The sequence below is a fragment of the Oncorhynchus tshawytscha genome, linkage group LG02 (genome assembly GCF_018296145.1).
Source record: "Oncorhynchus tshawytscha isolate Ot180627B linkage group LG02, Otsh_v2.0, whole genome shotgun sequence".
In the NCBI taxonomy this organism is placed as follows: domain Eukaryota; kingdom Metazoa; phylum Chordata; class Actinopteri; order Salmoniformes; family Salmonidae; genus Oncorhynchus; species Oncorhynchus tshawytscha.
This window is the reverse complement of record NC_056430.1, coordinates 43,178,136-43,302,764: the sequence shown is the minus strand read 5'-3', so window position 1 is coordinate 43,302,764 and position 124,629 is coordinate 43,178,136. Positions and strand designations below refer to the sequence as shown.

General features: G+C 42.6%; 7 protein-coding genes across 12 annotated transcripts in view; 5 read left to right on the top strand and 2 right to left on the bottom strand.

Annotated features, from left to right (window-relative positions):
* Window positions 1-17,029: 17,029 nt before the first annotated feature.
* zc3h11a (zinc finger CCCH-type containing 11A) lies at window positions 17,030-38,762 on the top strand. 5 transcript variants are annotated; one of them, XM_024412633.2, is made up of 19 exons: window positions 17,030-17,161; window positions 17,870-17,916; window positions 19,180-19,250; window positions 21,184-21,310; window positions 21,429-21,548; window positions 21,952-22,075; window positions 22,311-22,493; window positions 22,828-22,917; window positions 29,583-29,663; window positions 29,768-29,875; window positions 29,999-30,073; window positions 30,449-30,547; window positions 34,184-34,246; window positions 34,430-34,960; window positions 35,093-35,160; window positions 35,262-35,841; window positions 35,956-36,125; window positions 36,659-36,843; window positions 36,962-38,762. In XM_024412633.2, exons 4-19 carry the CDS (start codon window positions 21,257-21,259, stop codon window positions 37,188-37,190), a joined length of 2,760 nt encoding a protein of 919 aa, XP_024268401.1. In that variant the 5' UTR covers window positions 17,030-17,161; window positions 17,870-17,916; window positions 19,180-19,250; window positions 21,184-21,256; the 3' UTR covers window positions 37,191-38,762. The 5 variants fall into 5 exon arrangements, with proteins under 5 accessions (XP_024268401.1, XP_024268400.1, XP_042155171.1 ...); XM_024412632.2 differs by having other exon boundaries at window positions 18,692-19,250; XM_042299237.1 differs by having other exon boundaries at window positions 18,655-19,250.
* Window positions 38,763-39,180: 418 nt separating this feature from the next.
* On the top strand, window positions 39,181-41,865 carry LOC112244829 (gastrula zinc finger protein XlCGF48.2). Its single transcript, XM_024412630.2, has 2 exons — window positions 39,181-39,448; window positions 40,566-41,865. Exons 1-2 carry the CDS (start codon window positions 39,223-39,225, stop codon window positions 41,447-41,449), a joined length of 1,110 nt encoding a protein of 369 aa, XP_024268398.1. The 5' UTR covers window positions 39,181-39,222; the 3' UTR covers window positions 41,450-41,865.
* A 201-nt stretch (window positions 41,866-42,066) lies between these two features.
* LOC112244828 (zinc finger and SCAN domain-containing protein 2) lies at window positions 42,067-44,359 on the bottom strand. Its single transcript, XM_024412629.2, has 2 exons — window positions 43,955-44,359; window positions 42,067-43,628 (listed from the first exon to the last, which is right to left on the bottom strand). The coding sequence occupies exons 1-2, from the start codon at window positions 44,139-44,141 to the stop codon at window positions 42,421-42,423; spliced, it is 1,395 nt and encodes a 464-aa protein (XP_024268397.1). The 5' UTR covers window positions 44,142-44,359; the 3' UTR covers window positions 42,067-42,420.
* Window positions 44,360-51,074: 6,715 nt separating this feature from the next.
* On the top strand, window positions 51,075-72,029 carry LOC112244840 (acidic mammalian chitinase-like). Of its 2 annotated transcripts, XM_042299218.1 has the most exons (12): window positions 51,075-51,114; window positions 51,534-51,563; window positions 51,712-51,913; window positions 52,286-52,342; window positions 52,429-52,594; window positions 52,811-52,935; window positions 53,060-53,183; window positions 53,326-53,511; window positions 53,728-53,850; window positions 54,175-54,313; window positions 54,476-54,550; window positions 71,666-72,029. In XM_042299218.1, exons 1-12 carry the CDS (start codon window positions 51,075-51,077, stop codon window positions 71,851-71,853), a joined length of 1,455 nt encoding a protein of 484 aa, XP_042155152.1. In that variant the 3' UTR covers window positions 71,854-72,029. The 2 variants fall into 2 exon arrangements, with proteins under 2 accessions (XP_042155152.1, XP_042155151.1); XM_042299217.1 differs by lacking the exon at window positions 71,666-72,029 and having other exon boundaries at window positions 54,476-54,909.
* LOC112244796 (acidic mammalian chitinase-like) lies at window positions 68,113-71,736 on the top strand. Its single transcript, XM_042299224.1, has 11 exons — window positions 68,113-68,201; window positions 68,626-68,655; window positions 68,804-69,005; window positions 69,386-69,442; window positions 69,527-69,692; window positions 69,910-70,034; window positions 70,190-70,313; window positions 70,456-70,641; window positions 70,858-70,980; window positions 71,305-71,443; window positions 71,606-71,736. Exons 1-11 carry the CDS (start codon window positions 68,162-68,164, stop codon window positions 71,638-71,640), a joined length of 1,227 nt encoding a protein of 408 aa, XP_042155158.1. The 5' UTR covers window positions 68,113-68,161; the 3' UTR covers window positions 71,641-71,736.
* A 21,707-nt stretch (window positions 72,030-93,736) lies between the features above and the next one.
* Window positions 93,737-97,652, bottom strand: LOC112244794 (acidic mammalian chitinase). The gene is made up of 11 exons (XM_024412594.2): window positions 97,557-97,652; window positions 97,102-97,131; window positions 96,762-96,963; window positions 96,321-96,377; window positions 96,071-96,236; window positions 95,746-95,870; window positions 95,449-95,572; window positions 95,104-95,289; window positions 94,773-94,895; window positions 94,322-94,460; window positions 93,737-94,164 (listed from the first exon to the last, which is right to left on the bottom strand). The coding sequence occupies exons 1-11, from the start codon at window positions 97,594-97,596 to the stop codon at window positions 93,881-93,883; spliced, it is 1,476 nt and encodes a 491-aa protein (XP_024268362.1). The 5' UTR covers window positions 97,597-97,652; the 3' UTR covers window positions 93,737-93,880.
* A 23,532-nt stretch (window positions 97,653-121,184) lies between these two features.
* LOC112244795 (acidic mammalian chitinase-like) overlaps window positions 121,185-124,629 on the top strand; it is a 3,861-nt gene continuing 416 nt past the window's right edge. The window contains exons 1-10 of the mRNA XM_042305893.1: window positions 121,185-121,280; window positions 121,710-121,739; window positions 121,878-122,079; window positions 122,464-122,520; window positions 122,607-122,772; window positions 123,064-123,188; window positions 123,330-123,453; window positions 123,613-123,798; window positions 124,015-124,137; window positions 124,451-124,589. Of these exons, the coding sequence (XP_042161827.1) occupies window positions 121,241-121,280; window positions 121,710-121,739; window positions 121,878-122,079; window positions 122,464-122,520; window positions 122,607-122,772; window positions 123,064-123,188; window positions 123,330-123,453; window positions 123,613-123,798; window positions 124,015-124,137; window positions 124,451-124,589 (1,192 nt within the window). The 5' untranslated portion in view covers window positions 121,185-121,240. The remainder of the gene's footprint in view (window positions 121,281-121,709; window positions 121,740-121,877; window positions 122,080-122,463; window positions 122,521-122,606; window positions 122,773-123,063; window positions 123,189-123,329; window positions 123,454-123,612; window positions 123,799-124,014; window positions 124,138-124,450; window positions 124,590-124,629) is intronic.

The following is a 124,629-nucleotide window of genomic DNA, read 5'->3' as shown; positions in this document are numbered from 1 at the left end:
GTCGTCACACTATGAAGAAAAGGTATAGATAAAATGTACCGGTGCACCTCTGCCATTGGAAACAAACATTATAAAACAATTTGGAAATCGCAAATTCAACATTGAGTGGTTTGGAAGGAATCAGTGGCTAACTGCAAGCGGTGCAAAGCCATCACTAGTCTGCTATTCAGTGGAGAGGGTGTGTGGTCCATGTTTGGGTTTAAGCATCTCTTTTCCAAGCTTGACAGGATAAACATTCACATGCTAAATCATGGGCCAGAAAAGGTTGTATATATTAACCATGCTGTCAATCCAGCAGAACTTCTGCCATGTTCAAAACAACTGGAAACTCGGAAGTGGGAAATCTCCGACTTTTGTGAGCTCAAGACAACTGGGAAATAATAAAAGAAATACTCGGAAAATACGTTTTGAATGGTCATCCAACACAGGCCTCTTTCTAGAGCTCCGACCTGAAGATCACTGACGTCATAATTCAACCTTGTTTTTGTTTTTTTTGGAGTTCCCAGTTGTCTTGAAAGAACCATAAATCCAGAGAATGCCAGACTTTAATGACGAAATCTGCCCACAAGAAGGACTGCCACACCACCTTCCTGTTGAGTGAGCACAGCACAACAAGATGAGTACAAAAATGTATTGTATTGGCTGCTGCATAAAAAGTAATAATACTAAGTGCGCTCAAAACGAAAGACCATGTCTACATTGACACAACTCGAAAATGGAATGAAATAAACAAAAACTTGTTTCTCACAATTGTAGCATAGGTTGTGAACTCTGCAAACAATGTGTCCACTCTGACAATGAGAATGGGAAGACTGGAGTAATAATATTTAATGCAAAGTAAGAAACATTGTAGATTAGAAATGATAGGAATTAAAGGTAAATGTACTACTGGTGATATATGTGATGGGTAATTGATATACAATCAAAAACCAAACAATTCACACAATGAAGTTATGAAACAATGAATGTGCACTAATTGGCGGGAGAGAGCGCGTTCTGGAGAGAGAAGTACATTGTGAATCTGGGCGCATGGTCAATCCGAAGTCTGCATTGGCCATGCAGCATTTATGGTGATATGGTTTCAGCAGAAGTCAGGGCATTCATACTTATTGTGCTTTGTGGAGCAGCGCAGAGCTGTTGTCAAAGAAGTGAGTTTGTGTTGTGACTAAAACAATGTTGGTCGACCAACAGCTTAATGACCAAACCATTGACCAGTAGACTAATTGGGGTCAGCCCTAAAAACAATATAATGCAAGTTGTAGTCACCTATTTGGCCCATGGTGTTACAGACCAATTATAAAAATCATTAATTAATTCATGTCAAGCCCTTCATAATGTACAAAAACAATTGCCTGATATGAAAATGGGGCTGTGGGATATTTTCCAAAATCCTGAAGTAAAAAGTCACCATTGGCCTCATGGTGAAATCCCTGAGCGGTTACCTTCGTCTCCGGCATCTAAGTTAGGAATGACGCCTGTATCTTTGAAGTGACTGGGTGTATTGATCCACCACACAAAGTGTAATTAATAACTTCACCATGCTCAAAGGGATAGTCATTGTCTGCTTTCTTATTTTTTTACCAATCTACCAATGGGTGCTCTTCTATGTGAGTCATTGGAAAACCTCCCTGGTCTTTGTGGTTGAACCTGTGTTTGAAATTCACTGATCAACCAAGGGACCTTAGAGATAATTGTGTGTGTGTGGGGCACAGAGATGAGGTAATCATGTTAAACATTATTATTGCACACAGTGAGTCCATGCAACTCATTTTAATTCCTGAACTTATTTAGGCTGTCATATCAAAGTGGTTGAATACTTATTGATCCAAGACATTTCAGCTTTTCATTTTGAAATCATTTAGAAAAAACATAATTCCACTTCGACATTATGGGTAAATGTTTATTTCTCTTTCTGATATTCTTTGTTAGACTGGAAGACCCTAACATCACCTCTTATTCTACCACAGATTGGACGGAGGTACATTCATGCTGCGAACAGCCCTTCCATTTTATACCAAAGATGCTCTTTTGAGTTGAGGTCTGGGGTATGCACAGGCCACTCAAGTAAACTGAATTCGCTGTCAAGTTCCAGGCAATGTTTTTCCACTCCTCAGTTGTCCAATGTTGGTGATCACGTGCCCACTATGGCCGCTTCTTCTCATTTTTAGCTGATGGGAGTGGAATCCGGTGTGGTCATCTTCTGCAATAGCCCATCCATGACAATGATTGACGAGTTGTGCGTTCTGAGATGCCGTTCTACACACCACTGTTGTACTGCGCCGTTATTTGTCTGTTTGTGGCCCATCTGTTAGCTTGCATGATTCTTTTCATTCTCCTTTGACCTCTCTTATCAACAAGCTGTTTTTGCCAACAAGACTGCCGCTGACTGGATGTTGTTAGTTTGTTGCACCATTTTCGGTAAACACTAGGCATTGTCATGGGTGAAAATCCCAGAAGGCGGCCGTTTCTAAGGCACTGGATCCGGCGCCCCTGGTACCGACGATGATCAACACAACTCGTTTTGCCCATTCCAACATTCAATCGAACAGTAACTGAATGAATGAATCAATGCCTGTCTGCCTGATTTATGTAGCAAGCCACATGACTCACTGTCTGTATGAGCGATCCATTTTCGTGAATGGGGTGGTATACCTAATAACTGACCGGTTAGTTATGGTGAGTATTCAGGCCGCTTGACTTTTTCCCACATTTTGTTATGATAGACTTATTCTAAAATGGATTAAATAACAAAAAATCCTCAGCAATCCACACACAATACCCCATAAGGACAAAGTGAAAACATGTTTTTAGAAATGTTAGCACATGTATTACAAAAAAATTCAATGTATTTACATTAGTATTCAGACCCTTTACTCTACTTTCTTGAAGCACATTTGGCAGTGGTAACAGCCTAGAGTATTTTTGGGTATGATACTACAAGCTTCGCATACCTGTATTTGGGGAGTTTATCATTGTTTGTAGCCATCCAAAATCACAACAACAGCTGCTCCTCCTCCTTCTTCTGCGGTGGGGTTTATTGGCAGTTGTCGTCATCCAATGTTATGGTACATTACCGCCACCTACTGTACTGGAGTGTGGGCCAGAGACTAAATCCTACCTGGCAGCCCCATTTCTCTTAAAATATAACAAAATATTTGAGACTGTACCTAATGACGCTTTACTCAATATACTCTTTAAACTAATTCCCTGTATCCCCTTCTCCCTCATACTAGAGCTGAGCCTCTCTCTTTCCCTCTCATACTGCCCACTGTATCAATAAATGCTCCACTGTCTGTTTCCTGGCAATAATCACACTTTCCTGCTGGACTCTTTCCTATCACATTCAAAGTCTTATTCAACTGGCTGTGTCCCACCCTTAATCTTGTAAAAATTAAAAAAAAAAAATCTTGCCTCCTCTCTTCTGTGCCGTCCTCCCCTCCCCAACTTTCCTCTGTACTTGAAATAAATATGCCATTAGTATCTCTATTCCACTGCTCCTGCCATTTCTGCACCATCACTGTTCATATCATGCTTTTTTTGCCTCTGCCTTGCTCCTTGAAACTACAACATCAACATTCCCACTGCTAAGTGCTTGTTCCGCCAGTGCATCAACTGCCTCGTTCCCCTCCACCCTCATATGTGCTGGGGCCCAAGTAAATCTTGTCTGTATACCCATCTGTCTAATCCTGCCTTGGGTTCGTAGCACGTCATAAAGCAGGTATTGTCTGCTACGTGCTCTAAAGGATTGCAGACTCATCAACACTGCACATGAGCAAATAACTAGTTTGTCTGGCTTGACTTCCTCCACCCACTGCAAGGCCAACAGTAGCCATTAGCTCCGCCGTATATGCAGCCAGATGATCTGTAATACATTTCCTGACTTCCACCCCACATTCCTGCACTACAAATGCTGGCCAAGTACGTCCTGTCCTTGGATCTTTTGAACCATCTTTGGAAACGGCCACAAAATCCTAATACACAGTATCCAGACGTCTCTTAAACAAATCAGATGGATCAACACCCTCCCTGTCTTTCTGCAGTCTCTCCAGCCCTTCTAAATCAACTACTGGAGGCAGGAGTAGCAATGGTGGATTTACAGGAATAGCTAAAGTTGGACAAATCTCCCTTACATACAGTCCCGATCTCCCTCGCCTGGGTATTACCCACACACCCAAAGCTCGTATTCTGTCCTCACTCATGTTCCCAGCATGCAGGATGAGACACCCCATGTCCCTGTAGGTTGACTTAATAATTCATTGCCAGCTGCTGTCTCCTAATCAAGCTCCCCTGCAGTGTACTGATAGAGACTTCCCCACCCTCACCTGGATAGACCTTCCAAACAGGAAATTATTTATCCACTTGCATATTCTCCCCCCCCCCCCATAATATAAAGCTTGATTAACAACCCCTCCTTCCACATCATATCATATACGCCTTCTCCACATCAAAAAAGAAAGCTACAACTGTCTCCTTGTTCACCTGAGCCTCCGGACATCTGCTTCTAAGCAGAGCACTGGGTCCATAGTTCCCCTCCCCTTCCTGAACTCTGGTGTGGCGATACTAGCCCCCTGCGCTCCAGGAAGTAAGTTAGCCTCTCCATAATCATAATCTTACATACAGTACATGTGATGTTAAAGCTATTGGCCGATAGCTTGTCGGCTTCAATGGTTCCTTCCCTGGCTTCCGGATTGGTAGCACTACTCTCTCTTTCCAGCTAACTTGTAATTTCCCTCCCCCCACACTGTTGTACAACACCAATACCTTATCCAGTGCCTCATCACTAAGATGAGCCAAAATGACATTGCTCACCTCCTCTTTCCCAGATGAAGTTAACCCAGCCTTACCTATTGCCTTTTTCATCTCTTCCACGCATCATTTACATCCTCCCTACTACCCAGCACTCCAGGGTGCCCCTCTCTCATTCTCTCTCTCTCCTTCCCCCTCTGCCCCTCTGACAAATTTGCAGAGCTATGCACTCGGACAAACGATTTGGCCATAATCTCTGCCTTCTCATCTGTTACTGCCATTCTCCCGCAGGTGTCGCCCTTCCAATGGTGTCACAAAACCGACGCCAACATGTGTCACGCCCTGGTCTAAGTATTTTGTGTTTTTCTTCATGTATTGGGTCAGGTCAGGGTGTGGCATGGGGTTTTTGTATTGTGGTGTGTTTTGTCTTGGGGTTTTGGTGTGTGTGTATTGGGATTGTAGTGGGGTTATCTAGCAAAGTCTATGGCTGTCTGGAGTGGTTCTCAATCAGAGGCAGGTGTTTATCGTTGTCTCTGATTGGGAACCATATTTAGGCAGCCATATTCTTTGAGTTTGTTGTGGGTGATTGTCCTTAGTGTCCTGATGTCCTTGTTATGTGTTAGTTTACACAAGTATAGGCTGTTTCGGGTTTCGTTACGTTTATTGTTTTGTAGTGTTTGTGTTTAGTGTGTTTGTCATTAAACATGGATCGCAATCTACACGCTGCATTTTGGTCCGACTATCCTTCACACCTAGAGAACCGTAACAGAATCACCCACCACAAACGGACCAAGCAGCGTGTCAACAGGCAGGAGCCGCAGGAGAAGCAACAAAGGCAGCAACAGCGGCGCAATGAGGATTGGACATGGGACGATATATTGTATGGCAAGGGTTGCTACACATGGGAGGAGATCCTGGCGGGAAGGGATCGCCTTCCATGGGAACAGGTGGAGGCACTTAGGAGAGCAGAGGCAGCCGAAGAGAGGAGCCGGCGATACGAGGGAACACGGTTGGCAAGGAAGCCCGGGAGTCAGCCCCAAAAATTTCTTGGGGGGGCGGCTCACAGGGAGTATGGCTACGCCAGGTAGGAGACCTGCGCAAACTCCCTGTGCTTACCGGGGGGCTAGAGAGACCGGGCAGGCACCGTGTTATGCAGTGGTGTGCACGGTGTCCCCAGTGCGGGTGCATAGCCCGGTGCTGTATATTCCAGCTCCTCGTATCGGCCAGGCTAGAGTGGGCATCGAGCCAGGTAAGGTTGGGCAGGCTCGGTGCTCAAGAGCTCCAGTGCGCCTGCACGGTCCGGTCTATCCAGTACCACCTCCACACCCCAGCCCTCCGGTAGCAGCTCCCCACACCAGGCTTCCTGTGCGTGTCCTCGGTCCAGTACCACCAGTACCAGCACCACGCATCAGGCCTACAGTGCGCCTCGCCTCTCCTGCGCTGTCGGAGTCTCCCGCCTCTCCAGCGCTGTCGGAGCCTTTCTCCTCTCCTGCGCTGCCGGAGTCTCCCGCCTGTTCAGCGCTGTCAGAGCCTTCCTCCTCTACAGCGCTGCTGGAGTCTCCTGCCTGTTCAGCGCAGCCAGAGCTGCCAGCCTGCATGGAGCAGCCAGAGCTGCCAGCCTGCATGGAGCAGCCAGAGCTGCCAGCCTGCATGGAGCAGCCAGAGCTGCCAGCCTGCATGGAGCAGCCAGAGCTGCCAGCCTGCATGGAGCAGCCAGAGCTGCCAGCCTGCATGGAGCAGCCAGAGCTGCCAGCCTGCATGGAGCAGCCAGAGCTGCCAGCCTGCATGGAGCAGCCAGAGCTGCCAGCCTGCATGGAGCAGCCAGAGCTGCCAGCCTGCATGGAGCTGCCAGCCTGCATGGAGCTGCCAGCCTGCATGGAGCTGCCAGCCTGCATGGAGCAGTCAGTCTGCATGGAGCAGTCAGTCTGCATGGAGCAGCCTGAGCTGTCAGTCTGCATGGAGCAGCCTGAGCTGTCAGTCTGCATGGAGCAGCCAGTCTGCAAGGAGCTGCCAGCCTGCATGGAGCAGCCAGAGCTGCCAGCCTGCATGGAGCAGCCAGAGGTGTCAGTCTGCATGGAGCAGCCAATGCTGCCAGTCTGCATGGAACAGCCAGAGCTGTCAGTCTGCAAGGAGCTGTCAGTCTGCATGGAGCAGCCAGAGATGTCAGTCTGCATGGAGCAGCCAGAGCTGTCAGTCTGCATGGAGCTGCCCGAGCTGTCAGTCTGCATGGAGCTGCCAGTCTGCAAGGAGCTGCCAGTCTGCAAGGAGCTGCCAGTCTGCAAGGAGCTGCCAGTCTGCACGGAGCCGCCAGAGCTGCCAGTCTGTAAGAAGCCGCCAGAGCTGTCAGCCTACATGGAGCAGCCAGAGCCGCCAGTCAGCATGGAGCAGCCAGAGCTGCCAGCCTGCATGGAGCAGCCAGAGCTGCCAGCCTGCACAGACTCTTCCAGATCCGCCAGTCAACCAGACTCTTCCAGATCCGCCAGTCAACCAGACTCTTCCAGATCCGCCAGTCAACCAGATTCTTCCAGTCAACCAGACTCTTCCAGATTCTTCCAGTCAACCAGACTCTTCCAGATTCTTCCAGTCAACCAGACTCTTCCAGATTCTTCCAGTCAACCAGACTCTTCCAGATTCTTCCAGTCAACCAGACTCTTCCAGATTCTTCCAGTCAACCAGACTCTTCCAGATTCTTCCAACCAGACTCTTCCAGATCCGCCAGTCAACCAGACTCTTCCAGATCCGCCAGACTCTTCCAGATCCGCCAGTCAGCCAGACTCTTCCAGATCAGCCAGACTCTTCCAGATCAGCCAGACTCTTCCAGATCTGCCAGACTCTTCCAGATCTGCCAGTCAACCAGACTCTTCCAGATCTGCCAGGATCTGCCAGTCGGCCAGGATCCGCCAGATACGCCAGGATCTCCCAGTCAGCCAGGATCTGCTGAAACCACCAGCCAGCCAGGATCTGGTAGATCTACCTACCTGCCCGAGCTTCCTCTCACTCCCGAGCTTCCTCTCACTCCCGAGCTTTCTCTCACTCCCGAGCTTCCCCTCAGTCCCGATCTGCTCCTCAGTCCAGTGGGTTTCTGGGTGAGGACAACTAGGCCATGGTCGGCGGCGAGGGTGGACTATCCAGGGACGCGAGGAGAGGGGACTAAGACATTAACTGAGTGGGTTCCACGTCCCGCGCCGGAGCCGCCACCATGGACAGACGCCCACCCGGACCCTCCCTATTGTTTTGAGGTGCGTTCGGGAGTCCGCACCTTAGGGGGGGGTTCTGTCACGCCCTGGTCTAAGTATTTTGTGTTTTTCTTCATGTATTTGGTCAGGCCAGGGTGTGGCATGGGGTTTTTGTATTGTGGTGTGTTTTGTCTTGGGGTTTTGGTGTGTGTGTATTGGGATTGTAGCTAGTGGGGTTATCTAGCAAAGTCTATGGCTGTCTGGAGTGGTTCTCAATCAGAGGCAGGTGTTTATCGTTGTCTCTGATTGGGAACCATATTTAGGCAGCCATATTCTTTGAGTTTGTCGTGGGTGATTGTCCTTAGTGTCCTGATGTTCTGTGTTAGTTTTCACAAGTATAGGCTGTTTCAGTTTTCGTTACGTTTATTGTTTTGTAGTGTTTGTGTTTAGTGTGTTTGTCATTAAACATGGATCGCAATCTACATGCTGCATTTTGGTCCGACTATCCTTCACACCTAGAGAACCGTAACAACATGACCTCGTTGCTTGACGGATCATTCTCCTCACCAGGTTCTGGGCCTGCTTATACTGAATCAGATGTTGGAAGTTATGCTCCCTTTTCAGTACTCCAAATGTCCCGTTCCTTTTCAGTACTCCAAATGTCCCGTTCCTTTTCAGTACTCCAAATGTCCCGTTCCTTTTCAGTACTCCAAATGTCCCGTTCCTTTTCAGTACTCCAAATGTCCCAAACTCATGCTCCCCCCCACCTCTGGCATACTACCTCTTCTCTCTACAGGCTTTTTCCACATGCCGAAACCTCTGGCAGTTATAACATCTTAAAGGCTTTGGTGCATAAGCCCTCACAATCTTCCTCTGTTCTTCAGAAATACAATGAATCAAAATAAGACCCCTCCTGAGTCCCGGTCACTCTGTTAGACTCCACTTTTCCCAGCCATTTGACACCTCAAATGGATTTCCAACATATGTGTTCTTACTCAACAAACGCATCCCAACAAGAATCAAATCATTATCATTCATAGATGTATCCTCCACTCCAATTTTAGACTAGTCTTTCTTTGTTCCAGTTTTCACTGATTTGAACTCAGCATCCACTTCTGCCATTTTACTTCAACTCAGCTCACAACAATTCTGCCCCATTTAAGCATGCACCTCGTTTTCCTGATGTTGTCAGCTAACCCATCTATAGAATGTTGAGATTGCTGAAAGGCCAGTCTCTTTGGCAGTTGCTAGGTTTACATCCAATTGGCGACAGATTTTCATGCCAATATTCTAAAATCTGCATAAAGAACATATGAACATTTTCCCACCAGTGGTGTTTCCACCAAACAGACTTGTTGTGGATAAAAATCAGTGCATGATGACATACTGCACACAAAATGCACATTTTCATGTATTGAATAAAAATCTTCAATCTGCTTCCATCACATTTGTAACTCTACCGATAGTCAAAATAACTGTTGCCTTGAATAGCAAATGTGCCTACTCTGGTCTTGGCCAGTGCAATTCAGCTAACAGCTTGCAGATAGTGCGGGTAGGCCTATAGCCTACATGATGAGATTATTATGGGAAAAAATAGCAAGATTATTTTTATTTGTCAAATGGCAGCCAAGCGTTGATGATCGTGTCAACAGAATAAGTCCCTCAATATTTATTGGAAAGAGCATCAAGCTCATCACCTTGCACCTTCACCACCCTGTGACGTTCTTCTGAATTAATTTAATCTGTAGCCTAATAAACTGTGTGCTTTCCCAATGAGTGGAGGACCACACAACATGTCATCGTGTTACTCCAAGTTTAATTCGATATTATGGTTATCATATATATATATATGCACAAAAAAATAGTTTCCACTGACATTTCTCACGTAATTAATTTTACCAACACAAAAATATCCCACCTTCTCTAACGTATTTTGTTTTGTCAACAAGTTTACTGACAAATGTTCTGTTTTCATCAGGCCTGTGCCTACATGTTTTTATCTGAGATGTAGAGGAAACCAAGGATGGTTGTAACACAGGACAGCAGGAGGCAGGGCTTTCTCCTATAGAGCTCAATTTTTTTATGGAATGGTCTGCCTACCCATGTGAGAGACGCAAACTTGGTCTCAACCTTTAAGTCTTTACTGAAGACTCATCTCTTCAGTGGGTCATATGATTGAGTGTAGTCTGGCCCAGGAGTGTGAAGGTGAACGGAAAGGCTCTGGAGCAACCAACCGCCTTTGCTGTCTCTGCCTGGCCGGTTCCCCTCTTTCCACTGGGATTCTCTGCCTCAGCCCCTGTAATAGGGTTAGAGTCACTGGCTTACTGGTGTTCTTTCATGCCGTCCCTAGGAGGGGTGCGTCACTTGAGTGGGTTGAGTCACTGATGTGATCTTCCTGTCTGGGTTGGCGCCCCCCCCTTGGGTTGTGCCGTGGCGGAGATCTTTGTGGGCTATACTTGGCCTTGTCTCAGGATGTTAAGTTGGTGGTTGAAGATATCCCTCTAGTGTTGTGGGGGCTGTGCTTTGGCAAAGTGGATGGGGTTATATCCTTCCTGTTTGGCCCTTTTCCGGGGGTATCATCGGATGGGGCCACAGTGTCTCCTGACCCCTCCTGTCTCAGCCTCCAGTATTTATGCTGCAGTAGTTTATGTGTTGGTGGGCTAGGGTCAGTTTGCTATATCTGGAGTACTTCTCCTGTCCGGTGTCCTGTGTGAATTTAAGTATGCTCTCTCTAATTCTCTCTTTCTCTCTCTCTCGGAGTACCTGAGCCCTAGGACCATTTCTCAGGACTACCTGGCACGATGACTCCTTGCTGTCCCCAGTCCACCTGGCCGTGCTGCTGCTCCAGTTTCAACTGTTCTGCCTGTGATTATTATTATTTGACCATGCTGGTGATTTATGAACATTTGAACATCTTGGCCATGTTCTGTTATAATCTCCACCCAGCACAGCCAGAAGAGGACTGGCCACCCCACATAGCCTGGTTCCTATCTAGGTTTCTTCCTAGGTTTTGGCCTTTTCTAGGGAATTTTTCCTTGATAGTTATACCACTCTCAATATCTTTAATCGGGAACAAGCTAGAATCATTTGACTCACTATGAAAATGGTGAGTTTAGTCCTCAAACCTCAAGTGAAGAAGCAAGACCCTGTGATAGACTGCAGATTTTATTGACAAAAATCTGATCACGTGGAATTCATTAGTTTTTTCCATTAGGGACACCACAAACGTTTAATTGTTGTTGTTTAGTTGTTGATTGTTGTTTAGTCGAGAGGCCAGTTAAAATGATTAACATAACGGAAAAAATAATACAAATTTTATGATTTGTATTATTATTTTGTTTCTGCTGCACAAAATGTTCAACATGGCAATGTTGTTAAAGGTTTTTACATTTTTCGTTGCATGTCATGATTTCTGCGTTTTTTCAAACTGTTACATTTCACAGCAATCCCTGTTACAACTGACCCGGGAGTGTAGCATTTCACTCCTTGTGTTTGAGACAAAGTCACAACTTGTCTGTTTGATTTAGAGAGGTAATACCTACACTCATTTGTAGCAGACAGATGAAAGCTGTTCCTATCACATTTTGAATGTAGTAGCTCAAACAATCTCTTAGAAAATGACAAACTTGCTAAAAGTGTTTCGACCATCCCCGGTCTCCCCTACTTTACTTGCATAAAAAGGTAGGATGGAAACCTGATTACTGTATTATGTTTTTTCAAGTGTGATGTCATTACATCCAGCTGTCTTTTATTGACATAAGATAGTTAAATGGAAACACAACCTAGCAGGGAATTGTTGCATCTATTTTCTATGCAAACTTTCTAAACGTAAAAAAAAAAATTCACGAGACAAGTGTCACGTCCTGACCTTATAGTTCCTTTTTTATGTCTCTATTTTGGTTTGGTCAGGGTGTGAGTTGGGGTGGGCATTCTATGTTTTTCATTCTATGTTTTGTTCTGTGTGTTGTATTTCTATGTGTTTGGCCTGGTATGGTTCCCAATCAGAGGCAGCTGTCAATCGTTGTCTCTGATTGAGAACCATACTTAGGAAGCCTGTTCCCACCTGTGTTGGTGGGTAGTTGTTTTCTGTTTTTGTATTCTGTACCAGACAGAACTGTTTCGTTCATTCTCTTTTGTTTCTTTTTTTCATTCAGTGTTCAATTCATAAATAAAGATGAACACGCTGCACCTTGGTCCTCACCTTCCTATGAATGCCGTTACAACAAGTTAATGGAAACATAGCTACTGACTGTTTTGCATGTTATTTTGGCTAAGGATCTGACCCTTTTTTTTCAATTTTAAAATGACAAACCCAAATCTAACTACCTGTAGCTCAGGACCTATAGCAAGGATATGCATATTCTTGAAACCAGTTGAAAGGAAACACTTTGAAGTTTGTGGAAATGTTAAATTAATGTAGGAGAATATAACACATTAGATCTGGTAAAAGACACAGCAGGGGTTCAAACTGTAGCACCCAGTTCCTACATTTGAATGTAAAAATATATTTTATCAAACAAAACTAAGCCACATTTTATCTCTGGGACCCTCAGGATAACAAATCAGAGCAAGATTACTGAATTGAAGTACATTATTTACTTTCAGAGGTGAAAGTATGAAATGAGCTACCGTGATAAAAGTTTATTGTTGTTGTGCACTCTCTTCAAACAATAGCATGGTATTTTTTCACTGTAATAGCTACTGTAAATTGGACACTTCAGTTAGATTATTAACAAGCATTTTAGATATCTGCCCATATAAGACATGTCTATGTCCTGGAAAGTTGGCTGTGACTTACAACACCGTTCTAGTTACATTTGCGCACGTTAGCAACAACCATCCTGGTATAGGGACACCGATCCCGTAGAGGTTATTAATACGTGTTACATATCAATTTGCAAACAATGTAAAAAAAAAAAAGAAAAGATAATTGAGTTAATAAAGCCGCATACAAACATGGTCTCTTTTTTGCTTTCTGTGGTGGTGGGGCAGCCAGCAGAAAATATGGAGCGTAGAGGTTGGTAATGTTCTCTAGTTGCGCCGTGATTGGCTCAGTGTTCCTTCACTCATGGGGACACTACGTCACTGCAAAATCTACGGGTAGAGCTCGAAAATTCAAGCCCCTTGGGTGCTGTCATAGACTTAAATTACAAATGCCCATCCGAGAAGGTTCAAGGTCATTGGCCACAGATAAAATAACATCAAATCACTTTATATCTACATTAGCTTTGATTGGACTGACCATGTCAACATCATGCTTTCAAAATCTTAGCTAGCAGGCGAGACAAGCAGTCATCATCATGCATCAAGTCAAGCAATCTACTGGTAAATCCTTTTCAAGCTTTGTCATATGAAGAGAAATTATAGATAAAACGTATTGGTGCTTATCAGCCATTGGACATAAACATTACACAACAATTTGGAAATCACAAATTCAACATTGAGTGCTAAGGTGCCACTGTTGCCCCGGGGAGACCCATGGGACGGCGTACAATTGGCCCAGCATCGTCCAGGTTAGGGAAGGGTTTGGCCGGCCTGGATGTCCTTGTCTCATCATGCTATAGCGACTCCTTGTGGCGGGCCGGTCGGTCGACTTTGTTCATCAGTTCAACAGTGTTTTCTCCGACACATTGCTATGGCTTGCTTCCGGGTAGTGTGTCAATAAGCAGCTTGCCTCTCGAACCTTCGCCGAGTCCGTAGGGGAATTGCAGCGATGAGACAAGATCGTAACGACCAATTGAATATCACGAAAAAGAGGGTAACGCCATGGGCCAGAAAAGTTTGAATACATTGGTCATGCTCTAAATCCAGCATGACTTCTAACACGTTCTAAACAACTGGAAACTCAGATCTGGGAAATCTCAGACTTCAGTAAGTCTGAGACAACTGGGAACGAGGATAAAACTAGCTCCGCCTGGGAAAATATGGAAAATAGTTTTGAACGGTCATCCAATTCTGAATTCCAAGTTGTGATTTCGGGCCTCTTTCTAGAAGGACCCACAAGAAGGACCGCCGCGCCACATTCCTGTTCAAGTGAGCACAGACCAACAAGGGTGAGTCCAAAAATGTATTTTTAGCAGCTGCATAATTTATGTAATTTGCCAGGGAGATATGTATACTCTAGCTAAGAAAGTAATACTAAGTGTATGTTGTGTAGTAAGGTGTTAGTAGGCCATGTGCTTCACCCTAATAATTTGCTCCCTTTTCACCTCATAACTTAGCCTACAGTTCTGACTTGGTGGTGCATATTCAGCCTTTAGCCTGTTTTAGAGAAATGTTGTCATTGAATATTGTAAGAGCTTTCATTGTCTACTTTTTGTCCTCTTTTTTATCTTAAAGTTCTGACTTAGTGTACAGGGTGAATATTGTAAGAATGGCCCATGTTCTGAATTCTGTCGCTGTACATTTAACAAGTGTTGAACAAATAACAAATCAAATCAAATCAAATAGTAACTAAGTCCATCTTAGCTAGCTCATTAATGTCTTGATCGAAATTACGGATGGCCTCTTATCCGCTCGTTGTCCCTTTATGCCTGTCACGCCCTGACCTTAGTATTCTTTGTTTTCTTTATTATTTTGGTTAGGTCAGGGTGTGACATGGTGCTGTATGTATTTTTGTACTGTCTAGGGGTTTTGTATGTTTATGGGGGTGTTTTTACCATCTAGGTGTTTATGTATGTCTATGGTTGCCTAGATTGGTTCTCAATTAGAGGCAACTGGTTATCCTTGTCTCTGATTGGGAACCATATTTAGGCAGCCATCTTCTTTGGGTATTCCGTGGGTTATTATTTATGTCTAGTTGCCTGTGTTTGCACATTTGTATCATAGCGTCACGTTTATTTTGTAGTTTGTTTTATCTTTATTAAAAGTATCATCTATTCACATTACCCTGCGTCTTGGTCTCCTCCGTACAACGAACGTGACAATGCCATAGTTTGTACATCTCAATTGTCAGTAGAAACCACTTTTTTTTTTAAGCAAGTCAGCCATATCAGCTATGTTATTAAAAGGCAGTACATGAGTCTGAATTAACTGTTTCGCTGCCAGAAACAGTTAAGTGTAATGAATGTATTGATTAGTGTTATGTAGTGGCTTTGCTGTCAATTGAGTTTGCCCCACCAAGATTTACATGCTAAAATAACCACTGGAAACAACATCTATATTGGAGACATTTTTGAAAAATGGCCATAAATTGAATAGGGGTGGATTTGTTTTTTTTTCTAACTTTATTTATTGGGACAAATGATTGTGGAAACTGTTTTTCGAACAAATTATGATTGCTGAATAATTTTGAAGGTGCTGTGCATATGATGTCACCACATAGACCTAACTATAAAGCTGCACTCCATATTTAATTCTAAATGTGTACTGCTTGCAAAATCAATTTTTCAACTAAATTTTTTTTTTCTTTGCAGGATAAGGATTCTCCTGACATTCAAGAATGTTTGAATTGTTTCGCCTTGCTTTCAGATCAATAGGAGTGCAAGTTTCACCATATGTTGGAACATGGGAATGATTAGAATATGGCTAATTATTACATTCTATCCATGCTGGCTTTCGCGTGTTACCTGTGACATGAGACAGATCGGTGGGAGGGCGTACAGACTGTCGGGAAATGTATTCATGTGCAATTAGCCTAAAAAGGGTAATTGAAACCCTTCCACCACTAAATTGTTATTTTACACTGTAGTTTTTTTCTCACATAATTAATTTTACCAACACAAAAAGACATGTTTTGTCGACATTTGTAAAGTTCACCTACACATGTTCTGTTTTTATCTGACATGTACTTTTCTCGCATAAAAAGTTTGGATGGAAACCTGGTTACTGTAGTTTGTTGTTGGTGTGACGTCATCATGTCCAGCTGTTTTTTTTGGACAAGATAGTTAGTTAAATGAAAACACACCCTGCTTCTATTTTCTATGCTAACTTTCTAAATGTTGAAAAGAAAATCACTGGACAAGCTACTGAAACATAGCTACTGAAAGCTGTCGAGGACAAGGCAGCCATATGTTGAGACTGAAATCTGGCAGGCATGTTTGTAGCAGTATTTGCACAAAGGAGCTACTGAACAATGTACAATAAAATGAAACACATGAGTGAATTATTGACTAGGATTGGGGGAGAAAGTAAATTAATAGGGAAAAACTGTAAATAAGTGAATCAAGCAATCAATTAATGGAAGATGTTTGTGTACTGTAATGTTCTTTGCTTGAATGCACTGATTATTAGTCACTGGATATGAAGTGTAAAATGTGCTAAAATTACTCATGTAAAAAGGGTGGTCTGTGCAGACCCTCATTCCAAAACAATCCAGACAAACACATAATTTATATGTTGCTTACCTCAGCTACACATGGAATAAACATATAAAGTATGTCTAGATATTTTTAGGCAAATAACAGTATACACAATCTATATTTTTGTGTCTAGCGTACAAGGCATATTGTACATCCCCATTGTATTCATACACTAAAAAGCATGTACACATGATGGGCATGATATTAAGCTTGTGATCAGATTGGAAATAAAATCAAATACATTTGGGGAGCATAAATTGTGACAATGCAGTAAGTGACAAGATATTGTTTTCCCCTTTTGTCTGTGGTGACTATTGACCATAGACAAAAGGTGAAATAGAATGCACATGCATTTTCCAATAAGATCGCAGAGTTTATGGAGAAAAAAGTTAGTTTATACATAAACATGATACCATATAATTGTTATTAAAATACACATGTGATAGTTATGTCTGTAAAGGTCTAACAAGTTGACTTTGAATTGTTCAACTTGAATTGTTCAACTAGCAGGTAGACTGACATAAATCGTGACGTAATATACAGTAAGTGAAGTTGAAGATACTGATTTCGCTTTTGTCTGTGGTGACTATTGACCATAGACAAAAAGTAAATAGAATGTGCATGCATTTTCCAATAAGATCTCAGACTTTATGGATACAAAAAACAAGTAAACTTAAAATAAGTAAACGTATTTTTTTTTATCCATAAAGTTTGAGATCGTATATTAAAATAGGTACGTGCGTTATAGTTATGTCTGTAAAGCTCCAAAAAGTTCACTTTGAATCGTTCATCTCTGATCTAGCATTGCTTTTCTATGTCTATTCTTTGTGTGAGTCGTCGCCATTTTGTTCCAGGCTCCAGTGCTGCGCAGCAAGGAACCCGGCGGACGTGTTGTTCTCTTGTAGTGGGACAAACATTTTAACCTTTTTTGTAATACTGGTAACTAACTCGCTTTATTAAATCATTGTTTTGTCTTGATGTCATTGCATTACTATTTAAGGGTAGATCGTTACTTGGAAGCGAGGTGTAAAACGTCCGAGTTAGCTAGCTAATGTTAGCAACAACGAGTTAGCTCGAGCCTCGTCGTTATCAACCAGGCCACAGAGTTTGGCTAGGCCAAGAAGTATAATATTAGTTGCTAGCATCGAGGCCTTGTAACCAGAGTCTATACATAGCTGGTAACTAGCTAACGTTTGTTGAATACAATTACCACCCAGTTCATTTTGCCAATGACATAACGGTGACTGAGTTTAACGTTAGCTAGCTAAGGACGGTTAGACATTTAATTTGCAATAATGTACCTAAAATAGGAAGTGACTGTTTCTATTGTTTAGTTAACTGTTACTGTAACTAGTTAACGTTAGCCAGGTAACTTGGCTTTGGAGTTTATTCAGCCTTTATTTGATCATGGAGTCTTATGTCAGGGAACCCTGAATGTGAATAACAATTTACATAATACACACGCCAATATAAATACAACCAGAACGATTTGTTTCTAGTTACCTGAGCTAACGTTAGTTATTTTGATGTGGGGCAAAAGTTACAAACGCGTGTATCGTAATTTGTAACGTTCTTTTTCTAAATCAGTCCTATATAACATGAGTAACGTTAGTTATCTAAATGTTGCAATGCATTTTGTGTTTTCAGTAACTACCACGTATGAAGATGAAAATCGCATTCGCCCAGTAATTCTGGTAATTCGTCTTGCCAATATATTTAATGTTTTATAATTTTACGTTTTAAATAACGTGTTTTTTAGCTGTTTAATTACATTATTCGAAATGTCTGTCCTGGATTGTACGATAACAGTGCGGTATGTTACTCATCGAAATTGCAAACCTACATCGAGGCTCTCTAAGTTAACAAGATGTTCTGGGGGCCTCTGGACAGATGTGTCAAATGTTACAAACTACATACAGTTTAACATTTTATTATTCCAAATGAAATACATAAAATTGAAGCAATGGGTTGATATCTGAACATATCAAGTAGTATGAGCTGATTGAGCTCCCAATAATGGATTACACAATACCCAGTTGTGTAGTCTGTTATAGTCAAATTCAGTTTGACCCATGTGCTACAATGTTTCCCAACTCTTTTCCTCTAATATCTCCAACAGTACATATTTATGTTGTGGCCCTGGACAAGCACACCTGATATTACTTGTCAACTAATCATCCAGCCATTGCTAAGTTGGAACAGATGTTTTTGTCAGGGGCTACAACAAAAATGTGTGCTGTTGGGGATACTCCAGGACCGGAGTTGGGAAACAATGGTTAATCATACGCTATTGTGGATGGTGTTGGCACATCCTTGTCATGTTATACATTTTCTCTCTTGATGTTGTTAAACTTTGGTGAGAAACTGCAGTTCAGATACTGTGTTTGTGTGCAAGTATTGTCTGTCCTGTACTCTAACCAATTTCTATTCAGTTCTCCAGGGGAGTGTTTTTGTTTTATTTAAATCTAGGTTAAGAAGCAGCTTCTTGTCCGTTCCTGAAGATCTTTGGATGTGGGATAGAGTTCATTATAAAGAAAGTAGATTCCCAGAAGATTTTATGCAAAATTCCCACCACTTTTTTTCCACTCAACTTTTTGTCTGCTGGAATCCCTAGAAGCCCCACCCTTACTTATATTTTTCTACAGCATCCTTTATGCCATCAAGTTTAAGAAGAAGTCGAAGATTTTTCTTCCCCCCCTCTCTTCACCCCATTTTTTTTTTCTCTTTCAAAACCTCTCCTTTTTTCCTCTGGCTGTCTTTTTGGATTCGCTTCTATCTCACATTATTCCCCCCCCCATTAACAAAAAATAATCTACAAAAGAATGGACGTTCTTGCACCATCCATCTGTAATGCTTAGCAGTCTGGCTGGAAGGAGTCATAAGGGAGGTCATAGGACGACGAGTGTCTCTGGACAATCCCTTTTTCCTTTTATCTCACGGATCAAGTGTTCCTTCAGGACCTTTGTTGCCACGGAGACACCCTATCAGAAGTGTGTGAGGAAAGGAGGAATCTTCTTAGCCACTACAGGTGAGTTTAGCCCCACAACCCTTTCAAGCAGAGTTTAGTTTCTCTGCAACTTCTACTCTGGGTCATATTCCTGTTGTGGAAATTTGAGTAAATGAGTGATACAAAATATATTAAAAGCATGTGCTTCTACACAGGTGTGGTTCCTGAATGAATTAAGCAATTACCATCACATCATGGTTAGTGCCAGTTGTCCATTATTTTGGGCAACCGTGGCTAGAAGAAAAGAGCTGTGACTTTGAGAGGGGGTCTCAAAGGAGCGTAGGGTTTAAAGGGTGTGTTTGTGTCAGTCCCAGATCCCACCCCAATTTTTTTACTTAATTATTATTATTTTTTAACCAGGTAGGCCAGTTGAGAACAAGTTCTCATTTACAACTGCGACCTGGCCAAGATAAAGCAAAGCGGTGCGACAAAAACAACAGCACAGAGTTACGCATGGGATTAACAAATGTACAGTCAACAACACAATGGGGGGAAAACACAATGAAAAATCTATATACAGTGTGTGCAAATGTAGTAAGATTAGGGAGGTAAGGCAATAAATAGGCTGTAGTGGTGAAGTAATTACAATTTAGCATTAACACTGGAGTGATAGATGTGCATATGATGATGTGCAAGTAGAGATACTGGGGTGCAAAAATAAATACCAATTTGGGGAATGACGTAGTTGGGTGGGCTATTTACAGATTGGCTGTGTACAGGTACAGTGATTGGTAAGCTGCTCTGACAGCAGATGCTTGAATTTAGTGAGGGAGATATCAGTCTCCAGCTTCAGTGATTTTTGCAATTTGTTCCAGTCATTGGCAGCAGAGAACTGTAAGGAAAGAATGAGCAGGGCACAACTGGGGGCTTAGGGGGTCTGTAGCAAGCGGCAACAGTGAGAGACATATTTCTGGAAAGGTGGATTTTGAGAAGTAGAAGCTCAAACTGTTTGGGCACAGACCTGGATAGAGCTTGCAGAGTTTTGTCAATCTCTGCAGTAGATTGCAACCCTGCCCCCTTTAGCAATTCTATCTTGGTGGTAAATGTTGTAATTGGGGATGTAGACTTCAGAATTTGATGGCCTTCCTAGGCCAGGATTCAGACACGGCTAGCACATCAGGGTTGGCGGAGTGTGCTAAAGCAGTGAATAAAACAAACTTAGGGAGGAGGCTTCTGATGTTAACATGATTTTACGGTTACAGAAGTCAACAAATGATAGTCCCTGGGGGAATAGGTGTGGTACTGGGGTCTGCAGGGCCTGAGTTAACCTCTATATCACCAGAGGAGGAGTAGGATGAGGGTACAGCTAAAGGCTGTAAGAACTGGTCGTCTAGTGCGTTGGGAACAGAGAATAAAAGGAGCAGATTTCTGGGTTTAAGTGAACGCACAATGGATTATGATCATTGTAGTTAATTACCATGTTTTCTGAGCTAAACTATGTAGAATGTTGGCCTACTGGAAACTACAACTCCCTTCTACATCGCATAGTTCAGGCTTCATCTGATTTATCTTGACAAGAACTGCCCATTGAGCTCACAGGAAGAAAAAGATGTAACGAAGTGGAATTCAAATAATTGAACCGATGTCAGTCAATTCGTGCTTTAAAAAAAAGTTTGGTTAATCGCTCAGCACTAACCACCATCAACAAAACACCAAATGATGGAATTCCTTGTGGAAGAGTGGCGTTTTATCCCTCTAGTAGAGTTCCAGACACTTGTAGAATCTATGCCAAGTAGCATTGACGCTGTTCCGGCGGCTCGTGGTGGACCAACATCCTATTAATTAAGGCACACTTATGTTGGGGTTTCCTTTATTTAGTCAGTTACCTGTATGTCACCATAGTCCTCAAAGAAATTCAAATTCAACTCTGTGGAGTTCTGTTGCCACCACAGTGAAGCAATCAAGTCCACTAATGGCAGAGAAATGACCATGGCTTCTGTTTCACTGTTGCCAGCCTAGGGAGAGTCCTGTTGGCCCTGAAGAGAACATCCCTGACCCGGACGTGAATCCAGTCCACCATCCTGAACATGACTAACCATGGAGATGACTGCTATTTCTTTTACTACTCCAACTGCGCTAAGGTATGGGTCATAAAGAGAAACTAGGACTGTAGCATTTTCTGTGTTGCTGTGTTTGTGGTGTAAATGCAGCTCTCAGAAGTAAGTATTAACATGGTTGTGTTTTTGTCTCCTGGTGCAGGGTGACAGTTGCCCCTTCAGACACTGTGAAGCCGCAATGGGCAGTGAGGTCGTTTGCAGCCTGTGGCAGGAGAGCCGCTGTTTCCGACAGGTCTGCAAGTTCCGCCACATGGAGATCAAGGTTAGGATAGTGCTCTCTTTTTCAGTAGACCATTTTTGCTCATTCTTGCCTCAATTTTGTCAAACAAACCAAAAATGTATTTCAGGAATATCTCCTTAAAGCTTTGCATACTCAAGGCTGTGTGTGTCTTGAGTTGCCATTGCGGAAGTGTAGAGAAATACTCTCTTAACCTGGGTCAGGGGTTGTGTGCCTCTTTACTTGTCGGGGGGACATTTAAATCTTTTTTGGGGTCCTCGCAGTAATACCATATTCCCTAGTTTTTCACCTGGCCATTTTGAGGCAATCGGTCATAGCTTTTTAGGGATGAATTTCACTTTGTTTTTTAAAGTGAGCTTTCATAAAGACTCATATGTTGCAAGACATTATGCTATATTTTCTGACCTGCTCTCTTCCCCTCTTACAGAAAAACAGGAAGGAGATTGCTTGTTACTGGGAGAACCAGCCTGCTGGCTGCCAGAAGCCGCACTGTGCCTTCCACCACGAGAAACCACGCTTAATAGACGGCCAATACGTACCGCCCAACAAAAGTGAGTAGTCGCTCTGAAGAGGCCGATCCTGACCAAGCCACCATTAGCTTACTGATCTTTATCTCCTTAGCATCGCATGGCTCATAAACACTGACATGATTTTCACTTGACATGGTAGTGTATCAGCAGATAAATGATGGAGATGAATAACATATTTGGATTCACTTATGAACCTATTTTTCACCAGAACCAGAGTTTATCCATAGTTTCTGAGCTTGATTGTCTTGTCACTCAGGTTCGGCCCTGAAAGAAGAGGAGGAGCCTCATGAGGATTCTTTGCCTCCTGTCCCCATCCCCAGCCCAGCCAATCCCCAGCTCCGTGGGGTCATTAAGGCTGAGACTCAGGAGAACGTTCCCAGCCCCACTCACCCGCCTGTGGTTATTAACCCGGCAGATGACGAAGATGAGGATGAAGATGGTGAGAAATGTCATCAAGTTTATTTAAAGTGCAATTTACAAAGGTCACAACACACTTTACACACGATGTAGAAAGAAACAATAAAAAGCAATATAAAATTTGAACAGCATGGAGTCCGTAGGGCAAGAATGAGCTCAGCAATGGAAAGATAGACAGCGCAGTCACAGAAAGGAGCTCTTAAAGGGGCAGTTGCGCAGAGACAGTGGAGCAGACCTTTAAGGTGATTAAAGTGCTAGGTGAAAATGATATGGATATTTTTGGGTACAGTACAATAGTTTTTTTCCAGAATAATTTGAGAAATACCATTTAAAAGGTATTTTGTGTGTGCGTGCAGATCAGTTGTCAGAGGGGGAGGACAGCAGGTCTGGCTCAGACGGATCCAGAGTGGTCTCTCCCAGGAAGATGGCCGTAGGCTCCACCTCAGGTAAGAAGAGGAAAGAGACACAGAACACACAGAATAGATTAACATCTTAAACAATGCCTGTTTTAACACACAGATTTCGTTTGAAACGCTACAAGGGTAGGCTCAAACTTTAGTTGACGGCTTCGCTTTTCAGTGCTTCATTGACAAGTGTTGTAATTGAAAGACCTTCGAATGGAACAATCCCTTTAAAAGACATCTGCCAGCTATTTTTATTTTTACTGTTGAAAAGTGATATCCCAAGTATAAATTCATTAAAGTACACATACTAAGGTGTAATAAAAATATGTTTTGAGTAAAGTAGTATTTTTTTGTTAACTTCAAAGAGTTGGGCATTCAAGGAGTTGTTCTGGTGGGAATCCGGTATGTCATTGGCCTCCGCCCTTAAGGGCTCCCAAGTGGTGCAACTGTCTAAGGCACTGCATCTCAGTGGTAGAGGCATCACTACAGATCCTGGTTCGATTCCAGGATGTATCACAACCGGCCATGATTGGGAGTCTCAAAGTGAGGTGCACAATTGGCCCTGCGTCGTTAGGGTTTGGCCGGGATAGGCCGTCATTGAAAATAAGAATTTGTTCTTAACTGACTTGCCTAAGTTAAATAATGAAAAGAAAAACAATTAAGGAGCAATAGAGAACAAGAGGAAAGTCCCATCCCACCACTTGTTCTATATCATGACATACAGTGCCTTCAAAGTATTCATACCCCTTGATTTATTCCACATTTTGTTACATCCTGAATTCAAAATCGATTAAATAGGTTCTCACCCATCTACTCACAATACGCCATATTTGTTTGCAAATGCATTGAAAATAAAATACAGATCTCATTTACATAAGTATTCACACCCCTGAGTCAGTACTTTGTAGAAGCACCTTTGGCAGTGATAAGAGTTTAGTTTTTCTGGACAAGTCTCTAAGAGATTTCCACACCTAGATTGTGCAACATTTACCCATTTTATTATTTTCAAAATTCTTCAAGTTCTGTCAAATTGATTTTTACTAGATAACAAGTTTCAGGTCTTGCCATAGGTTTTCAGGTAGGTTTAAGGCAAAACTGTAACTTGGCCAGTCAGGAACATTCACTGTCTTGGTAAGCAACTACAGTGTAGATTTGGCTTTGTGTTTTAAGTTATTGTCCTGGTGAAAGGTGAATTAATCTCCCAGTGTCTGGTGGAAATCAGACTGGATCAGTTTTTCCTTTAAGATTATGCCTATGCTTAGCTCCATTCCGTTTGATTTTTTTATCCTGAAACTCCACAGTCCTTAACAATTAAAAGCATACCCATAACAAGATGCCGCCAAAAACGATGCTTGAAAATATGGAGAGTGGCACTCTAATGTTTTGTATTGGATTTGCCCCAGACATAACATGGTGTATTCAGGACAACAAGTGAATTGCTTTGCCATTTTTTTTTGCAGTATTATGTTAGTACCTTGTAAACGGGATGCATGTTGTTGTTTTTTTTTTTGTCTATACAGGCTTCCTTTTCACTCTGTCAATTAGGTTAGAATTGTGGAGTAACTTCAATGATCCATCCAATTGATCCATCCTTAGTTTACTGTGATAGGGGAAAACTGTTTGTCACCATTGGCCTCATGGTGAAATCCTTGAGCGAATTTCTTCCTCTCCAACAACTGTTTGCAAGGCACCTCCCTGGTGTTTGGTTGAATCTGTGTTTGAAATTCACTGCTCAACTGAGGGACCTTAAAGATAATTATGTGGGGTAGTCATTTAAAAACCATGTTAAATCCTATTATTGCACATAGTCCATGCAACTTCTTATGTAACTCGTTAAGCACATTTTTACTCCTTAACTTATTTAGGCTTCCCATAAAAGGGGTTGTATATTTAATGACTCAAGACCAATCAGCTTTATTTAAATAATTAGTGTAATTCTTTTAATGAAAACATTATTCCACTTTGACATTATTGGGTGTTATGTAAGAATTTGCATGGACTCACTCACTGTCAATAATAGGGTTTAACATGGTTTTAGAATGACCACCTCATCTCTGTATTGGTCTTACAAATTAATTTCCAGGCAGACTACTTAGTTGTATTTTCTCACGTGTTTAACTTTCTTACAGCTCATAACACGGACCAACACTTTACATGTTGCGTTTTATATATTTTTTGAGTTGGCCATGAAGAGCCACATGAACACACTTGGTTTGCACAAGGTGCTTGAGGTACTTAAATTTGGCGCTCTGAAATGAAGTACTGGAATACCTTAAATCACATTTTCTCAAGGTAGTACTTGAATTAAAATGAGAGAACAGACATGTTTAATGAAAAATATTGGTCTTGCAAAAAAAATTTCCAGGCAGACTGCAGATGTTTTTTTTAACGTGTTTTGCTCTCTTGTTGCCAGGCAAACTCGCTCATTCCACCAACACTGCCACTCAGCCAGCCAGGTGCAGAACTGACTAAGTGCTTCCAAATGTCACATCGAAAGCTAAAATGCCTGGCAAATGTAGATTTAGTCGTAGAATGAGTATACAACTGGCAAATAGTTGCTTATATTTAAGTCCAATTTCAATGTAGTTCAAGGGCTCTGGCTATTAGCTACAGTGGGGCAAAAATGTATTTAGTCAGTCACCAATTGTGCAAGTTCTCCCACTTGAAAATATGAGGCCTGTAATTTTGATCATATGTACACTTCAACTATGACAGACAAAATGAGGAAAAAATTCCATTGTAAGATTTTTTTAATGAATTTATTTGCAAATTATGGTGGAAAATAAGTATTTGGTCAATAACAAAAGTTTCTCAATACTTTGTTGGCAATGACAGAGGTCAAACATTTTCTGTAAGTCTGGAGACTGGCTAGGCCACTCCAGGACCTTAATGCTTCTTACGAAGCCACTCCTTCGTTACCCGGGCGGTGTGTTTGGGATCATTGTCATGCTGAAAGACCCAGCTACGTTTCATCTTCAATGCCCTTGCTGATGGAAGGAGGTTTTCACTCAATCTCACGATACATGGCCCCATTCATTCTTTCCTTTACACGGATCAGTCGTCCTGGTCCCTTTGCAGAAAAACAAGCCCAAAGCATGATGTTTCCACCCCCATGCTTCACAGTAGGTATGGTGTTCTTTGGATGCAACTCAGCATTCTTTGTCCTCCAAACACGACAAGTTGAGTTTACCAAAAAGTTATAGTTTGGTTTCATCTGACCATATGACATTCTCCCAATCTTCTTCTGGATCATCCAAATGCTCTCTAGCAAACTTCAGACGGGCTTGGACATGTACTGGCTTAAGCAGGGGGACACGTCTGGCACTGCAGGATTTGAGTCCCTGGTGGCGTAGTGTGTTACTGATGTTAGGCTTTGTTACTTTGGTCCCAGCTCTCTGCGGGTCATTTACTAGGCCCCCCCGTGTGGTTCTTGTGATCATTTTGACCCCACGGGGTGAGATCTTGCGTGGAGCCCCAGATCGAGGGAGATTATCAGTGGTCTTGTATGTCTTCCATTTCCTAATAATTGCTCCCACATTGGATTTCTTCAAACCAAGCTGCTTACCTATTGCAGATTCAGTCTTCCCAGCCTGGTGCAGGTCTACAATTTTGTTTCTGGTGTCCTTTGACAGCTTTTTGGTCTTGGCGATAGTGGAGTTTGGAGTTTGACTGTTTTAGGTTGTGGACAGGTGTCTTTTATACTGATAAGTTCAAACAGGTGCCATTAATACAGGTAACGAGTGGAGGACAGAGGAGCCTCTTAAAGAAGAAGTTAGAGGTCTGTGAGAGCCATAAATCTTGCTTGTTTGTAGGTGACCAAATACTTATTTTCCACCATAATTTGCAAATAATTTCATTAAATCCTAACAATGTGATTTTCTGGATTTTTTTCCTCATTTTGTCTGTCATAGTTGAAGTGTACCTATGATGAAAATTACAGGCCTCATCTTTTGAAGTGGGAGAACTTGCACAATTGGTGGCTGACTAAATACTTTTTTTGCCCCACTGTAGGTAGCTAGCTTGCTAGAAGGATGAAGTTAGAAGCTAACATTGAATGGAGCCTGACCTTGGCAGCAGCAAGCAGCATTTGACTGAAATTAAGCTCGCTATAATCAAAAGATGGGTTACTAGAAGTTCTCATAACAATTTATTTTATTTTATAGAGATTAGTTAGACAGTGGTGAGTGAGGCTGCAAATAGAGAGGACGCATTGAAGCAAGCAGGGAAGTACAGGGGTTCCCAAACCTGCGGTCCAGGACCCATGTGGGGTCCCCTAAAATTTAAATAGGGTCCCCTGATAGAATATCTTATCAAACATACAAATAACTTGTTTTTCTTCAAATGGGTATTGAATACATTTTAGAGTCAACTAAGGGCATTTTACACTGTCAGAATTCACATTCATGTCATGTGTTGGGAAAGCCTGTGGGACCTAAAATTTTGTGAAATAAAGTACATTTTAAATATAAAGACAATTTAATATTATGTACACTGAACAAAAATATAAATGAAACATGCAACAATTTCAAAGATTTTTGAAAGACTTACAATTCATAAGGAAATCAGTCAACATCAGTACTGACTTACCACTTACGCTATGTAGTGAAACACGTATTATTGAGTAGAAGGTTTAAGGTAATGAATAGTCATTTATTTTTGAGGCTGTGGAGATGTACTGTTGTCTGGTGGTAACTAGAAACAATTGCAAATAGAATACATTACATTGATGCTTGAATTATTAGTGCTTCAAAAAGCCCACCCACCCTTCTCTGCGGCACCAAAGCTGCCAGTCGGAAGCAAGATGCTATTAACCTCTCTGGGATCGTTCGAGACACTAGCGTCCCACCTCGCCAACAGCCAGTGAAATTGCAGGGCGCCAAATTCAAAACAACAGAAATCTCAATTAAAATTCCTCAACCATACAAGTATTTTACACTTCTCGTTAATCCAACCACAGTGTCCGATTTCAAAAAGGATTTTCGGCAAAAGCAGAACTTGTCATTATGTTAGGTCAGCAACTAGTCACAGAAAGCATTCAGCCATTTTCCAACCAAAGAGAGGTGTCTCACAAAGCAGAAATAGATCAAATGAATCACTAACCTTTGACGATCTTCATCAGATGACACTCCCAGGACTCAATGTTACACAATACATGTATGTTTTGTTCGATCAAGTTCATATCCAAAAACCTCAGTTTACATTGGCGCCATGTTCAGAAATGCCTCAAACATCCGGAGAAATTGCAGAGAGCCATGTCAAATAACAGAAATACTCATCATAAACTTTGAAAGATACATGTTTTACATATAATTGAAGAAACTTGTTAATGCAAGCGCTGTGTCCGATTTCAAAAAAGCTTCATGGCAAAAGCACAATATTCAATAATCTGCGAACCGCGTTCAGCCACAAAAGCAAGCCATACAGTTACCCGCCAAATTGTGTCAACAAGTCGTAAATAGCATTATAAATCTTCACTTAGCTTTGCTGATCTTCGTCGGAATGAACTCCCAGGACTCCCACTTCCACAAGAAATGTTTGTTTTGTTACGATTACGTCCATATGTCCAAATTCCTCCGTTTAGTTCACTATTCCAAAGGCAAGAGTTCCATTAGTTTGTAGATGTTTACAATCAATCCTTAGGATCTTTTTATAATAAATCTTCAATAATATTTCAGGAAAAAGAAGGAACACGCAGAAAACTGATTGGCCTCAGCCTAGTCCACTTGTTGATACAGCTCTTATTCGACATCCTTCCACAATAGAAGCCTCAATCAACTTTCTAAAGACTTGACATCTGCTGGAAGCCTTGGGAAGTGCAATCTGGCCCCATAGACACAGCATATTGGATAGGCAATCACTTAAATGAAACTACAAACCTCAGATTTCCCACTTCCTGGTTGGATTTGTCTCAGGTTTTCTCCTGCCATATGAGTTCTGTTATACTCAGACATCATTCAAACAGTTTTAGAAACTTCAGTGTTTTCTATCCAATACTACTAATATGCATATATTAGCATCTGGGACAGAGTAGCAGGCAGTTTACTCTGGGCACCTTATTCATCCAAGCTACTCAATACTGCCCCCCTGTCACCAAGAAGTTAAGTAGTATCTTCCCAAATGCCCAATTATAAAGTCTTCATTAAGCTGGAATTGTCTAGTAATGCAAATAGGAAGTGTGTTCACCAGTGGACATGTCCCAATTCTCTTCTTATTAGTGCTAACACATGTATTAAATAAGTGGTGAAACAATGTATTATTGAGTAGAACTTGCAAGGTAGTGATGAATACGAAGTTCATTTTTTCACGGGGTTGTAGCTATATACTGCCAGCTGGTGGCGACTAGAAACAATTGCATAATATTAACTATTACAAAGTTCTCATTTACAACTGCGACCTGGCCAAATTAATGGTCTTTGAAAAGAAAAATTACTGCTTTAAAAGGTACTTAAGTCCTTGAATTTGACTTGCCACTGTCTGTACGAACCCTGAATGAATCCATTTTAAATTCAGGATGTAAGACAACAAAATGTGGGAAAAGTCAAGGGGTGTGAATACTTTCTGAAGGCACTGTACCTGGACCACATATTGAGGTGTTCCTTTTGTTAAGTAAATCAGGTGTTAAATGAGGTGAAAAGGAGACTGGAGTGACCCCATGTTCTTTGAGCAGCCCCTATGACTGATTGGCTAACAGTGTTTCTTTGGCACAGATGATTCGCTGGACTTTGGTGTCAGAACCTTGGAGGAGATCAGACTGAGGAAAGCGCTGAAAGCCAGTATGAGGAGAGCTGGTGAGTTCATCTTTCCTCTTACCTCCCAAATACATTTACTATTGCCTTTTGTGTTATTATGCTGTAAATGATAAGGTGTGAGTTTATCAACTGTACTTTGTCAGGTTATCCAGTTTCTGGCCAGGGCTCAGATCAGCGGAACAATGGTGCCAGCGGAGAGAAGGAGAACATGAGATCCTTCATCCGGCCATCTCTCTTTACAGCCAAGGATGGTAAGAATCATTGAACACTGATCTAACTGAGCCTTGTGTATAGATTAACACAAGATCCCAGATGGTATGTTGTTGAAGTGAATCGCACAAGTACATATGAACACACACTTGCTGCCCCCTCAGACACTGTGGTCTTTGGTGAAGAGACCGTGAGACGCAATGTTGCGGACAGGCTTGGGAAGAGAATAACAGTCAAAGGTAAATGTTTTCAATTATCTTGTTTATCTATAAAATGTAAGGAAGTCAATGGTAGCCTCGAGGTTAGTGTCGGGCCAGTAACCAAAATGTTGCTGGTTCGAATACCGGAGCCGACAAGGTGAAAAATCTGTCGCTGTGCCCCTGAGTAAGGCACTTAACCTCAATTGATGCTGGCTGTGACCCCAGTTGGGATATGCAAAAAACACATTTCCATGACATATTTGTCAAGTCTAAGTGGAAAAATGTAAGCACCCCCAAATAATAATAATAATTGTTAGAGGTGGATGTACAGTGTTAAATTAACTACAAAATTACACATTATTGGTGGTACCATTGGTCACCAACACTAAGCTTCCATGATCTCTGACCTTTTAGATGTTCCTGCCGGGGGTGACCTGCCAATGAAACGCTGTCTGGCCGAGCGCCTCGGGAGGAAAATGGACGAGGGTGAAACGGACCTGCCGCCTCAGAAAGGTATGCGAAGGGAAATGACAATCAAATATCCCCAATGGATTGATTTACCTCAGACTATCAGGAATACTAGTTCTTAATTTAGAAAATATAATTGAAATGGCATGTTAGCCTTTGTTCTTTGTTTGCTGCAGAAAACATTTAGACATTTTTGGCAATAGAAAACTAAAATGAGCGTTTATTGGACAGGTATTAGTGGTCCCTCCCGGTTTGTCTTCTGTGCCTGATGAAAATGACCCTGGTTGTACTAATTGAGTTACATTAAGATGGAACTGGGTTGAACCAGGCTATGGCTCATCACATGACCAAGCGAAACCAGTGAGGGAGGCACACTGCCTGCTCGAATGGAACAGGAATCTGTGCCAGTCTGTCATATTGTTCAGAACAACTCTTTCCTATAAAACATGTTAGACTTTTCCAACTATACTGAATAAAAATATAAACACAACATGCAACAATTTCTAAGATTTTACTGAGTTAGTTCATAGAAGGAAATCAGTCAGTTAAAAATAAATAAATTAGGCCCTAATTTATTGATTTCACATGACTGCAATGGAAGCGGCCTTGGAGGGCACAAAGACAGAAATACTCATAATTTTAGAAAAATAAGATTTTTGTGCATATGGAGTATTTCTGGGATCTTTTATTTCAGCTTATGAAACATGGTACCTACATGTTGCGTTTATTTTTGTTCAGTCTGGTTTTCATTTGGAAGGCAGATAGTGTTTTAAACAAAAGCAATCACTTGCGTGTGAAAACAGAATCCTATTCATGACTCGCGCTTAAAGGTGAACTGCACACGCTGATTTGGCCTCGTTTTTTGACTTGCTCCTATAGAAATGCTAGGGGCCATGACAGAAGCCAACCATGCGTTGGCTTGGGGGTATCGTTTGTGTCTTTGCCACCACCAAGTCACACCGATCTGTCAGAACCTTGCCTTCAGCTGTTTCCTCCCACTCAATCACAACAAACAAACTTCCTCCAGGTTGAGTTCAATAACTACAAGCAGATGTATGGGGAAATGCCTGCGGAAGCTTTGAATATTCTATTACCAATGGCAGAGATAGGTGGTATCTGATGCACAAACATATACTATGTTAAAGTTGAAGTCTGAACAGGTCAGACTAAACCTACCTAACACAGTGATCAGGCTGGTTCCACTGGGCTAGGTTATGCTCTGGACCAGAGTATGTGAGCGGAGCTGGAGCAGAGCGTGCCCAATTTGACTGGAGAGTTCCAGTGGTGCTCACTTCAGGAGCTCAGGGCATGCCCGTCCCAGTATGTATTTGTAGGCTACTTGTGTCCTGCTATAGCTACTGGCATGGAGTTTGCTAAATATTTTCATAAAGGAAGTGATTAAACATACAGGTACTAAGTCAAGGTGAGGACCAAAAGCAAGAGAGGGAGTGTGGTGATGTAGTGTCCACAACTAAAAAAATCATTGTGCAATCTGAAAAGACCCAAATCCCAAAAGCATACTAAAAGTGTACTACATGTTAACAGAAAGTAACGAGGTGTTTTGCTAGCTGTGTCATTGTAGAAAAGTATTTATAAATAAAAAATCTGATCTCTTGCATTCATTTTCATTCTATTATCTATACAAAATGCTATTCTGGATTTTGGCTCATTAGGCCTGACATCATTTCTTTTCAAGGAGCTTTGTGATTTGATAGGGTTAATTTGCCTAAAAACCTTCAGGCCTACCTATACATTTTTTTTTTTTTTTTAAACAATTCTGCATCCCTGCCCAGCCTTGCTAGAGTGGCCAGAAGGATTTCTGGCATCCCCAGTAGCGCTGCAACTGCGGAGATGGTATTCTCCACTGCTGGCCTGCTCTCCCGTGAGCCTGAAACCACAGACTGGCTAAACGCGTTTCTAAAAGTGAATTCAAAGGCACTGAAGACTGAGGCTTTTTGTTTATTTAATTCTAAATAAATCACAGCCTATATGCAATTTATTCACTATAATGATTTAATACAAGAAAATATTGTATTAGCCATAGCTGCATTCAATTAATTTGTGCCCTGCACCTCGGAGGCTGACTGTTTAGTATAAATTCCACTAATTTAAAGTGGCATAGAAATATGATGACATTGCTAAAGTGGGCAAATAGTTAGTAGGAAACAACTTTGCCATATGTCAAATTGACTTGAGAGAAATGGCAATGTTGCCATTATATGACTAAGTTTGTCAAAAAATAGTTAGCAATGCTTCAAATCAAAATTTATTGATGTTAGCTAGCTGAAATACTGTGGTCCCCTCAATCTTAGTTAGCTGGCTGGATTTAGTGCATCTAAAGTTAATCTGGCAACATCACAATCATGACAAAGGTTTTTCTACTAGCTTTGTCAGCATGCCAGGCTAGATAATGCTATAGCAGCCCATTGGATTCCATTAAAATGTGACATCTAGCATTGAAGTGAGTAGCTACCAGAACTGTTGTTGAATCCAATGGGCTGTTAAAGCATTAGCTAGCCTAGCATGCTGACAAAAACTAGCAGTCTTTCAAGCTTCTTGATTTGTCAGTTAGGGTAATGGGATAATTAGGAGTACACTGCCATCTCCTATACCTGAATTGAGGCACATTTTTCCAAGTCATATGTCACGCCAGCTCCGCACTGTTCTGGTCGTGGCATAGCTACGTTCTGACTAGAGAGAATGTAATGAAGGTCTAGTCTGTTTCTGGCTAGGTAGCTAGCTAGGTAATGTCAGCTATGCTAGCGATGATAATGATTGTCAAAATATACATAACCAGCAGTATGGTCTAGCTAGCATTATACTCACCATCATTGGGGACCAACAAGCTTCAACCACTTATTCCGCATGGTGTGGTACTAGGGTCTTTCAGCAGGGCATGCAAACTGGAGCGCCATAGTCAATCTGTATAGGGCTATTCGTTCTCAAACGGCAGTGATCCTTTTAACGTGCTAGGGGCGACGAAACAGAGTCCCATTCAATGAAGGTAGGTGAAGGGGCGATTTGTATGTGGAGCTTGGCAAAGGGGGCCATGAATTGTTGACGTAATTGTAATTCAAACCCAACCGTACCTTTTGTTTTAGGTGTGACTGACAAATCATCCCATTTACACTTTGTAGTCAATTTTGAGATGAGATTAAATGTTTGACTTGTATTGATGCCATTTTCAAAGGGATTAGTTTTTTTTTTTTTTAGGGGCAGTGGCCCTTCAACCTAGGTCACTTTTAGAACGGGGCACCTGGGGTGTATTCATTATGCCAATTCTGTTGCAAAATGTTTTTTAAATGGAAGTAAACTAAATAGGGAGTGACCTACCTGAATTTGTCCAACAAACTTGTTTTACTGTTTGGACTAATGATTACACCCATGGCTCACACCTGGGAGGCAGCCTGCTTCCAAATTGAATGCAATCAACACTAACCAGGTTCACCTGGGGCATGCCCAGGGTGTTAATTGAATCCCGTCATTGGTTAAAGTCCCTGATTAGTGGTTAAGCAGAATCAGGTGTCTGTTCTGGAACAAAGGAATCCACGTTAGATTCCCTCTAGGACCATCTGTGCCACAGGAGATGCATAATTGATAGATACTAAAGTAAAAGCAGTGTTTAAAGTAATTGTCATTGATAATTTGAATTCATTTCATGTTTGTTTTTTCAACCCTTAGCTCTGAAACCTGTCAGGGATAGATTGGGATTACCTGTTGAACCCACTACTGCCTCTGAATCAGGTAAAATCATTAACTTGCCTCTCACAATTAACATGTCTTTCAAAAAGTGCTTTGGGTGGCTCGTACAATCTTCATTAGAAATGGGTATCTTTTAACAGTATACAATTATTGTTGTTTGTAAATGTTGAATGAAATTAGTATTAGTATTATTGTTTGTATTTTAATCTCTAACCTCTCCCTCAGCTGAGAGCAACAGTAAGAATACAGCACCGGAAATAATCCGCATCAAAACCCTGGAGGAAATCAGGGGGGAGAAGTTGGCTAAGTCCCAAGGACAAGCTCTGGGGGACCACCATCTCCCTTCAACTCCTGATACCACCAGTACCAGCAAGGCCCCAAAGAGAGGCACCACTGTCAAACCTGCAGTCAGCCTCCACGTGAAGACCTTCTCGGAGATCCTCCACGCCAAGAGAAAGCTGGAGGAGGACCAGCAGCAAGGCCCCAGCCTCAGAAAGGCCAAGCAGGAGGCTATGGAAGCATCTCCAGGGAACTCCCAGGCCCAGGGACCCACTGAGCCAGCCATGCCCAGCCGGGGCACACCTCCTGGAGGTGGAGTTAAGGTAAAGACCCTGGAGGAGATCCGCAGGGAGAAGGCAGCCAAGATGCAGGCCCGAGGACAGGAGGTGTCCAACGGAAAACTCCCAGGCTCAGCCTCTGGAGAGGGAGGCACCAAGAAGCCCCTGGGACTGCGCATCAACAAAGCAGCTTCTTCTGGTAAGGAGTTTATTATTGATTTGATATAAACCTTTTAGAATTGCTCATAGTAATTTACGTTGTAAGGTGGCTTGACCCAACTAGCTGCAGTGTCTTGTATAATTCTAAGACATTCTTTTGTTGTCCTGACAGCTGCCAGCACTACCACCCAGAAGACATCTGAGGTGACCGAGAAGAGGGAGTCTTCTGTTGCTACTGAGGTAAGAATTGTCCTTCTGTATGAATACTGTACATCCAAATATGTAGTTATACTCAATCAGCTCTGTTAGTCACTGAATGTCACTATTCCTCTGGTCTTTAGGCGAGCCCTGCTAACGGTAGGGGTGATGCTGTGTCCGGTGACAGTGTGAAGGTGAAGACCTTTGAGGAGATCATGCGTGAGAAGAGGCTCCGCAGGCAACAGCTGCAGGAAGAGCAGGCCTCGTCCACCAGCCAACCAGAGGGCTCTGCCGAGGCAGACTCTTTCGCAAAACAGGCCACAGGCCCCGCCCTCCAGCGGGAGAAGAGGGTGTGTGTGAGCACCCCTGCCGCCTCCTCTCCCCCCTCAATCACCCTGGAGGCACCTGCCCAGGCACCCAAAGTCCCCGTTCGCCAGCGCATCACCCTCAAACCCAAGGCTGCCTCTCCTTTGCCCTGCGCCACCTCCCCCCAGCAGGGGTCTCCACTGAGGCAGGCAGAGGCAGACTCCCCCTCACTCAGCCCCAGGAGTTCCAGCACTGCCCCAGGCAAGAGGAAGAGAGGCTCCCCAGGTGGTGCCAGTCCCCCAAAGCAGGCTGCCGCAGCAGCGGCCTCCCCTGGGCCCTCTGTGAAAGGTTCGCCGGTTGAGAAGCCTCAGGATGGAGCCCAGAAGAAGTCCCCAGGGCAAGCTACTGAAGCTAAAGGTATATGCCTCCAGAGAGATCCTCTCGCAAGGTCTTTTCTACACTTATCTAGAAAGCCTATGCAAAGATCAACTCCAAAGTATTAGTCTGACATCCTGTGTGCTGTTGTTGCAGTGAGGCCCAAGCTGAACGTGAGGCCTTCTGTTATGAAGCTGGCTGCCCAGGTGAAACCAGGCCAGAAGAGAACATCAGCTAGATCTGCTGTCGCTGCAGTCAAACCCCTCAATAGCACCTATGCAGTGCAGGAGGAGCCACTGCAGGAACTGCCCTGCAAACGGAGAGAGGTATGTCTCAAAGCTCACCCTCTCAGGCTGGTCACTAGAAACACATGTCGGTTTTGGATGTTTGAAAAGGTCCTGAGAATGTCAATATATATGCAGTCGTCAACGCTCACAACAAAATGCATATATATATATTTATACACACACTGGGCTCAAACTCACAACGTTCACAACCAGAGTGCTCTGCTCAGACCACTGCACCTCAACAATTCAAAATTGTCCAGCAAGCAGGGAGAGGACTTGATTAATTTAGTTTTATGCTTTCCCTAAACCATAGCCCTAACCTTAACCACTCTGAATAAATACCTAAACTCCTTTGTTTCTGTTTTAAGCCTGTAACCATGCATAATTAACCCTGTAACCACGTTAAATTAATTGGTCAAAAGTAGCAGATTTGTCCAATTTTGTCAAATGTTGAAGTGAAACAGAGTAAGTTGCTCTCTCAGCATAGTAGGGTTTCCTTTTGTGATGTTATGGAGATGTACTTTGAACAACCACTGTTATTGTAACCTGTGTTAACTTTGTGTTCTCTCCAGGTGTCCTCTACTTCCTCCAGTGTGAAAGTGCAGATAAGCCCTGTGGTCTCCAGGAGACCCCCCACCATCCCGGGCCCTGGCCTCAGCTCCAGCCCCCTGAGAGAGGAGTTCCAGGCAGTCCCTGTCAACCAACACAGCCCAGCCATCACCACAGCAGCCCCAGAGACCTGCATAGTCCCACAGAGGTAACACTGGCAAACTGCTCTGCGGTTACAACTCACCCGTATACTGTCATATGGTTAAACCTAGCATAAAGCCAAACATCAATGGCTAAATGAGCTTAAACTCTGTTCTCCTCTCTAGCTCTGTGGTGAATACACCCATCCAGCCCAAGCCCCGGCGGCCCAGCGTTGCGATGTCTCGCTCGGCCGCAACAGCCCCTTCCGCTAGTTCCTCAACCTCCGCCATGGACGAATTCGACGAGTTGATGAACGAGTTCACAGATGACCGTCTGGACGATGACTTGGAGCTGGATCCAGGCAAGGGAGAGGATGACTACCTGCTGGAGCTGTCTGAGATGATTGACAGCTAGACTGGCCTACCTGATACCTCGTACGTGACCCTTGACCAACACCTATGTTAATGTCACCTGATACCCTGTTCACGACCCCTGACCGACCCTTGACCTACAGTAACTCCTACATTCATCAACACCAATATAATTTCAAATGATCACCAGAACTAAACACCAGTTGAACGTCAACCTATTACCAGCGCAACTGGCTGGGTATCACCTATCACTGCCATAGAGGGTTGATTTGACAGATGTCTTCATTGATTTGGGGAGGATGTATGTATTTGTTACTGATTCCCAACCACCACTGTCTATCAACCCATGTCATCGGAGTAGACTAAGGTTGCTACAATATGTCAGAGGGGACTGGTGGGCTTATTTTATTATTTTTCTTCAATTAAAACACATTGTATTTTGTGTTTTAGATGGTGTTGTTTTTACTCTTTTTAATTCATGATTACCTTTTTTTTGTCCTGGAGAAACAATCCTTTGTGTGTTTTAATTTCTGCACCTTTTATTATTATTTGATTTACAGTGCTAGTGATATACTCGTAAGAATTCTATCTTTGTTCATTTTCCTTTTATGCCCTTTTCTTTGTCCCGAAAGAGAACATGAAAAAGCAACTGTTTGGTTGGAGAATTACATAAAAAAAAAAAAATCTAACATCCTCAGGTAATTCCCCATCTTGCATTGTAAGGACAAAAGCATGTTTTGCCTGTCACCTATGGATGTTAAATCATTGTTGCAGAAAGAGTGAATTTGTGTACTGTGTATGCCTAGACTGCTTTAAATGGAGTAACAGTAACTACACATTCTACTGCACTTAAAATAGTTAACCTGCTTTGCCTCCTGTATCTGTCATGTCCCACATCTACTGACTCAAACTAATGTACAAAGTTTTTGTTCTCCTAGTTTTGGACTGATCACGGTAAATGTGGAACTGTTGGAATGGACTAAGTTGGATTTGAGGTGAATTGAATAAGCATGGAACGATGGTTTGAAGTATGAAATTAAGGTGTGTACCCTTTTTGGCTGTTAGCTTTTCTGTTTTGTCTTACAGAAGCTAACTCACTGAAATGTCTTTTTTTTTAAATACACCCATGTTCCTCTTTCTGCGACGTGTGTTTTTGGCCCAAAGAAATATGTTCAGACCACATTTTAACCTATCCAATTTATCTGACCATGACCCACTCAAAACAGTTGAATATGAAACATTACTCCTTTCACTGTTCAACATCCAGCCTGTTCGCTATTTAACTTTTGTTACAAATGTTTTTTTTGCTCTTAATGTGAAAAGCAGCTTCTCAGGGAGTACTTATTTGCTGTCTGAGTTTGAACCTATTTGTACTGTTCATACACAATGTTATAATTCAACAGGCAATTTCCATTTTTCTCTGCTAGCATGTGACATTTCGTTGTTTGAGTACCTCCTGTTCCATGTTGACTGTGATCAGATTATATATGCTGATCAGTTTTACGATCTGGAGTGAAGAGCCTGTTTGTGTATCTGTACCTGCTTGGGCCTGTCCTGATATTCATGATCTAAATCTCTAAAGGGTGTTGAAACTAAATAAAAATGCTTTTATGAAGATGTGCTTTCATCCAGGCTATTTATTCCAGATGTCCCACAAATAGAAGACATTCAAAGACATGTTGATCTTACTGAGAACGTGTTTCCTTTACAGCTACATTTGGAAAACTGAGTGCCGTGGAGGTCATGTTTCAGTTCATTATGTCTGTGGTTCTCAAACCTCTCCCTGGGGACACTCCAGACATTTCACAATTTTGTTGGAGCATTGAACTAACTCAAGGGCTTGACTGATAGACTATTTGAATCCGGTGTGCTAGCTGTGGAATAGTTCAAATATATGGAATAGCTAGGATTCCCCGAGCGGTTTGAGAACCCTTACTAGACAAATCGGGAGAATTGTCCTATTTTATTACAGTTGTTCAATACACAGATGGTGCTCTTTAATTCGGTCAGTGCAATCAGAGCGGAAACAAAGATCACAATCATCGTCACTTCCGTGAAACTAAAAGTAAACAAAGATGGTGGATTGTGAAAATACCACTCACACAGAAAACAAAATGAAAAAATTGGAATTGTTGAATATATTTCTCACCGAGAAATTAACCACGGCTGCCAATGAGATATTTGGGGCTGTGAAGGGTACTATAGTTGAGTACCAGACAGAAATCGTTCGCTCCAAGGAGGAGAACAATCATCTCCGAAAGCTGCTGGATATCGCTGTTCAGCGCGTTCTACTTCAAACAGGTATAGTAGCTAGTTAGCTAAATGAACGCTAGGCCAACCAACCTATTTGTATTTCTCAAAATGAAGGACTTGGTTGTTGTTGGACTCCATGAATTAATCTATTGAAAATACATTACAATTTGTTTATACCATTACGCTTGTTTACACTGAGCTGCTACTCAGATTTAAGAGCACTCGCGTCTGAGTGTGCCAGAGGGCAGGATAACTGATGAATTTACGAACGCTCTACACCCGTTAAATAGGTATGTCAGTAAGCATAGCGTAATTTAAATTGTTGCCAGCAGCACAGTTAGTCACCAATGCTCTGTATAACACGAAAACAGCCAAACCAACTCTGCTAGGGTGAGTAAAATGGTCAGACTGGGGTGTTCTCTCATTACGTGTCTGGAAGTAGCTAGCCAATGTTAGCCAGTTAATTGGGTGTTTGACTGAGTTGAGGTCAGAGAGCTCAACCTTCCTCCCCGGCCAGAGCGTCCAGTGTGCGCTCTGAATGCTCCGTGAGCTACATTTACGAACGCCCAGAGCGCACTCTGGCACTCCAGTTTGAATTGACTAACATACTCTAAGACACCTTATATAACGGGTGGGTCTAATCCTGAAGGCTGATTGGTTAAAACCGCATTCCAGCCAGTGTATTTTATTCCACAAGTTCTCACCAGCTAACGCTATTACGTTAAAATGCCTATTTACTCTATTCCATCTGATGGCACAATCCACTGTCTCATCAGCCCAGCCAGACAATTTATTAACTTGATCTCCACTATAAGGGGCATCTAGATATTATCTCACATTTAATTTAGACTAACATTTCGTTTTCAACAGCAGATATTTGTATAAACCTTGCTGTCTGTGTCTGACATTTGCAACATTGTTTCAATATTTACATTCGATCTCCAGATGTCCCATAATAATGAACGTGTCGGGATGAGACAGACAGGCAGTCAGCTTTTCTCAGCCATTTATCAGAATAATTGTTATGGATATATATAGAAAGAACTATCAATAGAAACCTGGTAGTTTACTGTCTTTCCAGCTTCAGTTAGAATTGATTGTGTATGCTGTGTTTGCTGAAATAGAATTGCCTTTACCAGACTTTCTTAATTTCTTTTCCCTCTAGACTGTCATACTATCCATCTCACCGAAGATGCATCTTCACCTGAGCAGCAGCATCGTGAGCAGGAGTGGACCCCCGGTCTAGGCCAGGAGGACCCAGAGCCCACACAGATTAAAGAGGAACAGGAGCTCAGAAACAGTCCAGAGGAAGAGCAGCTTCAAGGGCTGGAGTCTGAAACCGAAGGAGAATCCATATATACGCCTTCTTTTGTGAAAAGTAACTGTGATCAGGACCCACCTCCACCTTCACATCTTCCCCAAACTGTGAACAACAGAGAAGGAGACTCTTTAGCCAGAACCATATCTAATAATCATATCAAAATAGAGAATGAAGGAGAAGGCTACAGCACATCAGAACCAACCAGTGACTTACAGCACGTCTTCACCGTGAATTCAGACTGTCTTGCAGCTCGGAGTGAAAACAGTGCCCAACCCAATATCAACAATAGAATTCAGAGAGGACTCTCAGAATATGAGGCCCCACAGCCACAGGCAACATATGAAAGAGAAAGTATTGGTCTACACATACATGTTAGAGACCAGAACACCACCAAGCTGCCTCAACAGAGATCCCCCTATCAAGCCCAAGGCATACAGAGAGTGTATCCTTGCCGGGAGTGTGGGAAGTGCTTCAATTTCTCTTGTCAGTTAGAAGTCCACATGCGATGGCACAGCAAGGAAAGACCATTCAGCTGCTCTGTGTGTCGAAAAAGCTTCACCACCATCAGCCTGTTGAGGAGACACCACCGCATTCACACTGGAGAGAAACCCTACCGCTGTCACATCTGTGGGAAATGTTTCAATCAGTCGGCTCACCTGAACACCCACTTTAAAATTCACCCAGGGGAGAGACCACACAGCTGGAAAATGTCTCAGTCAAAACGTTAACAGCAGAGACATCTACACTCAGAAGGGAGAGAAACATGTACATCTGGGCAGTAGAACTATTGTCCAGGATTTAAGACACTAGAAGAACCCGTGATTGATGTTTGAACAATGCATTACAATACATTGAGGACTGGTGCTGTTATTCTTTTGTAATTATATTAGATGCAGAGGGTAGAAAATCCATCTTATTCAACCTAACTAGATGCAATCAATCAGTTAATTAGATCATCCTTATCTATTTCCCTTTAGGACTTGGACCTGACTGCTGGGCTGTATGACTAGCCTATTAGGGTTTGGGGGCAGCGGTGCTAAATGCTGCTTCTTTTTTTTTTTTTTAGCAACCAGGAAATGGCGGAGCGATTTCTACATAGTGCGTCTTTAACGGTTTTAATAAATAATTGGTCTGTTTCAAGTCAGGATGACTATTTGTGCAATCTTCTACGATCCAGGCAGCAGCAATATGTGTGGGTGTAGTATTATGTCAAGTGTGTACTGTGGTAGCGTCTTCTGTATATAAGAATCTCACTGTTACACTATTCGTACTATTACCAAAAGTCCTACCCAATTTCATTTACAATACGGCAAGGGAAAAAGGCTTTCCCAAAATAACCTTTGTTCAAAAAACATTTTCAACATCTGTTTTATTAAACTATTACATTTTGTGCAACACAGTCAAAATAGATTTGACATATTTCAATATTTCAACAAAGAGCCTCCTTCTCAAACCACACACGTTCAAGCAGTCACGTACACATTTTCAAAACATGCAATTTTAATTAATCCAGTAACAGGTCTTTGTTAGACACACCACTCTGTGGCTCCCCACAATGTTATGCAAGTTCATGCATTCATTATTGTCTACCTTTTTCAACCTAAAGCAGTGACTTCTGAGATACAGTATATGTATAATTCTAGATATCAGTTAGTACTTTTCAAATCTAGTTTAAACCGATACATTTTCCCCACGCATATCACGATTTCTCCAGTTTGTGAATCAAGCTCATATGCCTTCTAAGGGATCCCATCCGATTGAAGCGTTTGCTGCATTCATGGCATGGATGCGGTTTCTCCTCTAGATGAGTCTTCATGTGCACTGTCAGGGCTTCACTCACAGCGAAGGCCTTGCCACATTCTTCACAGCGATGCGGTTTCAACCCTGTGTGACTTGTCATATGTGTGGTCAGGGATCTCTTCACAGGGAAGCCCTTTCCACAAACATGGCAACGATGCGGCTTCTCCTTTGTGTGTGTCCTCAGGTGCATCTGCAAGCTTCCTTTTCGACTGAAATGTTTACCGCAATCTTGACACTGAAATGGTTTCTCCCCAGTATGAATGACTTGGTGTGTTTTTAAAATGAATGATGTTTGAAAGCGTTTTCCACACACAGGACACTCAAATGGTCTCTCACCGGCATGAGCCCTCACAATATGCACTTTCAGGTTTGCCTTATTAGTGAAACATTTACCACACATCTGGCAAAAAGGTTTGGCTCCAATGTGTGTTAGTAGGTGATCCAGCATGCTGTCTGTGGACTCAAAGCCATTTCCACATACACCACAGATGTGATCTTTATCCTTTGCATGCATTCGCACATGATTGATTAAATGATTTATGAAGTCAAAAGACTTTTCACACACTTTGCAAAAACACGGTGTGGCTAGTCTTTGGCGGCGTGATTTCGTACGGCATGGAAACATCTTATTATCTTGAGAAGTGGTTTGGGTGTTGTTTGATTGTAATGGTTGTAGCCCTGATGGTAGTCCTCCACTGTCCACCCCATCGTCACTTTCACTGTTTTCAGTCTGAGCTGCAGAACTGTCAGGATTTACTGCAGAGAGGGACTGAGAGTCACTGGTTGGTTCCCAGTGAGACCCACCATAACACTCTTCACCAGGTTCTGTTTTGATCTCTCCTGTTGTGTTGATCGATAGTGAGTCCCTCTCTCTGTTCTCCACTATTTGGATGTGGTAAAGATGTGGCTCAGGTGGTTTCTGATTACAGTCCCTCAAAATGGAGTCTTTGGTTATTAACTCCTCCCTCTGACTGGTCCCAAACTCCCCTGGTTCCTCTTTAACCTGCGTGGGCTCTGGGTCCCCCTGGTCCAGACTAGGGCTCCACTCCTGCTCATGGTGCTGATGCTCAGGGAGAAGCTCTTTGGAGAGAGTGAGATGGAGTGGGTCTGGAGGGAAGAACAAAAACATAGCTAACTCACATATGCTGACATGAGACATGCAATCTAAATATAATTAGACTATATGCCCTGACACAAGTTCCAGATGCTTATTGGTAATTTCCCTTGATTTCTGTGACCAAATCATCACAAAAATAAATATTTGTTTTAATGGCTTGATGTATAGCTTTAAAAGAAAATGTCTTTGCCATAGCAATCCTAAATTAAATTTCACATCCTAATGTGAATGGAATACACACTCTCCACTGCTAAGCCCTTTGGAAGGCACATCAGACATAGATAGTTAAAGAAAAGAAAATCAATAAACTGCAAACCTGTTTTCGGTAACTGAGGTTGGAAAGCGATATCGAACAGCGATCGTAAACGGTCGTTGTCCTCCTTTGAACGGGAGATTTCTTCCTGGTAATCCGTTATTGTTTTTTCCACGGCCCCAAATATTTCAGCAGCAGCCGCTCTTAGCCGCTCACTGACAAATAGGTGTAACAACTGTAGTCTAGACATTTTTTTAAAGAAGCAGTTGACCTCTTATGTCCGATACAGTAAAGTGTATACCATTGATATCATACAGAGAAGCGATAAGGGTTTGCTCCAATGGCTGTATATTTGCTCCCTTTGAGTCACTCGGTGATGTTGCCTACACGACGTTGAATGTATTTGTATTACCGCCACCTACTGTGCAGGCATGCCAGGACTCTGCACTGTTGGTTTGTGTGATCTGATCTATGGATGAGACTGAACAACACATTTTCTACCCAGGTGCCTATTTTTTATAAACGCCATACATACGCACAAAACATGCGTGCGCTAGTTTTCACGCAAAAGTTGGAATTTATAAAAACTTGAGGTGAGAATGTGCTTATCCTCCTGCAAACGTTAGACCATGTCTAAGCACAGTTTTAAGTGGTTGAAGTATTGCACGTCTGAATACTGTAATGTCAAATTTCTCGAATATATCATAACCATTGCAGATGCATTCCTCACCTTTTCTGGCCATGTCAAGTTCATATTCCCAAGGTTAGTTTTTGCACCATAAACGCATTGTGGTTTATAACACAGTAGAATTCAATCCCACAATGTTCATGTCTTCACAATAACTTACTGACTTCGTTTTTTCTCTCAAAATAGTTTCTCCCTTCCTCTACTCTTATGTTCGCTCGCTCGATCGCTCACTTGCTTTCATTTTATTTTACCTCTCAACATTTTGGTAATGTCCCTCCCTTTCTTTTGCTTTGTTGCAATTGCTGTTCGACCCTCCGTAGCTAACTGACGTCTCTTTTGCATTGTTTATGAAATCTCCACTTTTATTTTGTGGTGTTAGGATTTAGAACTACTCTGGTTGAACGTCTCTCACTGGTGCTGAAGATAGCCGTGGTAGTTCATGATCAGGCATAAGTGTGTACAAAACATTTGGAACACCTGCTCTTTCCATGACAGACTGGCCAGGTGAATCCAGGTGGAAGCTATGATCCTTTATTGATGTCACTTGTTAAATCTACGTCAATCATGTTTAAAGAAAGATTTTTAAACATTGAGACAACTGAGAAATGGTTTGTGTATGTGTGCCATTTCGAGGGTGAATGGACAAGACAAAAGATTTTAAGTGCCTTTTGAATGGGGTATAGTAGGTGTCAGGGGCACCTGTTTGAGTGTGTTAAGAACTGCAACAATGCTGCGTTTTTCATGCTCAACAATTTCCCCATGTGTTCCAAGAATGGTCCACCACCCAAAGGACATCCAGCCAACTTGATACAACTGTGGGAAGTATTGGAGTCAACAAGGACCAGCATCCCTGTGGAACACTTTCAACACCTTGTAGTCCACGTCCTGACGAATTGAGGATGTTCTGAGTGCAAAGGGGGTTGCAACGCAATATTAGGAAGGTGCTCCCAATGTTTTGTACACTCAGTGTACAATGAACTAATTAAGTTGAACTGTACAATGAAATTCATGAAAATAATACCATGCTGTTTTCTTGGCAAAGTATTCCTCTTTTGATAGAGGATCAGCATGTATCTGTGCCCTGTGCTGTGCAGCCTTCTCCTTGTTGGATAAAGTCATCCGTTAAAAGATAGTTGCAGAAGAACATATCTAGGCCTATTTATTTATATATGGACAGGAGTGTCAATATTTGCAGTTTTCTTATGAATGACACCAATAGTTCAACCATGGACGTTTACCCTGTTTGATATTGTCTTCCTTGGATATGCCAAAACAGTAGAAATGTACTATGCTTTGTGATAAATTGATATAGTGCCAAATAGAAGACCACGTCAAGAAATACACTAACACATACCAATTGCCCACATACATCAATACATTCGATTCATTCGACTAACAGAAGTGACATGAGGGGAATGTCCTACATTGCTAAACTGTTTCTTCAGATATTCTGACTGAACTATGTTCCCCTCATAGAGCACTTCCACCCTTGCGTCTTGTCTTCTTCATATGCTCTGTCAGGTGTGCCTTTGGATGGAAGCCTTTATGGCAAACATGGCAACAAAATGTTCCCCCCCCCCTGTGTGTATCCTCATATGTAGTGTATGTTAATGTATCCCATCCTAGGGAAATATTTGCTGCACACATTGTAGCAAAAAGGCTTCTCCCCTGTGTGAACTAGCTGGTGGATGTTTAGTTGACTCTGGGATATGAATCTGCAGCCCACTGGGAGCATGTATATGGTGTATCCCCTTGTGTCATTTCATATGATCCTTCAAAATACTAGCACGTTTGAAACTTTTACTACCTACCTGGCAGTGGAACGGTTTCTCTTCTGGGTGTAACTTCCTGAAATGCTCTGCCAAGTGTCCCTTCCGGGTAAAGTGAGTGCCACACACATGGCAATGAAATGATTTCTCCCCTGTATGTATTGGCATACTGTATGTCTTAGAAGGTATTCCTCTGTAAGGAAACATTTACTGCACACATGACAGCTATGTGGTTTCTCCAAGGTATGGGATTTTAAACATTTTGTCAGAATGCTTTCTCAGAGTTGATGCACTACTCACAATGATGTGTTTCCTCATGTTGAAAAAAACAAAAAACTTTTAACATTAAAATACCTCCCACATGCCTTGCAACAATAAGGAGCATGGCTTTGACTGGGTGATTTCAGGGGGAGCAAATTTGTGGTTGTCAAGTCTTTTGCTTTTCCTTGTCCGTGCTCTCCTTGTCAATTAGCGGCTCTGAACCTGACAGTAGCGCTCCACTCTCCACATCATCGACACATTCATTGTTTTCACTCTGAGCGACACATAATATTATATTCAGTAAATATAGTACCCAGCATCCGAACCAAACTTCTTCAAATCAATGAATAAGACATGAAGAATCCAAAACAATTGTCAAAAGCTACTCACGGAACCCCAGACCCCATGCCAATACAGTGGAGGCTCATCATCCTCTGTGAAATTGTATAAAAATAAAATAGTGAAACACTAAAAAAGTTATACTTTCAAATGTCACAAAATAATTGATTAAAACACACTGTTTTGTAACGAAGGTCTATAGTAACTTCAACAGCACTCTCTAGGGTAGCACCATGGTGTAGCCAGAGGACAGCGATTTTCTGTTCTCCTCTGGGTACAATGACTTCAATACAAAACCTGGGAGGCTCATAGGCCTCAGCCCCTTCCATGGACCTACATGGTAATTATGACCACTTCCAGAGGATGACCTCCAAACAACCAATCAGTATGAACTGATATGTTGTTCATCCAATCATAGTATTAGGATCAGAGAATGAATCTAGTGTGTTGAATTGGGGTTGTACCACCGAGCATTATGGGGGATTACATTATTGGATAGAGATTGAAAAGTGATAGTTGAGCATTTTTGGGACACTGTTAGAGCGTTGGCCAGTAACCGAAAGGTTGCTGGATTGAATCCCCGAGCTGACAAGGTAAAAAAAATCTGTCCTTCTGCCCTTGAACGAGGCAGCTAATCCACTGTTCCCAGATAGGCAGTCATTGTAAAGAAGAATTTGTTATTTACTGACTTGCCTAGTTATATATATATAAAAATATATATATATTTACAACTGCGTTTTTGGGCATGCAATAATTGGTTTTTAGAAGACACGACTAGAGGGGAAGTTCCGTTAACAACTACAAGGAGCATAATTTTACGTTACGATGCTTTACTTGGTGAACATATGGAACTTTCTAATGTATTTTCTGGGATTTCGAAATCAATTCTGAATGATTTGAGAGCTTCCATAATGCAGACTCTGACGCAGCGCATTTATTCACGTGCGCTCAAGTAGGCTTTTCACACTCCACTATTTATTTTGCATAGATTATAACACATAATCACAGACAGACACAAGCAAGCACTCATTACATGAACGTTACAGCAGCCAAGGCTACACCTAAACATTAGAGATCTGACATGCGGTATGGGATGAAAACGAGACAATTTTTCAGTCTGATCAACTGTAGGCTACTAATAAGAGCAGCTGCATACACCAATGCGCGCTGTCCATTTGGTCAGGGTAACTAATTGGTCATGTTATGTATTTATATTCCATTTGTGTGTCAGGAGAAAATGTGAATGTGATCAAATTTGGTTTATATTCAAAAGTGTGCTGGCTAGGCTGCCTATATGTTTTCAATACAAAATTATGAACTGGAATGAATCAATCAACATAATAGTGATGACATATGTGTTAATGTTTTATGAGGCCTGCAGTTGTATAGGTCTGCATGATGCAAACATGCATAAATCAAGCTCAGCCCTGTGAGTTCTATTGTCTCTCTGTTGTTGTCTCTGTGTCTGGGTAGAGGAAATCCACCCTCCTATTCTAGTCTAAATATAATTAATTTAAACAAGAATAAGGTTGCTGCAGTTTGACAGGGTTTTCATCTCCACAAGTATAGGACATTGTTTCATTTTTAACAAAAAACATGTGACCTGATTAGGAAAAATTGGTCCCATCATAGCCCTCATAAAACCTTTTTACAACTGATTAATCAGTCATACCTTATAGTGTCCAAAGTTTTCCTGGTTAGGTTAACAATGTGATTTTCTGGATTCTTTTTCTTATTTTGTCTGTCATAGTTGAAGTGTACCTATGATGAAAATTACAGGCCTCTCTCATATTTTTAAGTGGGAGAACTTGCATAACTGGTGGCTGACTAAATACCTTTTTGCCCCACTGTATGCCATTGGACGAGGTAATGTTTTGGTCCTAAGTGGTACCAAGAATGAGATAAGAACTTTGTCTAAGAGGGCAAGCTGAACGATAATTTATAGCCAATGCTGTCTGGCTATGGTATACTCCTCTCTGAAGTAAAATCTTTCTTTGTGTAATGTTCCTCTAAGATCTGTTATTTGTCATGTGAGTTTAGATGGGTGTGTCTTTGCTATAAAGGATCTCAGTTGCCATTATGTTGACACTCTCAGAGAATTCATTTAGAGACACTGAATTGATCTCAGAGTCACAGGGCTATGGTGAAGCTCATATAATTAAAGATGGACTTCATGATAACTCTGACTTGTGTGTGGTTTGCTCTCTCATGATTTGGTAATACAGGAAATTTTCCACGACACAAGACAGGAATGTCAATATTCTGCTATGGCCAGCGAAGAGCCCGTATCTCAATCCCATTCAGCACGTCTGGGACCTGTTGGATTGGAGGGGGAGGGCTAGGGCCACTCCCCCCAGAAATGTCCGGGAACTTGCAGGTGCCTTGTTGGAAGAGTGGGGTAACATCTCACTTCCAGAACTTGCAAATCTATTAAGTTTGCTGAAATAAAAGCAACTGACAGTTATATGATATTTCTTTTTTTGCTGAGTTTAGCAGCCTCTAAGGTGCAGTGTTGAGTAAACGTGTGGTAGCCGGCTAGTAATGGATATTTAACAGTCTGATAGCCTTGAGATAGAAGCTGTTTTTTTCAGTATCTTGCCATTAAAAAAAAAGACACTATACAGCTAACTATAAAACAAGAATGATACAATAAAATGAATAAAAGCTACATAGCTTAAGCCAGGTGTGAGGGCATAAAAACCTTAACCCCATCATGATTTGAACATGCAACTTTCTAATCTTGAGTCAGGCCCACTACTGTTGCAAGACAAGGTCTTGGTTGACCTCCAGATCTGCAGGGGAGGCATGGTTTAATGGAACTGTTCCATAAGAGGATTCCTCGCCGTGGGAACGTGTTTCCTCCCTGGAATGAAAGGTGTGTGACAATCAAATAACAATTTTACTACCAAAATATTACTAAGAATTCTCCTCGCCAACAAATCAGAGACAGCTGTAATCGGTATGGCAGCAGAGTTTTAATCTGACTTCCCAGGCTTCTTGTCGCTGTTCGGCATTGCTTTGTCATCTACTAGCTCCTGATTCATTTCCTGCGCTGGGCAAAGAAGGCAGAGTTTGCATGCATTAACTTTGCAGACAGCAAAACGCTTAGTCAAAGTATACTGTGCACATGCCGTCCTTCAACCAAGATATCAACTTTGGCAGTGATTGTATTCAAGGTACTTAAAAGGACTGATACACAGTGTTAATGTGATAAGGTAGATATCATAGCAATTAACTCCTTTTTAACAATTCATGGTATAGCTACAGCAACACCAGTTCAAAAAGTTAACCTGATTGTGACTCTGTAATAAATAATAAAATATTTTTATTTGCTGACAATAGTTTTTTTTTACATTGTGGATAAATCACAACTATTAGTAATAATAACAGATTCCAATAAACTCAAACAAATATGGTAACACACTGAAAAGTGCACTTGATTTCTTAATAATTACTTGTTATATGGCTGCATTGTGATACATTATAACGATTATCAATTACGCTACGGCAAGTAACAAAACCCATGCTTGGCAGACCATGAGGTGAAACAGGTCTGTCTCAAGCCTGATGCTTAATTTTAAATAGACCCCTTGCCCCTTACCCTCAAGTCACACCTTTTATTCCTATCCCCTAGGCACTTTCCCCCCAACCTTCAACTCTCTGCATGAAGAACTGAAACATAAGATAGATCAATTAATTATGGGGACATCTCAACCTTGAGCTTGAGTTGGTAGAATGGTCACCAGATTCTGTACATCCATCCCATTTCAAGGTCAATCTCCACAAGTATATAGGGGGTTTGGTGGTAGGAGAAAGGTGCTAACTAGGGTGCAGGGGCTAGTCGTAGAGGATATACTGAAAAGGCTAAGGGGTGGCTAATGGACCCATCTTTATGGTTGTCAATTTCACCGAAAACAGACCTGCTTTTTTTATTGTCAGCTTATCATGTCTTAAAACAAGGACATATGAAGTTTATCAGTGTTTTTTGTTAAGGCAGTGGAAACCCTTGTTCAAACAAGTGACTGAGGCTGATTGAGGTTTGCTGCGGAATGGGAAAGTCCTAGAGATATGAGTGAGATAGGAGTGGTCGTTGAGAGTATAAAAGGGTTCAGCAGCCCATGGAGCAATGTACAGAGCAACCATGGGCAAACTACTCATCTGCGTTGGTAAGTGGAATTTATTTTGGCTTATTTAGCTTATAACTGTACTATTGGTCTTTATTTCAAACATGTTATTTACATTTTCATTGTAATGACAATTAGCAACATTCAGAGACTATGCTCTATGCTAAGGCTTTGGCTCCCTGTGGAGAAAATTGGCCACTGACGAATGTCCTCTAGCTATGCATTTTGTCTATTCTAATGTGGTCAAATTCTGTTTCTAAGGACTGAGGTTGACAGCACCATGACCCACCTATATTCATGTCTGAGGGGAAGAACTGCACTTTATATCATTATCATTACAGTTCTGAATTATGTTGACTTTAAAAAAAGTTTAATATGACACAAAACCTCTGCCTTTCTCTTCCTCCCTTCTTTATTTCTCTGGCTTTCTCTCACACTATTCTCCTTTTCTCTCTCTCTAGGACTGGCTCTTCTGCTGCATGCACAGCTAGGTACGTTTAAAGTTAATTTCATTTACATGTAGCCAGCATCTAGGTAAGTAGCCAATCAGAGAACAATAACTCGATTTACAGAACATGCCAACCCTGACTCTAAAACCGCCAAACTCCAAACCCTAACATTACTACTACCCTTCCATAGGATCCTCCTACATCCTATCCTGTTATTTCACTAACTGGGGCCAGTACCGGCCAGGAGCAGGCAAGTATTTCCCCACCAACGTGGACCCCTGTCTCTGTGACCATCTGATCTATGCCTTTGCCGGCATGGCCAACAACGAGATCAAGACCTATGAATGGGACGATGAGAAACTCTACGGACAGTTCCAGGCTCTCAAGAACCAGTGAGAGAGAGACACACACATGCACAAACACGCACACACAAACACACACTCAAGCAGGCATGCACACATGCACATACGCATGCAGGCACGCACACACATAGACAAATGCAGGCAAACACTTTCTCATTCAGGCATGTACACACCACAGGAGGTTTGTGGCACCTTAAGTGTGGAGGACGGGCTCGTGGTAAGAGCTGGAGCAGAATTAGTGGAATGGTATCAAATATGTGAAACACATTGTTTCTATTTGATGCCATTCCATTTCCACCATCCCAGATATTTTTATGAGCTTTCTTCCCCTCAGCAGCCTCCCGTGGTGCACACATGCACGCCTAAGCCAGTAATAACCCTAAGTCTTGTATTTGGTAACAGGAACAGCAACCTGAAGACTCTGCTGGCCATTGGAGGATGGAATTTTGGCACTCAGCCGTAAGTGGAGATGCATATAAACATGCAAGTGCACACACACATTTACACACACACCCTGTGTCTGAGCTGTGTGTGTGTGTACCCAGGTTCACAGCAATGGTGTCCAGTGCAGCCAACCGCCAGACGTTCATCAGCAGCGTTATCAAGTTCCTGAGACAGTACCAGTTTGACGGCCTGGACATTGACTGGGAGTATCCCGGATCCAGAGGCTCCCCACCCGCAGACAAGGCCAGATTCACCACCTTGCTGCAGGTTAGACTCAAACACCCATACACATACACACACACACACATGAATGAACAAACATGAATAAACACACACACACGCAGATTAACAATCACACATACAGACACACACACATACACACACAAAATAGCTCATGCATACACAAATGAACACACAGACAGGAATGAACACCTGAACTCCCAAATTAACACACACATCCCTCTGTGCACTGTCTCCCTCTAGGAGCTGATGGCTGCCTTTGAGGCTGAAGGAAAGAACACCAACCTTCCTCGTCTGATGCTGACTGCAGCTGTGGCTGCCGGAAAGGGAACCATCGACACCGGATACCAGATCGCCGAGATTGGATCGTCAGTACATACACACTGGGTCTCATTCATATATTAGTTCTTAGGAAAAATGTGTACATTAAAACATGCATGATCTATCAAATACTTCTTGGCATATTGGAAACTCTTTCTCTCTCCCTCTCAGCGTGTTGGACTACCTGCATGTGATGACCTATGACTTTCATGGATCTTGGGAACACAACACTGGAGAAAACAGCCCTCTGTACAGAGGACCAGCTGATCAGGGAGATTACATCTACTTCGATGTGGTGAGTCTCTCTCTCTGTACCCATCTCTTCCTCTCTCTCTTCCTCTGCTCACCTATCTCTTCCTGCCTATTTAGTTTTGAGCTGAGAGGGAGTAGCACATTTCTTAAAAATTCTCACTACCACATACTGTGTGTGTTCTCAGGACTATGCTATGAAGTACTGGAAGAGCAGTGGTGCCCCCGCTGAGAAGCTCCTGGTTGGATTCCCCACCTACGGCCACACCTTCCAGCTGGCCAGTGGCTCTAACACTGGAGTGGGCGCTCCCGCCACTGGCCCCGGCCCGGCCGGACCATTCACCAGACAGTCTGGCTTCCTTGCCTACTACGAGGTAATTGACACAGGATTAAGATAGGTCTGAAATATCACCCTCTTCCAATCCCTACACAATGCACTACTTGTGTGCTCTTGTCAAAGGAAGTGTCCTGGGGAACAGGGTGTCATTTTGGACACAAACCCCGTGTCTGTTTTTGAGTGATTACATCTGCAGCTTCCTGAATCATGCAACTTGCAACACTAACGTAATTGTGTGTGTGTGTGTCATTAGATCTGCACCTTACTGAAGCAGGGAGCTACCCAGGCCTGGGACTCTGCCCAGATGGTGCCCTACGCCTACACCCAGCAGAACATCTGGGTTGGATATGACAACGTCAAGAGTTACCAGGACAAGGTCTGTGTTTGTGGGGGTGTTTGTCTATTAGAGGAAAGATATAACTAGGGGGTAATGGCATAGCATCCTACTCTGTTACAATAAGCCCAGTAATATATGGAATTAAACAGTAGCTTTTTTCTTCCTGATTTACAGTAGTGAGTGCATACATTTTGTTACGGGTGACCCCAGCCAGAATCGAATCCACCATCCTGTCAATGCAAAATCCATTCCCTACCAACTGAGCAACATAGGGCAAATGATGAAGTTCTATGACCTATACATATTTATCCAATTTCACCCCGTTAAGTAAACCCTCCTCTCCCTTCTGTTTCTCCCCTACAGATCGAGTGGCTGAAGAACACTGGCTTCGGAGGAGCCATGGTGTGGAGTCTGGATCTGGATGACTTCTCTGGAACCTTCTGTGGACAGGGCAGATATCCACTGATCAACACCCTCAAGTCTGGACTGGGAACCGGAGCCGGTGAGTGACAGACACACACAAGCCTGCTTGTACACACAAACGTTCAACAACAACCCTCTCTCACTATCTCAACCAGACCTGGGTTCAAATAGTACTTGAAAAGATTTCAACCCCCTTTCTCTTCTATATTCCCCCACCTCCTATTTCCTCCATATCTCCCAGGTTGTGCCGCCCGTACGGGCCCCATTGCCCCAGTGACACCTGCCCAGCAACCACTCAACCCCCAACAGCCCGGAGGTCAAGGGGGCAGCAGTGGCAGTAGCAGTGGGGGATCTGGCTTCTGCGCCGGCAAGGCTGACGGCATGTACCCTGACCCCACCAATAAGAACAGCTTCTACAATTGTAGCCAGGGCAAGACCTACGACCAGCACTGTGCTGCCGGTCTGGTGTTCGACATTAGCTGCAAGTGCTGCAACTGGGCCTAAAAAAACACGGTTCCCCCCTATTAATGTTTCCTTCCCCCTCTCGTATGTCATGAAGGAGCTGGGTCTAAAGGTTTTGTGGTTGTTAGGTCCACTGTTGTCATGGCCCATTCGAACATCAGCTACACTTAACATTTAAAATCCACTCCAATAAACATCCACCATATAAATTCATCCTGCTGTCTCTGTCACTTTACTTCATCCACACTGTGTGGGTTTAAGTTATTAAACTTCATTGTACTTTGACTGCAAAAAATCAGTTTAGTTTCATACAATTCATTCCACCACAGAGAATCGCAGTAAAAGTCCTTTGTTGCAGTCAAACTTTACCAGGCTTACAGACACGATATAAAATCACACAGAGCTTAGACTGACTCATCATTACCATGACATTTAAAGTTAAGGCACTGACATAAACATATAGACAACAGTAAATAGAAAAGTACTTCAACTTAATGGGAAATCTGTGATTTTCAAAATTGTAAAACAGACAAGACCAAAGTTCAAAGTGAAACGAAGCATTCATAATTGTAAATTCTAATATTCTCACCTTGGTATAAAATACACACATACACTCTCCTGCATTTTTATTTGTACATTGAAGCTAAAACTTTTAATTTGGCTCTGTACTCAATTTGAGATCAAATGTTTTAAATGAGGCGACAGTACACAATGTCACTTATTATTTGAGGGTATTTTCATACATATCTGTTTTACCGTTTAGAAATGAAAGCACTGTATGTATCTAGTCTACCCATTTGAATGTGTCTAGTATTTGGACAAATTCACATGTGTATTAAAGTAGTCAAAAGTTTAGTATTTGGTCACAAATTCCAAGCATGCAATGACTACTTCAAGTTAGTGACTCTACAAACTTGTAGGCTGCATTTGCAGTTTGTTTTGGTTGAGCTTCGGATAATGTTGTGCCCAATAGAAATTCATATTTAAATAATCTGTCATTTTGGAGCCACTTTTAATTTAAATTACATTGTATGCTTCTGAACACTTTTATATTAATATGGATGCTATGATATTTACGGAAATCATGAATGAATCGTGAATAATGATGAGTGAGGGAGTTACAGAGGCATACATATTTATTACCCCATCAAAATTTGACCCCCCTCCCCTGACATTGGTAAGAGTGAGAGGTTAGCACGTTTTGGGGGCATGACCTTTGTGCATCTGTAACTTCTCACTCATCATTATGTACAATTCATTCATGATTATCTGTAATCATGGTAGCATCCACATTAATTAATGTAGAAGTGTTAATTTATTTAGAATAGAAGTGACTCCAAAATGACACAGTACATTATTTACCATTCATTTATATTGGGCACAACATTCCCGAAACACAACCAAAACAAACTGCAAATGCATCAAGCAAGGTTTTAGAGGTTGGCAAGTAGCCTAGCATTTAGAGCGGTTAGAGTGTTGGGCCAGTAACCGAAAAGTTGCTAGTTCAAATCTATGAGCTGACAATGTGGAAATTTAGTCGATCTGCCCTTGAGCAAGGCACTTAATCCTAATTGTTCCAGGATACCCATCAACAATGGCTTATCCTTGGCAACGACCCCACTCTCAGGGGTAGTTGGGATATGCAAGAAACACATTTCCATTTCACTCTCGTACAGGTTGTACATACAGTGAAACAGGACAGATATAAGCACCTCTTATTTTACCTGTTGAGAGTCACAAACTTGATGTATTTGGTCCCATATTTCTAGCATGCAATGACTACAAAACTTTTCACTAAATTCAATACAAGTTAATTTGTCCAAACACTTATGACATCTTGAAATTGGGGGACTTGAAACAAAGGTCTTTCATTTCTAAAAAAGATATGTATGATCATACCCCCAAATAAAAGGTTACATTTTGCACTGTTTGCCTCATAAAACATTTGATCTCAAATCCAAAATGCTGGTGTTTAGAACACAATTAAACATTAGCTTCACTATCCAAACAAATACACCCAGTTTATTAGGTACACCCATCTAGGACTGGGTCTGACCCCCCTTTGCCTTCAGAACATTCTCTGGGCATGGATTCTACAAGGTATTGTCACGAACTGTCTCAAAGCCTGTAACAAAAGGGAGATAAGCCGTAACAAAAGATATATTTATTAACTAAAGCAACTAAGGAAAATATACAATGGTGTGTGTAATCAGTAATCAGTAGTGTAAGTGAGTGTTTTGCATGCATGAATGTGATAATGCAGGGTGTCGAAAAGATGCTAAAGCAAACCACTCAAAAACCACCAAGAAACACAACAAAATCCATAAAGTTGTCTGCATGGAGAGAGTCTCCTCCATGCATGGGGAAGTGGTGTATTAATCCTGGGAGACACCGGGCCCAGGTGTTTCCCATGTAGCTGACGACCCTCCCAACTCCGCCCACCGGCATCCTAATAAGGAAACAAAGAGAGAATACGGCAGACAGAGTGAGAGGGTCGTCACATTCCCGCCCATAAAACCGGGGACCAACAAGGGCCCCAGAACAACGACACAGCCCTCTGCGTCCCAACTTGACAGCTTCTGCGTCCCAAATTGATGAGGGATTACGTGTTCACTTACAGCAACCTTCGCACAGGAAGCAACATATAAGAGGAAAGGAGAAAAAACCAGGAGGGAGCAGACAGGACAGAGAGAACATGACAATACGAACAATGGTCAGTCACGTAAACATTTAGGAACAGGGCGCACGAGAGAGCGCATCAGCATTCACGTTTTCAGTCCCCCGGATGTGCCGCACATCGAGATGGAATGATTGTAAAAATAAACACCATCGCATTATCCTCTGGTTTGGACACATCATGGACCTCAAAAAAGTGAGGGGGTTATGGTCGGTGTAGACCACAATAGGTACTACCCCCCGACCCGACATACACTTCGAAGTGTTGTGGGGCCCAAATGAGTGCTAGCGCTTCCTTTTCAATAACCGAGTAGTTCAACTGATAATCGTTAAACATAGAAAAGAAACTAACAGGCCTCTCAACCCCAGACACATCTGCTTGCAGCAAAACTGCACCTGCCCCCACATGACTAGCATCCACCTGCCAATAGCCTTTTAACAGGTCAAATTTGCTCACAAACTTAGCTGCACCGACTTGATCAACACAGTCCTCCATCCGAGGAAGAGGAAAAGAATCTGGCTTTGTGACACTGTTTACCTTACGGTAGTCCGTACAAAATCGGTTTGTTCCATCCGGTTTACTGACCAAGATACAGGGAGAAGCCCAACTGGAGAAAGAAGGCTCTGCTATCTTACTCTCCAGCATGTACTTGACCTCAACATCCAGACAACGTAGTTTCTCTGAAGAAACTCTATAGAACCGCTGACGAATGGGGTCAGCATCTCCAATGTCAATATCATGTTCTATTAAGGTTGTACGTGTAGGTGTATCAGAAAACAAACCTGGAAATCTCTGAATCAGACCAACCATCTCTTTCCGCCCATCAACAGGTAGGTGAGTGAGAAGACTGTCTAAAATATCCAGTGTTTCTGAATTTTTCTATAGTCAGGACCAGGAACATCTTCTCCTCATGCACAGATCTAGCACGACAAGAACCCAAGGAAACAACGGTATCAGCCAAAAGAACAGGTTTTACCGTCCTCTGTGGACTTCCACTGTTCAGTCTCAGAAGAACGTGCATAATAGGGTTTTAACAGATTTACATTACACAGCTGGTGTGCTTTCCTCCGTTCTGGAGTGGCAACTAGCTAATTTTGCTCTGTGTACTGGCGCACCACTGTATATGGACCTTGAAACTTGGCTTGAAAAGGAGTACTAACAATTGGCAGCAGAGCAAGAACCTGGTCACCCGGACTAAAGTGACGAGGCTCAGTTCGGTGATCAAATATGCCCTTCATCCTCTCCTGTGAAGATGATTTTTTTTTTTTTAATTTCACCTTTATTTAACCAGGTAGGCCAGTTGAGAACAAGTTCTCATTTGCAACTGCGACCTGGCCAAGATAAAGCATAGCAGTGTGAGCAGACAACACAGAGTTACACATGGAATAAACAATTAACAAGTCAATAACACAGTAGAAAACAAAGGGGGGAGTCTATATACAATGTGTGCAAAAGGCATGAGGAGGTAGGCGAATAATTACAATTTTGCAGATTAACACTGGAGTGATAAATGATCAGATGGTCATGTACAGGTAGAGATATTGGTGTGCAAAAGAGCAAGTAAATAAATAAAAACAGTATGGGGATGAGGTAGGTGAAAATGGGTGGGCTATTTACCAATAGACTATGTACAGCAGCAGCGATCGGTTAGCTGCTCAGATAGCTGATGTTTGAAGTTGGTGAGGGAGATAAAAGTCTCCAACTTCAGCGATTTTTGCAATTCGTTCCAGTCACAGGCAGCAGAGTACTGGAACGAAAGGCGGCCAAATGAGGTGTTGGCTTTAGGGATGATCAGTGAGATAACTTGATGATAACTTCTCCTTAGCCATTTCACCGGCGGCGTACAGGCGTCACCGGAAATCACACACATACGATAACAGGGACTGAGGAGGCTCGGGAGACTTCCGTCATCCTGGAGAACAGATAAAAGTCCACGCACCCTATGTCCAAACACAAGGTCATTTGGACTGAAACCCGTGCTCTCCTGTTAAACCTCCCTAGCGGCTAACAGTAACCAAGGCAACCCCTCCTCTCAATCCTTATCCATCTCAGTACAATAAGCTCTCAACAAAGACTGAAGTGTTTGATGGAAACGTTCCAGTGCTCCTTGACTTTGCGCGTGATAGGCGCTAGACAAATTGTGTTTAATATGGAGCTGTTACAGAACCTGACTAAACAGATTAGAGGTGAAATTAGATCCTTGATCACTCTGAATGACCTTAGGGATTCCAAACAATGAGAGAAACTGAGTCAAAGCGTTTAACAGACTTAGTCGTGATAGATCGGAGAGGATAGGCAGCAGGAAACCTAGTGGTCTGACACATCACAGTGAACAGGTAACTGCTACCCTTTTTAGAACGAGGCAGAGGACCCACACAGTCAATAATCAGATACTCAAAAGGTTGGCTGAGTACAGGAATAGGAAACAAGGGTACCGGCTTAATAGCTTGATTAGGCTTACCAGTTAATTGACAGGTGTGACAAGTTTTGATAAAATCAGGAACATCCCTCTTTAATCTAGGCCAAAAGAAATGTCTTAATATGCGAGTGCAGGTTTTCCTCACCCCCATATGTCCAGCAACATCGCTGTGAGAAGTTTCCAACACCAACTCACGAAGCTTAACTGGTACAACAACCTGACTAATTGCCTCCCCCAAAAAACAACTATCATGAGACACCCACTTTCTCATCAGGACATCCTCTTGGAGAAAATAGCCATGGGCGACATCTCCCAACTGTCCTACAGGCACAATTTGGTCACGCAACTCTTCTAACGTGGAGTCATCCCGTTGCGCATTGATTAGATCTGAGCGGGTTACAGATAACGGAACAGGGAAAACAGTGACATACATGTTTGTATTATTATCATTCGTCGGCGCAGTGACCAGTTCGCCACGGCCCATAGAACGTGTCACTGCACACGCAGAGAACACCTCTGGGAAACTCTGTACACTCATCAGGAATCCCAACAAATGACGGCTTGGTGGAAACCACTAGAGATGGAAACACGACAGGCCATACACGCTCACCAGCCAAGTTATTCCCAAGGATAACGTCGATACCCTCAATAGGCAACGAAGGACGCACCCCCACAACAACTTCACCAGTCCACAATCCAACATCAGTTTATGCAATGGAACTGACAGAGTGTTCAAACCTATTCCCCTAATTAGAACACTATTCCCCAAATCAGTCTCAGCAGAAAAGGGTAACACAGACTCCAACACAAATGATTCAGAGGCACCTGTGTCTCTCAGGATCTTCACTGGCACTAGGTCTTTACTTCCTAACATCGACACAAAACCTTCCGTAATGAAAGGTTAATAGTCTGGATCAATAAGAATGTCTCAGGGTCCTTTTCATTAAACTGAGGCAATAACCGTAAGTTCCCAACAATATCAAATGTCTCTGGGGCACGACCAAAAGAGGAACTACACCTAGGTAAATCTGGGTCACCTTCCCAGAACAAACTCTCCCCTGAGATCTTTCCTTCACTAACCAACTCTATACGTTCTTGTTGCAACTCTTGTTTAAATGCCAATTCCTTTTTTAGCACGCTCCATATCTTGTTTAAATGCCAATTCCTTTTCAAACTTTACACGATCATGCTGCGATCGATCATGCTCTCTCTTTTCTTACGTTCATGCTGCCGATCATGCTTCTCTTTTCATGCTCTCTTTTCTTACGTTCATGCTCTAGCTTCTCACAATCGTTCATGCTGCCGATCATGCTTTTCTCGTTTTGCCGATCATGCTCTCTTTTCTTACGTTCATGCTGCCGATCATGCTCTCTTTTCTTATGCCGATGCTCTTTTCTTCGTTCGTTCATGCTGCCGATCATGATCTGCTCTTTTCTTACGTTCATGCTGCCGATCATGCTCTCTTTTCTTACGTTCATGCTGCCGATCATTCCCTCTTTTCTTACGTTCATGTTGCCGATCATGCTCTAGCTGTAACAGAAGCAGTTATTTCTGCTGTTCAAAAAGGCTACTAGGACTAACTGATGGAATGGCCATTGTAACGTTATGGGGAGACGACAAGTCCTCAGCAGAGGCTGCCCCAGTGGTAACTTCAAGAATACCACTCTCCATCAGATTGGCCTTCAATATCAACTTAATAGAATTCTTTAAACGTTTATCACTAATTTCAACCTTGTAGTGTTCAGCGATCTTCAACAGCTGTTCTTTAGTACCTAAATCTAACAATTCCTCTGATGGAAAGCGAATGAACTCATCTACATAAGACGCCATAGTCACAAAAAAAAAATTCTCACTCTTCCCCTCTGCTGAGCACACCAGACCACAACCCGAGAATTGACAATCACCCTGAGCACCACAGAAGAGAGATGAGATATGGAGCTTCCCCAAAACCTACAATAACTCAACCCTAGTCTTCGTGCGGATTTGCGGGGGGGAATTTATGCAAGGTAGCCCGCTGGCAAGGAAATAGAACTCCCCAGCATGCTGGCAAATTCCACCAAGCCACGGATGTGCCCCCGAGACAACTGCTCAGTCCACAGACACACCACACAAAAATAACAAACATTAACCATGCCCAACATATTCCAAAAAATGAAACATGTCGCTAAGCCTATCAGGGGAAAAAGGCTATAGCTCCGGGTAGCAAGTTCCACTACCCTACCCAAATCTCCCACCGAGGTACACAGCCGATTAGTCACCTCAGACTGACGTCCCAACGGAAAGTAGAACAAACGTTTCCAGGCTAGGCAGGGCCTGGAAACTAACCATTATACTCTCTCCAACGCAGCACACAACCCAAACAACAAAGGCAACCAATACTGGGCCTATCAAACGCAAACCAAACACATACCTCCACGGTCTCCCAAACCAATAGTTCAAAGATCCCAGATGAGCCCCCACTTGTCACGAACCAGCTCAAAGCCCTAAACAAAAGGGAGACAACATGGAGATAAGGCGTAACAAAATATATATTTATTAACTAAAGCAACTAAGGAAAATATACAATGGCAAGTGAGTGTAAGTGAGTGTTTTGCATGCATGAATGTGATAATGCAGGGTGTTGAAAAGATGCTAACGCAAACAACTCAAAAACCACCAAGAAACACAACAAAATCCATAAAGGTGTCTGCATGGAGAGAGTCTCCTCCATGCATGGGGAAGTGGCGTATTTATCCTGGGAGACACCGGGCCCAGGTGTTTCCCATGTAGCTGACGACCCTCCCAACTCCGCCCACTGGCATCCTAATAAGGAAACAAAGAGAGAATACGGCAGACAGGGTGGGAGGGTCGTCACAGTATTGGAAAAGGCGTAGTTCCGCCTTCTTCACCACAATGTCTGTGTGGGTGGACCATTTCAGTCTGTCTGTGATGTGTATGCCGAGGAACTTAAAACTTTCCACCTTCTCCACTGTTGTCCCTTCGATGTGGATAGGGGGGTGCTCCCTCTGCTGATTTTCTTCTTTGGCTCGTTAACATTGAGGTAGAGGTTGTTTTCCTGACACCACACTTTGAGTACCCTCACCTCCTCCTTGTAGGCTGTCTCGTCATTCTTGGTAATCAAGCCCACTACTGTTGTGTGTCTGCAAACTGATGATTGAGTTGGAGGCGTGCATAGCCATGCAGTCATGGAAGAACAGGGAGTACAGGATTGGGCTGAGCACGCACCCTTGAGTTGAGGGTCAGCGAAGTAGAGATGTTGTTTCTTACCTTCACCACCTGGAGGCGGCCCGTCATAAAGTCTAAGACCCAATTGCACAAGGCGGGGTTGAGGCCCAGGGCCTCCAGCTTGATGATGACCTTGGAGAGTACTATGGTTATGAATGCTGAGCTGTAGTCAATGAACAGCATTCTTACATAAGTATTCCTCTTGTCCAGATTGGATGGGGCAGTGTGCAGTGTGATTGCGATTGCATAGTCTGTGGACCTGTACGGGATGTATGCAAACTGAAGTGGGGCTAGGGTGGTGTTAATGTAATTTCACAGTTGCAATATGTTTTCTTTAATTGAATTAACTTTGTCTATTTTATGAGAATCTGTAAGATTCTTATTTGCATAAAATTGACAGAGACCAGTCTTATCAAAAATAGATAATAGTATTTATTCTCGGAGCGAGCTGCCATGTAACCACGAACAACAGTTTATATACAAAATATGACGTCATAGGTTATAAAATATTCTTTCTCCCAACAGTTCAAAAGTTCATTCGAGATAAACCTTCTGAAGTTTTCATCCATCACCATTCAGCAGACAGATCCAGCTAATGGAAAACCTAAGAAAACACAAACGGAATATCTAAACATCCCAGAGCTAAGTTGAGTCGGTTCAACCATAGTTTAACGACCCTTTCTGCTTACTTAAAAACCCACAATTCCAGTCTTCTCCAACCTGGCTGGAATGGTATTTATTTAATTTAATTAGCCCCTGTTTCATGCTCCACAGTCCCTCACTTATGAATTCATATTGTTAATCAGATATAATAAACAGTTCTATTTAAAATGGGGATATTGTTTAGTCATTATTCATAAAATTCCTAACAGGTGGCCGGCAAGGTGGAGATGATATGATCCTTGACTAGTCTCTCAAAGCACTTCATGATAAAAGAGGTGAGTGCTACGGTGCAGTAGTCATTTAGGTCAATTACTTTGCCTTCTTGGGTACAAGAACAATGGTGGCCATCTTGAAGCATGTGGGGACAGCAGACTGGGATAGGGAGCGATTGAATATGTCCTTAAACACACCAGCCAGCTGGTCTGCGTATTCTCTGAGGACATGGCTAGGGATGCCATCAAGGCCATGAGCCTTGCGAGGGTTAACACGTTTAAATGTTTTATTCTCGACGGATACGGAGAAGGAGAGGGGGGGGGGTGTAGTTCTTGTTAACAGGCCGCAACAGTGACACTGTATTATCCTCAAAGCGGGCAATGAAAGTGCTACGTTTTTCTGGAAGCATGACATCGGAACATATCCCAGTCCGTGTGATCAAAACAATCTTGAAGCGTGGATTCCGATTGTTCAGACCAGCGTTGAATGATTCTAGTCACTGGTACATCATGTTTGAGTTTCTGCCTATAAGACAGTTGGAGGAAGATGGTGTCGTGGTTGGATTTGCCGAAGGGAGGGCGGGGGAATTTAGCGTTCAGAGAGGCAAAACTGATAAAATCATGTACTCAGCGTAACTTGTCATGGAAATTGCAAGATTATGTTATAATGCTTGTATTGCATTATAATGGTTGTTTTATTTGACAGAATAGAGTATTCTGTTAACTATTTTGTGTGTGTTCTACTGAGAATGGACCTCTATGAGATAACACTGACAGAGGAGATTTAAGATGTCTTTGGGTGATAAAACCTAAAGAGCATTCCAGAGAACATAAGGTAATGTTTTTTTTGTACCAGGGTGAGATGGTTCCAGTTTGGAGTAGGATGACCAGACACTGGTCTATACAATGAAAACTCTTGACACAGCAGTTGCTGTCTGCTATGTATTATAGATATCTTTCATACAAATCTTAACCTTGTGACCATTCTATGTATCTGTTGTTCGTCATGTAGTTTGAGACGGGTGTATCTTGGCTATAAAAGATCTTTGTACTTTTGTTTTATCACTCAACGGATCATTAGAAAATGGTGAATCGTTGAAAGTCATTGCTATCGCAAAGCTCTTATTATTAAAGATGTAGTTTAAGTATAACTCTGACTCGTGTGTTATGTTTGTCTCTCCTCATTTGATAAGACAGAAATTAACCACCACAATTGACGACCCAGATGGGACCCGAATCTTCACTTGGTGACTGCTCCCGATGATCTGGGCAAATCGTGCACGAGGGATCCCTCAAACTTGAGATCTCAGGGAAACCACACTTTGGGAACGAAGCAGATGGACCCACCTTTGATCTGAGAGACAGCGAGCCGAGTGGATACCACATCTCAAACGTAGTTTTTTTTTAAAGAAAGAGGTGAGCAAACCACACTTGAAGTTGAGTTTTTAGAAAAGCCTCTGTTACGTAGGCTCCGAGTGTGTGTTCCTGTGTGAGGGGGGCACCTTGGAGGCATAAGCAGGGCCGAGTCAGTGGAGGATGATCTGAGAGTTAGTCGACTCAGACACCTATCATTGGTTGGTTGCTGGTGACCTAGAGCCATCCTGACACTGAATTGATCACAGTGGGGATTGGTGTTGTCTGCAGGGGTGAGGGGCCAGGGTGACTGTGGATTCTGTGTGGAGCACGGTACTTGGTGATGCCCTATTGGAAGAAGGACCTCGTTCTGAAAGTGTCTAAGTGTTATGGGATTTTTTTTATGAATAATGACTAAATTATATCCCATAACACTTAGACACTTCAACGAAGAACCATAACTAACAGAATACTACCCTGTCACTGTATGATTGTATGAAACTTACTTAGAATCATAAAACTAAATCCAATGGGTGTAGTTTTAGTCAAGAATTAGAACAAGGAGTTTCTGTTCCTTTTTTAGTATGTAAGCAGGGTGTAAGTGAGAAACAAAATGGAGCTATCATCAGACAGGCAGGAATACTGTGTTCCTTACAGGACATTCTGTCCCCACCCAGGGAGGGGAGAGACCTTGGGCTTGTAGTAGATTGTTTAACAGGTGGCAGACTATTTTTGAGTAGGAGAAGACTTGTGAACTATGTTGCCATTGTATCTGAGAGGAGGAGGGACATTTATGACGAAATGTGAGGTATATAGACCAATGTACCGGAAATGATGGGGAGAGCTCTCTAAATAAACATTCCTGACAGTTGTAGCTGCGCCTCTGTCTGTTTCATTTTAAGAAGAACCTTACAAATTCTTAGTAGCAGACAGAGTATTTTAATTGAATTGGTTAACTTCTTATGGCTGCATGGGCAGTATTGAGTAGCTTGGATGAAAAGGTGCCCAGAGTAAACGGCCAGCTCCTCAGTCTCAGTTGCTAAAATATGCATATTATTATTAGTATTGGATAGAAAACACTCTAAAGGTTCCAAAACTGTCAAAATATTGTCTGTGAGTATAACAGAACTGATATTGCAGGCGAAACCCTGAGGAAAATCAAACCAGGAAGTGGCTTCTATTTTGAAAACTCCATGTTCCATAGCCTGCCTTTGCTCCATTTAAAGGGATATCAACCAGATTCCTTTCCCTATCGCTTCCTCAAGGTGTCAACAGTCTTCAGACATAGTTTCAGGCTTTTATTTTGAAAAATGAGCCAGAAAGATAACATTGCGTCAGGTGTTCGCATGAGTTTTGCTCGCGCAACAGAGTTTGGGCAGCCATTGCCTTTCCCTCTCCTACTGAAAAATACAGTTTTGCTTGATATATTATCGATTATATATTTTAAAAACAACCAGAGGATTTATTATAAAAAACGTTTGACATGTTTCTAAATCAAATCAAATCAAATCAAATTTTATTTGTCACATACACATGGTTAGCAGATGTTAATGCGAGTGTAGCGAAATGCTTGTGCTTCTAGTTCCGACAATGCAGTAATAACCAACAAGTAATCTAACTAACAATTCCAAAACTACTGTCTTATACACAGTGTAAGGGGATAAAGAATATGTACATAAGGATATATGAATGAGTGATGGTACAGAGCAGCATAGGCAAGATACAGTAGATGGTATCGAGTACAGTATATACATATGAGATGAGTATGTAAACAAAGTGGCATAGTTAAAGTGGCTAGTGATACATGTATTACATAAGGATGCAGTCGATGATATAGAGTACAGTATATACGTATGCATATGAGATGAATAATGTAGGGTAAGTAACATTATATAAGGTTGCATTGTTTAAAGTGGCTAGTGATATATTTACATCATTTCCCATCAATTCCCATTATTAAAGTGGCTGGAGTTGAGTCAGTGTCAGTGTCAGTGTGTTGGCAGCAGCCACTCAATGTTAGTGGTGGCTGTTTAACAGTCTGATGGCCTTGAGATAGAAGCTGTTTTTCAGTCTCTCGGTCCCAGCTTTGTTTCTGTGGACATTACGGAAACTATTTGGAATTTGTCAGCGTTGTCATGACCGCTCTTTCCTGTGGATTTCTGAACAACGCGCCAAACAAATGGGGTATTTTGGATATAAAAATAATCTTTATGGAACAAAAGGAACATTTATTGTGTAACTGGGAGTCTCGTGAGTGAAAACATCCGAAGATCATCAAAGGTGAACAATTAATTGGATTGCTTTTCTGATTTTTGTGACTAAACTACTTGAAGCTAGGTGTTAAGCCTGATGCCTAATTTTAAATAGACCCCTTCCCCCTTACCCTCAAGTCACACCTTTTAGTCCTATCCCCTAGGCACTTCCCCCCAACCTTCAACTCACTGCTAGAAGAACTGAAACATAAGATAGATCAATTAATTATGGGGACATCTCAACCTTGAGCTTGAGTTGGTAGAATGGTCACCATATTCTGTACATCCATCCCATTCCAAGGGCAATCTCCACAATTATATAGGGGGTTTGGTGGTGGGATAAAGGTGCTAACTAGGGTGCAGGGGCTAGTCGTAGGGGCTAGTCGTAGAGGATATACTGAAGAGGCTAAGGGGTGGCTAATGGACCCATCTTTATGGTTGTCAATTTCACCAAAAACAGACCTGCTTTTTTTATCGTCAGCTTATCATGTCTTAAAACAAAGACATATGCTTATCAGTGTTTTTGTTAAGGCAGTGGAAACCCTTGTTCAAACAAGTGACTGAGGCTGATTGAGGTTTGCTGCAGAATGGGAAAGTCCTAGAGTTATGAGTGAGATAGGAGTGGTCGTTGAGAGTATAAAAGGGTTCAGCAGCCCATGGAGCAATGTACAGAGCAACCATGGGCAAACTACTCATCTGCGTTGGTAAGTGGAATTTATTTTGGCTTATTTAGCTTATAACTGTACTATTGCTCTTTATTTCAAACATGTTATTTACATTTTCATTGTAATGACAATTAGCAACATTCAGAGATGCCTCTTAGCTCTATGCTAAGGCTTTGGCTCCCTGTGGAGAAAATTGGCCACTGACGAATGTCCTCTAGTTATACATTTTGTCTATGCTAATGTGGTCAAATTCTGTTTCTAAGGACTGAGGTTGACAGCACCATGACCCACCTATATTCATGTCAGAGGGGAAGAACTGCACTTTATATCATTATCATTACAGTTCTGAATTATGTTGACTTTAAAAAAAGTTTAATATGACACAAAACCTCTGCCTTTCTCTTCCTCCCTTCTTTATTTCTCTGGCTTTCTCTCACACTATTCTCCCTTTCTCTCTCTCTAGGACTGGCTCTCCTGCTGCATGCACAGCTAGGTACGTTTAAAGTTAATTTCATTGACATGTAGCCAGCATCTAGGTAAGTAGCCAAACGGAGAACAATAACTCGATTTACAGAACATGCCAACCCTGACTCTAAATCCGCCAAACTCCAAACTCTAACATTACTACTACCCTTCCATAGGATCCTCCTACATCCTATCCTGTTATTTCACTAACTGGGGCCAGTACCGGCCAGGAGCAGGCAAGTATTTCCCCACCAACGTGGACCCCTGTCTCTGTGACCATCTGATCTATGCCTTTGCCGGCATGGCCAACAACGAGATCAAGACCTATGAATGGGACGATGAGAAACTCTACGGACAGTTCCAGGCTCTCAAGAACCAGTGAGAGAGAGACACACACAAACACACACACACACAAACACACACTCAAGCAGGCATGCACACATGCACATACGCATGCATGCATGCAGGCACGCACACACATAGACAAATGCAGGCAAACACTTTCTCATTCAGGCATGCACACACCACAGGAGGTTTGTGGCACCTTAAGTGTGGAGGACGGGCTCGTGGTAAGGGCTGGAGCAGAATTAGTGGAATGGTATCAAATATGTGAAACACATTGTTTCTATGTGTTTGATGCCATTCCATTTCCACCATCCCAGATATTTTTATGAGCTTTCTTCCCCTCAGCAGCCTCCCGTGGTGCACACATGCACGCCTAAGCCAGGAATAACCCTAAGTCTTGTATTTGGTAACAGGAACAGCAACCTGAAGACTCTGCTGGCCATTGGAGGATGGAATTTTGGCACTCAGCCGTAAGTGGAGATGCATATAAACATGCAAGTGCACACACACATTTACACACACACCCTGTGTCTGAGCTGTGTGTGTGTATCCAGGTTCACAGCAATGGTGTCCAGTGCAGCCAACCGCCAGACGTTCATCAGTAGCGTTATCAAGTTCCTGAGACAGTACCAGTTTGACGGCCTGGACATTGACTGGGAGTATCCCGGAACCAGAGGCTCCCCACCCGCAGACAAGGCCAGATTCACCACCTTGCTGCAGGTTAGACTCAAACACCAATACACATACACACACACACACACACACATGAATGAACTAACAGTGAATAAACACACACACACGCAGATTAACAATCACACATACAGACACATATACACACAAAATAGCTCATGCATACACAAATGAACACACAGACAGGAATGAACACCTGAACTCCCAAATTAACACACACATCCCTCTGTGCACTGTCTCCCTCTAGGAGCTGATGGCTGCCTTTGAGGCTGAAGGAAAGAACACCAACCGTCCTCGTCTGATGCTGACTGCAGCTGTGGCTGCCGGAAAGGGAACCATCGACACCGGATACCAGATCGCCGAGATTGGATCGTCAGTACATACACACTGGGTCTCATTCATATATTAGTTCTTAGGACAAAATGTGTACATTAAAACATGCATGATCTATCAAATACTTCTTGGCATATTGGAAACTCTTTCTCTCTCTCTTCCTCTTTCTCTCCCTCTCTCTCTCTCCCTCTCAGCGTGTTGGACTACCTGCATGTGATGAGCTATGACTTTCATGGATCTTGGGAACACAACACTGGAGAAAACAGCCCTCTGTACAGAGGACCAGCTGATCAGGGAGATGACATCTACTCCGATGTGGTGAGTCTCTCTCTCTGTACCCATCTCTTCCTCTCTCTCTTCCTCTGCTCACCTATCTCTTCCTGCCTATTTAGTTTTGAGCTGAGAGGGAGTAGCACATTTCTTAAAAATTCTCACTACCACATACTGTGTGTGTTCTCAGGACTATGCTATGAAGTACTGGAAGAGCAGTGGTGCTCCCGCTGAGAAGCTCCTGGTTGGATTCCCCACCTACGGCCACACCTTCCAGCTGGCCAGTGGCTCTAACACTGGAGTGGGCGCTCCCGCCACTGGCCCTGGCCCGGCCGGACCATTCACCAGACAGTCTGGCTTCCTGGCCTATTATGAAGTAATTGACACAGGATTAAGATAGGTCTGAAATATCACCCTCTTCCAATCCCTACACAATTCACTACTTGTGTGCTCTTGTCAAAGGTAGTGTCCTGGGGAACAGGGTGTCATTTTGGATGCAAACCCAGTGTATGTTTTTGAGTGATTACATCTGCAGCTTCCTGAATCATGCAACTTGCAACCCTAACGTAATTGTGTGTGTGTGTGCCATTAGATCTGCACCTTACTGAAGCAGGGAGCTACCCAGGCCTGGGACTCTGCCCAGATGGTGCCCTACGCCTACACCCAGCAGAACATCTGGGTTGGATATGACAACGTCAAGAGTTACCAGGACAAGGTCTGTGTTTGTGGGGGTGTTTGTCTGTTGGAGGAAAGATATAACTAGGGGGTAATGGCGTAGCATCCTACTCTGTTACAATAAGCCCAGTAATATATGGAATTAAACAGTAGCTTTTTTCTTCATGATTTAGTGTAGTTAGTGCATACATTTTGTTACGGGTGACCCCAGCCAGAATCAAATCCACCATCCTGTCATTGCAAAATCCATTCCCTACCAACTGAGCAACATAGGGCAAATGATGAAGTTCTATGACCTATACATATTTATCCAATTTCACCCCGTTAAGTAAACCCTCCTCTCCCTTCTGTTTCTCCCCTACAGATCGAGTGGCTGAAGAAGACTGGCTTCGGAGGAGCCATGGTGTGGAGTCTGGATCTGGATGACTTCTCTGGAACCTTCTGTGGACAGGGCAGATATCCACTGATCAACACCCTCAAGTCTGGACTGGGAACCGGAGCTGGTGAGAGACAGACACACACAAGCCTGCTTGTACACACAAACGTTCAACAACAACCCTCTCTCACTATCTCAACCAGACCTGGGTTCAAATAGTAGTTGAAAAGATTTCAACCCCCTTTCTCTTCTATATTCCCCCACCTCCTATTTCCTCCATATCTCCCAGGTTGTGCCACCCGTACGGCCCCATTGCCCCAGTGATACCTGCCCAGCAACCAGCCTGGAGGTCAAGGGGGCAGCAGTGGCAGTAGCAGTGGGGGATCTGGCTTCTGCGCCGGCAAGGCTGACGGCATGTACCCTGACCCCACCAATAAGAACAGCTTCTACAATTGTAGCCAGGGCAAGACCTACGACCAGCACTGTGCTGCCGGTCTGGTGTTCGACATCAGCTGCAAGTGCTGCAACTGGGCCTAAAAAAACCATGGTTCCCCCCTATTAATGTTTCCTTCCCCCTCTCGTATGTCATGAAGGAGCTGGGTCTAAAGGTTTTGTGGTTGTTAGGTCCACTGTTGTCATGGCCCATTCTAACATCAGCTCCACTTAATTAACATTTAAAATCCACTCCAATAAACATCCACCATATAAATTCATCCTGCTGTCTCTGTCACTTTACTTCATCCACACTGTGTGGGTTTTAGTTATTAAACTTCATTGCACTTTGACGACAAAAAATCAGTAATCTACAAATCACCTTGCATCCCACATAGCTAGTCATTATCTGAACAAGATTAGCAATTCTGCTCCTTGCCTTCTCAACTGATTCCCTCACTTATTCCCTTGTCAGTTTAGTTTCATACAATTCATTCCACCACAGAGAATCGCAGTAAAAGTCCTTTGTTGCAGTCAAACTTTACCAGGCTTACAGACACGGTATAAAATCACACAGAGCTTAGACTGACTCATCATTACCATGACATTTAAAGTTAAGGCACTGACATAAACAACATATAGACAACAGTAAATAGAAAAGTACTTCAACTTAATGGGAAATCTGTGATTTTCAAAATTGTAAAACAGACAAGACCAAGGTTCAAAGTGAAACTAAGCATTCATAATTGTAAATTCTAATGTTCACACCTTGGTATAAAATACACACATACACCTCCCTTGTGGCGCAGTGGTTAAGGGCGCTGTACTGCAGTTCCAGCTGTGCTATCAGTGTCCCTGGGTTTGCGCCCAGGCTCTGTCAAAACCGGCTGCGACCGGGAGGTCCGTGGGGCGACGCACAATTGGCCTAGCGTCATCCGGGTTAGAGAGCGCTTGGTCGGTAGGGATGTCCTTGTTTCATCGCGCACCAGCGACTCCTGTGGCGGATAGGAGTGGATACCACATCTCAAACTTTGTTTTTTTTAAAGAAAGAGGTGAGCAAACCACACTTGAAGTCGAGTTTTTAGAAAAGCCTCTGTTACGTAGGCTCCGAGTATGTATTCCTGTGTGAGGGGGGCACCTTGGAGGCGTAAGCAGGGCCGAGTCAGTGTAGGATGATCTGAGAGTTAGTCGACTCAAAGACACCTATCATTGGTCGGTTGCGGGTGACCTAGAGCCATCCTGACACTGAATTTATCACACTGGGGATTGGTGTGGTCTACAGGGGTGAGGGGCCAGGGTGACTGTGGATTCTGTGTGGAGCATGGTACTTGGTGAAGCCCTATTGGAAGAAGGACCTCGTTCTGAAAGTGTCTAAGTGTAATGGGATTCTTTATGAATAATGACTAAATGATGTATACATTTAACGAAGAACCATAACTAACAGAATACTACCCTGTCACTGTATGATTGTATGAAACTTATTTAGAATCATAAAACTAAATCTAATGTGTGTAGTTTTAGTCAAGAATTAGAACAAGGACTTTCTGTTCCTTTTTAGTATGTAAGCAGGGTGTAAGTGAGAAACAAAATGGAGCTATCGTTAGACAGGCTGGAATACTGTGTTCCTTACAGGACATTCTGTCCCCACCCAGGGAGGGGAGAGACCTTGGGCTTGTAGTAGATTGTTTAATGAACATGAGAACAAAATTCTCTTAATACTAAGTGAGCCTCAGAAGTGGTGAATTCCAATTATTTTAAATGTGCTAGCCAGGTATGCCCTGGGTTACTCTGTGTGAGTGTTTTGTTTTGGGACCACTAGGTAATATTTTGATTACATTATGGGTTTCTCTGTACATATAGACAGGTTTTGAAATCCTGTGTAGGTAATCTTTGTAGGAGTGTTCTGTGTGGGCACGGTAGGTTGACTCTGTGTGGGTAACTGTTAGAGGAATTCTAAATTCCTATATGTTTTGTAGCCAAAACCAAATTCACACTATCTATTTCATAATAATTTGTAGGATTATCGTTTGCATGAAATAGCGAGAGACCAGTCTTAAAAACAAGTTCAGCATTTATTCTTAATGAGTACTGGCCCAAAATACAAAGAACATTACATTTTAAAGAGAAGATAAAAATGACGTCATCAGTTCTCACACTTTCTCCGATCCACACAATAGCGCAGTGTTTTCAGGTCTGGAGATTGTCTCCTACTCCCCTCATAAAGCAAACATTCCAATCTGTCTAAAAGATATACTCTTCTCCACTAATGGAACATCAAAGAACATTCTTATCTGTCTAAAGAGATATACCCTCCTTCTCCCTTAAACCCGCAAGGTACAGACAATTCATTCGTTTTACCTACATTTTCAGTCCTAGTTTAACCAAAAACCCATACATTTCATACCACAACATAATAGTATTAAAAATTAATGGTTCTAATTTAAATGTATACATAATTAATCATTTCAACTATAATTTCCTCCAACAAATCCTCCCTTTGATTAAATATTATACATTCAAATCTACATCTAGTTTTATCAAACATTAAAAATAAAAATATGAATAAACTTATAACTAACCTTATTATAAAGGTTTATCAGATTTATCATACGAATAGACTTATAATTAACCTTATTATAAAGGTTTATCAGATTATCATATGAATAGACTTATAACCAACATTATTATAAATGTTTATCAGATTATCATATGAATAGACACATAACCAACATTATTATAAATGTTTATCAGACTCTTCACCCATCATTAATCAAATCTAACCTTAACACCAACTGTTTTTAAACCTACATCAGAATTATAACTCTTCTTATCAGGATTTTCGTTACAATCTTCATTCAAAAAACAGTCTAATCCTTGAAACAAAGTACAATCTAATTCCCCTTCATCTCAAAAATAGTCTCATCAAACATAAATTCCCCAATGATGAAAGATCCGGATTCACCCCCTTGTTCAGTAGATCCACATTCCACATCCCACGGGTCAGAACTTGGAATCTGCCCATATCTCACCATCTGCTGAGTCATCATTTTCTCCAGAGTTCTGGAAACAAGGCCTCGTACACAGGGTATTAGACAACAACTGCACAAAACCAAAACAATCAGACAAGTAAATGTAGCCCACAACCCCGTTATCATAACATTTTTCCATTTTCCAAAAATATCATCAAACCAAGTAGTCAAAGTAGTATCCACCCCAGAGTTTACTGCCATTTCATTAGCCAGGGTGGTCAAACCAGCTAAGGCTTTTGTCACTGAGCCACCCGGTGCTGTATTATTTGGGATATAAGTGCAACACAAGTTCCCGAAAAGCACACAAACTCCTCCCTTTTCAGCCAACAAACATATCTAATGCGATTCTGCCAAGCCATCAGACTAGTTGCCTCAGTTTGTTCTGCCAATCCTTTAACAGCATCTCTAGTATAATTAATAAAACGTTGCTGATTATAATAGATATAATTGATCCACTCCACATTTTTATTGAGAGTGCACCACCAAAATGCTTGATTCAAGGCCAGCCAAGATCTGATTCCTTGCTTTGAACTCATCTGGCACTCCCCGTGGAACCCCAATGTTATCAATATATACTTTGTCATCAAATGACCCAGATGGAGTGCTTCTCTTTTCCCGTTTAGATAACTTCATGTCCTGGTGTTGAATGAGTGTGAAAGGCATCCCCAAATGCACTAACGCACATGACCCCACCCAATCTGTGGGTAAGACTGGCCATAGAATTGTTCCCCCACACAACCACCAGATGTCAGCCCTGGCCCACCTTACTTTACTGAAATCTTCAGTTTAACCAACCTCTCAAATCCGACATGGTCTTATTAGTGGTAACATTCTCTGTTCTATTACAAGTACTAACTTCTCCCACATATTTTCCATGAGTACTGTACCGGGCGAAACAGTAATAATCTCCTCTGGATACTGAAAAGGGAGGAAGCCTTGATTTAAAGGGGTGCCTGCGGATATAAATAGTGCAAATCAATGCAGCTGTCATTATCTGGCATTCCCGTCTTCATAAACAATCTCAACATACAGGTCATTCCCTTAGGTGAATTCATTCCATTAAGTGGAAAAGGGATAGTGGTCAAGCGAGGTTTAGCAGTAGCGCAGCCATAACATTCTTCTGTAGCTACTGACCTGGCTGTATACTGTATCCATTCCATCCATAAATTGGAAATCTCTATACCCGGTTTCCACCTCTATAACTTCCGTAAGGTCTTTTGTCTGGACTATTCGTATTGGTCCTTCACCCTGGAAGATTTCACTAAGTATGTCCGTTGTTTTGGAGATATTAGTCGAACTCTGCCGGACCATATCCTCTCTACCCCCTCTAAACTCCACCACCTGGAACGGCACCATGGTATCAGTTGAGAACTGGTCGAAGCCGATACACCATAAACCAAGATCCTGGGTGTTTACTGCTTTGATGTTTATTCGTACCTTTATACAATACTTCTTTCGCTCGGGAAGACAGTCCGAAACACCAACTCTCACTAAACTCCATCTGGTCCCAAATCGGGTGTTTGGATTCATGTAGCCATGTCCTTCAGTATTAGCTATGACCTGACTCCATGAATTACATGGTGATTTACACAAATATTTCCCATAGAGACCCATGGTTCTAGACTGCCAAGGAGTGAATGACCCCATTTGATCAACATAAAATTCAGCTGAAACATCCTTACCCAATTCCACTCTCACTTCCTTACTGTTCTGCTGTAGTGATCTTCTGAAATGTTTCGGTAATGTAAAAGCTCCGTCGTCTAGCACCTGGGTCAGGTTATCCTCTTTACTCTTTTCTGGGGGCTCATGATGGATTAAGAATATAGTCCCCACAATAAGACAGCCGAGGATGGTCAGTGAACCTATAAAGCCCCACCCCTTTCCTGAAAACATATCATCAGCAAGAGACCAAGCCATCACCACACTTCTATGAACGCTCACAGCGGGGAAATGTCAGGTTAGGAAATCTTCAGTAGGAGTTTGACCCCCATACCCTAGAGGTAGCAGTTCCTCTCCTACCGCAAAGGCAGTCACCAGGAGTACTTGGAACGGTCCCTCCCACCGTGGTTGTTTCCAGTCCTTCCTTTTTTGTGATATGACCCAGATCCAGTCTCCTGGCTTTATCTTATGTGCCACCTCCTTCTGTAGTTCTCCTGCTGGGCATAAAACTTTTGACATACGTTTTTGGTTAATGAACAACCTTCACATGTGTTCTATCATATTACTTTCTGTTTCTATATCTGCTTGTTCCAATCGTCCTAATTGTGGCATCCTATAGGGTCTACCAAAAACCTTCTCAAATGGAGACAGTCCCTCCCTATCAGGAGTTATCCTAATAGTCATTAACACTATAGGCAAGCATTTGACCCAATTCATTCCAGTTCTTAGGTGTGTTTTCCTTAGTCTGCTCTTAACCGATGAATTCATGTGTTCAAATGTTTTTTCATGTTTGTATTCAGTTTCTGACCTATATTATCAATTACTTTATTAGAAAAGTGGGAACCATTGTCGCTATAAATAGTTTCTGGTAATCCGAATCGCCGGATTATCTCTTGACATAATGCTCTAGCCACTGTTTCTGCATCTGCTGAGGATGTAGGAAACGCTTCCATTTAGTGTATTTATCAATTATTGTTAAACACCACTTCTTGTTTTCACTCTTGGTTAATTCAATAAAGTAAATTTCCAACTGTTGGAATGGGTACTTAGCTGCTGGGTAAACCCCTTGTGGTACCCTTACTCCACCTTGGTTGTTACTTTGTGCGCATATAGTACACCGTGAACAAAAGTTTTTAAAATAGTTAGTTATTCCATATGCTACAAAGTGTTGTTTAACCATTCCTACCATCCCCCCTGTTGATACATGGCTTTGCCCATGTATCAATACAGCAGCATATTTAAACAGTGACTTAGGTAAAACAGATAGATTCCCTTTATGCCAAATACCTCCTCTATCTACAGCTCCCATTCAGGCCCATTTAGTAACTTCCTTAACGGGGGCTCTAAGCTGACTTTCCCTCAGTAGCTCAGTGCTGATACAAACTTCCTCTTTTAAAAGAGGTCTATTTGTGAGTGCATTTTTTCCCCTGCTTTTTTCACTTCCACATCTGCCCGTCTGTTACCCACACTGACACTATCCATGCCTTTGGTATGTGCCTCACATTTACAAATGGCTAATTCTTTGGGAAGTAAAATTGCCTCTAGTAAATTTTAAATTAGTTGCGCGTGAGTGATGGCTTTTCCTGTAGTGGTAACCATGCCCCTGTTCCTCCACTGTGCTGCAAATACATGAACAGTGTTAAAATTTCAGCTTGTTGAGCTGAGTAATTCTTTGGTAACGCCTCAGCTTCTAGCACCTCAGTGAGGGTCACTACCGCATATCCAGTAGCATTTGAGCCATCTGGATTTTTTCTAGAAGATCCATCAACAAACATAGTTATTTCTGCATCTGTCAAAGGCATATCAGTCAGATCTGCCCTGGGGAGAACCATTTTCTCCGTCTCCGCTACACAATCGTGAGGACTCCCATCTGTGGCTATAGGAATTAGAGTGGAGGGGTTCAAGGTAGTACAATGCTCAATTGTTAAATTTGGCATATTTAACAGAATGATCATACAAGACAAATGTCTAGCTGGTGACATGTATGCCATTTTATGTTCCAATAACAAAATTGAGACCGCATGTGGTACCCTCAACGTTAAATCATGATATAGCACTACAGAGGCGGAATCCTCCACCGCCAGTGCCGCGGCTATCACCGACTGTAAACACAGAGGCATTGCCTGTGTCACCTCATCAAGACAGGATGAATAATAGGCCACTGGCTTATTTTTCCCTCCATGTCTCTGGGTCAGCACTGATGTCATGAACCCCTCCCTGCAATCCACGGTCTGTGTGAATTCACGGTCATACCTAGGGAATGCCAGAACAGTGTCGGATATCAATAGCTGTTTAATAGCCGTAAACTGTTCTTCCGCCTCTTTTGTCCATATTATCTTATCTTTCGCTGTCATAGCCTTACCATAGATCAAATTACTAAGTAATCCTGTATGTAATACAAAATGCGGAACCCATGTTCTACAATAGTTAATCATTCCCAAAAAACTCATCTCTTTTTTGTTAAGTGGTTTGGGTGCTTCTAGAATGGCTGTCTTCCTGGTCAAATTAAGTGTTCTCCCTTCCTGTGTTAAGGAGTGTCCTAAATAGATAACTTACTTCTGCCAGAGCTGCAGCTTCTTCTTATTAACCTTGTGACCTTGGTCAGCCAAGAAGAGGAACAGTGCTAGTGTGTCCTCTTTACAGGCCTCCTCTGAGGGGCTGGACAACAGAATATCATCCACATATGTCAAAATTTAACTTCCCCGTGGAGGGTCGAATTTTCCGAGATTCCTAGTGATAGCCTGACAATAGATCGTGGGGCTCTCGAGATAGCCTTGGACTAGATGGCTATACGCCCATTTCTGACCCAAAAAGGTAAAACCAAACCATCTCTGACTGTCTGGATGTAGCGGAATACTAAAAAATGTATTGGCCAGGTCTATCACAGTAAAGTAAGCATTCCCGGGCTTCAACTGGTTTAACAGCGTGTGTGGATCAGGCACACAAGGTGATCTTGGGATCACACTGCTATTGACTCCTTGTAGATCCATCACCATTCTCCAATCAGTGCTAGGGAACACCTTCTTCACTGGGAAGAGAGGCGAGTTACAGAATGCTTCATCCACCGGTATGAAAACACTTCCCTCCCTCAACTGTTCAAACGAGGGTGTTATTCCTTTTATTGCTTCCGGCTTCAAAGGGTATTGTTTTTGGTAAGGTCTATAATCTGATTTAGGAACCACTTGTACCGGCGTTACTCCCTTAATTAATTCCACATCTCCGGGACCTTGAGACCACAGATGTTCGGGTATCCCTTTTAAATCATCTTCCTGTTCTACTGTCAACAGGTATTCTGCTTCTCAAAAACCTTCCCCACCCTCAGTGATGTGCACTGTGGGGGCACAAATTGCTCTCCAGTTCAGTTTACGTCTCTATCTATCCGTGGACGGGCTGTGTTGCAGCCCCCCCTTTTTCGTTTCCCAGTCTGTCAGTTCTTTTCCTTTTGATACCCAGTTTCCCATGTCCTTCCACTGTGCAGAGGGTTTCTTAGCTAGGGCCACATGAGGGCACCATTTCTCCCTGTACAGGGCCTGGACATGAGTTGGCAGTTCCACCTCTACAGCCGCATGCGTAGAATTATAGTAAAACCATTTCAAACCAATGGTTCTTTCCCCGACTCTCAGAAGTGCCCCCTCATACTCCAGGTCCGGACCGGGGTTTCTTTTGTACCACAGTGCACAGTGCAAGTCATCTGGGTATCTTTTAGTAGGTCCTGACATCACATCGTCTGTCAAATCCGCCAATGCTTTGGGTATATCTGTTAAACCCCCCCTCACCAAATCTTGACTATACCAATAATGCGGATCCCCTTGCCCGCAGATTACCATGTTATTTTTAATCACTTGGGCTTTCATACCTTTGTCTGTAGGTGCTATGGCTATGTTGAAGATTTTAATGACATCTCTCCCTAGTAGATTTACTGGACACAATTTTGATATCAGTACTGGGACCGTCGCCTCATCCTCAGTCATTTCATGTCTGAGGGTTATGGGAGTCGAGAGCCTCTCTACACAATGGTGACCGGACGCAGAACGGACAATTATCTTATCGCCTGAGGATTGAATCCCTTCAGGCACATCCCCGCTACATATGGCTGTCCTGCATGCCCCCGTATCACACAAAAATGTAATTATTTTTCCATAACTGTCAGCGTCATAAAAGGTTTCTCTTCTAGAGCTAGAGCTAGATCGATTGTTGCTAATTCAAACACTTCAGCCTCTGTATTGCTTATCTCAAAATTGTTTATGTCTGAATTGTGATTACTACAGTCGTTGTCATCTCTGTCACACCAGTCTGCTACTTCTTGCCTGACTATTTTAGCTGTATCCCCCTCTAGTCAGGACTTATCTTCGTCTCAGATTTCGGGCGCCTCTTTCCCTTATCGCCCCCCTTCTTTTTTTTGTTTTTTTGTTTGCAGTCGCGGCTGTTGTGTTCCTTCTTATCACAGTGTTTACAGGGTGCTTCACATTCTCTGGCGATGTGCCCCATCCCCTGACAATTAAAACATATGAACTCCCCTTTATTCCCTACATGTGATCTCCTCTTTCTGTCTTCACTATCCTTTCCTTTTGCTTTGTCCTCTAACAATGCCATTAAAAACTCATCTTTTCTATTCTCTTTTTTCCTTTTTTCTGTCTGTCCGTGTTGTTCGTGGTGGACCGCATATCTTTTCACCTCTGCGAGAGTTGCCAACCCCCATCCCACTAAGTTCTTTTTTACCTCCTTACTGATTTCAACGCGCATTCCCGTTAAAAAGGCTTTTTTCAGTTGTTGATGATGAGGGGTATTTTGATCCCCCCCTTGGGCTGGTTCTGGCGTACCACTATTGGCATTAAATACATCTCTTAAACGTTCTAGGTACTGACTGACTGAGGGGGACGCTATTAACATTTTTGGATGAAAAACGTTCCCGTTTTAAACAAGATATTTTGTCACGAAAAGATACTCGACTATGCATATAATTGACAGCTTTGGAAAGAAAACACTTTGACGTTTCAAAAACTGCAAAGATATTGTCTGTGAGTGCCACAGAACTAATGCTACAGGCAAAACCAAGATTACATTTCATACAGGAAGTGCGCCAGATTTTGAATGCGCTGTGTTCCAATGTCTCCTTATATGGCTGTGGATGCGCCAGGAATGAGCCTACAATTTCTGTCGTTTCCCCAAGGTGTCTGCAGCATTGTGACGTATTTGTAGGCAAATCATTGGAAGATTTACCTTAAGAGACTACATCTACCAGGTGGCCGCTTGGGGTCCTCCGTTGCAATTATTGCGTAATCTCCACCTGCGTGTATTTTTCGTTTGCTTCGAGGAGAAACACAGCTGCCACGAATGATTTATCATCGAATAGAAATGTGAAAAACTGATTCTAAACAACGTTTGCCATGTTTCTGTCGATATTATGGAGTTAATTTGGTAAAAACTTTGGCGTTGTAGGACTGCATTTTCGGATTTCTTTCTTAGCCAAACGTGATGAACAAAACGGAACGATTTCTCCTACACAAATAATCTTTTTGGAAAAACTGAACATTTGCTATCTAACTGAGAGTCTCCTCATTGAAAACATCCAAAGGTCTTCAAAGGTAAATGATTTTATTTGAATGCTTTTCTTGTTTTTGTGAAAATGTTGCCTGCTGAATGCTAGGCTTAATGCTATGCTAGCTATCAATACTCTTACACAAATGCTTGTGTAGCTATGGTTGAAAAGCATATTTTGAAAATCTGAGATGACAGTGTTGTTAACAAAAGGCTAAGCTTGTGAGCCAATATATTTATTTCATTTGCAATTTTCATGAATAGAAAAAGTTGCGTTATGCTAATGCGTTACAGTTGAAGTATTTTTCTGTCGATTTCTCAGCCAAGCAGGATGAACAAACGTGACGTTTTTCGCCTACAAAAATATTATTTTTGGAAAAAAGGAACATTTGCTATCTAACTGGGAGTCTCCTGAGTGAAAGCATCTGAAGTTCTTCAAAGGTAAATGATTTAATTGGGTTGCTTTTCTTATTTTTGTGAAAATGTTGCCTGCTGCCAGCACAGCCTAGCATAGCATTATGCTATGCTAAACTTACACAAATGCTTGTCTAGCGTTGGCTGTAACGCATATTTTGAAAATCTGAGATGACAGTGTTGCTAACAAAAGGCTAAGCTTGTGTTTGAATATATTTATTTAATTTCATTTGCGATTTTCATGAATAGGAAACGTTGCGTTATGGTAATGTGCTTGAGGCTATGATTACGCTCCCGGATACGGGATTGCTCGTCGCTAGAGGTTAAATGTATACATAATTAATCATTTCAACTATAATTTCCTCCAACAGTAACCTTTCAGTGATGTTCTGATGTTCTGTGTGGACATCTGACCAGTTCTGTGTGAGCATCTGACCAATCCAGTGTGGGTGATCATTAAAGTTCTGTGTGAGTATCTAAGAATATCTTACGTTTTATATGGATTCTGTGAATATATAAAAATATGATAAATTGTATGTGTGTATAATCGATTACTAGAGAGTTTATGAAGTAATGCTGAGAATAAAATTAGATACAATTTAAACCACCCATTCTTAGACGTACGTAGCTTTTGAGTTGGTATATCAACTATTGGCATCACCGGGGGCAAACTACCTGCCCTCCAGGACACCTACACCACCCGATGTCACAGGAAGGCCATAAAGATCATCAAGGACAACAACCACCCGAGCCACTGCCTGTTCACCCCGCTATCATCCAGAAGGCGAGGTCAGTACAGGTGCATCAAAGCAGGGACCGAGAGACTGAAAAACAGCTTCTGTCTCAAGACCATCAGACTGTTAAACAGCCACCATTAACATTGAGTGGCTGCTGCCAACACACTGACTCAACTCCAGCCACTTTAATAATGAGAATTGATGGGAATTGATGTAAAATATATCACTAGCCACTTTAAACAATGCTACTTAATATAATGTTTACATACCCTACATTATTCATCTCATATGTATACGTATATACTGTACTCTATCATCTACTGTATCTTTATGTAATACATGTATCACTAGCCACTTTAAACTATGCCACTTTGTTTACATACTCATCTCATATGTATATACTGTACTCGATACCATCTACTGCATCTTGCCTATGCCGCTCTGTACCATCACTCATTCATATATCTTTATGTACATATTCTTTATCCCTTTCACTTGTGTGTATAAGGTAGTAGTTTTGGAATTGTTAGATTACTCGTTGGTTATTACTGCATCGTCGGAACTAGAAGCACAAGCATTTCGCTACACTCGCATTAACATCTGATGTAGTAAAATAATTGAAATATGTTGCATGAGAAAACAATCTACGTTTATTAAAATGTGCAAGATCTGTTTCCTAGTCAATGAATGTCGATTTAACTCTTTGACTGCTAATCAATTCATTTGTAATTGGGTTGTTTGCAGAGTTCTCATTCTTTCAATATCATTGGTGGTTCAGTGGTGGAATTTTTGCCTGCCATGCGGGAGGTCTGGGTTTGTTCCCTGGTCAATGCTCTAATTGACAAAGGTCTGGGTTTCTGATTGTAATTCAACTATTGGTATGTTTTGCCTAGAAAGATACGGGTGCTAGTGTTTGTTTCAGATATAAACTGAACATTTTAATAGCTTGTTTAGTATTACATTGAAAGACTAATTCATCCAAAATAAATAGCTATGCGCTTTCGATGTAATATGTTGTCTGTTGCCTAAATGGTCTGCTGAAATAACATATTGAGAAGAATCAGGTCGTATTTAAATAACTGAATCAAAGAAGAGAAAGTTACCTAAATCTAATGAATTTAATAATAGCGGAGAGGTAATTGCATAGAGTTGTGCCCACCGAAATGTGTTTTTAATTCAAAAGGGTTGACTGACGTATTTTATAAATTTGGTGCTTTACATGTTATTTTTTAAAGTCTTGGACATTTCATAAGTGTGAAGCCAAAAGAGAAGGGAAAGCTGTAAAGTTTGGTTTCAATCTTATGATAGAGGTAGGCAGCACGATATTTGAGTAGGGGTTATATTTTTGCCTACTCATAAGAATAGGAGAGTTGGTTGTGCGCGCTGGGCTATGTTGGGCTGTAGGGGATTCAGGTGTGAATAAGGAATAGTGTTGTGATACGTTTCTGATGATTGTTGCTTGGTTTTATTGTTTAGGTAACACCAGTGAATTTGAGCAGGAAGTTTAATGTATTCTAACATTATAATCTGTTTCCAGTACGTGGAACAATGTCCGGTCATTACTGAGTGGAGGGGGAGCCTGGACATTTAGAATCTTGAATACAAGACATGCATCAGTGTATTGCACAAGATTTTTTCAACTCAGGAGCTCATGCCTTCCGAGAATGTAACAGTGATTATAGCTATTGGGCTTCCTATCAAGCACTTTGAGAGCCTGTTTGCAGACAGACTGAATTGGTTTTAATGTTATAAAGCAAGCATGGGCCAAACTAGTCATGATAGTATGTTAAATGGGGGAGTATCATAGATTTAAAGTACAGTTTTGTTACCTCTGTAGTCAAACAATTTCATATGTTTTGGAAATGAGCTAGGTTGAATTTGGTTATTTGAGTTACCTTTTTAATTTGCTTTTTAAAAGAGAGGTTGAAATCAAGTATGATGCCGTGGTACTTAAAATCGGAAACCATCTGGAGCTTTTCCCCTGATACATAGACATCTATCTCAGTGGCATCGGTTGTTTTCTTTGTGAGGAACATGCAGACAGTGTTTTTTTAAGAAGCAAATATTGTATCTATGAGTGGAAAAAAGTTAGTTTTGACTCTTACGCTGATGAGACAGCACCAACTTTTTAAAGGTTATGGATTTGTTAAACATGTCACGTTCTGACCTTTATTTCCTTTGTTTTGTATTTAGTTAGTATGGTCAGGGCGTGAGTTGGGATGGGCAGTCTATGTTTGATTTTCTATGATTTGGGGATTTCTATGTTTCGGCCTAGTATGGTTCTCAATCAGAGGCAGGTGTCATTAGTTGTCTCTGATTGAGAATCATACTTAGGTAGCCTGGGTTGCACGGTTTGTTTGTGGGTGATTGTCTATGTTGATTGCTTGTTTCAGCACAGTTCTCATTAGCTTCACAGTTGTTATTTCGTTTAATGTTTTTGTATATTGTTTCAGTGTTCAGTGTTTTCTTTATTAAAATTCATGATGAACACATACGACGGCGCATTTTGGTCCTCTGATCCTTCTCGCCTCTCCTCTTCAGATGAAGAGGAGGACGACCGTGACAGTATCACCCACTAACCAAGGACCAAGCGGCGTGGTAAAGGACAGCGACGACAGCAGCGGCAGCAGCAACAACAGCGGCCAGCATCACAGGTCTCCTGGACATGGGAGGAGATCTTGAACGGAGAGGGACCCTGGGCTCAGGCTGGGGAATATCGCCGCCACAAAGCAGAGCTGGAGGCAGCGATATGAGGAGGCAGCACGGCAGCGCGACAGGTACGAGAGGCAGCCCCCCCCAAAAATTGGGGGGGGCAGACGAGGTGTGGGGCTAAGCCAGGTAGCAGACCTGAGCTCACTCCTCGTGCTTATTATAAGCAGCGCGTTACTGGTCAGGCACCGTGTTATGCGGTTAAGCGCACAGTGTCGCCAGTACGTGCCCATAGCCCGGTACTCTATAGGGCAGCCCCCCGAGAGTGTCATGTGAGTGTGGGCATCCAGCCAGGGCGCGTATGGTGCCTGCTCAGCGTGTCTGGTCGCCGGTACGCCGTTTCGGGCCAGGGTATCCTGCGCCGGCTCTGCGTGCTGTGTCTCCGGGGCGCTGGGAGGGTGCAGTGCGTCCTATGCCTGCGCTCCGCTCGTGCCGGGCAAATATGGGAGTGGAGCCTAAGGGAGAGGTGCGCGTAGAAGGCACTAGATCTCCCGTGCTTACCCACAGCCCGGTTCAACCTGTGCCTGCACTCTGGAGGGTCCGGGCTAGAGTAGTGATCCAGCCTGGGGGAGTGGTGCCAAGGCTGCGCACCAGAGCTCCAGTGCTCCCCCACAGCCCGGTCCTTCAGGTGCCTCCTAACACCAGGCCTCCTGGAGGTCTCCCCAGCCTGGTGGGTCCTGTGGCAGCCCCACGCACCAGGCTGTCTCTGTCTCCTTCCTACAGGTGGTCCCGCCTGTCCGGCGCTGCCGGAGTCTCCCGCCTGTCCGGCGCTGCCGGAGTCTCCCGCCTGTCCGGCGCTGCCGGAGTCTGAGGCGCCAGAGCCCCTGCCCCTCTGTTCCGAGCTTCCACCCCTCTGTCCCGAGCTGCCCCTCTGTCCAGTAGGTTCATTTAGAAGGGTTGCCATGGTTAGGAAGCCACGGAGGCGGACAATGAGGCGGACTAAGACTATGGTGAAGTGGGGTCCGTGTCCCGCGCCAGAGCCGCCACCGCGGACAGACGCCCACCCAGACCCTCCCCTATAGGTTAAGGTTTTGCGGCCGGAGTCCGCACCTTTGGGGGGGGGTGGGGTACTGTCACGTTCTGACCTTTATTTCCTTTGTTTTGTATTCATTATTTAGTATGGTCAGGGCGTGAGTTGGGGTGGGCAGTCTGTTTGATTTTCTATGATTTGGGGATTTCTATGTTTCGGCCTAGTATGGTTCTCAATCAGAGGCAGGTGTCATTAGTTGTCTCTGATTGAGAATCATACTTAGGTAGCCTGGGTTGCAGTGTTTGTTTGTGGGTGATTGTCTATGTTGATTGCTTGTTTCAGCACAGTTCTCATTAGCTTAACGGTTGTTATTTCGTTTATTGTTTTTTATAGTGTTTCCGTGTTCAGTGTTTTCTTTATTAAAATTCATGATGAACACATACCACGCCGCATTTTGATCCTCCGATCCTTCTTGCCTCTCCTCTTCAGATGAAGAGGAGGACGACCGTGACAAAACAACAGGTTTGTTTTTACTAAATTTATGCAACAGGTTGAAATGATTAGATTGCTGGAAAGGGGTTATGGGTTTGTTTATTGTTTACTGTTTATTGGTTATTGTAGGTGTTGATTTCACTGAATTAAACATTGTATTATCTGATGTGTTTGAATAGGATTCTTTTTTCCGGGACGGATGGAAGTCACCTAAAGTATGTACAGTGGGGAGAACAAGTATTAGATACACTGACGATTTTGCAGGTTTTCCTGCTTTTACTTTTGCAGGTTTTCCTGCTTTTACTTTTGCAGGTGTTCCTACTCTACAAAGCTTGTAGAGATCTGTAATTTTTTTTATCAAAGCTACACTTCAACTGTGAGAGACGGAATCTAAAACAAAAATCCAAAAAAATCACATTGTATGATTTTTAAGTTATTAATTTGCATTTTATTGCTTGACATAAGTATTTGATACATCAGAAAAGCAGAACTTAATATTTGGTACAGAAACCTTTGTTTGCAATTACAGAGATCATATGTTTCCTGTAGTTCTTGACCAGGTTTGCACACACTGCAGCAGGGATTTGGGCCCACTCCTCCATACAGACCTTCTCCAGATTTTTTATTTTTTTTAACTAGGCAAGTCAGTTAAGAACAATTTCTTATTTTCAATGACGGCCTAGGAACAGTGGCTTAACTGCCTGTTCAGGGGCAGAACGACAGATTTGTACCTTGTCAGCTCGGGGGTTTGAACTTACAACCTTCCGGTTACTAGTCCAACGCTCTAACCACTAGGCTACCCTGCCGTCCCAAGATCCTTCAGGTTTCGGGGCTGTCGCTGGGCAATACGGACTTTCAGCTCCCTCCAAATATTTTCTATTGGGTTCAGGTATGGAGACTAGCTAGGCCACTCCAGGACCTTGAGATGCTTCTTACGGAGCCACTCCTTAGTTGCCCTGGCTGTGTGTTTCGGGTCGTTGTCATGCTGGAAGACCCAGCTACAACCCATCTTCAATGCTCTTACTGAGGGAAGGAGGTTGTTGGCCAAGATCTCACGATACATGGCCCCATCCATCCTCCCCTCAATACGGGTGCAGTCGTCCTGTCCCCTTTGCAGAAAAGCATCCCCAAAGAATGATGTTTCCACCTCCATGTTTCACGGTTGGGATGGTGTTCTTGGGGTTGTACTCATCCTTCTTCCTCAAAACACTCCGAGTGGAGTTTAGCCCAAAAAGCTATTTTTGTCTCATCAGACCACATGACCTTCTCCCATTCCTCCTCTGGATTATCCATATTGTCATTGGCAAACTTCAGACGGGCCTGGACATGCGCTGGCTTGAGCAGGGGGACCTTGTGTGTGCTGTAGGATTTTAATCCATGACGGCGTAGTGTGTTACTAATGGTTTTCAGGTAATTGACCAGGTCCTGCCGTGTATCAGGTCCTCATGGTCATTGATGCCCCACGAGGTGAGATCTTGCATGGAGCCCCAGACCGAGGGTGATTGACCGTCATCTTGAACTTGAATGTCATCTTGAACTCTATTTTCTAATAATAGAGCCAACAGTTGTTGCCTTCACACCAAGCTGCTTGCCTATTGTCCTGTAGCCCATCCCAGCCTTGTGCAGGTCTACAATTTTATCCCTGATGTCCTTACACAGCTCTCTGGTCTTGGCCATTGTGGAGAGGTTGGAGTCTGTTTTGAGTGTGTGGACAGGTGTCTTTTATACAGGTAACGAGTTCAAACAGGTGCAGTTAATACAGGTAATGAGTGGAGAACAGGAGGGATTCTTAAAGAAAAACGAACAGGTCTGTGAGAGCCAGAATTCTTACTGGTTGGTAGGTGATCAAATACTTATGTCATGCGCAAATTAATTACCTAAAAATCATACAATGTGATTTTCTGGATTTTTGTTTTAGATTCCGTCTCTCACAGTTGAAGTGTACCGATGATAAAAATGACAGACCACTACATGCTTTGTAAGTAGGAAAACCTGACAAATTTGTCAGTGTATCAAATACTTGTTCTCCCCACTGTATGTTTAATGAGACATAGGAGAACACGTCTACATTTTTATTAAATGCCTGGGATTAAATATCACTGATTCCTTACGCTGAGAAATTTACAACATTTGCGATAGAGGAAAAAAATATGACATTTATATAGTAACAATACCAGGATAATTGTATCTAAGGGTTGCGCATGTTCAATTAAGAATAGATATACATTGATGTAGAATAAAACTAATGATTAATGATTTGAGGGAGTACAGTGGAATTATCATTATTATTATTAGGTTTTGTTTGTAGTTAAAACTTTTGGGTTTCTGATTCGGTGTAGTATAATGAATGCTGACGAAGTGTTCTGTGTTTTTTTTCTGGGAAAATGGGGGTTTCATTGTCTCTCTTTGAAATGTTTCCTGGGGCTTTAATCTTGGGGAGAGTGAGTGAGATTGAGGCCGTAAACTACCAAATTGAAAAGGCCTTGCAATTTAATATATTTTTTTACCTTAGGGTTTGCAAATACCCACACACAACACATTCGTTATGACTATTTGTTGGTGTTTTTAAATACTATGTTTGATTTGTGTGTTCTATTTCCTGTGGGTTTGGTGAATTTTCCATTTGTCTTAGTGCCAAGATATCTTAAAGGGGCACGCACACACATGGAATGTTTAGACATTTTTTTCCTTCTGAGTTTTTCATTTTAAACACGTGAATTCTCTGATAAAGTAATGTTCTGGGAACCTGGGATACAACATGTAGGGAATGTTTGACTGTTTTTCTTTAATTTGTCTAATATAGTAAGAAACACTTGTTTGAAGGGTTTGTATGACCTATGACCTCTGTCATGACTTTCTATTGTGATTTGATCACCCTCATTGGAAAGCCATTTGGATATTGAATTTAAGGTAATTTGTAATACTGATTTCAAGGTCATTCGTAAAATTGATAATTATGAAGTTTATAGTTCTTTGCAATATTTGTAATTTGGATCAATGTGAAGAAGGAGAGGGTGTTGCCTTTGACTAAGGGTAGGCTGCCTTAAGTCTATTTTCCTATGACCATATGGGTACAATAAGTTCTTTGTGGAGTTTTTCAGAGTAGTGATTTTAATTTGATTATGTTTTATTTTTTGACCAAGACAATGCTAGATTTGAAACCGAAGCTTGGTGGTTATCGAGGGGGAGTGTTGGAAAGATTTTTTAACAGTAAGAGAGGAACTGTTGTCATTCAGAATGTAAAAAAAAACAGACTTGGTTGACTTTCTGTGTAATAAAAAAAGATCCATTCCTCCTTGCTTATGTAACATACATATTTGGGAAACTGAACTAACTGAATGCAAGCATGCAGGGGAAATACAAAAAAGTCTACAGATGACTGACCGAATCAGAGGATTCAGAGGAAACTATTCTCATTGGAGAGAGTCTTTCAAAAGCGAACATGCCTGTGTATGTTTCCAACAGAACAGCATCAGTACGTGTCCCACACAAGTTACCTCCAATGCTTGGAAGAGCACTTTGGCGCCTACTTCCCAATCTGTTTGATTGTGATCATGCAGCTGATCGAACTGTCATCTGACCGATTCCATTCACGGGTCACTATAGAGGAGTTTTGGTTCCTGCCATCTCTCTCTGAGCATTAATGCCGTGTTCAAAACAACTGGGAACTATGAAATCTCAGATTTCTGAATTCAGTGTGTTCAAGACAACTGGGAACCCCCCCAAAAAACTAGCTCCGACTGGGAAAAAGTGTTAGTAGGGAACTCCAGCATTCTTTCTAGAGCTCTGACTTTCCGACCTGAAGATCGCTGACGTCAATATTTTTCCTCAAATTTTTCTGATTTCCCAGTTTTCTTGAAAGCACCATCAGTGCTCTCGTCTGCATTGAAACCAAATATTGATCCAGGTTGGAAGTGACAGCAGAGACACGCCTCCTGACTTTGAGAAGCTCTGACGTGTCATGCATCAAGCACAGCCCTCTCATTAGTGGTGGTGAGATAAGATACATAATGTCAGACCAATTTGCACATAATAACCCACATTAAAAGTATGCAATACTGAGTTGAGAAGACAATCAGAAATACTGTTAGAATGTTTTTCAATTAACTGCCATAGCACCAAACAAAAAAGTAAACATTTGCTGTTAATTGCATAATTGTTTTCTCATGGTTGGGATCGCAAGATTTTTCAGATATCGAAATGGGGTCGTGGGCCAAATTTTTTGGAGAACCCCTTAACTAGCTGGTTGATAAGCTACAGGAGCTCTGAACCTCCACCTAGTCCACCCACCTTTTCTCTTGTAACCCCTCTCCCTCTATATATTTGGTGATTGGACAGAGACTGGTGTAAACACAGAGAGCTTGCAGGTACTGTATCACATTTAACAATGTGTGATTCATTCACCATTACACAGTGGTGTAAAGTACTTTTGCCAACTTTTTACTTTTACTTCTCTACACTGCTAAAGAAAATAATGTACATTTTACTCCATACATTTACTTGCTACATGTTGACAGGAAAATGTTCCAATTCACACACTTATCAATAGAACATCCCTGGTCATCCCTACTGCATCTGATCTGATCCTCAGGTTGTTTTTAGCCTAAATAATTGATAAAACTTCAACCGGACAATAACGTCATCAAAATGAAAGGTAAATAAGAAACGCACGCTCCCGGTCTCAAGCATGAAAAATCTCTGGGACTCTGAATGGTCCACTCATTCAGAGTGGTCTTACTTGCTAATTTTTCAGAATACAAGCCTGAAACAATTTCTAAAGACTGTTGACATCTAGTGGAAGCCATAGGAAGTGCAATTTGAGTCCTAAGTCATGCATACTGTAATGGCATTGAATAGAAAACTACAAACATAAAAGAATCCCACTTTCTGGATGGATCTTTCTCAGGTTTTCACCTGCCAAATCATTTCGGTTATACTCACAGATGTCATTTTAACAGTTTTAGAAATATTAGAGTGTTTTCTACCCAAATCTACCAATTATATGCATATCCTAGCTTCTGGGTCTGAGTAGCAGGCTGTTTACTTTGGGCACGCTTTTCATCCGGAGGTGAAAATAGTGCCCCCTACCCTAATGAAGTTAACCTCTAGTGTCGAGCAATCCCGTATCCGGGAGCGTAATTATAGCCTCAAGCTCATTACCATAACGCAACGTTAACTATTCATGAAAATCGCAAATGAAATGCAAGAAATATATTCACTCACAAGCTTAGCCTTTTGTTAACAACACTGTCATCTCAGATTTTCAAAATATGCTTTTCAACCATAGCTACACAAGCATTTGTGTAAGAGTATTGATAGCTAGCATAGCATTAAGCCTAGCATTCAGCAGGCAACATTTTCACAAAAACAAGAAAAGCATTCAAATAAAATCATTTACCTTTGAAGAACTTTGGATGTTTTCAATGAGGAGACTCTGTTAGATAGCAAATGTTCAGTTTTTCCAAAAAGATTATTTGTGTAGGAGAAATCGTTCCGTTTTGTTCATCACGTTTGGATAAGAAAAAAATCAGAAAATGCAGTCTCTACAACGCCAAACCTTTTACCAAATTAACTCCATAATATCGATAGAAACATGGCAAACGTTGTATAGAATCAATCCTCAAGGTGTTTTTCACATATCTATTCGATGATAAATCATTCGTGGCAGCTGTGTTTCTCCTCGAAGCAAACAAAAAATACACGCAGCTGGAGATTACGCAATAATTGCAACGGAGGACACCAAGCGGCCACCTGGTAGATGTAGTCTCTTAAGGTCAATCTTCCAATGATTTGCCTACAAATACGTCACAATGCTGTCGACACCTTGGGGAAACGACAGAAAGTCTAAGCTCATTCGTGACCCATACACAGCCATATAAGGAGACATTGGAACACAGCGCATTCAAAATCTGGGGCACTTCCTGTGTGAAATTTCATCTTGGTTTCGCCTGTAGCATTAGTTCTGTGGCACTCACAGACAATATCTTTGCAGATTTGGAAACGTCAGAATGTTTTCTTTCCAAATCTGTCAATTATATGCATAGTCGAGCATCTTTTCGTGACAAAATATCTTGTTTAAAACGGGAACGTTTTTTTATCCATAAATTAAAAGAGCGCCCCCTATATCCAAGAAGTTAAGGCCCACCAGAGTACTCACTTCAACTATGATCTAGGTCTCTTGAAGGGACAGGTAGACACATAACCTTGACCGGCAGTACACTCCACCCACTTCTCCCACACCTCTCTTGCCAGTTTGTCTCTCTTGCAGGTCTTGACGGTGTTTGAGGGAATCAGTTTGAGAACGGCGAGGAGCAGAATTACTAATCTTGTTCAGATAATGACTAGCTATGTGGGATAAAAGGTGATTCTGCTCAAAGTGCAATGAAGTTGACCTCAAACCCACACAGAGCGGAATAAATAAAATTCCTGAGACAGCAGGATGCATTCATATGTTGGGAGTTTATTAGAGTGGATTTGACATGTTAAATGGAGCTGATGTTAGAACAGGACATGACAACAGTGGCCCTAGCAACCACATAACCTTCAGACCCAGCTCCTTCATTAATAAGGGGAATTCTGGTTTCTTAGGCCCAGTTGCAGCACTTGCAGCTGGCGTCGAACACAAGGCCGGCAGCACACTGCTGGTCGTAGGTCTTGCCCTGGCTACAATTGTAGAAGTGGTTGGAATTGGTGGGGTCAGGGTATATTCCGTCAGCCTTCCCGGCGCAGAAGCCAGATCCGCTGCTACTACTGCCACCGCCACTGCTGCCACCGCTGCTGCTGCCACCTTGACCGCCGGGCTGTGGGGGGTTAAGTGGGTGCTGGGTAGGGGTCACTGGGGCGATGGGGACCGTACGGGCAGCACAAGCTGGGAGAGATGGAGGACATAGGAGTGGGGGAAGGGGTTTGAGATAATTTGAGATAATTTCAACTACATTTCTACTACTATTTGAGAGAGTGATAGAGAGGATTGCTGTTGAATGTTTGTGTGTGCATGCAGGCATGCATGTGTCTGTGTCACTCACCGGCTCCGGTTCCCAGTCCAGACTTGAGGGTGTTGATCAGTGGGTATCTGCCTTGTCCACAGAAGGTTCCAGAGAAGTCATCCAGATCCAGACTCCACACCATGGCTCCTCCGAAGCCAGTGTTCTTCAGCCACTCGATCTGTAAGGGAGACAGAGAGGGGAGAGGAGGGTTTACTTGACAGGGTGAAATTGGATAAATATGTATAGGTGATAGAACTTCATCATTTGCCCTATGTTGCTCAGTTGGTAGGGAATGGAGCTTTCAATGACTGGGGTCTCGCTGGGGTCACCTATAACAAAATGTATGCACTCACTACTGTAAATCACGAAGATAAAAGCTACTGTTTAATTCCATATATTACTAGGCTTATTGTAACAGAGTAGGATGCTACGCCATTACCCCCTAGTTATATCTTTCCTCCAACAGACAAACACCCCCACAAACACAGACCTTGTCCTGGTAACTCTTGACGTTGTCATATCCAACCCAGATGTTCTGCTGGGTGTAGGCATAGGGCACCATCTGGGCAGAGTCCCAGGCCTGGGTAGCTCCCTGCTTCAGTAAGGTGCAGATCTAATGACACACACACACGTTATTGTTGGAAGTTGCATGATTCAGGAAGCTGCAGATGTAATCACTCAAAAACATACACGGGGTTTGCGTCCAAAATGACACCCTGTTCCCCAGGACAATACCTTTGACAAGAGCACACAAGTAGTGCACTGTGTAGGGATTGGAATAGGGTGTAATTTCGGACCAATTTTAATCCTGTGTCAATTACCTCGTAGTAGGCCAGGAAGCCAGACTGTCTGGTGAATGGTCCGGCCGGGCCGGGGCCATTGGCCGGTGCGCCTACTCCTGTGTTAGAGCCACTGGCCAGCTGGAAGGTGTGGCCGTAGGTGGGGAATCCAACCAGGAGCTTCTCAGCGGGGGCACCACTGCTCTTCCAGTACTTCATAGCATAGTCCTGAGAACACACACAGTATGTGGTAGTGAGAACACTGGAGAGAGAATAATTATTAAGAAATGTGGAACTCCCTCTCAGCTCAAAACTAAATAGGCAGGAAGAGATAGATGAGCCGAGGAAGAGAGAGAGGAAGAGATGGTCATGGAGAGAGAGACTCACCACATCGAAGTAGATGTAATCTCCCTGATCAGCTGGTCCTCTGTAGAGAGGGCTGTTTTCTCCAGTGTTGTGTTCCCAAGATCCATGAAAGTCATAGGTCATCACATGCAGATAGTCCAACACCCTGAGAGGGAGAGGAAGAGAGAGAGAGAGAGAGAGGGAGAAAAAGAGAAAGAGAAAGGAGAGAAAGAGAGTTTCCAATATGCCAAGAAGTATTTGATAGATCATGCATGTTTTAATGTACAAATCTTTCCTAAGAACTAATATATGAATGAGATCCAGTGTGTATGTACTGACGATCCAATCTCGGCGATCTGATATCCGGAGTCGATGGTTCCCTTTCCGGCAGAAACAGCTGCAGTCAGCATCAGACGAGGACGGTTGGTGTTCTTTCCTTCAGACTCAAAGGCAGCCATCAGCTCCTAGAGGGAGACAGTGCACAGAGGGATGTTTGTGTTCATTTGGGTGTTCAAGCGTTCATTCTTGTCTCTGTGTTCATTTGTGTGTGCATGAGCTATTTTGTGCGTGTGTGTGTGTGTGTGTATGTGTGATTGTTAATCTGCGTGTGTGTGTGTTTATTCATGTTTGTTGATTCATGTGGGTGTGGGTGTTTGAGTCTAACCTGCAGCAAGGTGGTGAATCTGGCCTTGTCTGCGGGTGGAGAGCCTCTTGATCCGGGATACTCCCAGTCAATGTCCAGGCCATCAAACTGGTACTGCCTCAGGAACTTGATAACGCTGCTGATGAACGTCTGGCGGTTGGCTGCACTGGACACCATTGCTGTGAACCTGGGTGCACACACACAGCTCAGACACAGGGTGTGTGTGTAAATGTGTGTGTGCACTTGCATGTTTATATGCATCTCCACTTACGGCTGAGTGCCAAAATTCCATCCTCCAATGGCCAGCAGAGTCTTCAGGTTGCTGTTCCTGTTACCAAATACAAGACTTAGGGTTATTACTGGCTTAGGCGTGCATGTGTGCACCACGGGAGGCTGCTGAGGGGAAGAAAGCTCATAAAAATATCTGGGATGGTGGAAATGGAATGGCATCAAACACATGGAAACAATGTGTTTCACATATTTGATACCATTCCACTAATTCTGCTCCAGCTCTTACCACGAGCCCGTCCTCCACACTTAAGGTGCCACAAACCTCCTGTGGTGTGTACATGCCTGAATGAGAAAGTGTTTGCCTGCATTTGTCTATGTGTGTGCGTGCCTGCATGCATGCATGCGTATGTGCATGTGTGCATGCCTGCTTGAGTGTGTGTTTGTGTGTGAGTGTTTGTGCATGTGTGTGTCTCTCTCTCACTGGTTCTTGAGAGCCTGGAACTGTCCGTAGAGTTTCTCATCGTCCCATTCATAGGTCTTGATCTCGTTGTTGGCCATGCCGGCAAAGGCATAGATCAGATGGTCACAGAGACAGGGGTCCACGTTGGTGGGGAAATACTTGCCTGCTCCTGGCCGGTACTGGCCCCAGTTAGTGAAATAACAGGATAGGATGTAGGAGGATCCTATGGAAGGGTAGTAGTAATGTTAGAGTTTGGAGTTTTAGTCATGGTTGTCATGCTCTGTAACTTGAGTTATTGTTCTCTGATTGGCTACTTACCTAGATGCTGGCTAAATGTAAATTAAATGTACTTAAAACTTACCTAGCTGTGCATGCAGCAGGAGAGCCAGTCCTAGAGAGAGAGAAAAGGAGAATGGTGAGAGAAAGCAAGAGAGACAGAAGTAAAGAAATGAGAAAGACAAAGGGAGAGGTTTTATGTCATATTAAACTTTTTTTAAAGTCAACATAATTCAGAACTGTAATGATCATGATATAAAGTGCAGTTCTTCCCCTCAGACATGAATATAGATGGGTCATGGTGCTGGCAACCTCAGTCCTTAGAAACAGACATTGAACACAGTAGCATTGACAAAATGCATAGCTAGAGGACATTCGTCAGTGGCCAATTCTCTCCACAGGGAGCCAAAGCCTTAGCATAGAGCATAGTATGTCTGAATATTGCTAATTTTAATTACAATGAAAATGTAAATAACATGTTTGAAATAAAGAGCAATAGTACAGTTATAAGCTAAATAAGCCAAAATAAATTCCACTTACCAACGCAGATGAGTAGTTTGCCCATGGTTGCTCTGTACATTGCTCCATGGGCTGCTGAACCCTTTTATACTCTCAACGACCACTCCTATCTCACTCATAACTCTAGGACTTTCCCATTCCGCAGCAAAACTCAATCAGCCTCAGTCACTTGTTTGAACAAGGGTTTCCACTTCCTTAACAAAAACACTGATAAACTTCATATGTCCTTGTTTTAAGACATGATACGCTGACGATTAAAAAAGCAAGTCTTGGGTTGTAATCATTTGGTGAAACTGGCACTGAAATTGATCATTTGGTGAAACCATAGAGATGGGTGCATTAGTCACCCCTTAGCCTCTTCAGTACAGCCCCTACAACTAGCCCCTGCACCCTAGCTAGCACCTTTCTCCTACCACCAAACCCCTATATACTTGTGGAGATTGCTTATTGTTCCTCTATATATTTTTATATGTATATATTCTTATTCCAATCCTTTACTTAGATGTATGTGTATTAGGTAGTTGTTGTGGAATTGTTAGATAACTTGTTAGATATTGCTGCACTGTCATAATTAGAAGCATTTTGCTACACTAACAATAACATATGCGAACTATGTGTATGTGACCAATACATTATAATTTGATTGAGATTGACCTTGAAATGGGATAGATGTAAAGAATATGGTGACCATTCTATCAAGTCAAGCGCAAGGTTGAGATGTCCCCATAATTAATTGATCTATCTTTTGTTTCAGTTGTACTAGCAGTGGACTGAAGGTTGGGGGGAAGTGAGAGATATTGTTATCCACGTCGGCACCAACGATGTTAGGATGAAACAGTCAGAGGTCACCAAGCGCAACATAGCTTCAGCGTGTAAATCAGCTAGAAAGATGTGTCAGCATCGAGTAATTGTCTCTGGCCCCCTCCCAGTTAGGGGGAGTGATGAGCTCCACAGCAGATTCTCACAACTCAATCGCTGGTTGAAAACTGTTTTCTGCCCCTCCCAAAAGATAGAAATTATAGTGAATTGGCCCTCTTTCTGGGACCCACAAACAGGATCAAGCCTGACCTGCTGAGGAGTGACGGACTCCATCCTAGCTGGAGGGGTGCTCTCATCTTATCTACGAACATAGACAGGGCTCTAACTCCTCTAGCTCCACAATGAAATAGGGTGCAGGCCAGGCAGCAAGCTGTTAGCCAGCCTGCTAGCTTAGTGGAGTCTGCCACTAGCACAGTCAGTGTAGTCAGCTCAGCTATCCCCATTGAGACCGTGTCTGTGCCTCGACCTAGGCTGGGCAAAACTAAACACGGCGGTGTTCGCCTTAGCAATCTCACTAGAATAAAGACCTCCTCCATTCCTGACATTATTGAAAGAGATCATGATACCTCACATCTCAAAATAGGGCTACTTAATGTTAGATCCCTCACTTCAAAGGCAGTTATAGTCAATTAACTAATCACTGATCATAATCTTGATGTGATTGGCCTGACTGAAACATGGCTTGAACCTGATGAATTTACTGTGTTAAATGAGGCCTCACCTCCTGGTTACACTAGTGACCATATCCCCCGTGCATCCCGCAAAGGCGGAGGTGTTGCTAAACATTTACGATAGCAAATTTCAATAAAAAAAAAAAAAATGAAGTTTCGTCTTTTGAGCTTCTAGTCATGAAATCTATGCAGCCTACTCAATCACTTTAGCTACTGATTACAGGCCTCCTGAGCAGGCCTCCTGAGCCATATACAGCGTTCCTCACTGAGTTCCCTGAATTCCTATCGGACCTTGTAGTCATTGCAGATGATATTCTAAGTTTTGGTGATTTTAATATTCACATGGAAATGTCCACAGACTCACTCCAAAAGGCTTTCGGAGCCATCACCGACTCAGTGGGTTTTGTCCAACATGTCTCTGGACCTACTCACTGCCACAGTCATACTCTGGACCTAGTTTTGTCTCGTGGAATAAATGTTGTGAATCTTAATGTTTTTCCTCATAATCCTGGACTATCGGACCACCATTTTATTACGTTTGCAATCACAACAAATAATCTGCTCAGACCCCAACCAAGGAGCATCAAAAGTCGTGCTATAAATTTTCAGACAACACAAAGATTCCTTGATGCCCTTCCAGACTCCGTCTGCCTACCCAAGGACCTCAGAGGACAAAAATCAAAAACCACCTTACTGAGGAACTAATTTAACCTTGCGCAATACCCTAGATGCAGTTGCACCCCTAAAAACTAAAAGCATTTGTCCTAAGAAACTAGCTTCCTGGTATACAGAAAATGCCCGAGCTCTGAAGCAAGCTTCCAGAAAATTGGAACGGAAATGGCACCACATAAAACTGAAGTCTTCCGACTAGCTTGGAAAGACAGTACCGTGCAGTATCGAAAAGCCCTTACTGCTGCTCGTTCATCCTATTTTTCCAACCTAATTGAGGAAAATAGAAATATTCCTAAATTTATTTTTGATACTGTCGCAAAGCAAACTGAAAAGCAGCAGTCCCCAAGTGAGTATGGCTTCCACTTCAGCAGTTATAAATTCATGAACTTCTTTAAGGAAAAGATCATGATCATTAGAAAGCAAATTACGGAGTCCTCTTTTAAATCTGCGTTTTCCTCCGAAGCTCAGTTGTCCTGAGTCTGCACAACTCTGCCAGGACCTAGGATCAAGGGAGACACTCAAGTGTTTTAGTACTATATCTCTTGACACAATGATAAAAATAATCTTGGCCTCTAAACCTTCAAGCTGCATACTGGACCCTATTCCAACTAAACTACTGAAAGAGCTGCTTCCTGTGCTTGGTCCTTCTATGTTGAACATAACAAACGACTCTCTATCCACCGGATGTGTACCAAACTCACTAAAAGTGGCAGTATTAAAGCCTCTCTTGAAAAAAACCAAACCTTGACCCAGAAAATATAAAAAACTATCAACAATTTTTGAAAAAACTGTTGCGCAGCAACTCACTGCCTTCCTGAAGACAAACGATGTATACGAAATGCTTCAGTCTGGTTTTAGACCCCATCATAGCACTGAGACTGCATTTGTGAAGGTGGTAAATTACCTTTTAATGGCATCAGACCGAGGCTCTGCATCTGTCCTCATGCTCCTAGACCTTAGTGCTGCTTTTGATACCATCGATCACCACATTCTTTTGGAGAGATTGGAAACCCAAATTGGTCTACAAGGACCAGTTCTGGCCTGGTTTAGATCTTATCTGTCGGAAAGATATCAGTTTGTGTCTGTGAATGGTTTGTCCTCTGACAAATCAACTGTAAATTTGGGGTTCCTGAAGGTTCCATCTTAGGACCACTATTGTTTTCACTATATATTTTACCTCTTGGGGATGTCATTCGAAAACATAATGTTAACTTTCACTGCTATGCGGATGACACACAGCTGTACATTTCAATGAAACATGGTGAAGCCCCCAAATTGCCCTCACTAGAAGCCTGTGTTTCAGACATAAGGAGTGGATGGCTGCAAACTTTCTACTTTAAAACTCGGACAAAACAGAGATGCTTGTTCTAGGTCCCAATAAACAAAGAGATCTTCTGTTGAATCTGACAATTAATCTTGATGGTTGTACAGTCGTTTCAAATAAAACTATGAAGGACCTCTGCGTTACTCTAGACACCTGATCTCTCTTTTAATGACCATATCAAGACTGTTTCAAGGACAGCTTTTTTCCATCTATGTAATATTTCAAAACTCCGAAACTTTCTGTCCAAAAATGATGCAGAAAAATGAATCCATGCTTTTGTTACTTCTAGGTTAGATTACTGCAATGCTCTACTTTCCGGCTACCCGGATAAAGCACTAAATAAACTTCAGTTAGTGCTAAATACAGCTGCTAGAATCCTGACTGGAACCAAAAAAAAAATGATCATATTACTCCAGTGCTAGCTCCTTACACTGGCTTCCTGTCAAGAAAATGGGATGATTTCAAGGTTTTACTGCTAACCTACAAAGCATTACATGGGCTTGCTCCTACCTATCTTTCCGATTTGGTCCTGCCGTACATATCCACAAGTACGCTACGGTCACAAGACGCAGGCCTCCTAATTTTCCCTAGATTTTCTAAGCAAACAGCAGGAGGCAGGGCTTTCTCTTATAGAGCTCCATTTTTATGGAATGATCTGTCTACCCATGTGGGAGTCGCAGACTCGGTCTCAACCTTTAAGTCTTTACTGAAGACTCATCTCTTCAGTGGGTCATATGATTGAGTGTAGTCTGGCCCAGGAGTGTGAAGGTGAACGGAAAGGTTCTGCAGCAACGAACCACCCTTGCTGTCTCTGTCTGGCCTGTTCCCCTCTCTCCACTGGGATTCTCTGCCTCTAAACATATTACAAGGGCTGAGTCACTGGCTTACCCCCCCATTGGGTTGTGCCTTGGCGGAGATCTTTGTGGGCTATACTCGGCCTTGTCTCAAGATGGTAAGTTGGTGGTTGAAGATATCCCTCAAGTGGTGTGGGGGCTGTGCTTTGGCAAAGTGGGTTGGGTTATATCCCTCCTGTTTGGCCCTGTCCGGGGGTATCATCGGATTGGGCCACAGTGTCTCCTTACCCCTCCTGTCTCAGCCTCCAGTATTTATGCTGCAGTAGATTATGTGTCGGGGGGCTAGGGTCAGTTTGTTATATCTGGAGTACTTCACCTGTCTTTTCTGGTGTCCAGTGTGAATGTAAGTATGCTCTCTCTAATTCTCTCTTTCTCTCTCTCTCTCGGAGGACCTGAGCCCTATGGCCATGCCTCAGGACTACCTGGCATGATGACTCCTTGCTTTCCCCAGTCCACCTGGCCCTGCTGCTGCTCCAGTTTCAAATGTTCTGCCTGTGGCTATGGAAACCTGACCTGTTCACCGGACGAGCTACCTGTCCCAGATCTGCTGTTTTCAACTCTCTAGAGACAGCAGGAGCGGTAGAGATACTCTTAATGATCGGCTATGAAAATCCAACTGACATTTACTCCTGATGTGCTGACCTGTTGCACCCTCGACAACTACTGTGATTATTATTATTTGACCATGCTGGTCATTTATGAACATTTGAACATCTTGGCCATGATCTGTTCTAATCTCCACCCGGCACAGCCAGAAGAGGACTGGCCACCCCTCATAACTTGGTTCCCCTCTAGGACACCGAAAAAACAACATAATACAAAAACAACCGCAAATCTACATGCAGTGCAGAAAGCAACTACACACAAACATATTCAAGATACCACAAACTAAAAGTGGAAAAAAGGCTGCGTAAGTATGATCCCCAATCAGAGACATCGATAGACAGCTGCCTCTGATTGGGAACCATTCCCGGCCAACAAAGAAATAGAAAAACTAGAATGCCCACCCAAATCACACCCTGATCTAACCAAATAGAGAAATAAAAAGGCTCTCTCAGATCAGGGTGTGACAACTAGAGGGTAAGGGGCAAGGGGTCTATTTAAAATTGAACATCAGGATTGAGACAGATGTCACGTTCTGACCTTAGTTATTTTGTTATGTCTTTGTTTTAGTATGGTCAGGGCGTGAGTTGGGTGGGTTGTCTATGTTTGTTTTTCTATGATTTGGGATCGCTGTGTTTGGCCTGGTATGGTTCTCAATCAAAGGCAGCTGTCAATCGTTGTCCCTGATTGAGAATCATACTTAGGTAGCCTGGTTTCACTTTTGAGTTGTGGGTGTTTGTTTTCAGTGTCAGTGTTTGGTCCACATGGTACTGTTTCGGTTTAGTTATTTCACGTTGTCGTTTATTGTTTTTGTTTCAGTGTTCATGTTTCTTATTAAATATCAAGATGAACACTTACCACGCTGCGCTTTGGTCCTCTCCTTCATCCAACAGCCATTACAACAGACATGTATAACCTCATGGTCTGCGTAGCAAAATGTTGGTACTTGGTGTAGCGTAATTGATAACAGTAATAATGTATTACAATGCAGCCATATAACAAGTAATTATTAAGAAATCAAGTGTACTTTTCAGCATGTTACCATATTTGTTTTAGTGTGTTAGAATTTGTTATTATTACTAATAGTTATGATTTATCCACAATGTAAAAAAAAAACAATTGTCAGAAAAAGAAAAAAAAATCATTACAGTCACAATCAGGTGAACTTGTTTGTACTGGTGTTGCTGTAGTTATACCATGAATTGTTCAAAAGGAGTTAAGTGCTCTGATATCTACCTTATCACATTTAACACAGTGTATCAGTCCTTATAAGTACCTAGAATCTAATCAATGCCTAAGTTGATATCTTGGTTGAATGATGTGTCATGGAGAATCATTTCAAAATATAACACTTGAACTTGTGAATTCAATATAGGCTTTTAATACAAACATATCAGAAGCCTAGATGGTCCGCGGAACACACACTTTCGCAGAGCACTGGCTCTGTATTTATACACACACAGTATATGAGGCCATTCCATATGTTAATGAAGTTACTTCCCTCAGGTCATCGGCCACCATTATCTTTCAGTCCAGGCTTCCTCCATGTTCATGCCTAATAACGCCTGTATCCGCTCTTGATTAGATTACAATGGTGGCAGGACCCTCTCGAGTCCTAAAATTAATATATATCTATCTTACCCTAAGCACTTATGGCCTTTAATCTAAGCACTTATGTCCTTTACCCTCTCTATCTAATCTTTATAATGATGTCCTGCTCCTTCCATAATAGATAATGTATTTAAGGGTCACCTCCTCCTCTTTGCCCTAAGCCCTTATGCACAGTAAAGCACGTATGGCTTCGGCCATTACACTTATGTCTGTTTAATCTTTGGTTTCCTGTCCGCTTTCTGTTTGTGGTCTAATGTATACCTATCTTTGCTCAATAGTGTCATATCTGTCTCTATATGTAACAAAAACTACAACAGATAGCATGTGCACAGCATACTCTGAGTAAGCGTTTTGCTGTCTGCAAAGTTTTTAACACATGCAAACTCTGCCTTCTTTGCCCAGCGCAGGAAATGTATCAGGAAATAGTAAATGTCAAAGCATTGCCTGAACAGTGATGTGAAGCCTGGAAAGTCAGATTAAAAGTCTGATGACATACCGATTACACAACAGCTGTCTCTGATTCGTTGGTGAGGGGAATTCTTCGTAATTTATGGGTAGCAAGAAGTGATATGATTGGTTGTCGCAACCCAAAATATAATAGACTCAACATTGTTAGTGGGTGCCATACGGGCTCTGGATGTGCTGTCACATACCTTTTGTGCCAGGGGGGAAGCACGTTCCGATGGCGAGGAATCGTCTCATGGATCAGTTCAATTAAATCATGCCTCCCCTGCACATCTGGTGGTCAACCAATAACTCGTGCTGACTACAGATTAGAAGGTTGCATGTTCAAATATGTTGGGGTGAAGGTTTTTATGCCCTCCACCCTGGCTTAAGCTATGTAGCTTTTATTCCTTTTATTGTATTATACTTGTTTTTGTTTTATAGTCTTTGCTGTAGCACAGTGTCCTTGAGTTTTTTGAATTGCGAGAGACTTAAAAAACAACTTCTATCTCAAGGCCATCAGACTGTTAAATAGCCATCACTAGCCGGCTACCACCAGGTTACTGAACCCTGCACCTTAGAGGCTGCTGTCCTACATACATAGACATGGAATCACTGTTCACATTAATAATGGAATACGAGTCACTTTAATAAGGTTTACATACATATATGTACACTGTATTCTATTCTACTGTATTTTAGTCAATGCCACTCCGACATTGCTCGACCTTATATTTTTCTTAATACCATTCTTTAAATTTAGATGTGTGTGTATTGTTGTGAATTGTTAGATACTACTGCACTGTTGGAGCTAGGAACACAAGCATTTCGCTACACCCACAATAACATCTGCTAAATATGTGTATGTGACCAATAAAATTTGATTTGATTTGATGGCACTGTAAATCCCATGTATTGCTTTTATTAATCTTACTATTATTTAGGAGTTAGGACATTAGATCACAGGTGTGGAGGACAGCACAGATGTGGAGGACAGTACAGGTATGGAGGACAACACAGGTGTGGAGGAAAGCACAGGTGTGGAGGAAAGCACAGGTGTGGAGGACAGCACATGTTTGGAGTACTGCACAGGTGTGGAGGAAAGCACATGTGTGGAGGACAGCACATGGTTGGAGTACTGCACAGGTGTAGAGGACAGAGGTCTAGGGGGTGGAGTAGAACGTAGAGGAACGGAGGACAGCAAACTGATTGATGCGTGTTGAGGTGTGGACTGGATGCTGGCAGATGGGGTGGGAGCTCCAGGTACTCCTTGAAAGTAATATTATTGGCCAAATGCTTTTTTGTGTTACTCCTAGCTGGCTGAGAGACAGATTCTCGAGTCTCTCTGCATCGATGCCACCAGCATACACCAGCCCAGAGCATATTCAACCATCCACTTGAAGGTCTGCTCCCTATAAAGGCTGAACTGCATTATGTGTTGACCAAGCAAGTGTGCCTTGCTGTCTGAGAAGTATAGCGCTCCTGGCTGAATTTATCTGGAGACATAGCCCTGGTGCACTCTCTTTTAAGAACTGTCTCCTGAAATGGCAAGCATCCTAGTTCCTAGGTCTTCCACTAGATGTCAACAGTCTTTAGAAAGAGTTTCAGGGTTGTTTTTGGAAAAATGAGCCAGAAATTGTATTTTTTCTAGGTGGCTCCCATTTTGGCTGTAGTGTTTCCAAGCGCGTGGAAGAGAGCGCAGAGTGCGTTCTTTTGTATGCTTCTCCGGTAAAGACAATAACAATTCTCCGTCTTAACATTGATCGTTTATTTATGTATTAGAGTACCTAAGATTTGATTATAAACATTGTTTGACTTGAAAAGTTTATTAGTAACGTTTGTGATTCATTTTGTATGTATTTTGATGGAGGGAAACTGGATGGATTATTGACTGAAGCGAGCCAGCTAAACTGAGTTTTTATGTATATAAAGAAGGACTTTATCGAACAAAAGGACAATTTGTGATGTAACTGGGACCTTTTGGAGTGCCAACAGAAGAAGATCTTCAAAGGTAAGACATGTATTATATCGCTATTTATGACTTTCAGGTGCACCTGCCTGGTTGAAATATGTTTTTCATGCTTTTGTATTGCGGGGCGCTCTCCTCAGATAATCGCATGGTGTGCTTTCGCCGTAAAGCCTTTTTGAAATCTGACACAGCGGCTGGATTAACAAGAAGTTAAACTTTATTTTGATGTATTACACTTGTGATTTTATGAAAGTTAAATATTTATAATTCTGTAGTTAGAATTTCGCGGTCTGCAATTTCACCGGATGTTGGCCAGGTGGGACGCTACCGTCCCACCTGCCCGTAAGAAGTTTAATAACCTCTTGAAGCTAGGGGGCACTATTTTTATTTTTGGAAAAATAACGTTCCCAAAGTAAACAGCCTATTTCTCATGACCAGATGCTAGAATATGCATATAATTGACAGCTTAGGATAGAAAACACTCTAAAGTTTCCAGAACTGTTAAAATATTGTCTGTGAGTACAACAGAACTGATATTGCAGGCGAAACCCTGAGGAAAATCCAATCAGGAAGTGCCTCTTATTTTGAAACCCTTCTGCTCCTTTGCATGCGTATCCTCCATTTAAAGGGATATCAACCAGATTCTTTTTTTTATGTCTTCCCTAAGGTGTCTACAGCCTTCAGACGTAGTTTCACGCCTTTATGATGAAGAATGAGCATAAACGAGCACATTGCGTAAGTGGCCAGCTAATGGCTCTCAGAGTGATTCTTGCGTAAATGAGAGAGGTAGCCATTTTTCCTCCCGGTCCTACTGAAAAGAGAACTGTCCCGGTTGATATATTATTGAATAGATATTTGAAAAACACCTTGAGGATTGATTATAAAAAATGTTTGCCATGGTTCTGGTCGATATTATGGATAGAATTTTGAATTCTTTTCGGCGTTGTCGTGACCGCTATTTCCGGTGGATTTCTGATCATAAGGTGACAAACAAACGGAGGTATTTTGGGTATAAAAATAATCTTTATGGAACAAAAGGAACATTTGCTGTCAAACTGGGAGTCTCGTCAGTGAAAACACCCGAAGATCATCAAAGGTAAACGGTTAATTTGATTGCTTTTCTGATTTTTGTGACCAAGCTTCCTGCTGCTAGCTGGACATAATGCTATGCTATCGATAAACGTACACAAAAGCTTGTCTTGCTATCGCTGTAAAGCATACTTTCAAAATCTGAGACGACCGTGTGATCAACAAAAGGCTAAGCTGTGTTTTGCTATATTTGAATATGAATATTTTCTAGTAAGATTATTTGACCGTTGCGCTATGCTAATTAGTGTTGTTGCTGACAATTCTCCCGGAGGTTCCAAGAGGTTAAAGATAATTTTTTATTTTGTGTCTCCCCTTGCTCGCCCCCCTGTCCGTGCCATTTGCAGTCGGGCAACCAGTCCAAGTCTCTCCAGGTACTCATCGACTCGGGGGCCGATGGGAGTCTCATGCATGTCACCTTGGTGTCCGAGCAGTGCATCCTCACTCAACCCCTCTCCATTCTCATGGGTTTTAGAGCCCTGGACGGGCGCTCTCTGGGCTGGGTCACCCACCAGTAAGGCCCAGGCCACTTCACTTCCGCAGCACCAACTGGTATCCAAGAAGGTCAAGCCTGAGGCGCTGGCATGCCGCTGTAGTGCCGCAGCTACACCCCCGGAAGCCGAGACCTTCCCCCCCGCTCCAAGATCATTAGCACTTCTGCTGTTCATTCTCTATTGCCCCGTACCCTCCGTATTTTTCCTACCTTTTCTGTGTCTAGAGTTTAAACCTTATCTCCTCTTTGACCTGTCTTTGTGCTTGTCTCCACCCCCCTTCAGGTGTCACCCATCTTCTCAATTATCCCCTGTGTATTTATACCTGTTATCTCTGTCTGTTGCTAGTTAGTTTTCTTCCTCAAACCTACCAGCGTTTTTCCTGTTCCTCCTGCCTTGTCTAGTTTCCTGTTTTCTAGTTTTCCCGGTTTTATCCTTTCTGCCTGCCCTGACCCTGAGTCTGCCTGTCGTCCTGTACCTTTGCCTTCTACTCTGGATTACCAACATCTGCCTGCCCTGACCTTGAGCATGCCTGCTGTCCTGTACCTTTGCCCCACTCTTCTGGATTACCGACTTCTGCCTGACCTGACCCTGAGCCTGCCTGCCATCCTGTACCTTTGCCTGCCCGTGTTCGAAATAATAAACTTTTGTTACATCAACATTGTCTGCACTTGGGTCTTACCTTCAGACCTGATAATCAGGCTCCGCGTGAAAATCTACTTTTTCACATTACATTTTTTTTGTGGTTGGGGGGATTAACAAAGAGGCAACTCTAATGAACATTGCTTTTATTAACATTTTTTACATTACAATTTTTTAAAATTTAAATAATCATGCCACAAGAAGTACCGGATCCGGCCAAATAAGGTCCGGAACGAAACATTGAGGATCCGGCTTAAATTAAATACTGTCACTAACTCTCTGTAACAGTGTTTCTTCCATCCCTCTCCTTGCCCCAACCCCGGCTCTAACCATAGTGAAAACACGTTTGTGGCGTCCGTTTTCCATTTACACACAGGTGTTAGGAGACTCAGATATATGAAGATAAGGTCCTTATGCTTCCAAAATGGTAACACAAGAGATGCGTGTTAATGTTCAGAACGAGCGTTGGAGCACTTAACCTCACTAGGGTACTTGGGACGCAATGTGAAATTGAGGAACGCCAAATTCAAAAACAGAAATACTCATTATAAAAATTCATAAAACATATAAGTGTTATACATCGGTTTAAAGATTAACTTCTTGTTAATCCAACCACAGTGTCAGATTTCAAAAAGGCTTTACGGCGAAAGCATACCATGGGATTATCTGAGAACAGCGCACAGCAGACAAATCATTACAAACAGTTACCAGCCAAGTAGAGGAGTTGTAAAAGTCAGAAATAGAGATAAAATTAATCACTTACCTTTGCTGATCTTCATCTGGTTGCACTCACAAGACTCCCATTTACTTAATAAATGTTTGTTGTGTTCGATAAAGTCCCTTTTTGTTCGCACGTTTTGTTCAGTAATCCACAGGCTCAAACGCAGTCACAACAGGCAGACAAAAAAATCAAAATAGTATCCATTAAGTTCGTAGAAACATGTGAAACGATGTTTATAATCAATCTTTAGGTTGTTTTTAGCCTAAATAATCGATAATATTTCAACAGGATAATAACGTCATCAAAATAAAAGGTAAACAAGAAAAGCACGCTCTCTGTCTCACGCATGAAAAATCTCTGGGACTCTGAATGGTCCACTCATTCAGAGTGGTCTTACTTGCTAATTTTTCAGAATACAAGCCTGAAACAATTTCTAAAGACTGTTGACATCTAGTGGAAGCCATAGGAAGTGCAATATGAGTCCTAAGTCAATGGATACTGTACTGGCATTGAATAGAAAACTACAAACATAAATAAATCCCACTTCCTGGATGGATCTTTTTCAGATTTTCACCTGCCAAATCCAGTTCTGTTGTACTCACAGACATCATTTTAACAGTTTTAGAAATATTAGTGTTTTCTACCCACATCTACCAATTATATGCATATCCTAGCTTCTGGGCCTGAGTAGCAGGCTGTTTACTTTGGGCACACTTTTCATCCGGAGGTGAAAATAGTGCCCCCTACCCTAATGAAGTTAACTTCTTACGGGCAGGTGGGACGGTAGCGTCCCACCTGGCCAACATCCGGTGAAATTGCAGAGCGCGAAATTCTAACTACAGAATAATAAATATTTAACTTTCATAAAATCACAAGTGTAATACATCAAAATAAAGTTTAACTTCTTGTTAATCCAGCCGCTGTGTCACATTTCAAAAATGCTTTACGGCGAAAGCACACCATGCGATTATCTGAGGAGAGCGCCCCGCATAGAAAAGCATGAAAAACATATTTCAACCAGGCAGGTGCGCCTGAAAGTCAGAAATAGCGATATAATACATGCCTTACCTTTGATGATCTTCTTCTGTTGGCACTACAAAAGGACCCAGTTACTTCACAAATTGTCCTTTTGTTCGATAAAGTCCTTCTTTATGTCCATAATATGTCAATAATCCATCCTGTTTCCCTCCATCAAAACGCATACAAAATGAATCCCAAACGTTACTAATAAACTTTTCCAAACAAGTCAAACAACATTTATAATCAAACCTTAGGTATACCCTAATACGTAAATAAGCGATCCATTTTAAGACGGAGAATCGTTATTGTCTTTACCGGAGAAAAATACAAAAGAATGCGTCTTCCACGCGCTTGGCAACACTACAGCCAAAATGGGAACCACCTAGAAAAACTACAATTTCTGGCTCATTTTTCCAAAAACAAGCCTGAAACTCTTTCTAAAGACTGTTGACATCTAGTGGAAGCCCTAGGAACTAGGATGCTTGCCATTTCAGGATACAGTTCTTAAAAGAGAGTGCACCAGGGCTATGTCTCCAGATAAATTCAGCCAGGAGAGCTATACTTCTCAGACAGCAAGGCACACTTGCTTGGTCAACACATAATGCAGTTCAGCCTTTATAGGGAGCAGACCTTCAAGTGGATGGTTGAATATGCTCTGGGCTATGCTGGTGACATTGATGCAGAGAGACTCGAGAATCTGTCTCTCAGCCAGCTAGGAGTGACACAAAAAAGCATTTAGCCCAATAATATTACTTTCAAGGAGTACCTGGAGCTCCCACCCCATCTGCCAGCATCCAGTCCACACCTCTACACACATCAGTTAGTCTGCTGTCCTCCGTTCCTCTAGGTTCTACTCCACCACCTAGACCTCTGTACACCACACCTGTACAGTACTCCAAAGATGTGCTGTCCTCCACACCTGTGCTTTCTTCCACACCTGTGCTGTCCTCCACACCTGTGCTGTCCTCCACACCTGTGCTGTCCTCCACACCTGTGCTGTCCTCCACACCTGTGCTGTCCTTCACACCTGTGCTGTCCTCCACGCCTGTGCTGTCCTTCACACCTGTGCTGTCCTCCACACCTGTGATCTAATGTCCCTAACTCCTAAATAATAGTAATATTAATAAAAATAATACATTGGATTTACAGTGCCATCAAATCAAATCCAATTTTATTGGTCACATACACATATTTAGCAGATGTTATTGCAGGTGTAGCGTAATGCTTGTTTTTCTAGCTCTAACAGTGCAGTAGTATCTAACAATTCACAATAATACACACAAATCTAAAAGTTAAAGAATGGTATTAAGAAAAATATAAGGACAAGCAATGTTGGAGTGGCATTGACTAAAATACAGTAGAATAGAACACAGTGTATATATAAAGATTAGAGAGGCCTGTAATTTTCATCATAGGTACACTTCAACTATGACAGACCAAATGAGAAAAAAAATCCAGAAAAATCACATTGTTGGATTTTTAATGAATTTATCAGCAAATGGGGCTGTTGCTTGGCAACACGGACTTTCAACTCCCTCCAAAGATTTTCTATGGGGTTGAGATCTGTAGACTGGCTAGGCCACCCCAGGACCTTGAAATGTTTCTTACGAAGCCACTCCTTCGTTGCCCGGGCGGTGTGTTTGGGATCATTGTCATGCTGAAAGACCCAGCCACGTTTCATCTTCAATGCCCTTGCTGATGGAAGGAGGTTTTCACTCAAAATCTCACGATACATGGCCCCATTCATTCTTTCCTTTACACGGATCAGTCGTCCTGGTCCCTTTGCAGAAAAACAGCCCAAAGCATGATGTTTCCACCCCCATGCTTCACAGTAGGTATGGTGTTCTTTGGATGCAACTCAGCATTCTTTGTCCTCCAAACACGACAAGTTGAGTTGGGACACGTCTGGCACTGCAGGATTAGAGTCCCTGGTGGCGCAGTGTGTTACTCTGCAGGTCATTCACTAGGTCCCCCCGTGTGGTTCTGGGATTTTTGCTCACCGTTCATGTGATCATTTTGACCCCATGGGGTGAGATCTTGTGTGGAGCCCCAGATCGAGGGATATTATCAGTGGTCTGGTATGTCTTCCATTTCCAGAAGGTTTTCCTACACAACCCGATGTCACAGGAAGGCCATAAAGATCATCAAGGACAAAAACCACCCGAGCCACTGCTTGTTCACCCTGCTATCATCCAGAAGGCGAGGTCAGTACAGGTGCATCAAAGCTGGGACCGAGAGACTGAAAAACAGCTTCTATCTCAAGGCCATCAGACTGTTAAACAGCCACCACTAACATTGAGTGGCTGCTGCCAACACACTGACTCAACTCCAGCCGCTTTATTAATGGGAATTGATGTCAAATGTATCGCTTGTAACAGTTTTCTTCCTGGGAAGGAGAGGAGGACCAAAATGCAGCGTGGTTATTGTTAAGCATCTTTAATAAAGACGAAAACATAAACACTATACAAATACAAAATAAGAAAACGTGGCAAAACCGTAAACAGTCCTAACTGGTGCAGAGAACACAGAGACAGGAAACAATCATCCACAAGATACCTAAAGAATATGGCTGCCTAAATATGGTTCCCAATCAGAGACAACGATAAACACCTGCCTCTGATTGATAACCACTCCAGGCAACCATAGACTTACCTAGAACACTCAACTGAACACAACCCCATAGACTACAAAACCCCTAGACAAAACAAGACACATAAATCACCCATGTCACACCCTAGCCTAACCAACATAATAAAGAAAACACAGAATACTAAGGCCAGGGCGTGACATCACTAGCCACTTTAAACAATGCTACTTAATATAATGTTTACATACCCTACATTATTCATCTCATATGTATATGTATATACTGTACTCTATCATCTACTGCATGTTTATGTAATACATGTATCACTAGCCACTTTAAACTATGACACTTTGGTTACATACCCTACATTACTCATCTCATATGTATATACTGTACTCGATACCATCTACTGAATTTTGCCTATGCCGTTCTGTACCATCACTCATTCATATATCTTTATGTACATATTCTTTATCCCTTTACACTTGTGTGTATAAGGTAGTAGTTTTGGAATTGTTAGGTTAGATTACACGTTGGTTATTACTGCATTGTCGGAACAAGAAGCACAAGCATTTCACTATACTCGCATTAACATCTGCTAATCATGTGTATGTGACAAATACATTTGATTTAATTTTTGATTTGATTTGATTTGATCTCCTAATAATTGCTCACACAGTTGATTTCTTCAAACCAAACTGCTTACCTATTGCAGATTCAGTCTTCCCAGCCTGGTGCAGGTCTACAATTTTGTTTCTGGTGTCCTTTGACAGCTCTTTGGTCTTGGCCATAGTGGAGTTTGGAGTGTGACTGTTTGAGGTTGTGGACAGGTGTCTTTTATACTGATAACAAGTTCAAACAGGTGCCATTAATACAGGTAACGAGTGGAGGACAGAGGAGCCTCTTAAAGAAGAAGATACAGGTCTGTGAGAGCCAGAAATCTTGCTTGTTTGTAGTTGACCAAATACTTATTTTCCACCATAATTTGCAAATAAATTCATGAAAAATCCTACAATGTGATTTTCTGGATTTTTTTTCTCATTTTGTCTGTCATAGTCGAAGTGTACCTATGATGAAAATTACAGGCCTCTCTCATCTTTTTAAGTGGGAGAACTTGCACAATTGGTGGCTGAATAAATACTTTTTTGCCCCACTGTATATGTATGTAAACCTTATTAAAGTGACTAGTGTTCCATTATTAACGTGCCCAGTAATTCCATGTCTATGTATGTAGGGCAGCAGCCTCTAAGGCGCAGGGTTGAGTAACCTGGTGGTAGCCAGCTAGTGATGGCTATTTAACAGTCTGATGGCATTGAGTTAGAAGCTGTTTTTTCAGTCTCTCGCCATTCAAAAAACTCAAGGACACTGTGCTACAGCAAAGACCATAAAACAGAAACAAGAATAATACAATAAAAGGAATAAAAGCTACATAGCTTAAGCCACGGTTGAGGGCATAAAAACCTTAACCCCAACATATTTGAATATGCAACATTCTAATCTGTAGTCAGCACGAGTTATTGGTTGACCACCAGATATGCAGGGGAGGCATGGTTTAATTGAACTGTTCCATAAGACAATTCCTCGCCATCGGAACGTGCTTCCCCCCAGGCACAAAAGGTATGTGACAGCACATCCAGAGCCCGTATGGCACCCACTGACAATGTTGAGTCTATAATATTACCAATCATATCAGTTTTTGCTACCAATAAATTACTAAGAATTCCCCTCACCAACGAATCAGAGACAGCTGTTGTGTAATCGGTATGTCATCAGACTTTTAATCTGACTTTCCAGGCTTCACATCGCTGTTCAGGCAATGCTTTGACATTTACTATTTCCTGATACATTTCCTGCGCTGGGCAAAGAAGGCAGAGTTTGCATGTGTTAAAAACTTTGCAGACAGCAAAACGCTTACTCAGAGTATGCTATGCACATGCTATCCTTCAACCAAGATATCAACTTAGGCATTGATTGTATTCAAGGTACTTATAAGGACTGATACACTGTGTTAAATGTGATAAGGTAGATAGATATCAGAGCACTTAACTCCTTTTGAACAATTCATGGTATAGCTACAGAAACACCAGCACAAACAAGTTAACCTGATCGTGACTGTAATGAATTTTAAACAATTATTTTCTGACAATTGTTTTTTTTTTTACAATGAGGCTAAATCTTAAATATTAGTAATAATAACAGATTCCAATACACTAAAACAAATATGGTAACATGCTGAAAAGTACACTTGATTTCTTAATAATTACTTGTTATGTGGCTGCATTGTAATACATTATTACTATTATCAACTACGCTACACCAAGTACCAACATTTTTGTTAGGCAGACCATGGGGTTATACAAGTCTGTCTCAAGCCTGATGTTCAATTTTAAATAGACCCCTTGCCCCTTACCCTCTAGTTGTCACACCCTGACCTTGGAGAGCCTTTTAATTTCTCTATTTGGTTAGATCAGGGTGTGATTTTGGTGGGCATTCTAGTTTTTGTATTTCTTTGTTGGCCGGGTATGATTCCCAATCAGAGGCTGTCTATCGTTGTCTCTGATTGGGGATCATACTTAGGCAGCCTTTTTTCCACTTTTAGTTTGTGGGATCTTGACTATGTTTGTGTGTAGTTGCTTTCTGCACTGCATGCAGCTTTACGGTCGATTTTGTATTTTGTTGTTTTTTCGGTGTCATTTAACCTCTCTGGGATATGCGGGCTAGCGTCCCACCTGGCCATAAGCCAGTGAAAATGCAGAGCGCCAAATTCAAATAAATTACTATAAAAATCTAACTTTCATGAAATCACATATGTAAGATACCAAATTAAAGCTACACTTGTTGTGAATCCAGCCAACATGTCAGATTTCAAAAAGGCTTTTCGGCGAAAGCAAACTATGCTATTATCTGAGGGTAGCACCTCCGTAAACAAAGAGAGAAAACATATTTCAACCCTGCAGGTACGACACAAAACGCAGAAAATAAAAATATAAATCATGCCTTACCTTTGACAAGCTTCTTTTGTTGGTACTCTAATATGTCCCATAAACATCACAAATAGTCCTTTTGTTTGATTAATTCTGTCGATATATATCCCAAATGTCCAAATGTTTGGCACGTTTTATCCAGAAAAACACCTGTTCCAACTTGCGCAACGTGACTACGAAATATCTCAAATGTTACCTGTAAACTTTGCCAAAACATTTCAAACTACTTTTGCAATACAACTTTAGGTATTTTTTAACGTAAATAATTGACAAATTGAAGATGGGATGATCTGTGTTCTATACAAGAGGAAAACAAACTGAAGCTAGCTTTCTGGTCATGCGCCTCTATCAAACAGTACACTTGAAGTGACCCTCGTTTTGAACAGGGCTACTTCTTCATTACACAAAGGAAAATCCTCAACCAATTTGTAAAGACTGGTGACATCCAGTGGAAGCGGTAGGAACTGCGAGAAGGTCCCTAAGAAATCTGGATTCCCAATGAAACCCCATTGAAAAAAAGAGTGACCTCAAAAAAAAATCTGAATGGTTTGTCCTCGGGGTTTTGCCTGCTAAATAAGTTCTGTTATACTCACAGACATGATTCAAACAGTTTTAGAAACTTCAGAGTGTTTTCCATCCAAATCTACTAATAATGTTAATATCTTATCTTCTGGGGAGGAGTAGCAGGCAGTTGAATTTGGGCATGCATTTCATCCGGACGTGAAAATACTGCCCCCTGTCACCAAGAAGTTAAAATAAACAACAAATGTACGCCTACCACGCTGCACCTTGGTCCAATCCATCTTTCAACGAACGTGACACTAGTCACACCTTTTACCCCTATCCCCTAGGCACTTCAAATCAAATGTATTTATAAAGCCCTTCTTACATCAGCTGATATCTCAAAGTGCCGTACAGAAACCCAGCCTAAAACCCCAAACAGCAAGCAGGTGTAGAAGCATGGTGGCTAGGAAAAACTCCCTAGAAAGGCCAAAACCTAGAAAGAAACCTAGAGAGGAACCAGGTTATGAGGTGGGGCCAGTCCTCTTCTGACTGTGCCGGGTGGAGACTATAACAGAACATGGCCAAGATGTTCTATTGTTCATAAATGACCAGCATGGTCAAATAATAGTAATAACAGTAGTTGTCGAGGGTGCAACAGGTCAGCACATCAGGAGTAAATGTCAGTTGGCTTTTAATAGCCGATCATTAAGAGTATCTCTAATGCTCCTGCTGTCTCTAGAGAGTTGAAAACAGCAGGTCTGGGACAGGTAGCACGTCCGGTGAAGAGGTCAGGGTTCCATAGCCGCAGGCAGAACAGTTGAAACTGGAGCAGCAGCATGGCCAGGTGGACTGGGGACAGCAAGTAGTCATCATGCCAGGTAGTCCTGAGGCATGGTCCTAGGGCTCAGGTCCCCTGAGAGAGAGAAAGAAAGAGAGAAAGAGAGAATTAGAGAGAGCATACTTACATTCACACAGGACACCGGATAAGACAGGTGAAGTACTCCAGATATAACAAACTGACCCTAGCACCCCGACACATAATCTACTGCAGCATAAATACTGGAGGCTGAGACAGGAGGGGTCAGGAGACACTGTGGCCCAATCCGATCATACCCCCGGACAGGGACAAACAGGAAGTATATAACTCCACCCACTTTGCCAAAGCACAGCCCCCACACCACTAGAGGGCTACCTTTTACCACCATCTTACCATCCTGAGACAAGGCCGACTATAGCCCACAAAGATCTCCGCCAAGGCACAATCCAAGAGGGGGGGGAGGGCGCCAATCCAGACAGGAAGATCACGTCAGTGACTCAACCCACTCAAGTGACGCACCCCTCCTAGGGACGGCATGAAAGAGCACCAGTAAGCCCGTGACTCAGCCCCTATAATAGGGTTAGAGACAGAGAATCCCAGTGGAGAGAGGGGAACCGGCCAGGCAGAGAGAGCAAGGGTGGTTCTTTGCTCCAGAGCCTTTCCATTCACTTTCACACTCTTGGGCCAGACGACACTCAATCATATGACCCACTGAAGAGATGAGTCTTCAGTAAAGACTTAAAGGTTGAGACCGATTTGTCTCACATGGGTAGATAGACCATTCCATAAAAATGGAGCTCTATTGGAGAAAAGCCTGCCTCCAGCTGTTTGCTTAGAAATTCTAGGGAAAATTAGGAGGCTTGCGTCTTGAGACCATAGCGTACGTGTAGGTATGTTCGGCAGGACCAAATCGGAAAGATAGGTAGGAGCAAGCCCATGTAATGCTTTGTAGGTTAGCCGTAAAACCTTGAAATCAGCCCTTGCCTTAACAGAAAGCCAGTGTAGGGAGGCTAGCACTGGAGTAATATTATCACATTTTTTGGTTCTAGTCATGATTCTAGCAGCTGTATTTAGCACTAACTGAAGTTTATTTAGTGCTTTATCCGGGTAACCGGAAAGTAGAGCATTGCAGTAATCTAACCTAGAAGTAACAAAAGCATGGATACATTTTTCTGCTTCATTTCTGGACAGAAAGTTTCTGATTTTTGAAATGTTACGTAGATGGAAAAAGCTGTCCTTAAAACAGTCTTGGTATGTTCATTAAAAGAGAGATCAGGGTCCAGAGTAACGACGAGGTCCTTCACAGTTTTATTTGAGACGACTGTACAACCATCAAGATTAATTGTCAGATTCAACAGAAGATCTCTTTGTTTCTTGTAACCTAGAACAAGCATCTCTGTTTTGTCCGAGTTTTAAAGTAGAAAGTTTGCAGCCATCCACTTCCTTATGTCTGAAACACAGGCTTCTAGCGAGGGCAATATTGGGGCTTCACCATGTTTCATTGAAATGTACACCTGTGTGTCATCCGCATAGCAGTGAAAGTTAACATTATGATTTCAAATGACATCCCCAAGAGGTAAAATATATAGGGAAAACAATAGTGGTCCTAAAACGGAACCTTGAGGAACACCAACATTTACAATTTACAGGACAAACCATTCACTGAGACAAACTGATATCTTTCCGCCGTATAAGATCTAAACCAGGCCAGAACTGGTCCTTGTAGACCAATTTCCATTTCCAATCTCTCCAAAAGAATGTGGTGATCGACGGTATCAAAAGCAGCACTAAGGTCTAGGTGCACGAGGACAGATGCAGAGCCTCGGTCTGACGGCATTAAAAGGTAATTTACTACCTTCACAAGTGCAGTCTCAGTGCTATGATGGCGTCTAAAACCAGACTGAATCATTTCGTATACATTGTTTGTCTTCAGGAAGGCAGTGAGTTACTGCGCAATAGCTTTTTCTAAAAATGTTGAGAGGAATGGAAGATTCGATATAGGCCGATAGTTTTTATATTTTCTGGGTCAAGGTTTGGCTTTTTCAAGAGAGGCTTTATTACTGCCACCTTTAGTGAGTTTGGTACACATCCGGTGGATAGAGAGCCGTTTATTATGTTCAACATGGGAGGACCAAGCACAGGAAGCTTCAACGGGATTCTTCCGTTGAAGGAGAGGCGGACCAAAATGCAGCGTGGTGATAATTCATGGGTCTTTAATAAAGAAATTATACATGAATAAACTACAAAAACAAGAAACGTGAAAACCCGAAACAGTCCCGTGTGGTACAAATACTGACACAGGAGATAGGAACAATCACCCACGAACCACTCAAAGAATATGGCTGCCTAAATATTGTTCCCAATCAGAGACAACGATAAACAACTGCCTCTGATTGAGAACCACTCCAGGCAGCCATAGACTAATCTAGACAACCCCACTAACCACTATCCCATAACCTACAACAAACCCCTAGACAAAACACACCACATAAAATAAACCATGTCACACCCTGGCCTGATCAAAATAATAAAGAACACACAAAATACTAAGACCAGGGCCTGACAGAACCCCCCCTCCCCCCAAGGTGCGGACTCCTGGCCGCACCCCTAAACCCATAGGGGAGGGTCCGGGTGGGCGTCTGTCCACGGTGGCGGCTCCAGCGCGGGACGTGGACCCCACTCCAACAAAGTCTCAGTCCGCCTACATCGCGTCCTTAGATTGGCGACCCTCGCTGCCGACCTTGGCCTAGTAACCCTAACCAAGGGCCCCACTGGACTGAGGGGCAGCTCGGGACTGAGGGGCAGCTCGGGACTGAGGGGTAGCTCGGGACTGAGGGGTAGCTCGGGACTGAGGGGTAGCTCAGCACTGAGAGGAAGCTCAGCACTGAGAGGAAGCTCAGGCAGGTTAATGGCACTGGCAGATCCTGGCTGACTGGTGGTTCTGGCAGATCCTGGCTGACTGGCAGCTCTGGCAGATCCTGGCTGACTGGCAGCTGGCTGAATGGCGGATCCTGGCTGACTGACGACTCTGGCGGATCCTGGCAGACTGGCGGCTCTGGCTGCTCAATGCTGACTGGCGGCTCTGGCTGCTCCATGCTGACTGGCGGCTCTGGCTGCTCCATGCTGACTGGCGGCTCTGGCTGCTCCATGCTGACTGGTGGCTCTGGCGGCTTCTTGCAGACTGGCAGCACTGGCGGCTTCTTGCAGACTGGCAGCACTGGCGGCTCCTTGCAGACTGGCAGCTCCTTGTGGACTGGCAGCTCCTTGCAGACTGACAGCTCTGGCTGCTCTATGATGACTGGCAGCTCCGGAGAGGAGGGAGGTCCTGGCATACAAATGGTTAGCATTTGTTATTGTCAGTGTAGCAAAATGCTTTTATTTCTGACAGTGCAGCAATATCTAACAAGTTATCTAACAATTCCACAACAACTACCTAATACACATACATCTAAGTAAAGGATTGGAATAAGAATATATACATATAAAAATATATAGAGGAACAATAAGCAATCTCCACAAGTATATAGGGGGTTTGGTGGTAGGAGAAAGGTGCTAGCTAGGGTGCAGGGGCTAGTTGTAGGGGCTGTACTGAAGGGGTGACTAATGCACCCATCTCTATGGTTTCACCAAATGATCAATTTCAGTGTCAGTTTCACCAAATGATTACAACCCAAAACAGACTTGCTTTTTTCATTGTCAGCTTATCATGTCTTAAAACAAGGACATATGAAGTTTATCAGTGTTTTTGTTAAGGCAGTGGAAACCCATGTTCAAACAAGTGACTGAGGCTGATTGACTTTTGCTGAAGAATGGGAAAGTCCTAGAGATATAAGTGAGATAGGAGTGGTCGTTGAGAGTATAAAAGGGTTCAGCAGCCCATGGAGCAATGTACAGAGCAACCATGGGCAAACTACTCATCTGCGTTGGTAAGTGGAATTTATTTTGGCTTACTTAGCGTATAACTGTACTATTGGTCTATCTTTCTTTCAAACCTTTCATTTACATTTTAATTGTAATGAAACTTAGCAACATTCAGACATACTATGCTCTATGCTAAGGCTTTGGCTCCCTGTGGAGAGAATTGGCCACTGACGAATGTCCTCTAGCTATGCATTTTGTCAATGCTACTGTGTTCAATGTCTGTTTCTAAGGACTGAGGTTGCCAGCGCCATGACCCATTTATATTCATGTCTGAGGGGAAGAACTGCACTTTATATCATGATCATTACAGTTCTGAATTATGTTGACTTTTTAAAAAGTTTAATGTAACATAAAATCTCTCCCTTTGTCTTTCTCCTTTCTTTACTTCTGTCTCTCTGGCTTTCTCTCACCATTCTCCTTTTCTCTCTCTCTAGGACTGGCTCTCCTGCTGCATGCACAGCTAGGTAAGTTTTAAGTACATTTAATTTACATTTAGCCAGCATCTAGGTAAGTAGCCAATCAGAGAACAATAACTCAACTTACAGAGCATGACAGCCATGACTAAAACTCCAAACTCTAACATTACTACTCTCCTTCCATAGGATCCTCCTACATCCTATCCTGTTATTTCACTAACTGGGGCCAGTACCGGCCAGGAGCAGGTAAGTATTTCCCCACCAACGTGGACCCCTGTCTCTGTGACCATCTGATCTATGCCTTTGCCGGCATGGCCAACAATGAGATCAAGACCTATGAATGGGATGATGAGAAACTCTACGGACAGTTCCAGGCTCTCAAGAACCAGTGAGAGAGAGACACACACATGCACAAACACTCACACACAAACACACACTCAAGCAGGCATGCACACATGCACATACGCATGCATGCATGCATGCACGCACACACATAGACAAATGCAGGCAAACACTTTCTCATTCAGGCATGTACACACCACAGGAGGTTTGTGGCACCTTAAGTGTGGAGGACGGGCTCGTGGTAAGGGCTGGAGCAGAATTAGTGGAATGGTATCAAATATGTGAAACACATTGTTTCTATGTGTCTGATGGCATTCCATTTCCACCATCCCAGATATTTTTAGGAGCTTTCTTCCCCTCAGCAGCCTCCCGTGGTACACACATGCACGCCTAAGCCAGTAATAACCCTAAGTCTTGTATTTGGTAACAGGAACAGCAACCTGAAGACTCTGCTGGCCATTGGAGGATGGAATTTTGGCACTCAGCCGTAAGTGGAGATGCATATAAACATGCAAGTGCACACACACATTTACACACACACCCTGTGTCTGAGCTGTGTGTGTGTGTACCCAGGTTCACAGCAATGGTGTCCAGTGCAGCCAACCGCCAGACGTTCATCAGCAGCGTTATCAAGTTCCTGAGACAGTACCAGTTTGACGGCCTGGACATTGACTGGGAGTATCCCGGATCCAGAGGCTCCCCACCCGCAGACAAGGCCAGATTCACCACCTTGCTGCAGGTTAGACTCAAACACCCATACACATGCACACACACACACACACACACACACACACACACACACACACACACACACACACACACACACACACACACACACACACAATGAACAATCACACATACAGACACACACACACACACAACACAAATAGAATGAACAATCACACATACAGACACACACACACACACAAACAAAATAGCTCATGCACACACAAATGAACACACAGACAAGAATGAACGCTTGAACACCCACATGAACACAAACATCCCTCTGTGCACTGTCTCCCTCTAGGAGCTGATGGCTGCCTTTGAGGCTGAAGGAAAGAACACCAACCGTCCTCGTCTGATGCTGACTGCAGCTGTTTCTGCCGGAAAGGGAACCATCGACTCCGGATACCAGATCGCCGAGATTGGATCGTTAGTACATACACACTGGATCTCATTCATACATTATTTCTTGGGAAAAATTTGTACATTGAAACATGCATGATCTATCAAATACTTCTTGGCATATTGGAAACTCTCTTTCTCCCTCCCTTTTCTCCCTCTCCCTCTCAGGGTGTTGGACTACCTGCATGTGATGACCTATGACTTTCATGGATCTTGGGAACACAACACTGGAGAAAACAGCCCTCTCTACAGAGGACCAGCTGATCAGGGAGATTACATCTACTTCGATGTGGTGAGTCTCTCTCTCCGTGCCCATCTCTTCCTCTCTCTCTTCCTCTGCTCACCTATCTCTTCCTGCCTATTTAGTTTTGAGCTGAGAGGGAGTAGCACATTTCTTAATAATTATTCTCTCTCCAGTGTTCTCACTACCACATACTGTGTGTGTTCTCAGGACTATGCTATGAAGTACTGGAAGAGCAGTGGTGCCCCCGCTGAGAAGCTCCTGGTTGGATTCCCCACCTACGGCCACACTTTCCAGCTGGCCAGTGGCTCTAACACTGGAGTGGGTGCTCCCGCCAATGGCCCCGGCCCGGCCGGACCATTCACCAGACAGTCTGGCTTCCTGGCCTACTATGAGGTAATTGACACAGGATTAAGATAGGTCCGAAATTACACCCTATTCCAATCCCTACACAGTGCACTACTTGTGTGCTCTTGTCAAAGGTATTGTCCTGGGGAACAGGGTGTCATTTTGGACGCAAACCCCGTGTATGTTTTTGAGTGATTACATCTGCAGCTTCCTGAATCATGCAACTTGCAACCCTAACGTAATTGTGTGTGTGTGTGTCATTAGATCTGCACCTTACTGAAGCAGGGAGCTACCCAGGCCTGGGACTCTGCCCAGATGGTGCCCTATGCCTACACCCAGCAGAACATCTGGGTTGGATATGACAACGTCAAGAGTTACCAGGACAAGGTCTGTGTTTGTGGGGGTGTTTGTCTGTTGGAGGAAAGATATAACTAGGGGGTAATGGCGTAGCATCCTACTCTGTTACAATAATCCTTATAATATATGGAATTAAACAGTAGCTTTTATCTTCGTGATTTACAGTAGTGAGTGCATACATTTTGTTATAGCTGACCCCAGCGAGACCCCAGTCATTGAAAGCTCCATTCCCTACCAAGTGAGCAACATAGGACAAATGATGAAGTTCTATCACCTATACATATTTATCCAATTTCACCCCTGTTAAGTAAACTCTCCTCTCCCCTCTCTGTTTCCCTTACAGATCGAGTGGCTGAAGAACACTGGCTTCGGAGGAGCCATGGTGTGGAGTCTGGATCTGGATGACTTCTCTGGAACCTTCTGTGGACAGGGCAGATACCCACTGATCAACACCCTCAAGTCTGGACTGGGAACCGGAGCCGGTGAGTGACACAGACACATGCATGCCTGCATGCACACACA

Excerpts from the sequence above, each read along its gene's own strand:
- LOC112244794 (XM_024412594.2), bottom strand. The coding sequence starts at position 97,596 with ATGTACAGAGCAACCATGGGCAAACTACTCATCTGCGTTG. Across the intron at positions 96,378-96,761 it reads TTCCAGGCTCTCAAGAACCA|GAACAGCAACCTGAAGACTC; the intron begins GTGAGAGAGAGA and ends ATTTGGTAACAG. Across the intron at positions 95,290-95,448 it reads ATTACATCTACTTCGATGTG|GACTATGCTATGAAGTACTG; the intron begins GTGAGTCTCTCT and ends GTGTGTTCTCAG.
- LOC112244796 (XM_042299224.1), top strand. The coding sequence starts at position 68,162 with ATGTACAGAGCAACCATGGGCAAACTACTCATCTGCGTTG. Across the intron at positions 69,006-69,385 it reads TTCCAGGCTCTCAAGAACCA|GAACAGCAACCTGAAGACTC; the intron begins GTGAGAGAGAGA and ends ATTTGGTAACAG. Across the intron at positions 70,035-70,189 it reads CAGATCGCCGAGATTGGATC|CGTGTTGGACTACCTGCATG; the intron begins GTCAGTACATAC and ends TCTCCCTCTCAG.
- LOC112244828 (XM_024412629.2), bottom strand. The coding sequence starts at position 44,141 with ATGTCTAGACTACAGTTGTTACACCTATTTGTCAGTGAGCGGCTAAGA. Across the intron at positions 43,629-43,954 it reads ACCTCAGTTACCGAAAACAG|ACCCACTCCATCTCACTCTC; the intron begins GTTTGCAGTTTA and ends TCTTCCCTCCAG.
- LOC112244829 (XM_024412630.2), top strand. The coding sequence starts at position 39,223 with ATGGTGGATTGTGAAAATACCACTCACACAGAAAACAAAATGAAAAAA. Across the intron at positions 39,449-40,565 it reads GCGCGTTCTACTTCAAACAG|ACTGTCATACTATCCATCTC; the intron begins GTATAGTAGCTA and ends TTTTCCCTCTAG.
- LOC112244840 (XM_042299218.1), top strand. The coding sequence starts at position 51,075 with ATGTACAGAGCAACCATGGGCAAACTACTCATCTGCGTTG. Across the intron at positions 53,184-53,325 it reads ATTACATCTACTTCGATGTG|GACTATGCTATGAAGTACTG; the intron begins GTGAGTCTCTCT and ends GTGTGTTCTCAG. Across the intron at positions 54,551-71,665 it reads CAACCCCCAACAGCCCGGAG|GTCAAGGGGGCAGCAGTGGC; the intron begins GTCAAGGGGGCA and ends ACCAGCCTGGAG.
- zc3h11a (XM_024412633.2), top strand. The coding sequence starts at position 21,257 with ATGACTAACCATGGAGATGACTGCTATTTCTTTTACTACTCCAACTGC. Across the intron at positions 30,074-30,448 it reads GAAGAGAATAACAGTCAAAG|ATGTTCCTGCCGGGGGTGAC; the intron begins GTAAATGTTTTC and ends CTGACCTTTTAG. Across the intron at positions 35,161-35,261 it reads AGTCTTCTGTTGCTACTGAG|GCGAGCCCTGCTAACGGTAG; the intron begins GTAAGAATTGTC and ends TCTGGTCTTTAG.